General features: G+C 42.3%; 1 protein-coding gene across 4 annotated transcripts; it reads right to left on the bottom strand.

Annotated features, from left to right (window-relative positions):
- Positions 1–40,956: 40,956 nt before the first annotated feature.
- Positions 40,957–139,618, bottom strand: EGF (epidermal growth factor). 4 transcript variants are annotated; one of them, XM_034771517.1, is made up of 26 exons: positions 138,986–139,618; positions 123,185–123,316; positions 118,683–118,882; positions 117,450–117,631; positions 113,129–113,359; positions 110,372–110,574; positions 101,579–101,704; positions 100,473–100,595; positions 88,880–89,002; positions 87,093–87,218; positions 84,656–84,792; positions 81,475–81,623; positions 79,220–79,324; positions 76,531–76,754; positions 72,924–73,091; positions 71,835–71,984; positions 69,969–70,127; positions 69,014–69,130; positions 65,296–65,421; positions 62,256–62,378; positions 60,487–60,637; positions 56,950–57,114; positions 52,988–53,096; positions 48,856–48,958; positions 48,583–48,768; positions 43,691–43,762 (listed from the first exon to the last, which is right to left on the bottom strand). In XM_034771517.1, exons 1-25 carry the CDS (start codon positions 139,110–139,112, stop codon positions 48,590–48,592), a joined length of 3,738 nt encoding a protein of 1,245 aa, XP_034627408.1. In that variant the 5' UTR covers positions 139,113–139,618; the 3' UTR covers positions 43,691–43,762; positions 48,583–48,589. The 4 variants fall into 4 exon arrangements, with proteins under 4 accessions (XP_034627406.1, XP_034627409.1, XP_034627408.1 ...); XM_034771515.1 differs by lacking the exon at positions 48,583–48,768 and having other exon boundaries at positions 40,957–43,762; positions 138,986–139,617; XM_034771516.1 differs by lacking the exon at positions 43,691–43,762 and having other exon boundaries at positions 46,900–48,768.
- Positions 139,619–144,179: the final 4,561 nt, after the last annotated feature.

Below are 144,179 nucleotides of genomic sequence, written 5' to 3'. Positions count from 1 at the left end.
GGTGACAGGCTCCGTTGAAAGAACCATCCCACCGCAGCGGAGCCTGTCAGTCCTTGAGTTTAGAAGCTGCATTCGCGCGACTACACTACACCCGCTCCGCACCACAGTCTGCGTCCCAGTTTTAAAAAATTCCCGCGAAAACAGTATTAAAGAAAACGGTGTGCTTTAACAAAGTAGAACTATTTTTATTTTGAAACGTGTGTTGGAAGTGGGGTGAAGGCTTCTCTGTACACAAAATTAGAAAGTCACAGGTTACCCTGCTCACTCAGGAACTTTGCTTTCAAAGCCTCCCGGATGCACAGCGCTTCCCGCTGGTCTCTTCTAATCGCCCGGCTGTCTGGCTGTGAGTAATCAGCAGCCAGGCTAATTTCCTCAACCTCCCACCCCGCCATAAAGGTCTCCCCCTTGCTCTCACAGAGATTGTGGAGCACACAGCAAGCTGCTATAACAATGGGGATATTGGTTTCGCTGAGATCACAGCGAGTCAGCAAGCTTCTCCATCTCCCCTTGAGACGTCCAAAAGCACACTCCACCACCATTCTGCACTTGCTCAGCCGGTAGTTGAAGAGTTCTTTTTCAGTGTCCAGGGCACCTGTATAGGGCTTCATGAGCCAGGGCATTAGCGGGTAGGCTGGGTCCCCGAGGATGACTATAGGCATCTGCACATCCCCAACAGTTATTTTGTGGTCCGGGAAGTAAATACCTTGCTGCAGCCGTCTAAACAGACCAGAGTTCCTGAAAACACGAGCGTCATGAACCTTGCCCGGCCATCCCACGTAGATGTTGGTAAAACGTCCCCTGTGGTCCACCAGTGCTTGCAGCACCATGGAAAAGTAGCCCTTTCTGTTAATGTACTGGCTGGCCTGGTGGTCCGGTGCCAGGATAGGGATGTGAGTTCCATCTATGGCCCCACCGCAGTTTGGGAATCCCATCGCTGCGAAGCCATCTATGATCGCCTCCAAGTTTCCCAGGGTCACTACCTTTGGCAGCAGTACATCAACGATTGCCTTGGCTACTTGCATCACAACAACCCCCACGGTAGATTTGCCCACCCCAAACTGGCTCGCGACTGACCGGTAGCAGTCAGGCGTTGCAAGCTTCCAGAGGGCTATGGCCACTCGCTTCTGGACAGTCAGGGCTGGTCGCATCCGGGTGTCATTGCGCTTCAGGGCAGGGGACAGCAACTCACAAAGTTCAAGGAAAGTTCCCTTCCGCATGCGGAAGTTTCGCAGCCACTGTGATTCATCCCAGACCTGCAGCACTATGCGGTCCCACCACTCAGTGCTTGTTTCCCGTGCCCAGAATCGCCGTTCCACGGCATCAACATGACCCATTGCCACCGTGATGTCCTCGGCGCTGGGTCCCCTGCTTTCTGAGAGGTCTGTGCTACTCTCACACTTCAGGCCATCACCGCGTTGACGTAGCCTCCTCGCCTGACTTTTCTGCATCTGCCTCAGGGCAACCTGTATGATAAGCTGCGAGGCGTTGAGAGCGGCCACAACTGCAGCGATGGTTGCAGCGGGCTCCATGCTCACAGTGCTGTGGCGTCCGCGCTGTCAATGACTTGAAAAGTGCGCGAAATGATTTCCCGCCGGCGCTTTCAGGGAGGGAGGGAGGGCGGGAGTGATGGACGGATGACGACAGTTACCCAAAAGCACCCTGGCCCCTTTTTTTTTTACCCAGAAGGCATTTGCGGCTCCACCCAGAATTCCAATGGGCGGCGGGGACTCCGGGAACTGTGGGATAGCTGCCCTCAGTGCACCGCTTCCAATGTCGACGCTTTCCCCGTTAGTGTGGACTCACAAAGTCGAATTACTGTCCTTAGTGTGGACACACACGTTCGACTTTGCAATATCGATTCCAAATATTCGATTTAAGTAAAATCGAACTACTCTCGTAGTGTAGACAAGGCCTAAGATGATTGGCCCTACAGAGTATTTACCTCCATCTAATTTCAGTGGGCCACATCCTCCACTCCAGCTGAGTGTTGCCAAAGAGGACCAAATGGTCTTAGAACCTGGCACAGTAATGTACTTTAGCACATGCCTCACTTTGATTTCAACAGGGTTTGGATCAGGCTCAATGGGAAGGCTCCTTTTGACTTCAAAGGGCCTGATCCAAGCACACAAGTAAATCCCATTGACTTCAGTGAGACAACTCTTGCTTAAAATGAGGCAATGTGCTTCAGTACCTTACTGACTCGGGGCCTTGGAGATGTTCTCCCAGCTCTATGCCGCTTGAGGATTCTCTTCTCAGGAAGCCAGATGCACTGCATTTACAGCTGCATTGCACACACACACCCACCTCCAGCTGTGCAGAGAACGCAGAGAGGAGACAATCATTGGGTCCACTATGAGTACACCAAGTCACTGGTGATTTAGGATGTTGATACAAATGAGAACCCTTCAGTTTTGATTGTGGCTACTAGTAGGGGGTGGAGTTAATGCAAAAAAAATTGCTGGGGTGTTTCTTGCCAAATTGTCATGATCCCTTAAAACTAGAACTGTGTGAAATATTCAGTAAGGGCCTTGAAAATTGTAGGGTTATGGTGGGGGTGTATTTGCCACACTGGCCTCTGAGAATAAATTAGGCCAAGTGAGCCTAATTGACAAATTAACAATGGGAGGGAGAGAGGCTACAAGGAGGCCACTAATTAGAGGTAAGGTGCAGCAGGGCAGGAATAGGAGGGGCCTGTAAAAAGCCTAGGAGCCTCAAGGAGGGCTACAGGAAAGGCAGGCTGAAGTTCCTTCCTGAGAGGAGGGAGTTGAGAGATGGGTGTACCTAGACAGGATGGGAGCCACTGATGTAGGAAGAAGCCCTGCGAAGCAGCAAGGGTTAAGACAGTACAGGTCTTTGCTGCATGTTATAGGGTCCCTGGGCTGGAACCAAGGGTAGGGGGTGGGCCTGGGTTCCTCTATCAGTCCCTTGGTAGTGGCATAGGGCATTGGAGAGATCAGATGGTGTAGAGGGACTGTGATTTACCCAGAAGGGAAAGAACTTTGTGATCTGGCCAGAGGGCCAAGCTACAAACCAGAAGCTGCTGCTCCAAGAGGGGGAAGAGACTGCAGACCGGGAAGGAGGAGGAAGCAGCTGGCAGAGCTGATCCCCAGGATGGCCAGGAGGAGGCAACGCAAGCGGTGAGGAAACCCTGTCACCGGGGTATTGCTTGTTTTGCAGAAAAACCTGCAAAATTTCATTATTAAAAAAATTAAGTAACTGTGAATCTGAATTTTGAGATTAAAATTTTAATCTGAAATATTTATTTTAACATGAAACATGACAATTTTGCTTGTAAAAACATTTTAAAATTCTTCAGGGTAAAAAAGGTGCCTTTCTATATAAGGAAGAGGCTATGCTATGCATGTGACTTTTCTGCTATTGATATTTGTATGCAACATCAGCCATTTCATGAACACTTCCTGTGAAGCAAAAAACTGGTACTGTAAAATTGCACAGAATGAAGGGGGGTATTTTTTCCTTGTGGAAAAAGATATATATGCACACTTTTTAATGGCCCTATTGAAAACTTTTACAGATGCAGCTGACTGAACCTATTGTACCAGCAAAATCAGGACTGACTAAATTAGCCTTCCTACTGCATTTAACTAGAGTTACACATAGCTTCTCAGGGTATTTCTGCTTGGGAAGCAGGAGAGCTTTATAGATCAACTCCCTCTGCCTCCTGGCTCTCATAAATTAAACACCAAGAGTCATTAAAAATATAGGGCAAAATTTTCAAAATTGCCTTAGGGCAAGATGGTATTAAGGTGTCTAAAGATGTAGATAGGCACCTAATGGGATTTATCAAAAATGCCTAAACAGGTTAATCACCTAATTCCCATTGATTTCATGATCTGGAAGGTGCTAGCATATGCTGAGCTTTCTGAAGGCTCTAATTACCTTGCAGAACCAAGCCCTCAAATTGGAGTTTCCCAATGAGCTGCTGCATTAATAATAATAATGCTCTCTAATGCTGCCGGGGTCAAAGACGCTAAATTCAATGAGGTAGGATGAGTTGTCTCAAAGTAATGCACAAATGGAAGAGTAGTAAGATACCATGGCAGATGCCAGCAAGGCCAGTGCTATGTGAAGTCTTGAAGGCCAGTATGAGCAGCCTGAATTTGAGGTGAATAAGATTAAGGCAGTGGAAAAAATTTGAGGGTGATCAGGATAAGTGGCAAGGAATATGATTTTGGCGGCTGAGTTCTGAATGGATGGGAGATGTGACAGGGGTAGACAGAGAAGTCAGAGCCATGGAGCTTGCAGTAACCTGGTAAGATGAGAACACAGATTAAAGTTGTTGGAGTGAGGACTAGAGAAGAATGTGTGGAAGGAACTGCTACAGACCTGGGGAGGGTTCTGGATGTGAGGAGAAAAGGCAGGATACTCCGTAATCACAAGACTGAAGGGTCTTGCGGTTCGTGATGTTTTCACTTAAGGGAAGTGTAAACGGGAATGGGATTTGGAGGAAAGATGAGACATTTATGCTTCACACCATACCTGAAAGATTCACCAATACTCTACTGTTTTGTAAATATTACTAATATACCATTTTTATTGTCACAGTAGCTTATGTCCAGAGGACTTCAGAGAAATACTAGCTCCATAACTATTCCAATGTTCTAATCTTGCCAGATGCTTAAAAAGAAATAGACCAACTGTTGGGATCTCATGGGTCTCCCAAAAGCTGTTATAGCCTTCAGCACAATACTAATAAATTAAGCAATCCACCTGCTCTTTCCTTTACTGTGGACCTGATCCATCCAAAGACTCCCATTGATGTCAGTGGTCATCAGATCAGGTCCCATATGACTGTCTGGAGCGTGATGATGATTTGTGGTCATGATCTTGATTTTGAAATATTCATAGGAAGGCTGCAGTTTGCAATGCTTATCTTTTCTATCAGACCTTCTAGACCATACAGAATGCTATACAGTTACCACTAAATTTCATGTAACCAAGAGTATGAATGAATCTAAAAGTTTCCTGCATTGACAGCACATATGACTTGACATTTTTGAATATTTTTGAAAGGTGAAATAAGACCACTTTGAAAAGAGATGAATTGTGTTCACATATGAACTGAGACTTTCTAAAATTCCAGTATGTTTTTTCTGGAGCAAGAGGTTGGGAGGGCGAGGGGAGAGAATTATGGTTAAATTTTAGAAAGTGACCAAGACACACAAGTTAAAGCAGGTGTTACATTGAACAGTATTAATAGCATGGTAAGATTTCAGTACCTAGGCTTTGTCAGTCTAGAAGTTATAAATGGATGCATGTAAGAGATCAATAGCACATTATGGAAGAGTACCAGCAACTTTCTGGGAAACAATGAGTATTTCTAAACTGTTCACTTGGGCTGGTTTTTGTATGGATTTTCAATAGCAAGTCATAATGCATTCTGGCCTGCATATAGGACTGGTCATTTTTGTTAATATATAATTTACTGTGTGTTTTATGGCAGAATGTGAGCACTAATTTGGGAAATCTAGATTGTTACAGCTGAACATTTTTTCTCAACTGAGACTATAGTACACTGTGTGTGGGGTGGGGGGGAACCACATTACTGAAACCCACTGAATAAAACACCTTATGTTTAAAATAAAATCAGTGCACACTGAGCTTTACTTCACCTCTCGATGGAAGTGTGGGGAACTTTGCTATTAGACAAAGCTGATTATTGGTTGAATGCTCTCAAGTTCCGGAAAGATGCAGAATCCCCACAACAAGAGTCCAGTGGCCATTTCAGACAGTTATAGCAAAAAATAGTTCATTTATACAACTGCTCATTAGGCATTGTTTTGGATTGGGCGCCTAGATCATATGAGGATTGATTGTGTGCCCTGACTGGATAACTGCAACTTTTACAAAGGGAATGGGAGCAGAGGGACTCAAAGATTTCAAAAGGGCCGAGTGAACAGACTCCATCCTGGTTGACATTATACCATCAATATAGTGGCTGAGCACCTCACACAGTTATAACCTCTATGCATAAACACACGCTACTTTCTCTTCCCTGCGGTATGCTGGGACCAGACTTGAGTCCATGTGCTTGAGTTTTTGTAAGACTTATGCTTTCTATCAATGTTTTGTCAAACCAACAAACACTCACATGAATCATCAGGGAAAATGGATAACAGATTGCAAATACCATCAAAGTGAGTTTTGGGTTTTTATCTGACCAGGAGTACCCTACCAGGGGGTCTACATTTGTAATTCAGATTTATTTTGATAAGCACCCACCATTTCAGATGTGCAGGCCAGATATTTTCTAAGCTATCCAAACCTCATCAGCCAGCAAGCCTGATGCGGAACTCCCCATAGAACAGGCTTTCAGTGAAAGTAATGTCAAGCTGTCTTGTTCTGACCTCTTTATTTCTGGGAAGCACTTAAGAAACCATGATATAGGAATCATACAGAAACTAGAGATTGGATTAGATTGATAGGATGGAAATAGAGTTGGAATAATCCTCCTAGCATTTCAGTATTTCTCATACTAGTTTCAACTAGCCTCAGAGGCAGAAATACACAAAAATGAAAGACGGACAAAGAAAAGTCAACAGGACATTTCGGAACCTCAAACTTTGGCTTGAATTCAGTTTGCATTTTGGCTGAATTTTCAAGTGGGTGTGTAGAGGAGGAGAATTAATATTCTAACATTTATATAATGTCAGGTTTTATGCGGCTATAATTTTTTGACTGCCACTATCCATTCTTAAAATCACACAGCTCATTTCATAAATGGAATAAAGAAGTTTATTCGATATCCCTTGGTCTGGCTCTTGAGCTGATGTAATTCAGCACAGCTACCCTGACTTCTGTGGAGCTTCTCCAATTTACACCATCTGAGGAGCTGGCTCGTTGTGAACTTCTAGCTCAGAGAAAATAAACACCGAATGTTATAGTTCAAGTTGAGCACATTTTACAAATATCAGTGAAACATTCTAGACCCGGGAGAGCAAAATACCAAGGAGGGAAGAGTTAGGCTTGTCAGCTACACTACAACAATACTGTATCAGTCATCTAGAAGCATCATTAGCCCAGACCAGGATAACCAATACCAAATAATTCCTGCGTCATCTATTTTATGTGTTGTATGAACAGTAACCTATCACTGTACTTTTGTACTAAATGCTGTAAGTGAATTCCAGGCAGACTGGCTATCTTCACGTGCAAGAGCTCTCACATGTGATCTAGTGGTCATGAATTTTCTTCATAATGAGAGAACCCTGAATCCCTTTTCTGCTCTGTGTAAAAGCCCCTCTGGTGGGCCAGCCTGAAGCATAAGCAATGCATACAACTACTTGGGGGCCTCTGCTGGGCTTGCAACACATAGATCAACTTAGTCTCTTCCTCCAACAGAGGGATCAGTAAGCCTCCATCAGATCCCTCTCCCAGCAGATTGGGACTGACACCACACAAACTGTAAAGCCAGCCTAGATCTTTTGGGCCTGATTTTCTAAAAGCAGCCTGCTCTGGTGCACCTTGGCACTCACACATCTGTGTGTAGGGTATTTTGTAGATGATCACCCCCACCCACAGGTGATAGAATCTACTACTGCACAGGCAGATGATAGCACATTCATAAGCAAAACCAAGATGGACTGAGGAGGGAGGGAGGCAGAGTAGAAGCAGAGAAATGAAAGGGGAATTGTGCCCAAAGAGTACAGAATTTGGGAGAGGGAGAAGCCCCTGAGTGGTAGAAGGCTGGTGAGGAAGATAATCTTGTCCCTCCTTGGAGGCTTTTAACAGGAGAAGATACTCAGGACCTGGGGGAGGAATTAGAGGCAAGCCCCCCCTTTCCTCCCAGGCTTGGGAGGATTTGGGCGGGGGGAGAGCACCTGAGAAAGTGGGGGAGGGAAGACCTCCTGTAGTGTGTGAGGATCAAGGGGGAAGAGTGAAAGAGAGAGACACAAGGGGGGAGGAGGGCATCAAGTTGTCTAGAAAGAGGGCCTAAAGAAGGACCACTGAGGATAGGAAAGGTAGAATAGGCAAAGAGAGTGAATTAAGGAATTAGAGACTCATGAAGGGGAGGGGGAAATGAGTCATATCCAAAAGGGAAGGGAAGAAGGCTCTGGAGGGATGGAGTGGACAGGAGAGCCGTTCAGACCATTCATTATGAAACATTTATTCAACAAGTTGGAGACGGAGAAGCAGCCCAGAGAATTTCAGGATATTTAAAACTTTGCCTGATCAGAGTTTAAATTTTGAGGGTTTTTTTTTTTTAGTTCTTTAAACATTTCTGTTTTCCCGATGTGGAATAATCCAGAGATGTATTAGGAATCCTGTGATTTTTGGCTGGCAAACTATTAGTTATATAGCTTACAGTTTTGGCATTGAAATTTCTAAAATGCTGACAATTTCATCTTGCATTTCATCATGTCTGGAGGACTACCCTGGGTGGGTAGTAGTTGGATTGGGTGTGTGTATTTTACCTCCTGATAGCTTTTCACAGCCCCCAACTTCTATTTACAGGCCTGGAAAGAAAGAAAGAAGCTTTCCAGTTTCTTAACTGTGTTTTAAAACCCTGTAAATTTCCTAATCTGTATCTTGTCCTGTATTCCTCTACTGCAGTTAGACACTATATGACAAAGAAGCAAGAGTATACTTAGTCTTCCCTTCATCATTCCAATAGGGTTCAATCCTGCACCCCTTGAAGTCAATGGGAGTGTTGCCAGTGATTTCAATGGATATAGGATCAAACTGCTAATGGACACAGCACAAGGCTCAATCACCCTAAGAACACAAGAAATGCACAAGAGAAGGAAGAACATCATAGCATAACCATAATGAGTCACTAGTTACAGTATAAACAGTCTTACATCAGAGCAACTTGGGGGTGGTCAGCCATAACATTTCATTTCAATAAATCCCCATAGAGAACTTGAAAAGATTTAGAGGTACAATTTGGATGAGCCACTAAAGTTCAGGTGCTAATCAAAACTTATTTGAATATGTGAATTATTTGAGGCAACAACATTGATGGAAATTTGGCGAACCCAGCAACTGCCTCCAACAGCGCTGAGGTAGTATGGACATATTACAATGGAAGACCAATGCATTTTGAAGTACATTTACCATGGAATGCTGCTATATGGCTGGTGATCACATGGGGCCAAAAGCTTCTGTGGTGCAGTAAGATTGCTAGTGACAAACCTAAACCAATGATACAGCCAGACTATCTTAAGCATTTTACTAGAGATTAATCCAGGTGGTGCTTGATCTGCAAGGAGACCAAATCTTTTTGGCATTTGCCATGATGACAACCTAGGGCTTAGTTCAGGCACCTTATTCCTGTTGAGTCATACCATATTACATTGTGAGTAGCCCCAGTATAATGAATGGGACTGTCTGAGGAGGACAGTATGATTCAGTGTGGGTCAGGGTGGCAGAATCATTCCCATAAAACTTTGGGGGGAATCATGATCCCCTTTTCTATGGAAAAGATTGTGAACCCCTTACACAAACTGGTGAGCAGCTACTTACAGGATTAGTCCCATTGAAGCAATTGGTCATGATGGCTCTGTATGTACTAATTATTCAAGTGTCAATCCGGCTCTACCTGAAGTCAAAAGCAAAATTCCCATTGATTTGAGTAGGTACAGGATCAGTCTCTTGATCATTTGTTCCCTGTGGATAAATTCATTTAATTGGCATAAAGCCCAAATAATGAGGCTTTATGCAGAACTACAGTGGGGCTAAGGAGGTGAATTTTACACCCTCCTATAGGAGCCAGACCAGTTTCCCACTGTAAAATGGAGATCATAATACCCAACTTTTTGCAGAGTTCTGAGATCTATAGAGGTACAGTTTTTTTACTAATGGACACAGCCCCCTAAAAGCTCTGTTCCAGCCTTTAGGCTGAAGTAAGAGTTACTGCACCTCCACATTATTTGTATGGATGGTGTGTCGGTGACGCTATATCCAAATTAAAGCAGATCCCTTAGCCTATCTCCTTGTCACTATCTTCCTTGTTGGTCTATGCAACACTTGCACAAAGAACCTTTTTGCAGTGCACAGGGAAGTAACACACACTACAGTTTTTCCTTTAATTTCACAGATTCATAGACCAGTAGGTAACAATGACCCTCTTACATTCTTGCCTTCTGATAGGATTAATACTTGTACATGGGTCTGACCCCACAAAGGAGGATAGATATCAAGGGCCAAATTTACCAAGGGGTCTCAAACTGGCCTCCACTTGAGTACCTGCATTTTTTTCACCCTATCATTTATGCATCCAAATGATACAATTTACATATCCAAACCCTTGTCTATGGACTTGATTTTGCACCATTTCAGTCAATAGGAGTTTGTAACTGACTGCAGTGAGAACACGACCAACTGTTTTTAAAACATAATTGACATTAAAACCCCCAAAACAATGTTTTAGAACATCCTTTTAAAAAAAATCTTCACAAACAGAAGAGAAGGAGAAAATGATTTTCTTACCAGGTTAGTTTAAAAAGTGGGAGGCCTCAGTGTATTTGCCGCAAATACAATATTGGGTTTCCCAAAAGTTTATATCTTTATTTATTTACCTTTTCCCTCTTGATACATCTTAGATATGGTCATCACATTTAACTGAAATCTTCCATTTGATTTGCCCTTTTTGGTAGTTATGTTTTCATAGGGGTTTAGATGAAGTGAGGGGTGAAATATGAGGAGGTTCAGTTCAGACTAGTGCCTAAAAAACTTCTCTATCTGATTTGAATAAACATGTGGAGTATGTAAAGCTGGGCTAGAAATCCTGGCCCCAACCCATCCATCATCCAGTGAAGTCAATGGGAGTTGGATTAGGGCCCTTTTTAAAAAGCTCCATCCCCAAGGCTGGACTGTTGGGTGAAAGCAGCCCAGACTATGTTTCAGCTAATGAACAAAATTCTACCACAAATACCCTTAGCATCTCAGAGCTGTTCACATGTTTATTTTTAAGTTATCGAGTTCTTTTAAAACATGAGAAAAGGTTCTGTTTCAGCATTGGGAGAATTTTTAGTTATTGATTTTATTTTACCTGAGCCAATTGACATAACTCTCTTTAAACAGCAGGACTTGGCAACAGCTACGACTGCCATTTAAACATTCAGCCTTTACCAACAGTGCTTCTGAGATAGCAGAGTTATTTCCTATCTTAAGTAGGGGGGAAACTGGGATGCATCAGAGAGCACCATGTGGCAACTCTTGGCAAATGCAGGGTTTTTTAATGGTATATTATCTTACAGCTTCACAAGAAAAATAACCCCTAAGTTTTGGAACCTAAATCCTTCAGCTCGGAGAAATTGGTTGTCGCTACCATGAATGTTTATTGTCGAGTCACATTGAAAGAAAGAATACAGGGGGAAATTGGTTTCTAGTATCAAAGCCCCACTCTGGCTAATTGAAAACTCACCTGATCTTCCACTATCTTAAATGGAGCAGGTTGCTGCTTCAAAGCAGTCCCTCCCAGGTTGAAGAGGTACCCCAAGTGTAAGTAATGAAGCAGTAATCCCAGAACGAGGGATTTAAAGACAAGAGGAAGCCTTGAGAAGGGCCAGTGATGTGAAAATTATTTTTCTTTGGTTTGATCTTAAGTGAATTCTTTAAATTCTCTACAAATTTCCTTTGAGACCTGCAATAGCACCAGTTCTCAAGAAATTCCTGACTCCCTTTGTGAGCACTGCTCACTGATATTGTCACTTGCCTCTCCTTGTGCATCAGCTAACAAAGGATTGAGTTTCCTCAAAACCGCTTGCAAAGGAAGGAAGAAAGAAAGGAAGAAGGGGGGGAAAAAAAGACAGACATGTTGGCTTTCAGAATAAGCTCAGCTTCAGCAGTCTCCTATTTAGGGACTCTCACATAGCACAATTTCCCTTTCTTTCGACATGTCTGTTTCTGCTAGTTCTATCCCAGCCAGCAATAACCTATGCATAGAACCCGTGAAAAATGTCATGGACCATGAAATCTGGTCTCTCCCTGTGAAATCTGGTCTTTCTTGTGCTTTTACTTTGTACTATACCGATTTCATGGGGGAGACCAGATTTTCTCAAAATGGGGGTCCTGACCCAAAAGGGAGTTGGAGGGGGTTGCAAGGTTATTTTAGGGGGAATTGCAGTATTGCCACCCTTACTTCTTTACTGCCTTCAGAGCTGGATGGCCGGAGAGCAGCGGCTGTTGGCTGGGCATTCAGCTTAGAAGGTGGTGCCCTGCCAGGAGCAGCGCAGAACTAAGGGTGGCAATGCCATACCATGCCACCCTTACTTCTGCGCTGCTGCATTCAGGATGGACAAAGGTTAATGATATTGAGATCCCCTGATTGCTCTGGTTGGGTGTATGCACATCTTGGGGATTCTGTTTTTGTTGATGTTTAAAGGAAGAAAAGGATAATAAAATGTGGAATATTACTGACTCACTATGAGTCTTGTGGAAGAAATGAGTCTCAGCTGGATGCAGTGGGAGGAGTGGGAGCTGTGGCTTCCCAAATTCTCTGCCTGTCTCAAGAGCAGGTTAGAGCAGCCAGATTCTAACCTATGCTTGCCGGCTATGATCCCTAAGGCAGTGGTTCTCAAACTTGGTCCGCCGCTTGTTCAGGGAAAGCCCCTGGTGGGCTGGGCTGGTTTGTTTACCTGCCATGTCTGCAGGCTTGGCTGATCGTAGCTCCCACTGGCCGCGGTTCACCACTCCAGGCCAATGGGGACTGCAGGAAGGGCGGCCAGCACATCCCTCGGCTTGCGCCACTTCCCGCAGCTCCCAGCTCTCATTGGTCTGGAGTGGCGAACCGCAGCCAGTGGGAGCTGCGATCAGCCGAACTTGTGGACACAGCAGGGAAACAAACCGGCCCGGCCCGCCAGGGGCTTTCCCTGAACAAGCGGCCCAAGTTTGAGAACCACTGCCCTAAAGGACCATCTGCCAGCTGGGGATTGCTAAAATGCACAATGCTCTGGCCCCACCTTCTCCCAAACCCCAACACGCTCCCTAAAGCTGCAGAGAGGGAAATAGAAGAGCCAGCTGTATGCCTGCTGGGGACCCATCCATGCTAGGAGGTTTGTGGTCAGTCTCTGCCCCCTGCTTTCTCTTTCTGGCTCTGCAATTGACTAACTGTATTACCATAGGAAAATGACAATCTCTCTGTGCCTCAGGTTACCTATTTGTAAAACTGAGAAAACGCTTACCTCAGGTGAGGTCTGTGGGGTTAGAGTCATTAATGCCTGCAAAGCACTGTCTCCTTATGCAAAATAAAACTCCAATATTTTTTTCCTCAGATGGAAGATGTTTCTCTATACTTATAAATTGCAGGCCAATTATAGCCCTTTGAGAATGACAGTTCCTTTAAAAAGTTTAACTTAAGTAGTGAGCTGGAGGATTCTGGGAAGAGTTTAGATGTTTCCAGAAATTTCTAGAGGGGTTAGTTAGTGGAGGATATGAGCTGGCACCTGCGCTTTTGTAAAAGCAATTTCTCATATTAACCAGTCATGTTACCTGATGGAATTTTTCCAAGGCAACATTGGACAAGGAGGCCCAGGTTTTGACTTTTATCATTAATAATAATAATGAATAAATTAATAATAGCACTGGGATCTGAGGATCTTTACAAATGTGCTAAAGGAAACAGCATTGGTAGGTGAGAACTATTAACATTTTTACCATACTTTATATGTTCAAAGCACAGACATTAACCAATTAATCCTCACAGCATCACTGTGAGATAGGTAAGTAGTATTACTCCCTTGTAGGATCAGGATCTCCATTTCCTGATCTGTAAACTGGAACTCCATGTGGGTGGACCCCAGAGCCCATGTAAAGCCACTGAAGCACCTTAGATAGAATGGTGAACTGACTTGCTCGGAGCAGCACAGTGGGTGATGCTTTAGCCCCACTCACATCAATGACTTCAACAGGGCCAGGATTTCACCAAGTGAATCAATGGCAGAGCAAGGATTAAGAACTCAGACCCTCCAGATTCCCAACCCTGTACTTGTTCCTCCAGACCATACAGTCATTGTAAAGCTATACTAGTTTTCCTGACTCCTAAACAAAGTTCTGTCTCCTTATGCAAAATAAAACTCCAATATTTTTTAAAAAATAACTAAATAAAACTTTAGTGTGCCATCTGGTGGTAGAAAGTGGTCAAAAGACTCCCATCTTCTCTCATACTTTTTCCCTTTTAATGAACACATTGATTAGTAATACAGAATATCACCCTTCCCAACACACCATATTCAGAATAACTGCCAATCAGCCCTCACTCTGAGAATGGCACATGCATATTGCTGTAGCTAAGACTATGTTCCTTTATTTAAACTTCTGTTGCACCAACTTTGTGCTCTAGCTTCCAGCTCGTTATAAATGCACTTGCTATAAAATGTCACAATGTGAAAGTGATGTTTTCTCTGTCAAATTAATGTTTATCCCCTTTTTTTAAAACTCTTAGCCAATTTCACTGCCACAAATTCTATAAAAAATTGACAAAATGTAGAAAATCCTTCCCCTTTGAAATAATCAAAAAGTTCCCCTCAACACAAAATAATACATAAATATTTTAAATTACCTCTGACAGCTTTGCTTTGTTTTGTGCTTTAAACCAACAGAAACAATACACTTGGCCATTTCACATGAAAGAAAGGAACTTTTCAAAGATATTTCAAGTTGATTTTTTTCCACAGAACACATTTATTTTTTGCCCAATAAGTCTAAGTGGAACCGACTGGATCAATAATTTATAAATATGCCTTAATCACAAATTCATGTTGGACAGACAATTATAATGAATTCTAAGAATAGTTTAAAATAAACATTTCAAAAAATAACTAATTACTTAAATACCAGGGCCAGGATTTCACCTAATTAAAGTGAATGGTAAAACTCCCAATGACTTCGATGGGGTCAGGATTTCAACCAATGTGTATTTTACTGACAGGTAAAATAATGTGTTTTATGATAGAGATTAGCCAAAAATAGAATCATTTGTCTAAAGACTCTAAACTTAGAAGGTTCATAAAATATGAGGCCCAGATCTGAGCCACTCCGGGATTTCTGCTATTTTACCTATATCTGCTTTAGACCCTGAGATGATGGATGATGGTGGAGGGAATTTTTTTTTTTTTTAATAAAATTTGATAAAGTTTGACTGTAACCCAACCAAACAGGAGTAATTAGCAAAGTGCATTCAGATACCCTCTTTCATAAGCAATTCAGGATAAGCCAAATCCAAAACCTCATATTCCAGGCAGGGGTGAGGGAGAGAGAGGTGTTTCAGATATGAAAGTCCCCCAGTGGTTTTTGTTCCTGACCAGATCCAAAACCGAAAGGGTAAGTTTTCTTGTGTCGGTTGAGATCCAGTTGAAAAATCAAAAGAGCATCTGATTTGGGGAGATTCACACTATTGATGGCAATATCTCGCATGCACAGCTCACAAGCTTTCACTACCATTGAATCAGGAATTGAACTCAAGCCCTAGCCCTGGTTTAGCTATGATGAAATTTCTCTATTTGCAACAGATGTATCAAATGCTCAAAGACAGAAAGACGCTCACATAGAAAGTGGAATATTGGCCTTTCTTACCTCGTTTCTCATCTAAAGTTAATTGTTTAAACCACCTGGTTCAGCCATCCCCAGCAGTTGTTTTTGGAAAACTGGAATCTGTCAGGATTGAGTTTGGTGTGAAATGGAGAGAGGAGCTCTCATTTTATATTTTTGGTGGGCAGGTATTACTGTGGTATTATATCACAGGGCTGCATATCTGTATTATACATTTGGTGGATTTTAACTCTTTGTTTTGTATATTTGTAAAAGTGGGATTAGAGTGACGTCTAACTGCTTAAAAGTAACAATAAATAAACTTTTTGTCTTTCCTTTCTCTCTCCTCACTATTCTTTCTTCTCCTAAAAATCAACTCAGATCCTGATTCTGCTTAGACCTAGTCAGATGCTTAACTTTATGCATTGTGAATACTTGCTTTGAAGTCAATGGGATTATTCCTACTGCATAAAGTTAAGCATGTGCATAAATCTTCACAAGACCAGGACCTAAGTCATTTTTTCTTTTCTACCAGTTGGTTTGTCTATTGCACTACTCTGCATGTACAATTTGACAGGGCTTGAGGGCACCACAACTCTGAATAGTCAGTACTTCAGAGCATTGGAGATTTTCAGTAAGGTGCTCAGATACTACAGTGATGAGGGCAGTATAAAGAACCTATATAAAATAGGTTAGAATAGTCTTGTGAATTTTCTACCACCTGCACTTTGGTATTTAACTAATGCAACATAAGCAGTATAAAGAAAAGCTACCAAAAATATCTTATTGAAACATGCACAGTTCTTAACGAGGCCCCACATGTAAATACACCTTTACAGCAATATAATGCTGTCCTCGGGAGCTAAAAAACCTTACCGCGTTATAGGTGAAACTGTGTTATATTGAACTTGCTTTGATCCGCCGGAGCATGCAGCCCCATCCCCCCGGAGCACAGCTTTACCGCATTATATCCGAATTCGTGTTATATCGGGTCACGTTATATTGGGGTAGAGGTGTAGATGAAAGTGCCCAACAATCTGTCTCCTCAGGCCAAGCACTATCTGCCTTGTCTCACAGGTTTATTCAGAACATTGTTTATACATCACCATTGCTTGTCTATGCTGGCACTTTACAGTGCTGCAACTTTCTCGCTCTGAAGTGTGAAAAAACACGCCCCCCTGAGCACTGCAAGTTTCAGCGCTGTAACATGCCAGTGTAGACAGTGCACCAGCATTGGGAGCTATGCCCCTTGTGGAGATGGGGTTTTTAGAGTGCTGGGAGAGCTGTGCCGTGACTACACGAGCCATGTTAAAGTGCTGAACTGGGTCCCATCAGTTCAGGAGATTCATTACCAGATAGCATTAGATGAGAGAAATGGACAAACTACAAGGACATCAGGAAAGTTGCATTTTTATGCTGCTCCTAAGCTCGTCTGTGCAACCAAGCTTGATAGCACCTTGCTTAGTGTAGTATACAAACCCTATTAATTACGAATGTCAATGCAGTGCAACACCTTACTAACCTGTGTTTCCCATTTGCACCGCTCTTTTGCAGATGCCATTAATCTTTGTAATGCAGAGAGGAGGGGTGAAATTCAGATCTGGTGTAAGCAGGTCTAACTCCATTGATGTCAAAAGAGTTTCACCCATTTACACCAACACTGAATTTGGCCTGGAGTTTGGAGCAATGTGAGAGAGCTTTTCCTGCTCCTGTCTGCACTCTGCATGAGCTCTGGATAAACCTTGGCCATCAGTGATTAACCCCTCGATCACCTTTCAAGGGCACCATGTTCATTATTCAGTATAACATACAATATTTTGATCCATTAAATCCTCATTATCCATAATGATTCTCCAGGGCGCAGGAGATGTTGAGTCAGCTAGCACAGATTTAATTATCAACTTTTACTGTAAGAAGGCTATGTTTATTGATATCATTATGAGGCAGACACTAAAATGAAGCAGATGCTAATCTGAGGTTAAGCTCCAGGAGGCGCCTAGCAGTCTGACCAAAGAGACTAATGATGTTCATCAGATAATAAAAAAGGAAAATCCCACCCCTACCCCCACCCTGAATGTCGGTATAGAAAGCAGGAAATGGCCTCCTTTTGGATATCCCTTCTAGTACCATTTAAAATCTGTTAGACAAAGGGGATCCCATTACTCGTTAAGGCAAAATTTTCAAAATGCAATCAGTTTTATTAGACTGCTTAACATTCAATTTTCTTTATTTTTTATAACAATTTTTTCAATAAGTACTGGAGGATGCTGGTAGAGAAAGACTTTATAATGTTGAAGGGTTTGGTCCTATACCACTGATATCAAAGTGAGATTTGACATTGACTTCAATGAGCTTATAGTCAGACCTTCAGTGAATCCATGACATTGCAAATCTCTGCTCTCAGTTTAAATACAGCAATATAAATAAAGGGACATTTAGGAACAAAACTGAAATTTCATCTGCCTTCTGATTTCTGTAGTGAGCTGTCACTTTCTAGTGTTGATAGCAATTAAATGACACTATTTGATCCCTCTGCAAGAGTATGCTGTCAAACTGTATCCACTGATATATAGTAGCACGACTGTTATCCATGACAAAGTGGAAAAAGGCCTCAGACTTGCCTAATAAGTCAATGTCAATGATCATTTGGATTTATAATTTCCCACATAATATCTTCAATTTTATTCTGTATTTTTCTCTTAAGAAGTTGTGTACATAATTGGCTAGAGGATGAATAGGAAATCTGCATGCTATGGTAATATATAATTATCAAGATTATATCTTACAGTAGCATAGATCAGAGTTGGGGCCTCCTTATGCTAGGTGCAGGACAAATACCTGCAAAGATGTAATTTGCTGATTACTATTCACTCACCTTTTTCTTTTCTTAAATCTGGCCTGGTCCAATATATTCTAAAGTCATTGTCATCTAATTGGACAGTAACCCAAATAGGGTACAGAATTGTATTAATATTATTTATTGTTCCTGTAATATAAACAGCTAGCAGTCCCATTTGTGCTGGGCAGAGTACAAACACATTGTAAAAGAGTCACAGCTCCAAAGAGCCTACAATCTAAATGAGCATGACAAACAAACTCTGGGAGGAGAAACAATGGTGAAGTAGTGATTTGTCCAGGGTCACAGAGAAGATCGGTAACAGAGTTGGGAATGGAACCCAAATCTTCAGGGTCACCAGCTAACATGCAACCCAGTGGGCCATATTTCCTCTATGGCCTGAGAGTCGAAAACTACTTGGCACAATACTAACTATTCATTCCTTCAAGCCCTACCCCTATAACTACCAGTGCAATCTTGACACTTAGAAACAGAACCCTCATAAAGTGGCATCAGTGCACGTTTGATTTAAAAGAATCCATTTTAATAATCCATTCAGACTTGAAAGAGTTAATGAGTTTTCAGGGAAAATAATCTTGCTTCCCAGAATTTCAAATTGCAAGAGAACATTGTTCCAGTCACATTTAATCCCTGAGCCTAACTGAACTGAATTTGTGGTTTCATTTCAGGTGCTATTGGTCTGTTTTTCATGTCAAAATTACATATTTGCTACAATTTGTCTCTATTCCAAGATTTGCTGAAACAAAAGAAACATTTGAATGAAATTTGAGGCTGAACTACTTTCTCACTCTTCATGAAGGTAATCCTCAGTCTTTAGATAAATATAGGCATTTGGTTTCCATAATTCTCTCAATCTGTTTTCACAATCACCACATGGATCTAATTTGACATGGACAACTTTTCCCCAGATCAGAAAGTTACAGTGATGGATCTTACCTAGTAAAATACTGTCTTTGGTCCATATCATGTCCTTACTTGCATTTCCACAGTTATCTCATCTGTACAATGGAGATAATAATAGATTTTGCCCAATCTGGCAATTACTTTCAGTTCAACAGATGAGAATCTATGTAAATATGAACTATGATTGTTAACACTATAAAGCTCAAGTGAGAAAGTTATATTGATATTTGGGTGTTTTTTTCTTTTAAGTTACAGGAAATCTCCCTATTCTGACAGCCACAAAATCATGTGAATCTTGTCTTCAGGAAACTTCCATTAAGCAGGGGTGGTCATGCCAAGTGTCACCTTTCAGTAGGGTTGGGAGGCACAAGAGAAGGGGGACTTAGGCAAGGTCTACACTAGGAGTGCTTTGATAGTATAGATATACAGGATATACTATACTGGCAAAGAGCTCCAAGTGTGGGTGTAGCTTATACGAGGAAAATGGCACTTCTTCCAGCATAGCTTATTCCAGTTCCCCCGAGCGGCACGAACTGTATCAGCAAAAGAGCAGTTTTGTCAATACAATTACGTCTACACTCAGGTTTCTTGCTGGCACAGCTATGTTAGTCACAAATCACACCCATGACCAACACAGCTATGCTGGCAAAAATTTGTAGTATAGACCTGGCCCGATTATACAGCATCCATACCATTTATTTCTGTTGAAGAAAGCAAGTCAGTTTGGAAATCAGAAGTGCCCAACTCTAAGCTGGCTGTGCGTAATGAGTAATGAGGCCAGCCCTAGTTCATACAAAGACTGTAAGCACTGGCGGTAACATGACCTAGTGGTTAGACCAGAGGAATGCCAATTGGGGACTCATCTAGCATATATTGACTGTCATTGACTTGGACTATGACCTTGAATTAGACACTTAGCCTTTCTGTTACTCCTCCTATGTGGGGCCAGCTAAGTCGTCCGAGCAGGAGAAAGGGGAGGAATTCTCCTTTCATAATGTTCTTCCACTAGATGTTTCCAAGTACATTATTTCACTTTCATTCCTTGAAAGGTTGTAAAACTGACCGCATTTTCCTTGACATTTCATTGAAGCGACACCACAGAGAGCTCTGCTGGCTCCATGTAGTGTAAGTCTGAAAAACCTTAATGGAACTCTGAAGTTCATGCGGCCTATGAGGGGGCAAGAGGTATGCATAATGCAATGGTACAAATGATGACAGACGTTCACAAGAATGTTTACATATATATTTTATGGCCATGAGAAACTGATCCATAAGGTGGTCCCATTGGAAATTGCACTTGGCCTTTAAATGTCATCCTGAAAAACTATATTTCTTCCACCATATCTCGTACATATTTATAGTGGGCAGTAGCATGTGGCTTTGCACCTCAACTGTGTCATGTGCAAGGTATTCCTATTGTTTAATATACAGTGTTGGAGCACTAAAATATCAATATTGCAAAGTATTACTTTACAGTTTCCATTAGATTAATTTTAAAGGACAGATTTATTAAATAAAATATTGCTGTATTCACCCCTAAACTTTTGTTAGAACAGTATTAAGCATCTGGTTTCAGCCAGAAGTCAGGAAATTCATAGTTAGAGCTCGAACACCATCCTATCCTAATGCCATAGTGTGTGAATGTTGTAATTTACACATAGGCTGATCCTGCAGTTTTTATTCAGGTAAGAGTCCATTGACTTTAATAGAAGTTTAGCCTCAGTATGTAGGTCAAAAGAGTGTAGGATTGGGGGAGCTATGCTATATAGATTAGATATTCCATTATTTTGAGTCTTCCTAACAGAGAACTATATAAAAGTGAGGACAACAGAACAAAAAACACAACACCAGTCATTACTTTACAGTTTCCTGAATGATGCTGATGTTGTGAAGTATAAAAGTTTGAGAAGTGGACCCAAGCCATGAAGTCCCTATCCAGATTAGAACTCTCCTGAAGTTTCAGGTCCAAGGTTCAGTTCACAGGCCTCTCATAGACTTTAAGGTCAGAAGAGATCATCACGATCATCTAGGTGACCTCCTGCATATTGCAGGCCACAGAACCTCATCCACCCCATTCTACCCTCTGGCTGAGTTACTGAAGTCCTCCAAAAATGGTTTAGAGACTTAAAGTTACAGAGAATCCACCATTTACACTAGTTTAAACCTGCAAGTGACCCATGCCCCACACTGCAGAGGAAGCCCGGGGTATCTGCCAAGCTGGACTGGGGAAAATTCCTTCTCAACCCAAAATATGGTGATCTCTAGATCCTAAGCATGTGGGCAAGAATTTGCCATCTGGCAAAGAATTCTCTTTAGGAATTTAGAGCCCTTCTCATCTAGTGTCCCATCCCTGCCCATTGGAGATATTTTCTGCTAGAAGTCGTAGATTGGCTACATGCCACTGTAGGCAACATAGGCATTGAATTTCTGGGTGCTTCAGCCCTGGAGCACCCACAGGGAAAAAAAAAAAAAAAAAAAGGTGGGTGCTGAGCAACCATTGGCAGCCCTGCGATCAGCGCCTCCCACTCCCTCCCAGCACCTCCCGCCCACTGCAATCAGCTGTTCTGCAGCATGCAGGAAGTGCTGGGGGAAGGAGCGAGGGTGGGGCACGCTTGGGAGAGGGGTGGAATGGGACAGGAAAAGGTGGAGCAGGGGTGGGAAGAGATGGGGGGGTGGATTGGGGCAGGGCCTGGGGTGGAGCACCCCTGGCACATTAGAAAGTTACACATCAGTGTAAATGGTGGATTCTCCGTAGACAGTCTCATCATGCCATCCCTGCCATAAACTTATTAAGATCATTCTTGAAGCCAGTTAGGTTCCCTCCCCTGCCCCATTCCCTTTGGAAGGCTATTCCAGAACTTCACTCCTCTGATGGTTAGAAACCTTCAGCTAATTTCAAGCCTAAATTTGTTGATGGCCAGTTTATATCCATTTGTTCTTGTGTCCACATTGGTGCTTAATTTAAGTCATTCCTCTCCCTCCATGGTATTTAGCCCTCTGATGTATTTATAGAGAACAATCATATCTTCCTGAGCCTTCTTTTGGTTAGGCTAAACAGGCCGAGCTCTTTGAGTCTCCTTTCATAAGGTAGGTTTTTCCATTCCTTGGATCATCCTAGTAGCCCTTCTCTGTATCTGTTCATTTGAATTAATCTTTCTTAAACATAGGAGACCAGAATTGCACACAGTATTCCAGATAAGGTCTCATCCATGCTGTGTATAATGGTACTAACACTTCCCTGTCTCTTGTGGAAATGCCTTGCCTGATGCATCCTAGGAGTGAATTAGCCTTTTTCAAGGCTGTATAACATTGGTGGCACATAGTCATCCTGTGATCAGCCAATACACCCAGGTTTTTCTCCTCCTCTGTCACTTCCAACTGATACATACCCAGTTTATACTCTGCAAGTAGAATATTACTCAAACATTTGGGCCCAGATTTTTGAATGTATTTAGGTGTTGCTGCACTCAGCATTGCAATGCTAACTGATTAAGGAGCCTAAATCTCATTTTCAAAAGGGGTCAAGGGAATGAGGAGCACCAGAATCCCTTTTGAAAATGAGATTTAAGCTTCTACATCAGCTAGCATTGCAATGCTGATTGCAGCAACACCTAAATACCTTCAAAAATCTGGGTCCTATCACCAACTTCACTGTTGATGCAACTCAGTGAAATCAATCCTGTATACTGAATGGGACAGGGGGACCAGTGGGGGGAAAATTGTTTGTAAGCATATAATTGAAGATCCTATCATAACGCATATGCACGAAAGGGCTAAATTAAGGTTGGATGGGCTAACTTATTTCTGACATTTCCTAACTTCTGAGTGCTTGAATTATGCAAGTAAAAACTCGTAACTTGATTTTTTAAAAAAATCTTATACCACATATTTGGCACTCATGTGTGCCACTCTAGCTTTTGGAGGATTCGTCTATCCCTAACATGCAGCACAGACTTATCCATAACTAAAAAAAAAAGTAACAAGATTGATTCCTACATGACCCTATTACCTCCAGCCTTGTTCTCTGTGATCCTATGTCACCCAATCCCTGAGGCTTTGCTCTCATTGACTCCTTTGCGAGGCTGATTGCCTCCAAATTATTCCTCATTGACCTCGAATCATCCCCCTAGCTCCAGCCTTGTTATTCATGAACCCATGTGAACCTGCTGACTGCAAGGTTGCTCTCATTGACCCCTTTGTGACCCAAAATGCTGCAATTTTACTCCTCATTGACCCGTGTATGACCACACAGCCTACCACCTTGCTCTGCATGACCCCATATGAACCCATTGACTCCAGAGTTGCTCTCATTGACCCCTTTCCAACCCTGATTACCTCCAAAATATTCCATTGATCACTGAATAACCGCCACTACCTCCAGTCTTGATCTTCATGACCCCATGTGAACCCACTGCCTGAAGACTTGCTCTAAGTGACCCATCCTGTATCCAAGTTTTTCATGATTGACCCTTGCCTAACTCGACTATAGCCTCCCTTGCAATCCATGAGTTCATTTGGACCACCGGCCTTGATATGCCCCTCGTTGACGCCTCTGTGGCTCAGATTGCTTCCAAATCTATGCTCATTGACTAATGCATGACCCACCCGCCCCCGCCCCCCAGCCTTGAGCTCCATGACTTTGTGTAAATCCCACTCCCTTGATATGACCCCCTTGGGGTCAAAAGGGATCAATGAGAGTGATCCTGCAGGCAGTGGGTTCACATGGGGTCATGGAGAGCCAGGCTGGAGATATGGGGTCATTCTGGCATCAATGAGGATATAATTGGAGGCAATCAGGGACACAGAAGGGTGAGTCTGAGGGGAAGATCAGGGCTGTGGGGTCACATGAGGTCATTGATTTTGCAGCTGAGTAGACAGAGAGGTCATGAAGGGGTCAATCAGGTGACACTTGGAGTTAATCAGGGTCACGGAGTAGTGAAGGAAGGCAAGTCTGAAAGCAGTGGGGTTATGCCAGGTCAATGAGGATAAATTTGGAGGCAATCAGGATCACAGAGTGGTCAAGGAGGGCAAGTCTGAAGGCTGTGGGTTAATAAGAATGAATTTGTAGGCGAGAGGGGTCAGTTAGAGCAAATCTTCAGGCAGTGTTTCACATGGGGTCATGAATAATAAACTGGGAGACTGTGGGGGTATGCAGGGGTCAATGAGGAAAATTTGCAGGCAATCAGGGTCACAGAAGGGTCAATGAGAAGGTAAATAAACACATTGGGGGGTCACATGAGGTCATGCATTGGTAGTGGGAGGTCATGTATGGGTCAATCCAGAATAATTTAAGGGCAATCAGGGTCACAAACTGGTCAAATACACCTAGTCTGAAGGCTGTGGGGGTCATGCGAGGTTAATGAGAATCAATGTGGAGGCAATCTGAGTTAGAGACAGGTCAATGAGAGCAACTCTGTCAGCAGTGAGTTCACATAGGGTCATAAAGAACAAGGCGGGAGGCTGAGGGCTCAATGAGGAAAATTTAGAGGCAATCAAGGTCACAGAAGATTGAGAGGGTGAATCAGCACCAGGGCGTCACATGAAGTCATGCATTGCAGGTGAAGAGCTAGTGGGGTCATGCCTGGGTCAATCTGGAACAATTTAAAGGCAATCAGGGTCACAGCATGTTCAAGTAGGGCAAGTCTGGAGCCTTTCGGGCTATGCTAGGTTAATAATGAATTTGAAGGCAATCAGGGTCAGTGAGGTGGTCAATGAGAGTAACTCTGCAGGCAGTGGGTTCACATGGGGTCATGAATAACAAGCTGGGAGGCTGCGGGATCATTCAGGGGTCAATGAGTAAAATGGGTCAGAGAAGGGTCAATGAGAGCGTATATCAGGACACTGGGGTCACAGGACATCATACATGGAAAGTGAGGAAGTAATGGGGTCATGTATGGGTCATTCTGGAACAATTTAAAGGCAATCTGGGTCACAGAGTGATCAAGGAGGGAAACTCTGAAGGCTGTGGAGTCATGAGAGATTAATGAGAATGAATTTGGAGGCAATCAGGGTCAGAGACATGTCCCTGAGAGCAATTCTGCAGGCAGAAAGGTTCACTGTCCCTTCTCATTGCCACGCTCTCTTCTTCCAGATAGAGCATGAGTCATGTTGCCTGGTATTGTGCATCAATAGCCAATGCATCTGACAAACCCCTAGTTTATTTCTGCATCCCTAATGGAAATGGGACCTTGATTTTTTTGGCACTCGTGTGACTTGCAATAATACATAATGATCCCTCTGAATCTATCCCCTGTAATAGCAGAGATTTATTGACAGATCACAAATACAATTTCGCCATGAAACAGCCCAGGAGCTCTGGTAAGCATTTTCTGATATTCCCAAGATGGAGCCTGAGGCAAAAATCTTTTTATTAATATAAACATTGGAGGAAGACAAGTAAGACCAACGTTACAAATAACAAACATGTTGGTTTGTACAAACCTCTTCAGCCTCCCTATGCCTTTGCTTTACCAACCAGATCAGTGGTTCTGCATCATTTCTGCTGTGTGACCAGCAAAATACACAGAAAATGATCCTGCGACACACTATATTCTGCAATCTTTGCTGATAGAAAAGCTTGTGGGATTTGGGTCACAGGAAGAAACAGGTAAGTTTTGGGGTACTGTGGGCTAGATGAGAGGTGGCTGGGGCTGGGTAGAGTAGATGGTTGGCTGGCAGGGTGGAAGGCTGGTGATGGGTTTGTAGCTAATACCTCCACTGCACCCACCACACTTCAGTTTCAGGATAGTGTCAGGTTTTATCTTAGCATGTGGTATCAAAACAGACTATGATATCTGGATACAAGACCTCAGAGCAAAAGAAATGCTTTCATCTCTCTCTTCCCCAAATTCAAGGTGTTTCGTAGTTCCCAAGTGTTTGAGATTATAGCTAGTGTAATGTTCATCTGCATACATGATTTAGATAGTTGGAGGTATGAAGAGGTAGCAGTGAAGTAAGGTGATCAAGCTTATTTACGGTCACATGACAAGATACAGCTCCACCTCTCACTAGTGGCGGATTTAGAGTTAGTGGGGCCCTGTCCTCAGCTTCATTTTTAGGGCCCCCCCTGAGGACCCAGCCAAGAAAAAGAACATTCTCTCTTATCTCCCCCCTCCCTGTTTTTCATTCTTTTTTTCTTCCTCCTCCTCCTATATTATAAGTAATAGGAAATAAATGAAAATAAAGTGAGGTACCTTGATTGTTTGTGTAGTCTAACTTTTTTTTCAGATACCACTTGAAAATTGCTAAGGGTCTCGGCGGACCATTTAATGATCTAGCCAAATATTGTATTGTTTGTACTGTTATCTAATTATTGTAAAGTACTTTGGATAAGAGCGCTTTATATAAAAAAACGTAAAAAAAAAACATTGGGGTGTGGGGTCTGGCCTGCAATTAGGATGTGGGAGGAGGCTCACGGTTGGGGTGTGGGGTCTGGGAGAGAGTTAGGGTGCAGGAGTGGGCTGGGGGTTGGGGTGCAGGGTCTGGCCAGGAGTTAGGGTGTGGAAGGGGGCTCAGGGCTGGGACAGAGGGTTGGGATGTGGAGCGCTTATCTCGGGCAGCACCCGTTTGGTGCCAGGGGTGAAGGTGGGGATGGGGAGGTGCAGGAGCTCCCGTTTGGTGCTCAAGGCAAGGGGCTGGGGGGGGGGTATATAGGGGGCAGTACCCGGGAGGGGGAGCTCGGGGTTAGGTCCCAGTTGCAGCCGCTGGGTTACTTTACCTGACTGGCTGGTGGATGCATCCCTGCCCCGTCGCTGCTCCTGTTCACTGCCAAAAGGAGCTGTGGAAGCAGCAGCACGTGAGAGCTGAGACCCCTGGCTTGCCGCTCCCTTCCCCTGGCCTTTTTCCAGGGGCCGCCAGCAGCAGTGCATGCCAGGGACTGCACCTGCGCTGCCCAGCACCCAGAGGAGCAGGACAGGCGCCGGCGGATGCCCCACCAGGGGATCATGTCCGCCTCCCCTACAGCGCACCCTCAGCCAGCCCCTCACCAATTAATCGCACTGTTAAACATGGCACTGTTGTAGCTGGCGTTGCAAGATATTTATTTGCCAGATGCACTAAAGATTCAGATGCCTCTTATGAGTCAGCCATCATTCCAGAGGATATGCTTCCATGCTGATGACGCTTGTTAAAAAATAATGTGTTAATTAAATTTGTGACTGAATTCCCTGGGGGAGAATTGTGTGTCTCCTGCTGTTTTACCCGCATTCTGCCATTTATTTCATGTTATAGCAGTCTCGGATGATGAACCTGCACATGTTGTTCGTTTTAAGAACACTTTCACTGCAAATTTGACAAAACGCAAAGAAGATACCAATGTGAGATTTCTAAAGATAGTTACAGCACTCAACCCAAGGTTTAAGAATCTGAAGTGCCTTCCAAAATCTGAGAGGGATGAGGTGTGGAGCATGCTTTCAGAAGTCTTAAAAGAGCAACACTCAGATGCAAACCACCAAAAAAGAAAATCAACCTTCTGCTGGTGGCACCTGACTTTTGATGATGAAAATGAACATGCATCGGTCTATACTGCTTTGGATGGTTATCAAGCAGAACCCATCATCAACATGGATGCATGTCCCCTGGAATGGTGGTTGAAGCATGAAGGAACATATGAATCTTAGGTGAAACTGGCACATAAATATCTTGCAACACAACTATAACAGTGTCATGCAAACACCCCTTCTCACTTTCAGGTGACATTATAAACAAGAAGCAGGCAGCAGTGTCTTCTGCAAATGTAAACAAACTTGTTTGTCTGAGCAATTGGCTGAACAAAAAGTAGGACTGATTGAACTTGTAGGCTCTAAAGTTTACATTGTTTTATTTTTCAATGCAGGTTTTTTTGGTACATAATTCTACATTTGTAAATTCAACTTTCATGAAAGAGATTGCACTACAGTACTTGTAGTAGGTGAATTGAAAAATACTATTTCTTTTGTTTTTTACAGTGCAAATATTTGTAATCAAAAATAGTGAGTGCTGTAAACTTTGTATTGTGTTGTAATTGAAATCAATATTTTTGAAAAATTTAGAAAATGTCCAAAAATATTTAAATAAATGGTATTCTATTATTGTTTAACAGCGCAATTAATCGCGCTGTTAATTTTTGTAATCACTTGACAGCCCTAGTTTAAAGTACAGGAAGGAAGGTTTGTGAACTTCGTGTATGCGCAACGTGCCTCAGATGGCATGTGACCAGGATTCATTACCGAATTTGGTCCCCTGGCTTGATCATTAGCTTCCCCAGTCCGAGCCGGGCACTGTTGGGGAGCCCGGCTTGAACACTGATCCATCCATCCCCATTTGTGAACTCAAACACGCTTAAAGATCTACGGAGTAGTTTGAGCGTTTTGAAAAACCAAATTCCAGTGGTCTCACTAATGCATTTAAAATGAACCTTCAAATGCTCAGTTCAGATAAGAAATCACATGTTCTGATGCCTGTCTGAATCTTAGCCAAATTTCTTGGATCTGCAAAACTGGAGCTCTATTCTACTGAGCGCCCTCAAAAATAACTGAGTTGAAAGTACTCTGGACCTCAGAGGATCAGAATCTGGACCAGAAATGTCACTCAGAGCTGTCAGGCTCTCCTAATTCTTTTGATCTTCCCTGCATCCAGGGGATTGGTAATGCTGCAACAGCTACAGTTGCAAATAGCTTATCCTTGCTTCTCTTTGTAGTGCCAGATGAAACCAGGGAGTAAAATTATATATTTACAATTATATTTTTAAAAGAAAAATGTTTCTTAAAATCACAGTTGGGAGCATCAGACAGGTTCCTTATTTGTTTAACAAAACTCAATGCACAGCCTTCAGCTCATGCTCAGTCAAGGCTCATCTCACGTCCTGCCCATCTGCAGACAAAACCTGGAGAGGACAGAAAATGAAACAATTTTAAAAACAGTTAAGCCTCTATGAACGCTAAAGTTTCCATTTTGGTCTGATGTGCATTTTGGGCTAAGGTTTGGTTCAACTGTGTGGCTTTAACCCATTGCTAATTTTAAGTGATTGCGTGATCATGTCTATATATATTGATATCAATGGGAGCAGGGACGGAGTAAGGGTATCAGAATCTGACACCCATTCATTAATGACCAGATTATGAGCCTGAAATCAATGGGAACATGTGTAGCACACAGTGCTAGTTAATGTGAGTAAGGATATCACAATCTGGCCCTAAATTTGCACTGGGATGCTTGGAACAGTGCTGTGGAAATGGCCTTCCCCTCTGCTCAGCTCCTGGCCTGCTCCTCCCCAGTCTCCAGCGCCTGAATCCTTCAGAAAACCCGTGGACTATTGGTGTATAGAGGTAGAATGATGCCACACAGAGGTAGCATTGTCAGCATTCCTAGATCAGCTGGGGCCCTAAAAGCCCCCCTCTGTTCATCATAAAAGAGTGTGAAGAAGAGCACAATATCCAACACTTTGTTTAGATTTGTGTTGTTTCTCTCATACATCCCCTGTCACTCATAGGAGCCCTACTCAGTTTTATCAATCTGTAAACTACACTAATGTTAAAAAGGAGACAGAGAGTGAGTTTTGGAGCCAACACGTCTTCACGTATTAGCAGCAAAGCAGAAATTATTATGACTGGGGAAGTAAGTGAAAGAGTCATGGTGCTTGTATACATTGATACTGCATTATAATGCATCGATGGCTGTATTAGAAATGATTTGTTTATTTTCAGAGAAGCCCTTTCTTATGAACTATTGCTTGTCCCTTTTGAAGGGAACACAAAAGTATTTATTTCTTCCATCCCTTTTCACTTCTGATCCCTTTACAATACAAACACATTTTCAGTTTCATTCGTGTTTTTATAATGAGGAGATTTGAAAATCTGCCCACATCTCACAGTCAGCTGTTCCCTTACTTCCTGAAAGTTTATTTGCCTTTTGGTTTTTGGATGAGTATACTATTGCCAGTTGTTATCTAATCATAATTTGCAGCAGAAGGCATGCAAATGTAAATGCAAATATTTTAATGCATATTCCTTTCTGGTCAGCTGATTTTGTAAATGCATCAGTTTATAAAATCATCTTAATGTAAAGCCAAGTGGTCTACAATAGAACTGATGCAGGAATAAGTAGCAAAACAGACAAAGAGAAAACCACCATTAGAATGGAACAGACTGAAACCTGAAATCTATCCCCTTGCTACAAATACATGTGGAAAGAATAAAGCCTAACCTTTTTATTCTGAGCTCCTTTTTTTTTAAACATTCCAAGAATTGATCTGCCAACTTTTGGCTGTAACCTTTTCTATTCTGTTGGTTGCCAAAGTTAATGTACTGTTAAACTCACATTCTTTCCTAAGACTTAGGAATATATCATTTGTCAGGCCTAGCCATTCAAAGAACCTAGACACCTTTAGCTCCTTCAACTTTCCTACAAGCACATATAGCTAGCTAGGTAGCATACTGCACATTTGCATAACTCAGATTTCAGGTTTGAGCTGAAATTTATAATGGAAGAGATTTCTGAACAGATCTCACACTGTTTCTGCTAGTGTACATGAGAAAAGCCTGCACTCATGAATCTGAATAATGCTTGGAATCGCTCTTCATTCTAGTGCACTCTGCAGCAAATGCACCTATATCATTCTGGCTCATTGAATTCTCCTGCTGGAGAGCCCACAATAGGTGTGATTTGCAAAGCATTTTGAAAGCTTACATCTATGTCTACAGGTTTCAGAGTGGTAGCCGTGTTAGTCTGTATCAGCAAAAAGAACAAACAGTTCTTGTGGCACCTTAAATTTGTTAGTCTCTAAGGTGCCACAAGCACTCCTCGATCTATGTCTACTTGTCACTTCTGTACAAAAGGCTAGCACGACTTACCTATACTTTAAGGTTTAAATAGAACTTGCATGGTGAATGGGCCCTCTACAGAGGGGCAAATTTCATGCAAAGAGAATAGACTACAACAGTTGGAAATGAAATATACTTTTCAATGAATTAGGGTGACTATATACCTTACACACTAGTCACCCATTCTGCATGTAACAATGCAGACAATGAGGGCCAAATTCAGGTCTAGTATAAGAGGGTTCAACCCCATTTTTTCCCCAACAGGTCTGAATCTAGCACTGAAGCAGAAAGTCATGAAAATCTAGAGTAATTTCAACTTAATTACAAATCCAATTCTCTTTATTATTACTCAGTCTTCTTGCTCCACTGAATTGAGAGATTATTGTTTATGAGAGTGTTAGCATTTTGTCTTTCTATAACAACTTACATCAGATTATCAAAAAGCAGCCACGAATTAGTCCTCAGAACATCCATGATATAGATAAGCATCTATACTTGTATTTTACAGATGGGAAAATTGAAGCAGAGAAAGGTTAAGTGACTTGCCCAAAGCCACACACAAGTCAGTAGCACAGCTAGGAACAAAACCCAGATTTTCTGACCTCGAGTCCTGTGCTTTAACCTAAGACCATTTGTGACAGAGTGCTGAGGCCTGACAGATGAGTCTGAACTCTGATCACTGTAGCCTCAATTAGTTTCCCAGCAACATCTGACTGAGGAGATAGGGAGGAATTAGTTTAATCAGATAGGGAGGCTGGGAGAGCTAAGGAATTAATTGGCCCATTAGCTAACTAGTTTAATAAAGGCAGAAAGGAAGTGTTAGCGTAGGGAGGACAGGGCTAGCTGTGCCCAGGTTGAAGGCGATCCCAAGGAAGAGATTTCTCCTTTCCTCCCAGTACCCTGATGAACAGGGACTGAAAGTCATAGAAATTAGGACTGTTGTGTTGTATTGTGCAGGTATTGAATAAATTATACAGATTGGACACAAAAAAGGAGTCTGAGCAGTTCCTGAGGAGGCCAAGGACTGGGGGCACCTGCACCCTGTCACACCATCCTTTTCCTTGGTGTGGCTGAGTCATACAGCTTAGATCCAGATCTGAACTTTCAAGATTCTTGGGCAGCTGGGAGGGTTAGCTCTAGGCTTTTGGGTTGGCTTATTTTAGCTGCCTACCACTAAATTTCACTTCAGATTCATAAACTCATAGATATTAAGGTCAGAAGGGATTCAGTTCCAAAATATCTCAGAACTTAGCACTGTTCAGATCTGGGATCTTGGTTCTCTGGCAGTGATATGTTCGTTTCCTACTGTCGTTTAGCATCACATTTTAATGTATGAAAAATGGAGAAATAAATGTACATAATCATAATTTACATATGGCAGTAAGTTCTGTCTCAGTGTGAACATCCTGAAGGATTACATTTGTTATATGTGGAAGTCCCCCCAAGATGTAGACGACTACATTTCTCTTTTCTTAGGCAAAGAAAAAATATTCTCACGGGTCAAAAGCCAAAATCACAGTATTGTGACCCTAAAGATAATCCCAACATCATAGACTGGGTAGTTAATACTATATTTAGGCCCTCAGCTGGGAGGTTTGTTATTTAAGAGAAAGCTGTTATTTAAAACAAACTGCTACTGACCAAGTGGCAAATGAGGAAAAGATGCTATAAACTTAGGCAGTCCTGGTTTTGGCCTATTCCATTGACTGGATTAACCTTTTTCCTTTTATCTGTATTGTGATTCCAAACACCTAACCTGAATTTGACTGTATCCATGTCCCTGAAAAAATCATTAATAAGCAGCACTGGGGTTAATGGAAACAAGTTTGAACTCTATTATTTCATACAAATACTGTAGGGAACCTCAAACATATCAGAATGATGAGTGTTTTATGTCTCTGGTGAGATGTTCCGCATCTGGCTGTATTTCGTTTATTGATTCCTTTAGAAAGGTTACATTTCAAGAGTCATTTAAAATACATGTGTCTTCCTCATTTTACGTTCCCATTAATTACAGACAGAAGTCCAAGGTAAAGATTACTCACATAAGAGACGGCAGTCTCAGGCCACATGCTACTTTTGCCCTCCCACTCCCTTTAACAACTTAACACCCTCACTTTAATCACAAAAAGAGAAATGGAAAATGGTTAGAGGGCTATTGAAATCTTAAAGTATTTTATTTGAATCATACTGCAGCATGGCAGTGTCGTGGGTTGCTTTCCTTAATGTAACACCCTTAACTTTCTCCATCTCCCTCAAAGCTCTCTACAGGCTCTGGAGGAAATAATTCACTCTATAATTTATCAGGGAGGGTGGGGGGAAGGGGAATCAATATATTAATACAGAATACTTTTCACCACAATACATAATGACTAATAATAGGCTAATAAAATGCCAGCTATGCAATCTCTCCATTTAGCATAGCATAGCCAACTGTATTGTTTGTGCAATCAATATTTAAGAAAGATACTGCCTGTTAAAATGGACATCTCTTCTGTACTGCTGAAAATAGTGCATTAAAAATTTATTTTTAAACCAATAAATAAATGCCTAGAGCTGCCAAAAGTGTGCTAGAGGTTATGAGTAAACCACAAAATTGATTTCAGGAGGGGTTGCAAGAACTTTGGAGAGCAGGTTTAGAATTCAAAACGATCTTGACAAATTGGAGACTTGGTCAGAATTCAACAAGATGAAATTCAATAAAGATACATGCAAAGTACTTCACATAGGAAGGAAAAATCAAGCATACAACTACCAAATGGGGAATAATTGGCTAGGTGTAGTACTGCTGAAAAGGATGGGGGAGGGGGGAATGGTGAATCTCAGATTGAATACACGTCAACAAAGTGATGTAGCTGCTAAAAAAATTATATTCTGGGGTGTATTAACAAGAGTGTTGTAAGTAAGTTGCGGGTGGCAACTGTTCCACTCTATTCAGCATCGGTGAGTGCTCTGCCTGAGTTCAGCTCTTTAGGAAAGATGTAGAAAAATTGGATAGAGTCCAAAGCAGAGCAACATAAATGATAAAAGCTTTAGAAAACCTGACTTATGAGGTAAAGCTAAAAACTGGGCATGTTTAGTCTTGAGAAAAGATGACAGATTGGACTTGATAACAATCTTCAAATATATTAAAGGCGGTTTAATCAATTGTTCTCCATGTTCACCAAAGGCAGGACAAGAAGTAATGGGCTTAATCTGCAGCAAGGGAGATTTAGGTTACATAGAAATTGTTCTCCCCTCAATAAAGATAGTTAAACTCTGGAACAGGCTTCCAAGGGAGGTTGTGGAATCTCTATCACTGCGGGTTTTAAGAACAAATTGGACAAATACCTGTCAGGGATGGTCTAGGGTTACTTGTTCCTGCCTCAGCAGAGGGGACTGGATGTGATGACCTCCCAAGGTCCCTTCCAGCCCTACATTTCTATTATTCTAAATTAATTTTAAAAATAAATTAGCTTTCTACATAGGCAAGAGCAGCCGATCTTTGATCAATTAATTATTTGAATTGGGAAAGGCCCCTGTCATGGGCCATGACCCCAGTTGCTGTTTTACTGATATATATTCTGGCAGCAGCTTGTGAACCTTATCAAAAGTGAGAGAACTACCGTATATGGTTGCTTTCACTTTGTCCTACAGTCTTACTTTAAAAATTATTTCTAAGGGGTTTCAACCAGAGCCTCTTGGAGAAGGTGAACTCTGCCTCCTGGACTGAAAACTGGCTGAAGGACAGTATGCATATGGCAACAATAATCCAGTGGGGGCCCCAGCAGAAGAACCGAATGGGAGGCAGCAATGGATGAGGCAGAACATGAAACTAGGCTCTCAGCAGGAATGCAAGCGGGAAGAAAGGAGGTCGGCACTCACTGCTGCTCTCACCCCTAAGTATGAGCCTGAAGTGTGGGGGACTGTGTACTCAGGTATGCTCAGTAAACCTGGTGAGGTCATATTTTAGTTTCTTACCTTGAGAGCAGGGGGCTGCTGGGTTGCAATGTCGGGACTTTGGTTTAGTACATAGCGCGAGTCAGCAGAATGAAGAGTGAGAACTCCCCTTGCATAAGGAGGAGTAGGCAGGCAGAAGACAATTGTTTCCATTGAGCCTGTTGCACCTGGACGCTAAGGAGGAAGACAAGATGGTGGCTAAGGCGCCAATATAAAGGATTCCTGCAGCAGCTGCCTCAAAAGGCAAATTCTGTGCCTAGAATTTGCAGAACTTTCTCCTAACCTTGGTAATAAAGTACTAAGGCTTTTCTGGGGGGCCTGAATCCAGCCCTGCTTGGCAGTGAGTGGTGACTGAAAGTCCTTCCCGTCCTCTGAATGGTGAAAATGGCATGTCTGAAATTAGATGGTCTCTGTCCAGTTCCTAGTGGACAGATGTGCACGTCACAACTGGTATTAAGTGACAGTCTTAGTAGAAAAGCCAAGGAGACAGTTCTGCCATCCTTTCAGTTGGGGCTATGTGCAGAAGCTTCCGCTGGGCGTTACTATTTTACTTTTTCACATGGATAAAGATGGCAAATTGTCAGTGAGGCAACAATACCAAGGGTATGCTGTAGGTTAACTAAGGAGTTTAAGCATCAGCTTGAAGTAACATGAGAGATAAAAGGACACCCCTTTAAAGGAAAAAACAATACTTTGGCCAACGGAAGCTTTGAGGGCATATAGGAATTGCCACACAGATCACTCCAGGGTCCTTTTATTCAGTATTCCATCTCTGACAGTGACCAGTACCTGATGCTCGGGGGGAGGGATAGCTCAGTGGTTTGAGCATTGGCCTGCTAAACTCAGGATTGTGAGTTCAATCCTTTGAGGGGGCCACTTAGGGATCTGAGGCAAAAATCAGTACTTGGTCCTGCTAGTGAAGGCAGGGGGCTGGACTCAATGACCTTTCAGGGTCCCTTCCAGCTCTATGAGATAGGTATATCTCCATACCTCACCCACCATGCTTCAGGGTAAGTTGCAGGAAATCCTGTAGTGTACAATCAAGGAATACCTTGCACATAGGGAAAGTTTCTTACTGATCTCCATCAGCTACTGGTTGTCTTATGCCCTGAAGCATAAGGGCTCATATACCACGTACTTTTTTCTTTTTTAAAAAGTACTGTGGATGTTCTCATTATCCATATAAAAAACATAGCCTTTTCTAAATCCTACTGACCTCTTGGCCTCAACAATGCCTTGTTGCAATGAGTTCCACAAGTTACCCATTCTGTAAAATAGTTTCTCAGTTCAAAATGTGACATTTCAATTTCATTGATTCTCCCATTGTTCTTTCCAAGTTACCTGCTCTATATCATTTTATTATTTTTACATAAAAAAAACTCCATTAAAGGAATGTTCAGTTTGCAAAATCTAACATTCAAAAGTTAGGAAATGCCAGAATTAAGGTTGCTGGGGAAACCCTATTTCAGCCTCCTGGTGGGTATGCTTTAGCACAGAGTCTTTAATTACATGATCATATACAGTTGGATCACTGCCTGATTCAGTACACAAACTGGACAGTGCTCAATTAATGAGCAACTATTCAATACTTTGTTTTCTCCTCATTGTTCAATGCTTTAGGCCTTATTTACTGCACACTATTCAAAACCTGCTCTGGAGACAGAATTATTAATTTCCTCATGGACTTTTCTATAGCGCTCATCACTGTAGCATCTAAGTGCCTGACAAAGTACCTACGTAGGGAACAAATATTTAATAATGAGCTCTCCAATCTCGCAGAGAAAGGTATAACATGATCCAATGAATGCTGAATGTTTCAACTTCTAGCCAGACTGGAAATAGGGTGTAAATTTTTAACAGTGAGAAAACTGGAACAATTTACCAACGGTCATGGGGGATTCTCCATCACTGATCATTTCTAAATCAAGATTGGATGCTTTTTTTAAAGATTTGCTCCAAGAATTATTTGGGGGAAGTTCTATGGTCTGTGTTATACAGTAGGTCAGACTAGAGGATCAGAATCATAGAATCATAGAATATCAGGGTTGGAAGGGACCTCAGGAGGTCATCTAGTCCAACCCCCTGCTCAAAGCAGGACCAATTCCCAACTTAATCATCCCAGGCAGAGCTTTGTCAAGCCTGACCTTAAAAACCTCTAAGGAAGGAGATTCCACCACCTCCCTAGGTAACTCATTCCAGTGCTTCACCACCCTCCTAGTGAAAAAGTTTCTCCTAATATCCAACCTAAACCTCCCTCACTACAACTTGAGACCATTACTCCTTGTTCTGTCATCTGCTACCACTGAGAACAGTCTAGATCCATCCTCTTTGGAACCCCCTTTCAGGTAGTTGAAAGCAGCTATGAAATCCCCCCTCATTTTTCTCTTCTGCAGACTAAACAATCCCAGTTCCTTCAGCCTCTCCTCATAAGTCATGTGTTCCAGCCCCCTAATCATTTTTGTTGCCCTCCGCTGGACTCTTTCCAATTTTTCCACTCCTTCTTGTAGTGTGGGGCCCAAAACTGGACACAGTACTCCAGATGAGGCCTCGCCAATGTCGAATAGAGGGGAATGATCACGTTCCTCGATCTGCTGGCAATGCCCCTACTTATACAGCCCAAAATGCCATTAGCCTTCTTGGCAACAAGGGCACACTGTTGACTCATATCCAGCTTCTTGTCCACTGTAACCCCTAGGTCCTTTTCTGCAGAACTGCTGCCTAGCCATTCGGTCCCTAGTCTGTAGCAGTGCATGGGATTCTTCCGTCCTAAATGCAGGACTCTGCACTTGTCCTTGTTGAACCTCATCAGTTTTCTTTTGGCCCAATCTTCTAATTTGTCTAGATCCCTCTGTATCCTATCCCTACCCTCCAACGTATCTACCACTCCTCCCAGTTTAGCGTCATCTGCAAATTTGCTGAGAGTGCAGTCCACGCCATCCTCCAGATCATTAATGAAGATATTGAACAAAACCGGCCCCAGGACCGAACCTTGGGGCACTCTACTTGACACCGGCTGCCAACTAGACATGGAGCCATTGATCACTACCCATTGAGCCCGACGATCTAGCCAGCTTTCTATCCACCTTATAGTCCATTCATCCTGCCCATACTTCTTTAACTTGGCAGCAAAAATACTGTGGGAGACCGTATCAAAAGCTTTGCTAAAGTCAAGTTATAACACATCCACTGCTTTTCCCTCATCCACAGACCCAGTTATCTCCTCATAGAAGGCAATTAGGTTAGTCAGGCATGATTTACCGTTGGTGAATCCATGCTGACTGTCCCTGATCACTTTCCTCTCTTCTAAGTGCTTCAGAATTGATTCCTTGAGGACCTGCTCCATTCTGGCTTTGGAATCTATGAATTTAAGTTCCCTGTAAGCTGTGTGGCCGTCTGGCTGCACAGCAGCCTATTAAGCACCATGCAGGTGTTCAGGGAACCTCCCTGGCCAGGACTTTCCATGGCTGGGGAAGGGGCCTTACTGGAAATTTTGGGAGGCGGGCAGCCCAAACCCAGCCCTGTCCCAGACCTGCCACCGCCAGGGGAGGGCGCCTATCCCGCTGCCCCAGTCCCGCAGCTGCCGCAGCAGGGAGAGGCACCTCTCCCTCCCAGCCCAGGTGTTGCTATGAGGAGAGAGAGCTGGGGGGGAGGGGAGTCCTCTCTCCCTGCCGTAGCCCCGGGGAAGCCTGCAAACCCCTCATCCCCGGCCCCACCCCAGAGCCTGCACCCTCATCCGGAACCCTCACACCCCTGCACCCCAACCCTCTGCCCCAGCCCTGAGCCCCCTCCCTCACTCTGAACCCCTCAGCTGACCCCACACCACCAAATTTCAAGTCTCTGTTCCAAAGGATGAAAGCAAGGCAGCTTCTCTAAGAAACGGTTGTAGAATATTTTTAACATGGGCAAAACGATGTGTTTTCCCCCCTAATCTCAGTCTGAAAAGCCACTTTTGCTGAAGTTTTTAGGAGAAAAAAAATCAAACTGAGGCAGACACCCAGCATGGAAAATTTGAGCCTGAACCGGTAAAGTTTGGCAAAGTTATAACTAACTAGAAACAGGATCTTATAATGGAAAGTGTCAGGCAACCTTGCCTCTAAGTGTTACTACCTGCATTGCCTATAATCAACATTCACTCTCTTGTATCAATGGGAGTTTTTCCAATGGACTTCAATAAAGGCAGGATTATACTCCTAAATGTTTCTCTCTTCATGCAGAAATCTCTCTGTATCTAATCTTAGGGTATGTCTACACTTACCTCCGGGTCCGGCGGCAGGCAATCGATGTTCTGGGATCGATCCCGAAAGTGCTCGCCGTCGACGCCGGTACTCCAGCTCGGCGAGAGGAGTACACGGCATCGACAGGGGAGCCTCCCTGCCGCGTCTGGACCCGCGGTAAGTTCGGACTAAGGTACTTCGAATTCAGCTATGTTATTAACGCAGCTGAATTTGCGTACCTTAGTCCAAAGTGGGGGGTTAGTGTGGACCAGGCCTTAGTCTCACTTTTCACTTTTTGTTTTAAAATTCTTCTTTCTAAAACTTAGCGTGACACATATTAATTTCATCTCATAAAAATCTAAGTTTACTTGTATATTTTTAGGGATCAATTCTACATCTGCTCCATTCACAGAATTTTCATTATCTTTAATGGGATTTTGACACATTCAGTGGTCAGATCAGGTAAGAAAAGAGGTGATATAGCCATGTGACTGTGTTGAAGGGAGCCTTCAATCTTCAGCACACCCTTGTGGGAAAACCAGATGACACAACAACTTTGCCTCAGTTTACCCTCCTTCATTGGTGGACCAATTGCCATTTAGCCCATTTGCTGCAACCCTCTAGCCAAGTCACTGGTAGCCTTTTCCCCTCTCAAGGTGCTAAGGAGCCCAATATATCAGGATGTCAATCACCCTAGATGAAGGTAATACAATCCTTGGCATCTTCAAGTATCATCTTCGCTTGTTCTAGGCCTTAATAAACCTCCTTGCTGGGTGTAAGTAGGGACACCCAGACCCACCCATTCCTTTAGGTTCCAGACCAGGGACAACATATAAAGATATTGGCATCAATCTTTCCCAACCCCTTGCTTTTCCACTGGACTACTTCCTACCATGCCCCTCTTGCAGGTTGTTCCTGGTGATCACACCCTCTGGTCCTCTCCTCTTGGAGATTGAGCTTCCTGTGTGGCTTCTCACCAGTCTGAAGAGGAAGGGTCCACGTTTAAGTAGCTCTTAAGCCTCTATGGCAGTCACCTGGAACTCCTTCGCTCCTGCTGCCCTCTCCTTCAGGGACAGCCCCAAGGTATAAGCTACCTACTGCAGCTCGCCACTCTCAGTTCTCCCCTATTGGCCTTCCAGTCTTCCTTTGTAGGAACCATCCAGTCTGGTTCTCCCCAGCTGGGTCTAATCCTTAATTACCTGTCTCCCCTCCAGGTGCCACAGAATGGGCTAATTGGGCTCTCCAGCTCTCCTTAACCATGTTACTGCCAGTATGGGATTTTATACGTCCCATTCACCAGCTCCCACTAACTTCAGTGTAAATCCTAGGCTAACACCTTGGACTCCATTGAAAATGTAGCTTAAGACCATCAGTCATGTTTCTACACATATAAATAGCAAAGGTCATTTTAGAAACATTCTCATGTGCACAGAAAGGAGTAAATATTCAGCATAGTACATGGGGAATTAGTCATGCAGCTTCTCACTGCTTATGAGAATTGTATAGCTAAAATCCCACATTGCCCATTGAACACTTACTTGATACTCTACTAAGGCTGGGATCTAATCTTGAGGTATGGAGGATTTATACTAATAAGGATTATCCTTTAAACAGTCAGAGAAGAACCATATCTGTGCATGCTGTACATACACATTAGTTTTTGCAGCTATGCTGTCCCCGTTTGGATTATCAGTAAATGTGACATGTATTAAATTTAAGCCATCATTTTGCACTCTGTTCTATCAAAACAATGGAAATGCGAGGAATTATTTATTTTATAAATCACAAACTTTATAAACATACAAATAAACCAAATATATTATATTTATATATACTTCTTTTCCTTGTGGTTTTAGCACTAAAAAGCATTTTCTGTTTAAATCTATGTGAGTTGAGGAAACAAACAAGTTAATGTTACAGTCACCAGTACCCCCACTGTAAAAATGTATACTTTTGACTTTCAAAACTCTCCAGTGAAAGCTACCAAATTAGAAATGAGATACTTTACACAAAACTAAGGCAAAAAGACTGTGAAGCGTGGATTTGAAACTGTACAATTTTTAAGGCCTTTGAAACACTTTTGTTTTAGAGATGGTCCAAACCCAGAAACTGAACAGTTTAAGACAGAGGAAGTTTAGATCCAACTGTCAATCCCTATTCAAGGAAGCACTTAAGTACATGCTTGACTTCAAGCACATGCTTAAGTCTCATTGAGGTCAGTGGAACCTAAGTATGTGAAGTGCTTCGCTGAATCTGGCCTTTTTGTCTGTCTGCCCTCTGTTCTTATACCAAGACAAGCGAAATCACTGTCATAAACAAATACCCCTGCAAAGACTTGGGAAGTTTGGGTTCAGATACAAATCCACACTTGGAGACTATGATCCATCTCTACTCTGTTCAAAGTTTAGCTATTTACCTTACAGTCCAATCTACATATTGAGTACATATGGTTCAACACAAGGGTTGTCCCCTCTTGTATAATATTTAGTGTTCTAACACTCTTCAAATCACTTCAGTCTAAATAGAGGAGTCCATCTGTTCATGTGGGTGTGTGTAATTGCAATTAATGTTAATGGCAGTTACAAACACATTGGAATATTTCAGAGTAGAAATGAAACAAATCTAACATTTATGAACCTTTTATAAAAGATATATTTCATAACTTTGCACTGAAATCAGAGCTGATGTGGTGATTGGATAATTGTGAATTCAAATACCACAAGCTCAGTTCTCCTATTGCTTACACCAGTGGAGTCAGTGGCGTTATCCAGCTATAAAACTGGTATAAGCGAAAGAAGATTCGGCACTGAAACTGCTTAGAGTACTTGCTCCTCCAATCACTAGTCTAGGGACGTAAGAAATGGATGGGAAATATAGCCTGTCTTTTTAGCAGAATTCTAAAAAAAGGATTGCACATATATGTGAATAAGAATAACATTTTCAGCTATCTAGATTCAGAAATTATAACACTATTAATAGTGATGGGCAACTCAGTGGGTATTAGAGATGAGGATTCATAATTAGTGCAGGACAAACCTCAAAAATATTGGAGGTTTGATTCTGATGAGCAAACAGATGTCTGCATGAGTGGGGTGGAGCTGCACATGGGAATATTCATACTATAAGTAATATAGCTGATTTGCAAATACTTTAAAAACAATCGCAGCAATTCAAACAAGCTGAATTCAAATAATCTGAGATCATAAACAACTAAGTGACAACTCTCTATAAAACAAAGCTTTACAATTGTTAAGTTTTACAACCTTCGTTTAGAATTAATTAGAAGTAAATTGTAGCTGCTTGGATGTCAATGATAAAAATAAATCCTCTTCTATGTTTACATTCAATCCCATGGATTTAATGTGGCAGCACAAACAAGTTGGTTTTGTGTAAATCAATCCAAACTGGATTTTTTCCTATGTTTTTTTATTAAATGTGTGTATTTGGTATGGCAGATGGTTGGAACTCTTTCCATACGCCAGACCCATCCATAATGAGCCAGATTTCATTCTCAGTCACACCACTATAAAGTGAGAATAACTCCAGTGCATTTATACTTGTAGACCAGAGAAGAATCTGGCCCATTCTCTCATCCCAGGAACAAAACATTTCATCATCTGAAGGGACTTTGAAGATTTTAGATAGGAAGATTTATAAATGACGTAGCTTTCCCCACAGGCTACATCTCCCTTGCTGGATAGAATTGATGCTCATTTACACAAAAATTCTTATGGTCCAGCTAAATCTTAAAAGTATAGGATCTCAATTTGCTCTCACTTACACAAGTATCCATCAGGAGTAACTCCACCAAAGTCAAAGGAGGTACCCTAGTATAAAACTAGTGTAGGGGAGAGGATCATCCGGCCTACAGTGTCCCTGAGTAGTATTTTAATGAAGACATTATTTTATCTGATTCTACTGTATCATCTTAGTTTACAGAATTGCAATTTCTCCATATGGTCATCCTGGTTACCTGTTACCTAGTTTGTTTTCATGACTTTTGAATGTATATGAAGAAAGCAAACAGCCGAAAGTAACAATAAAATCATTCAGAAGATGTTTGTTTCTAATGGTCACCACCTGGGGTGAGTTCTCGTCCAGTGTCCTCTTAGCTGCAAAGTACTGAAATTAGTAGGACCTTTACAGTGATATTAAAAATGTAATAGAATATTTAGCACTGGTATATTCATCTCGGCAATGCTTCCAAGCAGAGATGATAAGGAAAGACTGGCAAGGTATTTTTTTTAATGTACAGTTTAAAGAAAAAATATTGCTTCAGTTTGTAAGTTTCAGTTCCATACTACCCCAGCTTCAGCTCAGTTCTCGGGCTCTTTAATCGGGCTGCATTAACAGGCTGGATGGTGCTGGGGAGTGAAGGTCACTTTCCAACATCGTAATGGGGCTGGTGCTCCACTGAAGCTGGTGAGGGTTCCTCTCTGCTTCACCAAGCTGAGGCTTCCTACCATTGAGAAGCTGTTGCCGGCAGCCCTGCTCTCTCTCCTCTTCTGCTAGCATTTGTGCTGCTTTGTGGTTTGTTGCAGGCTGAGGTTGTGCATATGCTGGACGAAATGGATAAATGTTACTCAGAGCCATCTGAGAACATGGATAGCAACTAGCAAGAAAATTCATAAGCAGGGCCGGCTCCAGGCACCAGCTGAGCAAGCTGGTGCTTGGGGCGGCAGATTGTTCGAGGTGGAATTCTGCCCAATCCTAGGGTGGCATGGCCGCTTTTTTTTTTTTTTTTTTTGTTCCGCTCCGGCTGCCCTGTAGGGCAGTCCTCTTCCTTCCCTTCCCGCAGACCAGAGCGGAGCCCTCACGGCAGGCGGCAGCACAGCGGGAGGGGCCACATAGCAGCACCCCCGCTGTAGCCCTGGCTGCCCCCCTCTCCCTCCCCCCCCCCCCCCCCCCCCCCCCCCCCCAAGCCGGTCCGCCTGCACCCGCGCTCCGGCCGCGCCGCAGGTTTTCTTTTTTTTTGCTTGGGGCGGCCAAAAAGCCAGAACTGGCCCTGTTCATAAGACCAGAACAGCAGCCATACTGAGTCAGACCACTAGTCCATCTAACCCAGTATCCTGTCTCTGACAGGGGCCAGTGCCAGAGCTTCAGAGGGAGTGTAAAGAAATGGCAATTTTTGAGAGATCCAGCCCTGTCTTCCCCTCCCAGTTTCTGCCAGTCAGAGGTTTAGGTTGCCCTAAATATGGGGTTACTTACATCCCTGATTACCTTGGCTAATAGCTGTTGATGTACCAATCTTCCATGAATTTACCTAGCTTTTTTGAACCCAGTTATACTTTTGGCCTTCACGTCCCATGGCAATGAGTTCCACAGATTAATTGTGCATTTTGTGAAAAAGTATTAACTAGTTTGTATTAAACCTGCTGCTTATTAATTTCATTGGCTGTCTCCTGTTTTTTTGTATCATAGGAAATGATAAATAACAATTTTCTGTTCACTTTTTTCCATACCATTCATGATTTTATAGACCTCTATCATATCCCCTTTAATCATTTCTTTTCTAAGATGAACAGCCCTAATCTTTTTAGTCTCTCCTCTTATGGAAGCCATACCATCATCTTTGCTGCCCTTCTTTTCCTTTTCCAGTTCCATTATATCCTTTTTGAGATAGGGCACTTTTAGATTTTAAGAAACAATTTTTCAAAGACTTATCACTTGGCCAGATTCCTGCTATAAAGCATGGGAATATGAGCACTTCAAGGAAATGGTGTAAGAATTCATTTTCACATGAGCAAAACAACACACAACCTTAAGGCAGACAGCTGCCATGGAGAATTTCAGCCCAAATGGTTAAAGTTGGACAAAGTTATAAGCAACTGAGAACAGGGTCTTATAATGGAAAGTGTCAGGCATTCATGGCTATAGGCTATACTACTAGCTGTGCCTATAATAATGAATGGTACTATTCTGTTCCCATAGAGTAGGGTAACCAGATGTCCCGATTTTATAGGGACAGTCCCAATATTTGGGGCTTTATCTTATATAGGCACCTATTACCCCCCACACCTTGTCCTGATTTTTCACATCTGCTATCAGGTCACCCTACCATAGAGAGTCCTTCATCTAAGCTTATCAAAGCAACTTAAAAAGTTGGATAAGCATTTAAATATTATTCTCATTTACAGATGGTGAAAACTGAGTTAGAGAAATCAAAGGGTAAATTCACCTCGCCCACGCACAGCCTGAATAAATAGGCTTTGTACAATGAATTGAAGAGGGATTAGGGGTGGAATTCACCACCCAACGTTGGTGCATTATGTAGGGCAGCTCTGCAGTCTTTCTGCAGCCAGTACTCCAACAAAGGATCTGAGCTGGTCAGCTCTGCACACGTCTTCCTTAGGTGTTTGTGGCTACAGTATGCATATAGCCATGGGCCCCCTTCACCTTGACTCTGCTCCTCCTCCATCCCACCCCCAATTGACCCACCTCCACGATAGTATATCAGGAGTCCATGTGGAAGCCCATCTCCACTTCACCCTCAATATGACTTTTCAACTACTAGAAGTTGTGTTAGCTCTTTTACAGGCCCAAAGACCAGAGTTTGGTCAAGAGACCAGAGGCCTAGCAAAAAGTGATTAGCTAAAAGAAGCAGAATAAACTAAGATAACCTTGCTCATAGACTCATAGACTTTAAGGTCAGAAGGGACCATTATGATCATCTGGTCTGACCCCCTGCATGCTGCAGGCCACAAAACCGTCCCTACCCTTCCCTTGACTCTGCTGATGAAGTCCCCACATCCTATGTTTTAGTGACTTCAATTGGCAGAGAACCCTCCTGCTAGCGATCCCTGCCCCGTGCTGCGGAGGAAGGCGAAAAACCTCCAGGGCCTCAGCCAATCTACCCTGGAGGAAAATTCCTTCCCGACCCCAAATATGGCGATCAGTAAGACCCCAAGCATGTAGGCAAGAGTCTCCAGCCTGACCCTTGTTAGCCATTATACTATTTACCTTCCATTGCTCGGTATTCCTCAGCTAATATGTTTTACCATTAAACCATTCCCTCCATAAACTTATCTAACTTAATCTTAAAACCAGACAGGTCCCTCGCCCCCACCGTTTCCCTCGGAAGGCCGTTCCAATATTTCACCCCTCTGACGGTCAGAAACCTTGTCTAATTTCAAGCCTAAACTTCCCCACGGCTTGCTAAGATAGGCCTGGTCAGCAAAATTGCCAGATGTTGGAGCAATAACTGAATATTGTGTCTTATGCAAAGTTGCAAATAGAACAAAGCAGCCCTGTTTCTGTTGTGCTTGTTTCTTCTGTAGGAGATGTTCTTCCCATATTCCAACCTTGAGTTCATGAAGGGTTGGAACATGTAATTATAAGATATGGCGTCCTCCCACCTCCCTTTCCCAGGGACCAATGCCTGCCTTAAAACACTAAGGAGACAATCTTTATTGTCATATACTTTCACTGTTGCTTTGCTTTATCCCCTAGGAATGTACCTGTTGGACAATCAAAGGAGTTGCTTCATTCCTATGGACCCCAAATCAGAATTCAACATCTATATTTTATGCTAATACATTTTATCAAAGTATTAATTAAACGTTAACTTGTTAACTTAAAACCATGGGCGGAGACATTATGTAACCTGTTAACCATTGGCTAATGTGCTATCTTATCTTGCTGCAAAACCTATCCCAGGGTGTGGAACTGCCTACCCCGTCACTTTTCCCCACCCACAGAAAATCCATATATTCTATTGTAATCAATTGATTGACAGTGTCTCTGAGCCTAATAAGCAAGGGGACACTCTGCCAGCGTTGTGCGTAATAAACTCGTAATAAACTTGAACTCTACATGGTGTGGATTTATGTTCCTTCATCTGCTATCCCTGTTAGCATAGGGGTGAACTTTACCCTAAATTAATTGATCAAGGGCTCTCATCAAATAGGTGGCCGTGCTGGGAACAGAACCCTGGTGCCATAGCCCCCAGTCTCCTGTTCTACCCACTAGAATCCCCACCTCCCACAACATTCATGCTTTGGAAAATTGGAGGATTTAAAAATGCTAGTCTGGTTAGACTCTTTGGAAAATCCCTCTAGGCATCTATCTGCATTTTTAGGTGTCTAAATACCTTTGCAAATTTGGCCCTGTTTATAAATTGTTGCTCAGAGAGAATGAGCAATTACAACTCATGATAATTGCGGTAGACATGAGTTAAATATGAGCACTGAGAGGACTGGTGCAGTACATGGAGCCTTTCCTCCATCGGTTGCCAGTTCAAATCCAGCCCTGGTCAGACGTCAATGAATCCAGCTGACAGCTGAAAGGCAGCATGCTCTAAATGAAAAAGCACAAGCGTCAGGAACTTCTGGGTTCCATGCCAGGACTGCGGCTGATTTAGTGCGTCTTTTCCAAGGTCAGACTTCCCCCATCTGTACAACGCAGAAAATGCCTGCTTGCTTGTATCACCGGGGTGTTGCGAGGAGGCTTCAAAAGTTAATGTTTGTATAGTGCTTTGAACCTGGAAGTTCTAAATAAATACAAACACAGTGCTATTATTCTCAGAATCCGATGGCTGGTTATTCGGACGTCTGCGCGAAAGTACTGGTCTCTGCCCAGCTCCTAATGGATAATGTGTGCGCACCTCACAAAATCACCAGCACTGACACTAAACAGACCACGTGGAGTGTGTCAGCAGGGGTCAAGGACTGAGTGGACATTATGCAGTGATGTAAGTGATGCTTACTCAGTGCCAAGTGGCCTTAAACTGGCACTGGATTCCCATGGGGCACCCCTGTGTAAGTTGTCTCCTACACCAGCTACCTCCTTATGCTCCTGGTGTAAGGGGCAGGAGGGAGCATGTCAAGGATGGGCTAATGTCATAGGGGCATGGCAGAGCTGAGCTCCATCTATGACTCATACTCTATTGGTGTTATGCCAGGGTTATACCCTGAAATCAAGAACCCTCTACCAGCTCCCTGGCACCTGCTTCCCTCCAATATGGTGGAAGGGCCAGGGAATGCAAATGGACATTAAGAGTTCAATGTTCAGTGCAGCTTTCTACTCCCTAATCGAAATGTAAATGTCATTAATCCCCACTGAATAACACAAAGTCATTGGGAGAGACTCAATGACATAACAAATAAAGAAATACAGCTTTTGTGGAAAAAAGAACAAAGTTCACAGTGTGTTTCTGAGTAAAGCCATCGCATCTGCTCAGGCAAAAACTAGGGGATTTGAAAGGATCACTAGCCACTACATTTTGAGTATTTTTGGCTCAAGGAGCACTTCTAGGCTCCTTACTTCCTCATGATTCTCCTGGCAGAACTGACTGCCACATTGCAGGATGTGGCTCACTTATGCCTTGTCTTTGAATTGCCACTCTAGGTTGGAACTATTTAAACTGTGAATAGCAATTTACCTCTCTCTCAAGCAAGATCCTTCTTGAACATCAACAAACGAGATCTCTGGAGAGATGAAGACTGTACTTGCCAACCAGGGGGGACATCAGAACCCCAAGCTGTCTGAGAAGCTGTCGGATTGTAATGCTGTCTCCTCGCTAAGGGGCCAGGAATGACCGCTTTTGTGCTGTAACGCTGACTGACTGCTGTATACAAGGACACACTCTGCGGTGATAGCTGTTAGATTTTTCCAAGTAAAGCTGCTGCCAAAGATTAAAGAAAATCCTACTCACCGGACTCCGAAGGGCAGGGGTGACCGTGATCGGTCATCTCACAGTCCATTAGATTGACAGCTCTGCCTTCCTTGTGACTGTTACATGCCATCACAACAATGAACTGGAAAATATACACAAATATAGTAGACAATCTATTGTTTTTTCTCAGAGTAACATACAGTGAGCCACACTCAAACAATAGCCATTGTGCTGCACAGGCAGCATGCTCAGCCCATATGGTGGAGAAAAGTGCCTAATGTCCTCCAGCATGATTCCCTTCTATCCAGCTAATTACGTTAGTGCCTGCTCCTAGGTTCCTGAGCAGTTTTTCAGTGAGCCTTTTGGGAGCCCAGGAGAAGGCATCTGAAATCAGCCCACAGGCTCAGCCCTCTCCCAGGGACCTGGGGCCTAACTCTCATTGATTTCAGAGCTAGGCACCTTGGCACTTTTGTAAATCCTCCTGATGTGTATCTGCATCTTTAGGCACCTACATACCTGTAAAAATCTGCCCCTTACTTTCCCCTTCTCTTTGGGGAGTGAGTCAGTAGTGCAGAGCGCCAGGTCTGCAGGCAATGGCCAGTAGGCAACAACCCAGAACAGGAGAACGAGAAAATCCTCTAGAGCAGGCTAGGAAGAAACCATGATAGTGACTCCCAGTTCCCAGCACATACTCCATGGACATAAGGGAGAAGGAGACCCTGCCCCTTCTGGAGGTTAGGAGAGTGGCCCAAGGGAGATGGGGAAACTCAACAGGGCAGTGTGGGGGAAGAATCAGAAAGAAAAGAGGGAAAAGGGGTGGGAGACAGAGATAAAGGGGAATGGGGAAACTGATGGTGAGGGATACCTAAAAAGGGGGAAGGGAAATGGAAGAGGGATGTTCAGAGATGGAAGGCAGAGGGAAGGTATGGAGGGAGAAATTAGAGCAATATCTGATGTTGGCCGGAGTGGGGGTTGGGAGGTGGAATGATGGATTTATGCAAATAAGACAATGCACATTTATCTAATATGCATATTTGGGCATTGATTCACATGCAAAAAATCTCCAGACCTACAGTTGTAACAGGCATATGGTGGACTCTGAAGCAGCCTTTCAAATATCTGCAACATAATGCAAAGTAGAGCTAAACTTGCTGGATTACAGGTCTCAGAACAAACTAAAGCCCAGAATAGGCTCATCTAACAGTTTGCCAAGGATCCCACACCTCCTGAGTGAACCTGGCCCGGTTTATGATTGCGAAATACACGGCTTAGTGTGGGTTTGACAAAACATGGTGAAAACTGACAGCTTCAATTGAGTTTTTCTTTGTGTTTTGTGTTTATTTGAATCTGAAAGTCTATATGAAACTCAAGGCTGTGAATCCCCTTAGCGTGAAAGTGAAGGAATGGTTGCCATAACCCACACATGCAGCAAACTGCCATGGTTTGCACAAGGCTAGTTGCAGCCATTCTCCCTCAGCTGGAAGGATGGAGGCAGAGAGAGAGGACATTGGCATAGGGGGCGGGAGTAACTGAACCATTTTACCCAGGCAGTTCCAGTAACTGACGCCATGGCAATTGATTGCAGCTGGTGGGAAACGTTAGACCCCTTGCATGCATGTATTTCACAGCTGGGGGAGTGCGGGTGGGCCCAAATAGGGACAAGGCATAGAAGCTGCCTTGCACCTGGCCCAGAGATCAGAGAGGAGATTCCATTCCCCAAAACCCTCTTTTAGCTACACAAACACTGCGTACTGGGACTATTTGCCAGGAAAGGGGCGAATCTCATTAACAGTTTACAGCTCCAGGTTGCATTATTAGCATTATTTATTACGTGTATTATCATAGCATATGATCCACCCACTATTTAAGTAATTCATTATTAAATATTATTATTAACCCTTTACTCTTTGGTAGCACCCAAAGATCCTAACCAGGATTGGTGGCCTATTGTGCTGGGAGCGATACAGGCACAGATGAAGAGACAGTCTCTGCCCCAGAAAGTAACTGAATTTTCTTTTTAAATAAAACCCACAAAGCTTATCCTTCTGAGTGAACAGTAGGAATGGATTACTGTCCAGTGCTTTTCTTGGCAATGATGCTGTTCTCATCCCAAGTATGTGTGAAGATGCCATGGTATTTAATCCTCATGGCTACATCATCACTGAGCAAATCAAATGCATGATGCAAAAGTATTCTATTTCTAAGAGAAAGTAATAGCAGTGGGGCAGTGATTACTTGCTGAGCCGTTAACAAGTCATTTGAAATGAGTCACTTTATTGAATATACATTTTACAACCCCCAGTAGAAGAATGTAGGTGGTGAAATTCATCACTAGAATGTATATTAGGTAGGTCGGATTTGTTTTTGTTGACTCAGTTCATTGTTTAGCTGTTTAATTACCCCCAGACTCAATGCAAACGTCATCAGCAGTTGGTATTAACTGCAGGGACAAATGCTGGTGAGGGCCATGCTGATCAGCCAGAGGCCTCCTAATACACAGATCCAAGCCAACAGGCTTTTCTCGATTCCAACAAATGTTTCTGATTTCCCAAACATCAGCTACTTTGCAAACTGTGTTTTTCTTCTCTGCCCATGAACAAATGCCAGCATGGCTCAGATTCATCGCATTTGCTATCTGATACCTGCAGGAACAAAGTGCCGACTGGCTCAGCAACTGAAATGCGGGTAATAAAAGGTCCACAGGAGCACGAGGCCTCACCAGCTAAAGAATTATTTCATGCTGCAACCATGGTCAAGTCCATTCAACATGCCTTGCATAGGTTTAACCGCACGTTTCAGCGGCCACCCACTTGCAAACACAGCCAGACCTTCAATCCAGTCCATTTGCAAAATGTCATTTTACTGTTGCTTAAAAAAAAAGAAAAATCTTCAGAGCAGATACATGTTACATGCTATTTAAAATCTTCCAGCCCCTCACATGTATTAATTTACAAACAAACCTGGCAAGGCCTGTAAACGGAATCTCTCTGGATTCGGAGATTCGGTGCAATAGTTTCAAGATTGGGAATTTTTATTCAAGATCAAATCTAGAATTAAATCTAATATCTGAATTATTTAAAAAAAACATTTAGGGCATGAGTCTCTTTTACACTAAGGCCTGGTCTATACACAGTTTTTGTACTGGTATAATTATGTAGGTAAGGGATGTGATTTTTTTTTTAACTGAAATAGTGATACTGATACAACTTGTAGAGTGGACACAGTTATACTGCAATACAGCTACCTTATATTGGTATAGCTTATTGCCTTTCCCATACAAGAATAAACTATTCCACTATATAAGTGCTGAATCCACATTGCACAGAGGCGGGAGGTGGGGGTAGGGGGGCAATGTACTACTTTAATTATACTGAAAAGCTGTATAACTTGTGTGTGTAGAGAAGGCTTTAGGCCACTTTACATAACCCTGGCAGTGAAAAGGGGTTTTAAAGCAAATGTCAGTGTATCCATATTTGCAAAGTGTGTAATTTAGCACCACTTAAAGGCTCGGTTACTGCGTCAGAGCAGTATAAAATAGCCTTAGTGTAAATGAAAATCAAGCCCATAATGTAGATTTTATGGGGCCAAATTATCTCTATTACACTGGTGCAACCCCAGTGACTTCAACACACTTGGATGAGTCTTACCATGAAGACAACTTGACCCTCTGCATCAAGAAAAAATGGTTAGAAGAATATTTTATATTCTCTCACCCACAAGCTGCTATAATAGATTGGATGTTTGTCTTTCCAAGGCTGCTTCTGATACAAAGGTATTTAACTACATCAAACCCAAATATAAAGTTCGACATCTCGCCTAGCATGCAGAATACTTGGCTTCCAAGAAAACTTTTACAGGGAGGACATACTTTCCTGTGAAAATAACTCAGTGATATGCCATGTCATCACATTGCCATTTCCTTAATTTAGAACACAGTTCCAACTGTTGTGTTCAAAGCTAACAATAACACCGGCTAATGGTTGCAATACATTCAGGCAGCTGTGAACTTTGAGGGATAACAATGAGGTAAGATGAACTACGGTTCACAGCAAAGTATTTGATGACTCTAGCAGTTATTTAATATAGTTAAGATGAGAATTATTTGATGGATAATCTCAAGTGGATCCCTAATACCCTTTGATCCTTCCTACTTCCATATTAATATAGTTACCCGAGAGTTATTGCTAGTAGGTGTCACGTTCTCACTGTCGGCACTGCTGCTGCTGCTGGCATTTCTTATCGCTTCTGCATATGGATTCTTCTTATAAAAGTTCTGACTTCTGCAACAGAACAAAAGCCCAGACAAATTAATTGTCATTGGGAGGAACAGATGCCATTTTACTTCTATGTTTTATTTTGCTGGCGAAGGGTAATATTTTGCTAATATTGACAAATGAGTGGATGTATTTTGTTTTCTTTCATACAGACCAATTAGTACAATACTACTAATTACAGATGTGTGGTTAAAAAGTCCTGACTTGACAAAAGTGGAATGGTTCAAACAGTAGTAGGTGCAGTAGTAAAATGTTTGCGACAATGTGCCTTCAGTATCATGTAGTTTATAAAAATAACAAGTGTGATGAGGATTTGGGAGGGAACAGTAAACAAATATAATATTGTTTATTATTGTAATATTTGTTGATTTACAAATTTGGCTTTTTTCTTCTTTATTAAAGGCCAGGTACTCAGGACTACTCATGCACAAATGCTAAGACAGTTTGTCCAGTCACTGTAATTGTTTGTGCAAGTCAGGGAAGTAAATATGCACACATTCTTGCATGCTTATTTGAGCATATACAATTCTGAAAATCCAGCCCTACTTTTTATTCATTGTTTTTCATGAATGACATCAACAAACATTCAGAAAATCATATAGTAAATATTACTAATAGCCTAGAGTACTCAAAATTCTAAGAACATAAAACACTGGAGTAAGTCTACCACGGATAGTTATATAAGAGGAAAACTGTTTAGTTCTGAAAAAAAGCCAACAATATTATTAAGAGGAGAAAAAAAGATAGAAGTAATCAGATCTAAGTGGTCAATTTCACAATTCAAACACACTATTTTAGCAGTTGAACAATGATCACTATAGTAGAGACTGAAAATGACTATGACTCCCATTTCGGAAAAGCATCCCTATTGAGGAACTGAGTTTAAATACCCGCTTCATTTTAAGCGGGTGCTTAAGTGGTTTCCTGAATTGGGATCACAGACAGAATACATTTACTAGAAAACACACACAGCCTTTCTCCTGATAAACATTAACTAGAGTAGCTAATACATCAGCTGTCACCCATGCGCTCTCCTAAACTTAACTTGGGAGATGTCTCCAGATTCACTCTAGTGGATTCTGAGTTACTGCATTTGATAAGCTCTACTTTTAATGCCAATTACCAACTGATCTTTATTAGATTAAATGGAAATTTCCCTCTTTATTTCACCTTGTATTTACATGTTAATTAGCTATTTGTATCATGCCCATAACTCTCATATTTGATCATATTTATAAAAATTAAATACAAACCAAAAATTGTCTTCTGGTGGAGATACGACAGACCCAATCCCACCATATATAGTAAGTACCTCCCTGGCACTAGCTACTGACCCTAGAAACTAAACATGAGACTAAGAAGATGTGTCCTGCACCCTAAACCTAGGCTTTGATGTATCACTGGAGAAAGTTAATTCCAAAGCCAAGGACTCTCCCCCAGAGTGACATACCCTGAGAGGTTCAAATGTAGAAAAATCCCCGACAGGGGACAGGATGGAGGAGAGATAGTATTTCATGCAGCCACATGTGAACCACTTGGCACTCTACAGACAACTGTCAAAGGGAACTAGTGCCTGACAGTTCCAGAAGTGACTCAGGTCCACTGCAAAACTCACGCACAGGAACTATGTGCTCACAACAGCCTATCCCACTTAACAGGATTGTTTGAATTCTATTGTTCATTTTTTAAGCATACAGAACACCCCATGCTAGAACAACTTGGCAGGTTTGAGGATCTCCATGTGTAACTTTGAGAACAATTTGAAGAGACAGTAACACCAGTTGATGGAGCATTGTCTAGGAACCAGGAACTTCTCAATTCTAATCCCAGCTGTGCCACTGACTTGTCCTGTGACCTTGGACAAGTCACCTTTCCTCACCTGTAAAATAGGGATATTAATACCACCCTGCCTCACAGAAGTGAAATGAGGCTTATCCAGCTACAGTACTATAAAAATGTAAGGTGCTAAATATTATTAACAACAATAATTCTGTTTTATTTGACCATATCCACTAAACACATTGACACAGTGCATCAGTCCTTTTGCTTTCTCGATTATAAATTTTGGAAGTGAATAAATGTAGTTTGCCTTAGATCCTTGCAATTACAAAGAGATAGGAGTTTGTGTTTTATGTGGGGAGAGTAGGAGTGTTACCAATCTGTTTATGGAATGTAATCAATATGTTTCAAAATATACTCAGCTACGAGAAAAGATGAAACACCAATTTCAATCCAAATATTTCGTTTCTAGGCTCCACTTAAATAGGGATTTTAGATCAGTAGTTTCATTTTGATTTAGTTGGGCTAGTAATAGCTGTAGTACAAAGCCAGTCAAGCATGTAACTGAAAACTTGCTGTTGAAGTAAACAGTTATATTGAGCAGAATCATTTGGTAAAGAAGAAAAATAAATCAGGGCAAAATGACAAAGATTTTGTTTTTAACAGAATGCAGCTAAGAAAGAAAAGGAAAAAAGGGGAGGGAGGGAAATCTAGTGTATCAGTGAATACCCCTGCACCTTAAAGCCAGCTGTATCTTTCACTTTGTTAAAATGACAGCTTCAATTAAAGAGACAAAGAGTCTAAGAAATCCTAACTCTGTATATTTATTCTATATACATAATTCAGCTGACTTGGCTTTGAATCCCAAATCATGAAAACAGGCCAACCTGCAATTAGGTTTAAATCCAGGGCTATAAAATCAGTCAATAGAACATAAGAAATATGGCAGCACTTCCAGTTCTTTGGTCTAATATACTATGAATAATTAAATAAGAAAAAAATTACATTAACTTCAGTGGCTATTTGTGTCTAATGGACTCTGACCTTCAAAACACACACGCGCGCATACACACACACACTAGTAGGCAGGTTTATTTCCTTCTTTTTGATCTATGCAGGAGGAGGGTGTCTTGATTTGGCTGCTGGGTATTTTTCTCAAAGATTGTACTATAGCCTCTGAGAAGCCATCTATATTTTCTTATAGATTGTACTATAGCCTCTGAGAACAGTTGGGTGATGAGGTCCTTAAATACAGATACAGGTATTTGCATGAAAATTCCCTTTCCTAGAGTTTGATGCTGCTTTCTCAGCTCTCAGTGACACACGGGCAAGTTGGGGGTTGCAATATAATGCAAGATTGAGACCTTCTGTCATCTATAGGAACAGTGTATTTATAAATAACATATTGATTATAGGGCATTTTTCCACCAAAAGTCAGCACATCCCTGTGCAATCCCTAAGAGTCATTAGAGATGGGAGAACTTTCCCAACTGAAACACCGTAGACTCACACCCCTGTCGCTGCTGCTTCTAATACCTGGCAAGCTACTGCTTCAACATGCTCTGCTACATGTATCATTGCACAGCTTGGTGATAGACGGAGAACACACCCAATCTTCCCATGCCAAGAAAATTCTCAGGCACAGCCCCCCAAAAACCTAACGGGATTGCTATCACAAAAGAGGCAAAGCCCTACCAATTGCTTTGCAGCTCTGGGCTACCGAAGAGAAACCCTAGGGAAAAAATATGCATTATAGGGCATGCTTCTGAACTCCCACATCAATACAAATTATGGATCCTCTTCAAACCTAATAGGGTCTATTCTCCTTCTCCCTCGACACATGTAACTCTCATTAATGTCAATGTGTGTACTGCAAGCAAGGAAGAGGAGCTCAGATGCCTAAGGAATGTGAATAATTCATAGGATAAATTACTGAAAAGAAAAAAATAGCAAAATACATGTGGGGTCAGATCCTCAGCTGCTGTAAACCGGCATAGCCCCTATACTTCACCATTAGTTATATGCAAAAACTTCTTGGTACCTAGGACTTGTGTTGTAAGTTTGTGATTGAAAGTTTTACCTGTAACAGTAAGCAGCAAGAGATCCCAGGAGGAGCAGCAGGATCAGCACAACTATACAAACTGCAATTGTGATGTTCCGCTTCTTTATTTGCTCCACATGCTGCTGTTCCCACCATTCCAAGTCGCTGAACTGACAGCGCTCCCCCACGTAACCAGTCACACAGCTATCAAAAAACAAATGAGCACACACGGTAACCAATGATGGAAAAGAAAAATGTCACTCTTTTAATCACCTTTGGTGTTGCTTCATCAAGTGCAACCCTTATGGAAGAGTACCCTGATAAAGTTTAACAGGGATTAAATAAACCAATAGTTTTTTGTAGAAATTTCTCTAACCACCATTTAATAGCGAGATGTTATTTATAGAAACATCCTATAGAATTTTATAATAGGGATCTAATTCCTTATTCAATTCTATGAGATGGTTAAAAAAATTATAAACAATTATTTTCTATTAAATTCTATAGGCATTTTCCATACGGGAATGTTCCTCTAAGATTTTCAAAGTAGCATCTTCCAACAGGTAAATTTCAATTTTTTCCCTATAAAAGACAGTTTGAAAATGAGATCTTGCTGAATAATTTGGTTTTATTTTCAAACTTTTTTTTTTGTTAAAAGCAATGGGGGAAGAGGAAGAAGGGGCATTACAAAAGCTTTTATGGATAGAAATATCTTCAGGATCTTTTTAAATTTTAAAAGAACAGTTGCTGCTTTTTTTTTTTAAATCACTCTTCAGTGTTGCAAACCCAGAGACACAAAAAAGTTCATGAAATTGACTAGAAACTGAAAAATAAAAGGGAATCTTGCCAACCTAGTTTCATTATCCAAGCTGAGTGAAATACAAAATGGGAACAATGCAACATAAATAGCAAAAAGTAAATTAGATTCTTAAAATTCTTTCAGGGTTAATAATGTGGACCCAAATCCTACTCAACAAACTGGGCTTACTGAAGTCAACAGAACCACCCACGAGTAAAGCAAGTAGGATGTGGCCTATAGCACCGTTTGCTGATGATCTCAAATGCTATGCAAACATTAATTACTAAATTAAGACCATGCACCTTGTTTCTGTCGCAAGGTATGACAAATACGCACTAGATCTAGAACATTGCTAATACGTTTATGATGTAAAACCACAATAAATTCCATACAAGCCAAATGGATCACTCTCTAATATGAGTATTTGAATCAAATTAAAATAAATTATGTTTGGTATGTGCAATTCATCACTAAACAAATAGTTCCCCCCTTTCCCCCAACTACATTCTTGTATTCAATGTGAATTATACAGTCTAAATGAGGGAATACTGCCATCTAGTGTGCAAATATAAAAATAATCATTAAAAAGGGACCCCTCTGCCATATAGTATATAGTTTTAAACGCAAATAATCTGTGTGTGGCAGCAGGGCCCACATGAAGACTTAGTGTACATCAGGCTAGTGCAAGGTAGATGTACACCCCAGCTTGCCACAAATTAGGTGTTTGCATAGACACCCCCCAAAGAGAGCCCTGCCTTCTTGGGCTTTGGAAAGAATTCAGATGAGGTCTGATATACAAACCATTTCTGTCGCTTTATTACCATTTTCTTCTTATTTTTTTAATGAACCTTGCTTTTAAGAGGACCGTTGTATTTGATAATTTCACACAGACAAAAAATCCCCCAATCTCTAAGTGGAGGCGCTAAAGGCTGGTATTGGTCTGAAAGGGCATGGATGGAGGAATCCTCTCCCATCACAGAGCACCACAGATGCAGGGGCGGCTCCAGGCACCAGCACAGCAAGCGCGTGCCTGGTGCGGCAAGCCACGGGGGGCAGCCTGCCGGTCGCTGTGAGGGCGGCAGTCAGGCGGCCTTCGGCGGCATGCCTGCGGGAGGTCCACTGGTTCTGCAGCTTTGGCAGTAATTCGGCGGTGGGTACGCTGAAGGCGCAGGACCGGCAGATCACCCACAGAAATGCCACCAAATCCGCATGACCACGGACCACCCACAGGCATGCCGCCGAAGGCTGCCTAACTGCCATGCTTGGGGTGGCAAAAACCCTAGAGCCGCCCCTGCACAGATGACTGCAGCAAACCAACCCAGAGGAGAAGCCGAAAGGCCAAGGAGGACACGTGATTGGCAGGGGTGTGAATAACTAAGTATTATTATTGAAAAATGCATACAAAAATATATAAATACATATGTAGGAGGAGAAATGAAAAGTAACTGTTATGCTGTGGGCACCCTGGTTTGGCCAGTTACCCTACAACAGCTATGTCTACACTGCACCTCTAGCGGCGGTATGTAGGGTAGGTGTAGCTACATGCTGCAGAAAAAAGCAGGCTGCATTCACACTGTGGCGTGTAGCCAGGGCCGGCTCTAATTTTTTTGCTGCCCCAAGCAAAAAAAAAAAGAGTGCCGCCCTCCATAGCACCGCCATAACACACCCTCTCACCACCGTGCCACCCCCCCCCGCGCACAGCCCAGCACCCCCGCCCCCCCCCAGCGCTGCGCCGCCGAACCCTCCCGCCGCCACACACACCTCCCATGGAGCGCTGCCGAACCCCCCCGCCGAACCCCCCAGCTCCCCGCGGAGCGCCGCCGAGTGCCGCTGAACACCCCCCCCCACGGAGCGCTGCGCCGCCAAACCCTCCCACCGCCACACACACCTCCCTCTGAGCGCCGCTAAACACCCCCACCACCGAGCCGCGCTGCCAAACATCCCCTCTTCCCCCGCGGAGCGCACCGCCGCATCGTCACCCCCCCCCCTGGAGCGCCGCTGCCGAATCCCCCCCCTCCAGCCTCCAAAATAAAAACAACCCACCCCACCCCCAGCGCCGCCCGACCGAACCCCCCCAAAAAAACAAAAAACCCTGAGCCACCCCAAGATTGGCCGCCCCTTACCAGGTGCCACCCCAAGCACGTGCTTGGTCGGCTGGTGCCTGGAGCCGGCCCTGCGTGTAGCTACATGTGTCAGTAAAAGGCTGTGGGGGGAGGGCAGCAGGGAAAGGCTCGGCAGTGGGGAACTGATGGAGCCTCTCTCTGTGAATTTGTCTCTCCTTGCGGCTGGGAAAGATTCCAGCAGCAAAGAGGCCACAGGACACTACACTGCTGAAAACAGCAGTGTAGCTGGGGGAGGCACCGCTTGGGTGAGTAGGGTTCATACCCACAGGGGTCAGGTATTTCCTTATTTTACTCAACTCATTGTCTTCACTGCCATGTATATCTATGCTATAGGGGGTAGGTAGTGTATGTACGCCACATGCCACCAACAGGAGTGTGCAGTGTAGACATACCTCTAGACTCTGAAGCAAATATACGCAAAAGAATCAAGCACTCAAGAAAGAAATCAAATGCTACTGTTAACTGCAGTGTTTGGGAACACGGTGAACATCATATATCAACTGAATATAAAGGGCAGGCTCTGCTGACAGTTGTAGGAAACACACAGAACATATATGGCAAAATACTTCATTGTTTGTCTTGAGGGGAAATGTCCATCACAGTATCTTTAGGATGGCATACATCGGCACAGATGAGACAAAGGTCTATACTTACGTGCACGCATAGTCTTGTAGAATTGAAACATAAATACAAACTCCGCCATGAAGACAGTAGGACTCGTATGAAGGAGGGCAGCCCATAAAACCATCTTGTTCAGAGGAAATGTTGTCACCACTGGTGCTCATGGTAGAAGGGATAGCAGATTCTGAAATACAGTATTTCACACGCATGCATGTCTTAGTTATTGGCTAAACTGGTAAAATCGCTTGGTACAGAGCTTCAGCATTTCCAGGCAAGATAATAAGTAAGCAGGGCCGGCTCCAGCATTTCTGCCACCCCAAGCAAAAAAAAAAAAAAAAGCCGCGATCGGCGGCGGCAGTTCAGGAGCAGGTCCTTCGCTGCTAGAGGGAGTGAGGGACCTGCCGCCCCTGAATTGCCGCAGGTGCCGCCCCTCTCCCTTGGCCGCCCCAAGCACCTGCTTGTTAAGTTGGTGCCTGGAGCCGGCCCTGTAAGTAAGATTCTTTAACCCCATTAAACAGACTGTGATTCGCCCATCTGCACATTGTTAAGGTGGAGCTACAATACATACCAGTCCTTTCTTTGTTTCTACAGTTTATGATGCTCTTCTATTACCACTACACAAACAACCAGAGCAAACTTAAGCTTTGGATTTTTAAAACAGTATCTATTTCCATAGCTGAATCAGGCATAAAGTCATATATTATTTAATGTCACCATTTCTCAATTACAGCTAAAACTGCTGAAAAATCAAATCCTTGCAAAGAGGGGTTGAGAATCTGCTGGTCAGTTTCATTGTCATAATTTCCTTCATTTTTCTGCACAGACGGGTCTCAGAGAATTTTGCAGAATGTTTTCTGTCACTGGACTGTATACCAGCAAGAGGAAAATTCACCCCTAGGTAGAGGACCAGCACACTTAAAGCCACATTTTCAAAGGAGATCAGATCCCATTTAGGAACATCAATGAAACTCAGCTCCTGTTGTGACACTGATGGCCAGATTTTCAAAAGAGTTTAGCAGCCAACACACCCATCTCTGCTGAAAATCTGGCCACTTATATTGGTGACTGAGCTGAGCACTCTTGAAAATCTGTTCTTTATACTCTAGCTGAGGACTTAAGTAGGACTTAAACAATAATAATACCTAGCTCTTATACAACACTCTCCCCCAATAGATCTCAAAGCACTTTACAAAGAAGGTCAGTATTATTATCCCCATTTTACGATGAGGAAACAAAGGCACAGGGAGGTGAAGTGACTTGCCTAAGGTCACACAGCAGGCCAGTGGCAGAGCCTGGACTAGAACCCAGTCCCCTCGAGACCCAGCTAGTGCTGTATCCCCTGAGCCACAACACTTTGTGCTGGCCCTCTGCAGAGTGGCTGACCCCCTGTAGAGCCTGAAAAATGACTTGGCATAGTGAGTCTTTGGTTATCTCATAAGAGGGACATGGTATTACCCCAACAGAGAACTATATCTGCTCTTATGGAAGACAGTAGTTATTAGCTGTACACTATGACATTTAGAACTTAGAGCTGGTCCTGAATGTTGATGCTTCCAACAAATGGAATCAAATGCTCACCATTCCCAGCTTTGTAAAACCAAAATCTGATCTCCTCAGCCCACCTCTTCTTGGGGAGATGCGATTTGCAAAACAGCTGCATCCAGAACCAATTTAATTGGATTCACAGGCGGCCTGACATATTCAGCACTTTCTGAATTTCCCAGGATGATTCATCTATCTGAGCACTCAATCTTCCTTACTTAGAGACCAGGTTATTTGGCTTATTTACTAACTGTACTCACCAGTACAGTTGTCCCCAGTTCCGGATAGACCATTAATGCAAGTGCAAGTGTAGTTTCCTTCAGTATTGGTGCAGACAGTGTTTTCTCCACATGCGTGTGTCCCCAGCTTGCATTCATCGATATCTGTCACCCAAACAGTCTGCAGTTAGAAGAATGAATGCCTCTGAGTGTCATTTTATACAGGCTGCAATGGCTCAGCACTACTGGCACGGGGACAAATGCTGCAGAGCTTCCCTCCACAGAATATTCTTGGCAGCAAGTGGGATGAAAGAGCAATAAAGTGTGCTCTCTGTGAAAGGAGGACAGGCTTATCCATCCTTGCACCTCAGAGGACAGCAGTGTTGAGAGAAGGACAGTAGATCCTCCACTGGAAAGAGAAGGCAGAAGCTTCACCCATAAAATTATAGGACAGAGAGAGCACAAGACATGCATGAGAAGGCCTAAGGCCTGGCCTACACAAGACATTTTCTCTTAATATTTCCCATCACTGCTAGCACCAGCACAGGTCCATCAGGGGGGTAGTAGAAGTTGGAGTTCACCTTCTGTGAACAGGTGTAGCCTATAGGTTAGTTAAGTTAAGGCAGTAATGCAATGAGTCTACAAGCCTCAGGCCTGTAGGACAGTTCCTAAGTTAAACAAGTTACAAGGCTCAAAAACCTGAGCATAAGCAGCTAACCAAAAGTAAGCCTAGAACATAAGATATCAAGATAAAATGCTGTAATGACTAAACTGCTGACAGGCAACCACAAGATGCTTGTTTATACCAGCCTGGGATATTTTAAAATGAGAAACATCAGCAGATGTCCAACCACAAGAATACCATGATAACTAATTCATGTATATGTTAATAGGGTTGAGGTTAACGAACTAATAACCTATGGGAGGACACGTCAACATTAGTAGGGAGAGGAGATACAAATAAGGAAAAGGGGATGAAACCCCTACTGAATATGCATTAGACATAGTGGTATCAGCATAACACATTATAAAAGTTGAATTCCGGCCTGTGTGCCTTGAAAGATGTAACTCTTGGAAGAAGTCAGAATGACGACCACTGGTGATGATGGCAAGGAGGAAGAGGAGGAGGAGGAAGACAATGACTAACATTTCAGGTTGTTATGCAAGGGATGGTGAGAGTATATGGATGCACAGATGGTCATTCTGCGTTATCGCTATCTACTTTGCTGGGTTGGTGTGTCTGTAACTTTACTAACTGTGTTAATACTATTACAAATACAGAAGATTTTTCCTAAGTGTGAGAGTTGCAACTGGCATGTCAGAGGTCCCAGCTGAACAGTAATTTTAATAATACTTAACCAGATCTCGGGATGAGAACCTCCCAACCCTCAGTGTTAACTGGAAATTCTTAAGTAATCAATATAATTAGCACACAATCCATAGATCAGGCAACACAGGTTAGATCAGAAGGTGTTTAAGAAGCCAGCAGCTACTGCTTCCAGCAGTGCTAAAAACAAGGACACATTTAAAAAAAAAAAAGTCTTGCTGTCTAAAGGTTTGGTTACGTCATGTAAACTTCAAATAAACTCCAGAAAGATCAGGTAAACTGAGCCTTTTGAGGTTCACTCAACCCTATTTTGCCAGACTAAAACTGAGATAAAGGATTGAATCCTGCAGTCCTGATTCATATAAAATTCTCAGGAGTTTTGCCTGAGTAAGGACTACAGGATGTGGCCCAAAGTATCCTGGAGAACTCAGAGTGGTGTTTTAAACAAAATTAGAACAAAATATTCTGAATTACGTGAGTGCAAAAAAACAATACAGGTGTGTTCTGTATTCTCCCTTGACATACTGGCAGATTTCTGATTATTGTTACATGACAAGTTATGCATGCTTTAAAACCAGAATATGGTATCCATTTGAAGACATTCCTTTCCGTCTCTTCATAAGGTTATAGAATTCAAGATCAGCTTCAGTTTTATTTATCCACATCAGGATCTCATTACTTATGAAGTTTTGGAAAAAAGTAGCTGAGATACTGTGGTTTTAAAACCTGGATGCTCTTCAGAAAGAGAATTAACTTTTTCTAAATAATTTTATTAGGTATAACTGCAATCCTAGATGTGCAACAGTTCTGAACTGCCTAATTATGTACATATCAAAGGGACCTGAACTATAAGGTAAAGGTTACCACTCATGTATGCATTTTCCGCACTCCCACAGGCTCTCTGCCTGCCTCTGGTCTTGATTTTTTTTTAGCAATCTTGTTCTACCCTAATGGCCTGAGCTAAAGCCCAATGAAGTCCCACTGATTTTAATGGGGGGTTGATCAGGCTGTAGAGAAAAAAAGACCAGAAAAAAATAATTTAAAAATGCAAACGGGAAATGAAGACTCATGTAAAGCCCTAAGCATGCTTTTTATTACCCTAATATTGATGATAATCCCGTTCTTCATTCCTACTTTAATGCTAAAGATGGATTTGAAAAAATAAAAGTTATAGGAAATGAAGACATGATGTCACAACCCAAGTTCTGGCCAGTAGGATCAGTGGATCTGATTATTAACACGTCTTTAAATGTACCCAGGTTGTAAATGTCAACACCCTGAAGCTCATGCCTATTAAACTAACCTAGAATTATTTGAGGAGTGTTATGACACACTGAATACCTCCTTTAGTTTATATGCATGGTAATGATTTCCAATAAATCTCTACTGGTTCACCCATTTTTCCCCCAGCATAGCCACCAAAGTGTAAACACCCAGGGGAAGAATCCACGGACAACTAGAGGCTTTGCATATTGATCAGCTGCTGATGTTGCCACACATCAAACAGTAGGAAAAGAGCCAAAAAAGTAGAGATGATAAATGTCATCCACCTTGGGGAGCTTACTAGTCTAATATTAGTATGCAGGCTCCTATGCCGTTTTTCAACCAAGTAGTGGAATAGATCATTATGGCCGCTTAACACAACTCTCGCATCTTGACACATAGCCGATCCAAATCATTAGACGCGTCTCTTACTTCCTCATTCATTCTGTCACTGCCTCTCACTCCCCCTGTCACCTTCACACTCCCCCTCACCGTAACAATGAAGCCCATCTCCACGGTAGCCCTCCAGACACTTGCAGACATAGCCACCTTCAGTATTGATACAGTCCGATAGGTGTCGATTACAGCGGTCCATGTTAAGAGCACACTCATCAACATCTATGAGAAAAACAATGTTAGGAGCCAAGGGATACATTATTCATGGAGCAACATGTAACATGTTGAAATGATAGAAAAGAAATGACCGTATGAGATCCACCTTCAAACTATCCTGGTACCTTTACTTTAGGCACGTCTACACTAGAAAGATACGTCGACCTATGTTGGGTCGACTTACAACCACTGCAGTAATTGCACCAAGACTCTTGGATTCCTGCTCCCTGCGGGGGGCCTGGCGACTACACCAAGGCTCCCAGCTCCCTAGCAGGGGGGCCCAGCTGCGGCAGGGAGCTAAGAGCCCGAGGGCAGCCAGACTCCAAGTAGCAGGGAGCTGGGAGCCTCCACGCAGCACCAGGGCTCCCTGCAGGGAGCAGGCTGGGCACAGCCTGGCTGGGAGTGGGGGGCATAGCCTGGCTGGGAGTGGGGGGCACAGCCTGGCTGGGAGTGGGGGGCCCAGGAGGGCGCAGCTGAGCTGAAAGCAGGGAGCCTGAGAGCAGACGGGCTCCGAGCGGGGAGTACGCAGCCTGTCCGGGAACGGGGAGCCTGGGGCAGCTGGGCTCTAGCTGGAGCCCCCCACCCACCCCATGGCTTTCTTGTCAATTTCACAGCTTCAGCATTGATGAAAGTAGACAAGAATGACGGTCAACAGCTGATGTAAGTAACACAGTGTCTACGCAGACATTGCATCACCCTGATCTACCCCGACATAAGCCTATGCCTCCAGTGGAGGTGGAATTATGATGTCGGTTTAATAGGGCAGGACCAAGCAGGGCCAGCTCTAGGCACCAGCGTTCCAAGCATGTGCTTGGGGTGGCACTTTTCAAGGGGCAGCACTCCAGGTTTTTGTTTTGTTTTTTTGCTTGGGGCAGCAAAAAACCTGGAGCCGGCCCTGGGACCAAGGCTGTAGTGTGTAAACTGACATATTTAGGTCGATGTAAGCTGCCTTACGTCAACCTAGGGTGACCAGATGTCCCGATTTTATAGGGACAGTCCTGATTTTGGGGTCTTTTTCTTATATAGGCTCCTATTACTCCCCACCCCCGTCCCGATTTTTCACACTTGCTGTCTGGTCACCTAACCTAACTCTGTAGTATAGACCAATCCTTTTGCTTCTAAAATACTGGGAAGAGTGAGCAGAGGGTGTGAGGTGTCCTTATTTCCAGCCATAAATTGAGGCTGGGATTTTCAAAAGAGCCTAAGTAAGTTAGCCACCTAACTCCCATTCAACTGGATGCCTAATTCCCGTAGGCTTCCTTGAAAATACCCAGCTTATTTATTGATTGATCTTTATTTAAAAGAAAAAGAACTTCAGCCAAAAGGGCACCATGATCGAAAGCTCTGGATGCCCATGTCATGTGATCAGTATGATTTAAATCCCACCACCACACATTCCCACAAGGCACCCTCAAACACATTAGCTGTCCCCCAAAGCCCACTCAAACAGATGGGCTTTGCAGAGTATGTGCAAGGCTATTTTGCCCTGGCGGTGGGTGAGCATTCTAAAGGAAAGGTGGAGAATGCTCTGCCAGCAGCACCTCTCTTTTATACCATGGGGCATCAAGCTTGAGCACCCCCTGCTGATCTCAGTTGTGGCACAAAATTTCTTTAAAAACATACTTGACTGAGTAAATTTATATTTGTGCCAAAAAAGGACTGTAAGTAGAACCAGGCATGATAATGTATTTATCTATGAAATTGCAATGTTCAGCTTCAAGGCTGTCCCATGAGGGTGCACCATACACACACTCACTCTCTCTCTCTTTCTCTCTCTCCCCCACACTTGGCCTCCCCTCTGATCTGCAATGCCTGGCTTTCCATTTAATTTAAGTGACAAATTCCCTGAATCATGAGTATATAACCTAATCTCAAAACTGCCTCTTTCTTGCTCTCCAGAAGCACGATATGAAGTGGAATGTAAACTTTGAAAAGACGAACAAGGGTTAAGAGAAATTGAAAACAATAGCTCAATGAAACAAGTAATATCTATTCTCCCTCCCAATTATTATTATTTAAATAATGCTGCAAGTGTCCTTGGTGTTTTACAGTCAAATGATTGCCTGTGCTTTATTTCTAAGGTCTACCTTGTCTTTACCTTTGTGGTAAGATAAAGTGCTTTTATTTATTGTTTATGCAAGAGCACAAATGGGCTAAGAGCACTGTGCTATAGCTGATCTCATCACAAGAGTACCCAAGAGCACATTCTAATACCAGAAAGAGACAGACAGAGGAACTCACATAATTATACAATATAAACATTGCATTAGACTCATTAAACCTTAAGAGAATCCACAATTCTAAATTATACATCAACTATACTATCTATGTGCCTTGAGCTTTTTGTAATTAGATGCATTTTATAAATAAATATATTATATTTGTGTTTCTATTGCCCCCATAATTTGTATTTGTTATCTCTGCTCTCTACTGAATAGAATGTCTGACGTATCATAGGAACACAGAATTGCAATAATAGTGAGAACAATCTACAGTTGTTTTGTCAGGAACAATGGCCAGTTCCAGGTGCTTCAGAGGGAGGTACAAACAAAATCATACTGAACAACTGATATGCCTTGAGAAGAAGTGTCGTCCCAAACCCAGTAGTTGGCTTATGTTGGGAAGCATGAGGATTTATGTCTGATGATTATTTTTTTTAACCCTGCTGATGTTGTGTGGATGTTCTTTATTTAAATACATAAAGTGTTTTTTATTACCGCCAAGCCCTTGGCCTCAACAACATACTGTGGCAATGAGTTCCCTAGGATAGTTATGTGTTGGGTAACAAAGTATTTCCTCTTATCAATTTTGTTGTCTTCCAATTTCATTAGATGTGTCCTTGTTCTAGCATTAGGTGAAAAGGCAAGTAGGACTGCCCCATTTACCTTCTCTGTAGTGTTAATTATTTATAAACCTCTACAATATCCACTCTTATTGGCCTCATCTCTAATTACATAGTCTTAATCTGTCGCTCCTGCTAATCTTTTACACCTGTTAAAGTGTGCATATTTAGTGGTTGCAGCCTGCAGAAACTATAAACGCTAATGCTACTACATGAGCATGAATGTTCAGTGGGTTCTATTTGCTTTCACATTCCACACTTAGTTCAAGGGGAACTCTCTTCTCATCTGATAACGCTGCCACTTACACTCTTGAGCTATCTCTTTCACAATGTTCTAGGAGAGTCACAGGGCCATTTGTGAGAAGAGCTTCTTCGGTATTCTGCTGCATCCTCCATTGCTAAGGGCATTGTAGCACATCATTTCTCTCCCTCCTCCTACAACAGACTCAATTCATCGCTGGTATAATATTTATGAATTAAGAGAACTAAAGTCATACGGCGAATTTGTCATACTCGTCGATAATAATAGGATTCACACTCATGATTCAAGGGGAAATAATGGATGTAATAATTAACCATTCCATTTCATGGTCTCTGTTCATTATCCTTTTCAATGGAAATGATGTGTCTAAACACAGCGGTCTTGTCGACCTTCCTGGGATGGCTCATGCTGTGGATATGTCAATGCAACAAAAGACAGATGGCTTTTTCAATTCTATAGTTTTCTGGAACATTTGATTTAATTCTTGCCCTTACCATAGCATGATTTACCCTCCCTGGTAAATCCTTTCAAACACTGACACACAGCACCATCTTCCAGGAGAACACACTGGGCGTTGACATTGCATTCTAACACAGCACAGTCATCTCGATCTGTAGCACAAACAAAATCAAAGTCCACCACACTGACTAGTTCAGTTAGGCAAAGGAGCAAATGGATTTTTAACACAAAAGCATGGACCCCTAGGGTTAACAATGACCAGCTAAGACAATTTTAAACACAACTAACCAACAACTCATTTTCCCAGCGTAAGCTGGGTGAACAACTGATTTGGCTGAATCCCAAAATTGTGTAAAATTTTGGTGAATAAAAAAAATCCATTTTGAGTTGCGCTAACATGGTTGTTGTTTTTGTTTTTGTTTTTGTTTTTTTTACCCAAAATGAATTTTTCCAGGCAAGAGACCAGGCCTCTTTTATAACCATTAGCCCAGTGGCTAGAACACTCTCCTGGGACATGGGAGACGTGAGTTCAATTCCCCCCTGTGCCTGATGAGAAGAAAGGCTTTGACCTTCACAGTGGCAGTTCATAAACTACAGATTTTTAAAGTACAAATGTTCATAGCAATTAACTTGAGATAAAAGTGTCTAGGCAAGAAAAGCCGTTAATCCCTTTTTGGTTTTTCTGATCCAGTTCTTTGTGATTTACAGTTTTCTTGTTAAGCAAAAATCTTCTGTCCATATTTAATCCAGGCCCCTCTGGATCTCACCTTTGGGTGGTTCTGACTGGACTTTCCAATTTCACATCATCCATACCTAAACCTTGATTTTTGTTTATTCTCCCTGGTGGTTTTTACAGTTTGATCCCTCCTTTCTCTAAGCTCCACCACTCATCTCTGACCCAGTTGAATAAACCAATTTGTATCCAGCTCAGAATTTCACTTTCAGTACAACAGACGTGACCCATGTGAACCACAAAATTGTAGATCTTACCAGACACCATGATTTCAGCCATCAACAAGTGTTGAGTCTGTAGCTCCTCCCCATTGTTAGTATCCCCATATGTCCCACTATTCAGTGGACTTTGGTATAAGGTTTCCAGTGTTGCTGTTTTATTCTGTGGTGCTGCCTTCTTGTGTACAGAGATACCCCCTGAAAATGTTGAAGAAAGTAGAAAAGATAGTTGAAGTCCACTGACTCAAAGTTCTGATTTTTAGTCATACATAAATCAGTAATTCACAAGTCACAGAATCTGTGGCTTTCTGTTTAAAACAAAAGTCAGATTGTTCTCATTCTGGCCTGCTCCCCCAGGCCTAAAATCCAATCAGTGGTTGGCTTTCTCAAATACAATGGGAAGGAATTAAATTAATTCCCAGATTGCACTTGAAAACATTGGATGTACATACCTCAAGGTCTGTGTGTCAAGGTCTAATACCATAGAGGACAGATTCATATGTTACTGCCCCAGTGGTCATCCACTGAGGTGTAGAAGAGTGTGATTTTTTTTTAACTTTTTAAAATTCCTAAGGACGGTACAGCAATTCACCTTAAAGGCACAGCAATTCACCTTCACAAGATACTGGCATGTTCAGGTGAGCCTGACTGTATAAGGCAGTATGTTATAGGGAACAAGAGAAGAGGGAAGAGAGTTGATGCTTTTTTTCAGTCTGGGGGTACCATATCAGAACACAGAATCATAAAAATTAAAGGTGTGAAGAACCTCTGATCCATCCTGAGGGGGACAGTAAAGAATTGTAGCTTACAGTATATTGACTAGCACTTTGTCAGATGCTTAACTACATCGCTCTCCCCTGTACTATAATCACTCGAACGAATGTGAATCGTTGCCCCCTACAGGATAGAACATGTCAGATTTGCGTAAGTTTTTAGCAGCTGAGTTAGTGGAGCTGCTTCTTTAAGTTCACTGAGGAAAGGTCTTAATTTTCAGAGACAATTGTTGTGAATTCTAGCCCCTTATGTTGAAATATGTTGTTAAATACAGGTCCTTCCTACCCTTAATAGAAACATGTTGCACACATCCAGGCTCTGACACAGACACAGCCAACATGATTCAGTGCAACCACACAGCAGCATTTTTTCCAGCTCAACTGTGTGCCAACCATATTGGCTTGTCCACACTTAGCACAATGCACGACCAGTGTGTATGAATGCACTCCTGGAAAATATAAGCAGTTTTCCCAAATGCCTCAGCTGTTGATGCCAGGGGCAGAGCACAGTTGGTGTTTTTCCACCTGGTGCAATGCACTTTGGTAAGTTGTCAAGGTACTTTGAGAAATTTTGCCCTGCAGAACCAAGTTAGAGCCTGACAATCATGTAATAGTCCTGCTCACATATGAAGTCAAAACACAGCACATCTACATGGTTAGGAATTGTGTGTAAATCATTTTGCATGCAGACATGAACTATTTGCAGAATCAAACGGGTTACAAATTCAGTGAGAATCTGTAGTGCAGACATCATTTAAGTAACACTTTTCTAGAGCTCTCTGTTGGTGGATCTCAGTGTACTGTACAAAGGTAGGCAACTATTATTATCCATATATTACAGATGGGGAAATGGAGGCACAGAGGTTAAATTACATCCACATTCATACAGCAGGTGAGTGGCAGAGAGATGCTGATTTGACTTCCATTCAAAACCCAGAGGGGAAGGGGAGAGAGAGAAGAAAGGCAGGGGAGTGACACAGTAAGAAAATGCCTATCAAAGGGAAATAAATGCTGTTTTCAAATGTCTACAAGGCTATGACAAATTGTGAAGAGTAAGAAAAATACATTACATTATTATTTGACAGTATCCTTTGAAGACAAGTTTTTTTTCATGACTAAAAGAATATGATACCTGCTGCTGTCTCAGGAATATTCAGAGCCTGACAGGTTTTTCCATTTTGGGTTTTCATAAAGCCTTTGTGACATGAGCAATGGGCAACTCCAAATCTGTCTTCACAGATCTGATCACAGCCTCCATTCTCATGACGGCAGGGATCTGCCCCTAGTGGAGAGACATATGTGCACCTTAGCAGGATGCAGCCATACATTCTGAGAATCCTCAACTATTAATTATCTTATCTTACCTGGTATGAAGCAGTTAAGAAATTAAAAACTGACAGAGAAGAGACTGCACTTTTTTTGTTAAAATGGGACATGTACAATAAAGTCTATGTGTTACTGTGGGACAGTAAAGCAGAACTGCATGCTTTCCATCATATACAGATATACTTACAGATATTATACATGCTTTTTATTATTGAACACCTGGAGCCCTAATGTCCTCTATAAGGCTTACTTCTGTGCAGGGGATAGTAAACACTGGGTCAAACTGTGACTGCCTTGTTTACACAAGTAGTCTTATTGAAATCAATAGGACAACTCACTTTAGTAAGGTAGATGCAATATGAAGTTGCCTGCAAGCTCTTCCCATGGGATGGAGTTTGTCCCTTGCAGAAAAATCAAGTGGTTTGGCCCTCAAACCAAAGAATCTTTGAGGTTCCACAGATGCCTTTTTGGTGTTACTCATCACTATTATTTGTATAAGGAGAAGGATGCTACACAAAGGCGATAGATGGATATCAAGAGTGTGGTCTCAAGGCAATTGGTCAGGTTAGTGCTACAGAAAGTATCATATTCTTAGCTTGAAGCACATGGCTTTAGAGACGCAAGATCTATTAGCATTAATGGGGGAGCTGCATGTCCAAAGTCTACACACCCAGCTGAGAACAAACCCACTAATGCCCATGAGTTTCAGAGGGAGGATACAACAGCAACAGTTTTCTCATGATTCTAATGAAAGCCAGTCTGACTGTGCATGTGGAGCCTTTTGAAAATTCTGTTTCAGAGATGAACATTCCCTCCTCTAAATATCTATTTACCAATAGCAGTGAACATAAAAAGGAGCCCGTAAGGGAATGACTGCTTAACTTTTGCAGTATACCTGGTTTCGCCAAAGGATGAACTACAATCACTGATGAGGGTCTCAGCATGCTGCCTCGGAGACGTACCCTGTTTTGGCCGGTCTTCTTGTCCACCCTTGTTAATGAAGGCTTAGCCCAGTCAGAGAACCAAATGTGATCCTCAAATACTGCTACATCAAATGGATGGCCTAGAAAGCAATTATACTCTTCAATTCCAGTTCATGTTCAAGTTACACAAGTCAGCACATAACCAAAATAAGTATCCACACCCATCTTTCTAGAAACACAGCAATACTGTAGAGATACCCATACTTTTATGTATCTATGATGGAACAAATCAGGGCCCATGAATGGTTGTCACTGTGTTCATGAGCAGTGGCACCCTGCTCTTCCTACTCCAAAAGCATAGGCCCTTGCCTCTCAAGATTCTCTTTTAGCTGTTACCAATGCAAAGTTGTGATACAGCTGATTCAATTTTGATTCCATCCTATAAGGAACAGTGCTGTGCACGTGTGTGTACATGCACAAGCCAGTATACTACACCATTCACCTACACGGCTTAGAATTAACCCTTACATTTTCAAAATAGTGCACAGAGTAGCAGTTTTTCCCTTGGTAACTAAAGCCCTGCATGGATACAAAATTTATATTTGCAAATGCGGATATCTGCAGATATAAATCATTATTTGCGGAGCTGCAGGGCTCTACTGGGAACTGCAGCAGCAAAAGCAGCAGCCTGTCAGGCCACCACTCCCAGGAACCAGTGCCCCGCACCTACAGCTCCTCTGGGATATCTGTATCGCCCCCAGCCCCGCTCAATGCACTAGCACGACCAGAGACAGCTGCAGGTGAGCCTGGTGCCTGCCCCAGTGGGCAGGGTTGGGGGCGGAGCTGGGGGCAGTACAGCCACACCAGAGGAGCTGCCGGCACAAGGCACTGGCTTCCACGAGCGGCGGCACAACAGGCTACCGCTTTCATTGTTACGGTTCCCAGCAGAGCCCTGCAGCTTTGCGGATACCAATTTATATCTGCAGATTTGGACACTTATTCCAGGATAAATGTGTCTTTCTTTCAGTTTAGCTTAACCCCCTTCCCAACTAAGGGGGTTTAGCTAAACTAAAAAAAAGCCACTTTTATACCAGAATTAGTATGTCTACACAGGGGGTTTTACCGGTATAACCATATTGGTTTCAATTCACACTTCAATTTATATCGAAGAAATGTTCCTACGTGGACAAGGCTGTTTACTTTTTCTTAAATGTACGGGATTTAGGAATCCTTTTCTATCCCATGAGCATATATCCTCAAGTCCTACTCCCTTGGCTTGATTCTCTTCTTACTTCAATTCATGACATTTAAGTTTGAGTAACTAGCCAACATCCTAGTCTTCATCCAAATATTGAATCATTATTTTATTACACATAACCTGCACCCTGGTTGAAACCACAATCCTCCCATTCCACTGTGGACATCAGGAATTTAGCCTTCACAGTTTCACTTATACTTAACCACAACTTAAAAATCAAAAATAAAGTGGAAAATGATCCATTAAAAATAAGAAAAAAGGATCCATCCTACAATAATCATGTAAAAGTATGTACCATTACTATGCATCTCCAAACACAATAGGGACTGTATAAACAAATAAAGGCCTTTACCGTTGGTCCCCTAGAACAGGTGCTTACATCTTTGTTTTTACTCACACTACAAAACAGTCAGAATGATGGAACAAATCTAGGAAAACCTAATCTGCCTTGCACGCAGCTGTCACCGGATGCCGGTACATTCTACTCATTATTCACATATGAGCTGTAACTACAGCGACACTAGATGGCACCCGTGCAATAAGAATGCATACTTACCCAAAGTATGTATAAGTATTTAGATACCATTGGGAAGATTTGAAGTTATATTTGTCCAGGGTGCAATGTATTAATCTTAAAATGTTCATGGGTCCAGCTGAGTGTTTATCAAAGTATGTCATTTAAAAATAATATACAATTATATACATACAATACTTCACACAAACTATCTGAGACCACACATTTTAAGACAGAGACAATTAAAAAACAAACAAAAACCCTATATAAACCAGACAGAGAGAGAGGGAGGGAGAGAGAGAGAAAAAATAAAATTTTAGACAACCCTCCCCTGGTCCCATTTTTAAGCCATAAAACACCAAGAGTGAAACACTTGCTCTACTGAAGTCAAGGGCAAAATTCCCATTGACTTCAACAGGACCAGGATGTCACTCTGTATCTCTTTTCCCCTTCCGATGCACAGGTCTGATGTTCACCAACCTAAACACAATCTTATGTCTGATGTCACCTCTCTGTCTCCCAATACACACACCATAGTCTCAGATCCATCTCTTTTCCTCCACTCTCCTCTGATGTTCCTTTCTCTCGTCCTCTCTTTCGCTTCCCTCCCCGAGAGATGCTACCCCTTTGACAGCCACTGGAGAACAAAGTGAAACTTACAACAGGTTGTCAGGTTTTTCTTTGCAGCTCAGCCTGCCTGACTCAGATGCAAAGTGGAGTTTACCACAGTTTGTACTTTTCATTGTCAAATCTATCACAGAGGGGACAAAGAGGAATGACAGGCCAGAGTAGCACTGGGCGGGGAGGGGAAAGGAATGCCAGAAGGGCACTCCCTTCTGCCCTATTGGTACCCAAGGGACTGGAGAGTCCTCCCCTCTTTGCAGGCAGCCCTGCAAACCAGTAATGGGGAATCTGGCATAGAAGAGGCAACACAAGCCACACCAGGGAAAAAAAGCAGCCAAGTACTATGAGATGGCTGCCTAATGTGGTCTCTGGCAGAACAACACTACCACAATACTGTGACAGTGTGGTCATTATACACGAAGGTCTATTTGAACCCAGACGGCAGTCCTCTATTGATCCATGACCTGCCTTTTGGGCAACACTGCTGTAGACTAACTACACAGTTACAAAATATATGTTGTCAACAATGTGACAGCATCCAAGGGCAATCACTGCTCTATATACACACACAAACAAACACTAAAATGTGGTTTATTCTAAATGTATTAGACTATCAGTTATCCTCTGCTGAGGCTTCTGTTCTAGCTTACAAGGTGATCCTCTCTTGTCTCAAATCACAGCAAGGCTGAGCAGTAATAGCCACCAGCATCTTGCAAAGATTATCTTTCCATTGCCTGCAGTGCATGTATTATGTATTTAGAGACATCTGCAAGTTGAAGACTGTATAGACATAGTCCTTGGTACAAAGAGCTTAACATCTAAAGGCCTGTTTTCTCCTCTCACTTACACAGGTGTAATTCCATTGATGTATGTATGCTGTGAAGCAATGACTCAAGGGACCAACATATCATTTTCTTAATGGGATAGATTTTCTAGGGAAGGCAGCACAGAACTCTGTGCAATAGATTTGGGTTGGTCTCTTACAACTAGAGGATGATTAATAAGGGTTATCTCTGGTACAGGTGTTGCTGAATATACTAAATTCTGCATTGACTTACCTACTACAATCCCATTAACCTCAACTGAGCTACACAGAATGTAAAACAGTGAAGAATCTGGCCCATAATTAACATACACACAGAGACATATACATAACAAGTAATCATCAACCCCAAAACCTCACCTACATCATTCTGTGTAAGTATTCGGCGTTTAGAACCATCCAGATTTGCAGTTTCAATAACAGACTTTTTAGCATCACACCAGTACAACTTGTCAGCTAAGCAGTCGACAGTAATTCCACTGGGCCAAACCAGGTCAGTGCTAGCTATAACCAGACGATCAATGCCTTGTAGGGAAGCACTTTCGATCCGTGGGTTGACCCCCAAGTCAGTCCAGAATAATCTCCTTTAGTGAGAAAAACACAAAGGAGTCAGTAAGCAAATATGTTTTCCCTTCACATTTATCTTGTTTTGGGGAATTCTTTCATGACAGACTGACTGTAGCAAGTCAGGCACATGGCAGACAATACATAAGGCACCTATCCTGCAAACAAATACTTAAAATACTGATCTTTTAAAAATTGTTTTAAGATCCCAGATCATTACATTAAATATATGTGTGGTTGTGAACATAATTCTGTTTTTGCAGTTTAAAATAAAATCTTTGAAAAACCATTACCTTGATCTGCTTCTTACCGAGTTTAGGGTTCTGCGTTTCCCTTGCAACAGATGATAAAACACCCTACACCAATGGAGGGATTGCTGCTTTAGGCACTGTGATAGGAACAGCTGTTACAGGGCACACATGGAATCCTGAATGCACATCTCAGTAAGCAAGTCAGCAAGGAAATTATTTTCTTCTATTTTGTTTTATATATTAAAAGAAACCAATAATGAGCCCTGGGCCAAATTTTTCAAACTAACTAAAGATTCTTGATGCTCAATTTATGGGTGCCCAACTGAGATGATATAAAGAAGCCTGATTTTCAGAGGTTGAGGGCTCAACATTTTCTGAAAATCAGACCCCTTTAAAGTGACTCAAGTTGGGCACTTAAAAATTAAGGCATGCAGAATCACTAATCATTTTCAGGCCTCAGATTTTCCCTGGTGTAATCCCAGTGACTTCAGTGGAGTTACATCAAGGATGAATTTGGCCAAATTATCTGCCTTTGTTAAATGTACTCATATAGGCCCCAAATCCTACAAGCAGTTCCTCTGACATCAAAGGACTGCTAATGGAGAGTATCATTTGTCCCACAATGTTCTTGATACTCTTGTTTGACTTTGAATTTCATCTTTAATACTGACCTTTACCATCATGGAAACTACCATAGTTCTTTGTTGTTTCTTTAGCCTTTAACTTCTCAACAGGGAAACTTTCACTAGGCTCTAATTCCAGACCCCACCATACCTGCCCCTCCCCAATACATCTTTTGCTTCAACTTTGAACAGTGATTCATCAGTTACTGTTTCAAAAATAATCATCTTGTCAACAGTAATCAAAAGTCGCCTGGACTTCTGCCTGCTTTTTCTGGAACAAGACCATAAAACTTCCACATCCTGTGATACACTATACATAGGTCAATCTTACTTTCAACTTGAGATTTTGCTTTATTGCCATTGATAATTTATGACTAGCTTGCCAAACTCAGGTGTTCCTAAGTGTTTTCCCTAGAGACCTTCTGTGTTCCATACCCTTGTTCCATCTTAACTTTCAAATATTCCAAAAATTTTTATTTCCTGGATGGAGTTAACAAGATCCACCTACTCTTTTCACTTAGCGGTAATTATAGTACACTTTCTTGCAGGATAAACAGACCTGACATCAAAATGACTCAGAAAAAACCTGCATCAGGTTTTAGAAACCATCCTGTTACAGACAGGGTGAAATCCTGGCCCATATGAAGTCCATGGGAGTTTTGCCATTAACTTCAATGAGGCCAGGATTTCACCAATAACCCTAATCTATCACTTGGTGGTTCTAATGTCCCTATCAACATACTATGTATGCACCAGCAGATATGTAGTTAAGATATAAGTGCAGATACATGTTTATAATCGTGCACCTTCACATCCAGTAGATTATTGTGGATCTGACTTCAAAGACGGCAACGTTACTTAAAAGTGAGTATGATAACTGCAATAAAATTTCTTTCAAGGCTCAGCATATGTTGTCCTGCAAATTATACAATCCTTTTTAACTAACAACATTTACCAGTGAGGGTGACTTTAACTATATATATGTATTTGCTTAGTTTTATTTATATACAATTTATCCCCGGTGCCAGGTGCTAATTGTACAAAACGCATAGTAATAAAATAATTCCTGTAATTACTCAACTAACAATAGCCCAGCAGTGAAAAAGAAGCCATAAGTATTTTTAAAAACTGCTTCTAGATTCCCATTGCTACAGCTGCCCACCCACACAAAACCAGAGAGCTGGCATGTGTGGTCCCACTGTGTCCCAAATGCAAATGTGTGTCTCTTTACAATAAAAGTCATAGTTCCTTGAAGAAAAAAAAGTCGTCTACTGTTTTCTTCCTATTCCAAGGTGAATTGGGTGCTGATTGACAATGATGAACTGATAGAACTGGGTATAGCCAAGTGATGGCAGGTGCTCTGCAAACTTCTCCCACTCAACTCCATCAATCTTCACTCTCAGCACCTCCCAATTACTGTTTCACTGGGCAGTCCACTTCCAACAGTGGGAAGTGGACAAGTATTTTAGGATTAGATCAACAAACTCAGTTTATGTGGGACAAAGGCAGGACCTGAACACTGGCCTCCTAATTAGAGAAGGGGGAAAAAAGCTTTAATATTTACTTTCCTCACCACCTACTCTTAGATCAATAGTATCTATTACTTCTTACTTAGCTAGTGGGTGAACAGCAATCCCTCGGGGCTGGAAGATGTCCTCCTTGATGATCATTTCTCTGTGCATTCCGTTCAACTCACTCCTCCCAATGTACGACTTCCTGAAATATACAGGACACAATTTGAGCCATTACTGCTATCATCTTCATTCCCTTCTTTAGCAAAATATACTGAATTTTTAAACTGTCATTTGCTTTAGCTGACCATAAAGTGCAATGAATGGCATTTCAAATACAAAAGCTAATCCTGCCATTACTGACTGGCTCATTGTTTTAATCATTCATGTCATAGCTCCATTATCTGGTCCAATGGAATGATGGCAGACTACTCTCTGTAGGAAATCTTAAACTCATTTTTTTGGGGTAGGAAGAGGATTGGACGTCTGCTTATTAAGAACATTAATTGGAGTCAAGGGGAAAATAAGCTCCTGAATGAGGAAAAGTGTTAAAGGACAAAAGTAATAAATAATTTTCTCGTATACAGCTCTTTTCATCCATAGGTCTCAAAGCACTTTATAAAGACAGGTACATATCATTATCCTCACTTTACAGACAGGGAAACTGAGTCAGTGAGGTGCCCAAGCAAACACAGAAAACCTGAGACAGAAACAGATGGCCTGACTCCCAGTCCTGTATATTATCCAGAAAAGATTGCAGAAACCTTACTCTCATAAATTTTATCCAGGGGAACAAATGTCAGAATAGTATTAACACCTGACTGAAAGGAAACCTACATCCTTCCATTCCTAGCTGACTCAACAAGGAAAGGGCCAGCAGTGTCAGGATGAAAGGAGGAATGTAGGCATGGGAGAAAAAAAAACAGTGGCTCAGAATGTGTGAAAGGTACAAATCCATCCATGAACTAGATCTTCGGAAGGAAGGGCATAGGAACTTTACTAATTTTTACACAGGAAATTAATCCACATATTTTCCAGACAGTTCACAAACAAAAATAGCCTGGGTATATACATCACAGACTGAGGAAGCTGCTATTCAGGGTACAGCATATACAGGAGTAAGATATCTGCATATTCAGAATCACTTTTTATTGTCTAGTAAAATGTTGGTCATGCTATGTAGCCAGGGCCGGCTCTAACCTTTTTGCTGCCCCAGGCAAAAAAGAAGAGCACCGCCCTGCCCGTAACACCACCCCCCCCCGCCGAGTGCCGCGCCGCCGAAACCCACGCTCCCCCCCCAGCGCGCCAAACCCCACCCCCCGATTGCCACGCCAGGCCGCTCAAACCCCCGCCACCCTCCCCGAGCGCCAAGTCGCCCAAAACCCCTGGAGCGCTGGACCGGGCTGCCGAACCCCCCCGAGCACCTCGCCGGGCTGCCCAAACGCCCACCCCCCCGAGCGCCTTGCTGGGCCGCTCAAACCCTCGGAGTGAAGCGCCGCGCCAGCCAACCCCGCCCCCCCCAGTGCTGCACCGCCGAAGACCCCGCCCACCCCCAGGGCCGTGCCACGCCACTGAAACAAAAAAAAAAAGCCCTTGAGCGCCGCCCCGCGAACAAAAACAAAAACACCGCACACGCCCCCTGCCACCCTAACATTGGCCGCCCCTTATAAGGTGCTGCCCCAAGCACGTGCTTGGTCAGCTGGTGCCTGGAGCCGGCCCTGTATGTAACCATCCTTCATCTTTCATATAACCACTAAGGTGTTGCTCTAATCCAACACTGCCTTTTTGCCAAAGATGGGCCTTTTTTCCCCTGTGTGAATAGTGTAATGTGCTGGCTCAGATGTGTGATCATATTATCCACTAGTGACTAAGCCATAAAGAGGACATAATCCTTTCTATGACAGTGAGTTAATGAAGGGACTCCTTTAACGCAAGCAGGTCTGTGATTAAGGAGACAATGGTTCTGTGGTATGTCCAAGATGTGTCATGTGTATAGTATATACTAATGTTCCTGATGCTTATATGCAGCACATATTCTACGTTCATTGCAATTGAGTCTGATCACCTGGTTCTCACAAAAACCAATCTCCTGCTGAAATCAGTGGGAATTTTGCCTGTACGAGAAGTACAATATCAGAATCACAGAGAATTGTTCTTTTTTTACACACTTTCACACCCTTGACACTGATTTTCAGATGCTAAGTTTTCAGTCGGTAATGACTTTCAGTCACTAGATAAAACACTACTGTATTTAGAGTAACATCTCAATTATTCCCATATTACAGTTCAGTTATTCCATATATCTTATGACAAAGTTATATGTGCTCTGGCATCAGTGCAGAGAGAAGAGCATACCCTCTGTCTGTCCAATACAGTTTACGGTTAATCCAGTCCACAGCAAGACCTTCAGGTGTATCTATAGCTTCGCAAATAATTTTTTCACGATTTGAGCCATCCAGATCAGCTTGTTCTATCCACTTCAAGGCTGTGTGTGCAAAATAAATCTGTTAAAAGGAAACATAAGAGTTATTTCCAACTATTTCACAGATAATATCTGTCCAATTTCCCTGATCTTACTGTTTCATCTCTATGAATTTTCTTTTTGGAAACATCCCTATTCATTTATTTATAAAACGGTAACCTGTGATTATTGCTCAAACAGGCACTTATCCTTCAACCAGAATGACTTCTGCAGGCTGAGCATACTTAGCAGTAAATCTTAGGTGTCCTACATACCACTTCCTGAATAATCATGGTTCCCTTTTAGACAGCAACTTCCTAAAGTGAAACACAGCCCATGAAACAAGAGAAGGAAGAGACAGAAAGAAATGTGTTAATATTTAGTTGCCAGATCATTTAAGTAAATGAAAGGAAGTGTGTGGAGGGGGATGGATATAATTTGCTCCTGTTTCACCTCTTTTCACATTTGTCTTTGTTATTTTCTTAAATAACAGGCCCAGTCCTGCAAGATGTTCCAGGACCCGACTCTAATGAGGTTGCAGGCAGGCACAAGGGTCTGGCCTACGCAGAGAACCTTGCAAGGTCTCAGCCAAAAATTGAAAGTCTCCACTGTCTAGAGTTATGGTTACCACCATTCGCAGGAGGGGGGGAAAAGCCATTTTATATTTGGTATCAGCAGAGAATTGTATCCCGAACTGCAAAACTGCATACAAAATAACACTAAAACTTCACTGCAAATGCTAACAACATAAATGCCTTTGTACTGACTGAAGATTTTTCTTGACCCTTTAACTCAACTCAGGCAAACTCTCATTAACTTCAATGAGTATTTTGCTTGAAAGTAATGAAGGATCAGGCTCTAACTCCTGGAGGCTACTGCAGCCAAACTGGGAGATTTTAGGCTGCTAAAAGTGCAGTAGCACCTGGCCACATGCCACTCCCGGAAGGGGCCAGCACATCCCTGCGACCCCTGGGAGGGAACAGGGGGCTCCACATGCTGCCCCTGCTCAGAACACCGACTCCGCAGCTCCCATTGGCCAGGAACTGCAGCCAATGGGAGCTGTGGGGATGTTATGTGCAGGCAGCGGCAGGGTGCTGAGACCCCCTGTCCCCCACCACCAGGGGCAGCAGGGACATGCTGGCCATTTCTGGGAGTGGCATGGGGCCAGGGCAGGCAGGGAGTCTTCCTTAGCCCCACTGCACCACTGACCAGGAGCCAACTGAGGTAAGTATTACGCATCTGGAGCCGGCACCCCTCACGCCCTCCCACACCCCAACCCCCTGCTCCAGCCCTGAGCCCCCTCCAGCATCCAAACTCTCTCCCAGAGCTTGCACCCCTTACCTGCTCCTGCACCCCAGTCCCCTGGTCCAGGCTCAGCCCGGAGCCACCTCCCACACTCCAAACACCTCGGCCCCAGCCCAGGGCCTGTACCCCCCTCTTGCACCCCAACCCCAGACCCAGCCTGGTGAAAGTGAGTGAGGGGGGATGGAGTGAGCAGGGTGGGGCCTCGGAGAAGGGACGGGCAGGGGGGGCAGGGCAGGGGTGTTTGGGTTTGTGTGATTAGACAGTTGGCAACTCTACCCAGAACCAGCTGCCTGCGTGCAACCTCCCAGTTAGCCACTCCACGCAGCTGCCAGCATGCAACCCTCCAGTGAAACCCCTGCCCAGTTGCCACCTCGCAACCCTGCCCGGGAAGCCCCCTGCGCTTCCACTAGGCGACCCTAGGAGGTTGCCTAGGGCAGCAGGATTTGGGGGGCGACATTTTGCCGTCCTCGGCAGCAATTCAGCGGTGGGGGACCTTCCACGCCGCGTCTTCGGGACGCTTCAGCGGCGGGTCCTTCACTTGCTCTGGGACCCACCACCGAAGCGCCCCGAAGACGCGGAGCGGAAGGACCCCCACCGCAGAACACTCTGAGGAGGAGCACTGCCGCCTAGGGCGGCAAAAACCCTGGCACCGCTCCTGCCCCTACTACCTGTGCCCAGCTGCCTCCATGCTGCTCCCTAAGCCCCCAGGAGGTAATGCTGGAGCATGTGTGCACCAAGCCAAGCAGCCACCGGAGCCAGGTGCTAGGGAGTCTGCTGCCTTGTTACTGCCCATGTGCTGTGACAACAGCAAAGTCTATCCCTTGTCTAGCTGTTTCTGACAGCAAGGAAGACCACTGGGGGACTGGGGCAAGAAGCTGCCCTCTCATTTCTCTGAACTCCCAATTATCCAAATAAAATCTGCATCCCTCATGGTATTCAGATAAACTTGAGCATACTGCATTACCTTAGAGAACAGTGTAGATACGTCTCATTAAAAGGAGAAAACTATTATACAAGGCTTAAAAAAGCAGCATTCAACCACCCCTCTTCCAAATTCACCAAGCTTAGAGCACTGAGATGAGGCAGAACTCACTGGCCCTAATCTGGCAAGCTGCTCCAAGTGGGCTGACACCTGGGTCCAGAAGAAGCACCAGGCAGAATCAGGACCACATTCTGAAATGGCTAACAGGCCAGTCACATTTGCAGAAAGTTGGTTTAATATTACTAGGAGATTTCGGTGCAATGCTTGTTAAAAGAGCCTCTACATACGGTATGGGTTTTGATGCGTATCAGTGGTAAAGATGCCTTGATTTTCTATGATCCTTCAATAAGGATCCTTCAACTTGATATATTTCCAGGAAATGATTCTGAAGTTTAAAGTGAGAAATCAATTGATTATACAAATGTTTTTGTTCTAGACAGCGTCTCCTTTACCAACAGAATTTGGTCCAATATAAGAGATCCACCTTATCTCTTTGTTCTTGACTGTAGTCATGCTTAAAACCATGTGGGAAATCCAGCCATTTTGGCATATGGACCACATTAAACTAATGGAGACAGAACTGAGGGGTCAAATTTAACCGGTGGGCTTGTGTTTATCATCCTACTCATGACAGAACACCACACCAACTGTGTTGCTGGACATTCAACGGAATGATAGCAGCACAGCATGTTATCTGGATCACTGGCAGCAAAAAGATTAAGGTACAAGGAAGCACAATCCATTTGTCCTCACAACACTTCAAAATCCTCTCATTTTTAATGCCTTACCTTACTTTCAACTGGGTCATAGTCCAGTGCTAAAACCATTCCCATCTGCCAGTCGAGTAAACTTGTGTAATCTGTTCCATCAAAAGTGATGCGGCGGATGTCCTGGCCGTTTGCAAACAACAAAAATGGCCTGGGGGCTGTTAATGAAATTTTGCATGCACGTTAATTCTTCTAGGCCCAAAGTAATCTGTAGATAAGATGATTTATGTGTGAAAAAGCAATTAGAGTGCACATTTCTCCTCTCTGTCTCTCCTTGCTCTTTTGTTTCCGTCATCTTAATCAGCGATCAACATCAACAAGATCTCATCAGTAAAGAAGGAAAAAGTTAATTGTCTATCACTGAAAGCAATTACCTCTTTTCCTTTTATTGCTAAATTTTAAACTGGCACTTTTCTCTTCTGCACAGCTGACTGCACAGATATGCTGCATACATGCAGAGCAAATCATGAAGTCCTTACTTAGTTATTACTTAGTCCTTTCCTCAGGCAAAATCCCATAAAAGTCAATAGAAGTCAACACTGGTTCTCCACTTGTGAAGTAACTCCCGGCTCTCCATGTGTCAGTATATAATACCTGCATCTGTAACTTTCACTCTATGCATCTGAAGAAGTGAGGTTTTTACCCATGAAAGCTTATGCCCAAATAAATCTGTTAGTCTTTAAGGTGCCACCAGACTCCTTGTTGTTTTAATAGAAGTTTTGTCTCAGGAAAGGCTGAAAGTCTGGGCCCAGGTATACACAAGCTGAATCACACGGTCTTTTATTTAACAAAGAAACAGAAAGGGAAGTGTTAAAATACAGAACACAGACTCTAAGCCAGACTCACTCCTTCCCCGCCCCCCCTACACCGGCCCATATTGTGGGCACCACTAAGGGTACGTCAACACTTCAATCAAAGGTAGGCATACCCCTGCTAGCTTTCACCTAGCCAGCACATGGATTTCAGAGCAGATTGTACAAGTCTTCCCAGAACCCTGGGCAAGTATTTGCTTTGCTAGCCCACACAGAGGTCTGTGCCACTGCATCTTCATTGCTTTTTTTAGCCACGCTAACTAAATTAAAGCTAGCACAGGTACACCTACCTGAGCTGCAATCATACCTCCAATTCCAGCATCGACATACCCTAAATCAGCATTTTACAATGCAAAGGAGGGGAGCTTGGTAGTGCTTTAGTTTATTGAACTAGCCTTTACCCTTGGGTCCTGGACTTAAATCTCACTTACTTCACCAATGCAGTTAGTCTGACAGTCTCAATTAATCCCCCCAACATACATTAATTAGTGCTGCTGTCGTTGTTTGCATTACAGGATTGCCCAGAGGCTACAAGAAAGATTCGGGCACCATTGTGTGAGGCACTGTACAACCATGTTGTAAGAGACACTTTCTGCCCCAAAGAGTTTATAATCTAAATAGAAATAGTGAATGACAAAGGGTGAAAGGAAGGGTGGGGAAAACTGAGGTACCACGCTTTAGGTCCTGATCCTGCAAGCATGTACATGCTTACCACTACACAGGAGAGGAAAAGTAAACGTGGGTAAGTGTTTGCAGGATCAGAGCCTTGTCATCTGCCCAAGGGCACACAGAGTGCGGCAGAGGCAGAAATTGAACCCACTCATCTTCAGTGCCAGTCCAGTGACTCAGCCACAAGAAAATCCTTCCTCTTATAAACTGTATAACACAGCACCACCATAGAATCCAGTACACTGGACAGTGCAGGACCATAAGGAGCTTTGCACTGCAATAGCAAAGACTGCAGATTGGGATTGACATGCACGGAGTAAAATGGTACAGTACAGATGTGCATATGTCATATGCCTGGTGTTTGACAATGCAACTTATTCATTTTTAAATTTATAAAATGCATCTAGTACAACCTCTCTGGGCATGTGTATAATACATAACATCTAACACTGACAAAAATCTAAAAGTAAAGATTCACTCCAAAAACCAATCTACTCTCAGCCCACCACCACTGTCCTCACCCCAAATAGATGGGCCTTGCACTGTGACATGCATGTCAACAAACTTGGGCTTTTTTGGATCAGTGGTGAAAATAACTTCTGCAATAGAGGGCCACCAGCTGGCCATGCCCTGCCCAGTCCCCACATATAAAAACCTAGACCCCAATTCTGCATTGTGTAGCACATCAGCAGACTGCTGCACACACAGCTCCCCATTTACTTGTGGGGCACAACAATCCCCCCCACCCAAGAGCTACACAATGAAGGATGGGGCCCCTCATGAACTACTGAAGTTGACTAAAAGGAACAATATGTTGCAAGGGAAACTGAACTATGTAGTTATGTATGTCGTGATATATTTCACCATGTTTTATTTTCCCAAACTACCATATTCCTCAAATTCCCAATCCCCGTTAAAAGTTGTTCTACCTTTCTTGTCATATAGCCAGGAATATCCAGGAACACTTCAATACTGACCTATAGCAGTGCAGTGTCTTTTATCCCCCTGCAGCTTATATCCAGGAAAACAACCACACTCCCAGGAAGATGGAGTTAAAGAGGTACACATCTGGCTACATCCACCATTATCCAGAGATGTACAACCTTAAACAGAGCATTTTTAAAAATTTAACTGTAGTTATAATATAAAACACTATAAAAATCACAAGTATCAGCAACAGAACAACCCATACAATTGTGATTTCAACTATGAGATAGATTTTATTGTTGCCAAAGATTTCAGGAAGTCAGCATTATTGTTAAAGGCCAAAGGTTACCAACATGGGTGAACATGATCATCTCCTTCTGTTACATCTCTTCTTGAAGATTTACAACAGGAGCAGTAGGACATATGAACAGAGCTTCCATGTGTTGATTATTTAAGTCAGCTCATTTTACTCAACAGAACTCTAGTCAAATCTACCGAAAGTAACGACTTCCATCAGACACTGAATATCTATGCTTTGTCCCATGGTACAGCAAAGTAAAGCCATTCTCTCACCAGAAGATGAAATGGGTGAGGGTAATTAAGCAATGAAACTCACTGATCTTCTAACTTGACAGGCCAGAACATCATGTTTCGTTGTTTCATTTGCTAAGCCCATGCCGCCTTGTTGGGAGAACGAAGAGTGCAAATGATTTACTAGATTAAAAAAAAAAAATCACTGCACAGCCCTACCCACACCAAGAGACCATTCCTCCCATACATGGCCATATAGAGAATGTGGTCTCATTGGATACATCTGCACTACAGCTGGGTCACGTCTACCAGCCCGAGTAGACAGACATGCGCTAGCTCGACACGAGCTAGCGATAAAAATACCAGGGTGGATGTTGCAGCACGTGCCAGCCACCTAAGGACAGACCCAGGGGGTTGGTTAGTTACTTGAGCAGCTAGACCAAGCCACTGCCTGTGCCACAATGTTCAAAGGCACGCACCCAGCTGCAGTGTAGACATACCCACTGGCTACATAAACTGACTCAACTGAGCCACACTGACTAAAACTATCCCCACCCCCTCGATCCTTCCTAGATCATGGCTCCTAGAACACCAGACTATGGAGAAATTGTAAAAGGGCCACGATGATCCTGGGGGAATTCCTGTGACGCAGAAACTTCACAGGGCCAGCAAAGTAGCCCTACACTGTCTGCCCCATTGCAACCCTTGGTTTAGGAGACACATTTGGAATGGGAGCAGGTGTCAGCAGGGGAAGGTAAGTAACAAAAATGCTTTATACTATGGCTATTCAGGCCACAAAGCAGCCCATAGGCAGCTGAGCTAAGGCTGTCTGAGCTAAGTTAGAGCAGCCCAGAATCTAGGGAGCTGTAAAGTCACCTCTGCTACTCCTCACCACCACCTTGTTCCACTTGTGAGCTGTACTCTCTGTGCTGGTTTCAGAGTAGCAGCCGTGTTAGTCTGTATCCGCAAAAAGAACAGGAGTACGTGTGGCACCTCTGCCAAGGGGAAATTATTAATGTGTGTGTTCTGGAACAAATGTCTGTGGAGTGTCCAGATTAGCATTTACAAAAGGGGCCAGCAGAATACGGCCTGCGGAGGTTCAAATGCCGCTGGCAAGAAATGTTTATTGGTGCAGATGAGTTCTGTTCATCCAATCAAAGAGCATGATTCTCAGCTGTCTTGCACAGTCATTGACAGCTGCACAAAGCTAGTGTGAAACACCATCACGCAGCTTTGGTGCTCAGCACCAGCAAAAAACACAGACTTTAGCACTCTTTAAAGCAAAAAAAAAGGTTAATATACCTACCTGAGCACGTTTTGCCATCTCCTCTGAGCACCGATCCCTCTGGACAGAAGCAAACAGGCCCTCTAGATGTTTCAAGACAACCATGGCTGCATTCAGTGTGATTATTTGCACAGGAAATGAGCTCTATAGTAATTTGAAAAGGAAAAGGATTAAGAAAAACATATACTAACTTGACAAAGGTTAATCAGCATGTTTAAAAAGGCACAACAAAGATTCACGTGTGGACACAGCCAGGATAATATTTCTATTTGCTTTTCAAAATCTCTATTAAGTATAATGGAGAAAGTTGGAATAGTTGCTGTGCTCTGAAGCTGTTAATATGTACCTTGTAATTTTAAACTTTCCAAAATTTTACTGAGATGTCAGCAAAGTAACAGCAATTAAAGACACACTCACCGGTTGCATGTGAAAATGACCAAATAACTGAACAGGGACAGGGGCTCTGAAACTGTGAGGAAGGCTAATCTGAAGAGAAGGATGATCTTGTGGGTAAGGCACTGAACTAGAAATTAGATGATGTGGGTGCAATTCCCAGATCTGCCCTGTATTCCCTGTGTGACCATGAGTAGTTAATCTACTCAGTGCCTCAGTTCTCCATCTGTAAAGTGCGTTATACTATGGGGACAACAACATTCCTTTCTCCCACTCTTTGTTTTGTCGTTAGGCCATAATTCAGAAAGGCACTTAAGCACTGAAGTCAATGGGAACTACACATGTTCCTCAAGGCATGTGCTTAAGTACCTTTCTGAATCAGGACCTTAGATTATAAGGTCTTCCAGACAGGGACCATCTCTTACTTCTGTACACACAGTGCCTATCTCAACGGAGCCCTGAGCTCAGCTAAAGCCTCTAAGGGTATGTCTACACAGCAGTTAAAACACCCATGGCTGGCTTGGATTAGCTGGCTCAGGTTGCAGGGCGGTAAATTGCTGTGTAGACATTTGGGCAAGGAGGGACAGTCCAGACCGAGCCCAAACATCTACACAGCAATTTATAGTTCTGCAGCCTGAGCCCTGCAAACCCAAGTCAGCTGACCCAGGCCAGCCATGACAGTGCCACAGGTCTTTTATTCCCATGTAGACATTCCCTAAGGGTAGGTCTACACTGGAATATAAGCTCAGGGTTAGCAGGACTCGAGTCAGTGGACCCTGAGTTACAGAAACCAGGGCTTGAGCTTCTGCACTGATTGTCAACCCTACATTAAGAATTTTCTAACTTGGGTTCAAATCTGGGGCTCTGGCATCCACACTGCAGCACGCAGAACTGAGTCAAACCAACCATGTCCCAGACTCCCTAGCACCCTCCTGAAATGTGGCTGCTTTAGCCCTTTGACCATGGTGAACTGTGAGAAAACTTGATTGTCCACCCTGTACATTACAGGAAGTTTGAACAGCCAACCCACACATCCTGCTGAGCCATCATTTTGGTCTGTAGAGCCACCAACGTGGAGGGGGCACCATTTGAAGAACTTCTCTTGCTTGCACTTTAAGCAGAGCTTCTGTGAGTTTCAGGTGGACGTTTTGGCAGCATTCTGACCCACCAAAGGCATCTGACAGAGCTAATGATGGAGCAGGAGGAAGAGGACACAGACATGGCAGACTCGAACTGACTGATGCTGCTCACGACACTTGGCATAGCTGCTGAAGTCCCCTACGTAGACTGGCTTTTATGGATCAGGACCACAGCATCATGCAGATGTGGGATGACCAGCAGTGCATCCAGAACTTTTGCATGAAGAAAGCTACATTTCTGGAGCTCTGCGAGCAGCTTGCCCTGATCCTCCAGTGTAAAGACACACATGAGGGTAGCCATCCAAAAGCAGGTAGCCAGCTTCGAGTTATAGCAACCCCAGAATGCTACACATCTGTTGCCAACCGGTTTGGTCCTGGAAAGTCAATGGTGGGTAAAGTTGTGGCAGAGGTTTCTGAGGCAATCAGGCATCTGGTTTACCCCTAGGTGGTGGGCATAAAAGATATTCCTGGAGTAATTGCTGGCTTTGAGAGAATGAGGTTCCCAAACAGCACCGGGGCCATTAATGCAACTCATGTGCCCATACTTTGCACTCCTCAAGGAGCACACAACTACACAAACCACAAAGGGTACTACTCCATTGTTATGCAGGCCCTTGTGGACACAGAGGTCAATTTATGAATGTCAACGGGGGGCTGCACTGGGAAAGTTCATAATGGCATGATTTTCTGCTCACTGGGAGTCTGCGTTCATGGATAGACTGGGACACTATTCCCACCAAATGACATTGCCATAAACAGAATTACTGTCCCCACTGTTATTCTGGGGGACCCTGTGTATCCCCTTTTGTCTTGGCTTATGAAACTGTACCTGACTTCTGAGGCCCTGGCAAAAGATGCATTGATTACACTCTGAGAAGGTGCAGAATGGTTGGTGAATGCATTTGGTAGAGTGAAATCCTGTTAGAGACCTCTACATACTCTTGGATTCCAGTGTCATCAATGCTGTGAGCATTACTATGGCTTGCAGTGCTCTTCACAATCTTTGTGAAGCCAGAGGCGAACCTTTATTATTTTAAATATAAAGTGTTTGAAGTGATGCAGTGACAGCAATAAATTTTCTTGATAAAATAAAAAGATTTATTTATAAATATGCATTTGAAAAGTACATCCAGGCAGGCCAGCTGCCATTACTTCACCACTACCAACAGAACCTTAGCAAAAACAAAAAGTGCATAAACAAGTGCAAACAGTGAAACCATATACAAGACAGCAACAAAGAGTCGTCTGGCACCTTATAGACTATCAGATGTATTAGAGCATAAGCTTTCGTGGGTGAATACCCACTTCGTCAGATGCATATAATGGAAATTTCCAGAGGCAGGTATAAATATGCAGGCAAGAATCAGTCTAGAGATAACGAGGTTAGTTCAATCAGGGAGGATGAGGTCCTCTTCTAACAGTTGAGGTGTGAACACCAAGGGAGGAGAAACTGCTTTTGTAGTTGGCTAGCCATTCACAGTCTTTGTTTAATCTTGAGCTGATGGTGTCAAATTTGCAAATATACAAGACAGAAACCCCCTACCACTATATGTCCCTTGGGCCCCCATTCGCCATATACCTGGCACCGGGGGAGAGGTGGAGGCACTCCATGCCTTGCCCAGCCACTCATGGAGCCTGATTGCATGGGCCACCCAGCCATGGCGTTTTGCAAGCTGTTTCTGGACTGCATCTCTTGGTACCACATAGGGGACTCACACCATGGTGTGGGTCATGCAGCAGAAACCAGCACTCTTGTTGCTTTTAGCGGTATCAACCGCTCAAACAGTTATTTCTGCTGAGCTCTCTCCTCCTCCCTTAGCCACCATTCCTGTTCCAAGAACTGCACCGAAACCCTGTCCTCAAGCTGTGCAGCCAGCCTGAGCCTTTCCTCTTGCCATGCCTTTCCTCTAGCCACAAGTTCCTCTATCTTTGATACTGGACCTGCTCGTTGGCCCTGTCCAGCATAGGTGCCGACTCTGTGGGTGCTCCGGGGCTGGAGCACCCACGGGGAAAAATTGGTGGGTGCTTAGCACCCACCGGCAGCTCTCCACCCCTCCTCACCTCTGCCTCCACTCTGCCTCTGCCTCCTCCCCTGAGCGCGCCACATGCCCACTTTTTCCCCCTAGCTTCTAGTGCTTGCACCACGAAACAGTTGTTTCATGCGGTAAGCCCTGGGAGGGAGCGGGGAGGAGGAAGAAGGCAGGGCCGGGGTGGGAATTTGTGGAAGCGGTCCAATAGAGGCAGGGAAGGGGCGGAGTTGGGGGCGGACTTTGGGGAAGGGGTTGGAATGGGGGTGGGGAAGGGGCAGGGAAAGGGTAGAGGCGGGGGGGGTGGCGCAAGCACCACCGGCGCCAGAGAAAGTTGGCACCTATGCTGTCCAGAATTCCAACCAGAAGTTCACCAGAGAAACACTTCCTCTTGGAATGGTTCATGAAGATACACTGGCTCAGGTTCCTGTTGCAGTGTGGGCGAGCTGCAGAGGTACTGCAGCCAGTAGATGTTAAGGGGGCTGGAACAGGACAAGACACAGTGGATTATTGTCTCATACAGCTTAGTGCAGGAGCACAGAAAAAATCCTTTTTAATTTCAAAGACATAAAATGTTACTTTTCCAACTGAACTTCAATATTTTGTGAGAGGGATACTTCAGATCACAGAAGGCCTCTGGACACAGCCTGGTTCATCGCAGTGAAAGAAGTGCATAGACAATGGTAAGTTAAAAACGCAAAATTGTTTTTCGCTTTCTAAAACTTGCAGAACTATTTGGGTTTGGTGCAGGTGGGTGCCCATCGGTGGCCATTCTGCAAAAGCTTTTTCTATCATTTCAGGCCTTCCACATTTTGGAGGACATAACAGTTCTTGGCCGATTGCCAAAGGGAGATGTTATCCCAAACTGCTGGTGGGAAACCTGCAGTGTACAACTGAAATATTCACACATGTAGTGACTGAATAGCTCATCTATGAGTGGAGTGGGCTGGTCAGCTACCGAGGTGGCCCTGGAAAATATTCTTCTCTCCAAAATGCTACTACCTATCTGGAGTTCCTACTGCAGGAAAAGTTTGCAACTATCAGCATGAGGGAAATCAACAGGATGCTGCATTAGCTTCCACAAGGCTTAGCCTGTTATGACTGCATGGAAACACCCGGAACTGCACAGCATTCTTCCTTACCCTTCTGCCTCTTGCCACGTTTCTGTACAAAATTTCAAAGCCCCGTCAAATTTGGCACAAATGATTTTGTCACCTATGGACTGCCTTTGGCTGAAAATGGACTAGAATCACTGTTTCCAGGTGGCTTGTTACGCCATTGAGTGGTTACAGAGCGGCATCCTTACAGATATGGCAATATACAATTATTATTTTAAGGAACAGGAATGCCCTAGCCAAAACTTGTGTGTTCTCAAATAAATATTTACTTTCAAGGTGTTTTTACAGTTTTGCATTTTCTGGTCACCATTTTGAATGCCACGTGGTGGAGGAAGAGGGAGCCACGCTACTGGTGGCAGACAATCTGACATTAGCAGATACTTGTGCCAGCTGGGGCTTCTAATAACTTTTGCATTGGTTCATAGAATGGAAATCCCTCCCCTTACAGTATCAACAAACATTAAAATGGAGCCAGAAACTTATCACACTCAGGGCAGTTTCTGTTCCTTCTGTGTCTGCTGCAAGCTCCTCAGGCATCAAACAGCTCCTCAGAGTATGGCCTCTGGATGTGTTGCTGTTGCTCCTGCTCCAAAGCCTCCTCTGGGACTGGTTTCAGCGACAGAGTCACTTCACTGTCCTCATTCAGCACCTGCTGCTGACTCCCATCCCAACAGTCCCCATGCTGGATTCTGGGGGCAGGAGAGCACCGTCCTGGCTGACCAGGCCATCATGCACCACAGTTGGTTCTGTGCTTGGCACAATGCCCAGCACCTGATCAAACTCTTCATAAAACGGACACGATGTCAGCGAGTTGCGTAAGGTGCGGTTCTTGTTCCTGGTTTTCCTGTCAGCTCCGTCCTAAACCACTTAATCTGCTCCCTGTGGTGGTCACCACTCCACTAAATTTGCAACACTGTCAGCTTCTTTGCTATTTGCTGGTATGTGTGGTCATTCCTGGTACTTTTACTCAAGTTCACAGTTTTGCTGGCCTCACACCAAAGATTTGCCAAAATCTGGCTATGCTCCTGTGATCATGAAGCAATGCAACAGACCTCTTCTGCTCAGTCTCGATTGCAAATACAGAAGGCTGTCTGATGGTCTGCTTGCAGCTGAGTGTTCAGAAGACAATAGAAGGGTTAAACGCTGATTCACCCAGCTGCTGCACTACACCAAGGGGGGCTGCACTTCCATTTCCCTGGAGTCAACTGGAGATTCTTGGGATAAAGGGACAAAGGCAGCTGGGCCATGGATGGTGGACACTGATGCAAGGCTAGTCACCCGCTGCCCTGAGTCTCTGTCATTGCCACAATGTCCTCTCTGCTATTTTTAGCTCAGCAGCTCAAGCAAAGCTAGTGCGAGTCTGTCTACCCCAGCTGGGAAGCGCTCTCTCAGCTGCAGTGTAGGTATACCCTAAGTGCTACAGTAATGCAAACAATAAATAATAATAGTAACTAAAGGCAAAAGAACTTGGTGGGAAAAACCTAGAGCTACCAATGCATGCCCTTCCCCCAGTCAGCCATCACAAGAAACTGATCACATGGGATACAATCACCTGTTCCCAACATTTGATCACTGATCCAAAGAAAAGAGGGGGGAAATAAAAAAAAAATTAACTTCCTTGCCAATATGCCACGAAGGAAAATTTCTTCCTTGCAGAATATTGTTGATTAATTCAATCATGTGCATATGAACAAAAATCACCAGATTAGCAGCTAATCCCACTAGTATCCAATTAATATGGTGGGGTTGTAGTTACTTAAGGTGCTGTTTGTCTCTTTAAATACTGCTACACCCACTGTGGTAATTCCTCCAGACAGACAGAGCCTGTATGTAACCATTAGTGATTGGAACTGCAGTGTTCTGACTCTGGAACATATTCTCTCAGTTCACCAGAGTCTTAACTGTTGATCTTCCAGGCACACAAGGAAGGTGAGATATTTTTTCTTGGTAAGAAATTGTAAATTGTCATCAGTCTCAGTAACCGTTATACTGCCTATTGTGGGCAGAAGACTTGTTATGATTCTTTCAATTCTTTTGGTAAATTCAGGGAGAGGCTCATAATATGTGTATATTTATAAATAAATACAAAACTATTCCTTTTTTTCTTGAATACCATGATGGTAAATTCTGCCATTACTTCCTGTGGGAGAAAACAGACTTTCCAGAAAGCACAGAACTGACAGGATTTTCCATCACAACTGTTGACAGCGCCAACTGCATCTTTAGGTTTCCTTCATAAATTCTCTTTTCCTTTCAAGTAATTAGAGAAGAGAACAGCCCTAGATGTCCTCCTTCCAGCCAACATATTTGTTTCTTTACACTGCCTTAGTGCCATATGGTAACATCTGTTGGGAGGACTGATACTGGAACAAATGCAGGTTTCCCACCGATGCTTCTGTGTCTGCTGGCTTGAATGATACATAGCTGCTGTAAATATTCCTTATACAAGACAACTGTGCTCTGCAATGCACTTTTCTGACCTCTTAAGTACCTTGAAAGAGGTCTAGAAACTGACCTTACATTAATACCCTAATAGGAATTTATGGCTTTAGAATGATGAGACTTATATAATAAGCAGGGAATCATAAAAGTTTCAGGCTACTGTGTGGGCTTCCACTATTCCATCTCTATGCTTAGTTGAGAGAATGTGCTGGTATAGTGATTATGTGCGCACTGTATGGAGTGGGAGTCATTTTGTATTATACAAGTTATAGCAGCAATCTAGGAGTTAAATTAATCTATGCTTGGTCCGTTGCCTGTCTCAGAAGCAGATTATCGTCTTCTCACCTTATATCACTGTTCAGCACTTAAATACTAAGCTGATAGGTGCCTTGGATTGACAGAGTGATGAGCAGTGTTGAAAATGTTTCCAGTCCCAAGTAGCTGCATGTAAGATAGTACCACAAATAAATCATCCAAAGAGAGGGATAGATTGCAATAGGGCCTCCTCCTTAAGCCTTTGCATTCCATGCAAAGGCCTGTCACAATCGCAGTCCCTGAGCTCAGCAGAGCATAGGAACTGCTTCTCCCTCTGTATGCCCCAAGGTGCACATTTCATCCAACTGGAGATGCGGAGAAGCAGAGCAAAAGCTCCCAAGCAGGCCAGATGCACCAAGGGAAGCAGACTGTACCATCCTACCGTACCATAGTGGAGCCTCCCCCATCCCACCGGGCACCAAAATGGGCTTATGCCTTTTGGAGCATGCTACTCCTGGGATAGAGCAGTGCCTCATTGCCTATGCCTAAATGCCACAACTAAGCCCAGGACAGTTTGGGGACGAGTGCCAGACTAGCAGCCAATAGTAACATGCTGTGAGGGTGAGATTTCATGAGATACAGAACATACCCAAATTGCTAACCTGTGAAAAATAACAATGGCATGTACAGTGGTGAAATGAAACCCCTTTAAAATACACCTGGGCAACAGAGTTTCCACTGAATTTTCACAGGACAGTGCTGCCCCACAGACACATTATTTTAAACAAATTTTCTTCTTTCCCCCATGGGTAAGTGTAGCATGTAAAAGAAAAGGCATTTTCCAACCACTGTCTGAAAACAAACACAGCACAGGTAGCACTGAAGGGACGTAATACACATGCATGCTTATCCTAATCAAGCACAAAGGGAAAGTCAGTTAAAGAGTCCAGTTGTACTGGTAACCACACAGACTTTCCAAGCCCATGTTTCCAACAGTTTTCCATGACAAACCTAAGGAACATTGTATCTGTGTAAATCTGAGTGGAGGGTTACATAATTTTAGGGTCTCAACAAAGGAACATATTAGACTGCACCAGAGGCATGACTGCCCCCCATCTCCCCTCCTGGTCAAACACAGTGATGCAGGCACTCTCTGCCTCAGTCTCCTCCTCTAATGTAGGTTCCCTCAGCCTTCCCCTCACAGGGCAGCACCCCTTCCTGCACTACCTTTAAATCTTCCCTGCTCTGTCAGAGAGCACCATTCCTGGCCTGCTTTCCCTGGAATCACTCTCACAGCTCTCTGGAATTCCCGGCTTCCACGAGAGCCTAACCTGTTTCCTGTAGCTCCTCCCTGCAGCTGACTTCTGTCAGCCTGATGAACACCTGGGTCTCCCAAGGCTATCTGCTGACCCTATTTTTCCCTCCCCCTCAGGCTGGGAGGCAGCTAATTATGGCACAGATGAGGGTGATTGAACAGGGCTGGCTCAAGGCCTCCAGACCTTTAAAGAGGCAGGCTGCCCTGTTACAGGCTGTTGTGAGCAAACTTATGCAAAATCTCTTTACAAGATTTGCAAAGCACTGTGCACATGTCACACCCTGCATCCCCCATCCCACATCAGCTGGGGTTGGGAGTTTAAGGGGACCAGCAGGAGGACTGCTTCTCTGAGTCCTGGCTGGCTCAGTCCTGGGAGAGGGACACTCACCCCTCCCTCTAAAGGCATTTCTCCTGCTGGGCTAAGACCAGCCAGAAAAGACAGAGGAAATGTGCAGGAGCATCTCCAGCTTTTCTGCCGCCCTAGGTGGCAGAAGGTCCCACCCCGAAATGCCACCCTCCACTGAGGCAGTGGAAGGTCCCGTCGCCGAAATACCGCCGCGGTCGTCGCCCCCCAAATTGTAGCGCCCTAGGCGACTGCCTAGGTCGCCTAATGGGTTGCACCGACCCTGGAGATGTGGGTGTACTGGAGAACTCCCTCTTGCTGGTTATTATGTAAAACTTTGTCCTCTCATAATGACCTCTCTCAACACCTGGTAGGGATTAAAACACTGTTTACCCCACAATTATGCTAATAAAGCTGACGCCTGATGCTTTATCCCACCTATGTGCACTGAGGTGGATAGGATTCACCTTTGTTTCCTGACCAAGTTGGCTAGGGACACAAAATTACTTTCTGGTTCCCACATACAGTAGGGATTTAGGTGTTCGTATTCCCAAGTCTTACAGTCAGCAGCTAGATCTGCCTCACAGAAATGGGTGTAGAGGCACTTAGGCTTGGATCCTCAATGATTCCAATGGAAATTAGGAACCTAATCAGCCTCAGATACTATGGTGATTATGAGTATGGTATAAGAACCTACGTAGAACAGAACAGAATAGAATCATGGCTAAGAATAAAAATTAAAAGAAATATTTGTGTGGCCAAATTCCATCTTGGTTGGGCAATTCTAAATGAATGAAACTATGATTAAACAATTAGACCAATCAAACATGAATAAAACACTGTTGAAATTACTTAATTGATCCAGATCAGTTACTAAAGTGCTTCTAAAGACCTGGAGTAGCAAAAAGGGAAATTTTAAAACGTTCAGGAAACGATATCCCATTAGACCAACTGACTGGGAATATATGAGCTTGTCAAATTCATAATCCTGCTGAGAAACAAATCTAGAAAAGTGTGTCATAAAGAGATCATTTCACATCACAGCCAGAAGATGTGAAGGGTCTAACACAAGGATAATATTACACAGAAAAACAAAACCAAAAAAAGCAGCATTCCTAACCTTTCAAACTACAAAGGTGGTGATCAGAACATCAATTTATAGAAGATATTCCAAGAAAAAGAAATGATCCTACTTTCCATTTTGATATATCAGAGCATATTGGATACTTACTCCAAGAGTACGCATTATATGTATTTCATATAACAAAAATACTAGGAACTATAGTTGTATACTATAGATGTGAATCTATAGAAATGACTGGCTAAGCTTCACAATGATATACTCAGAAAATCTTTCTATCTCTGGGGAATGAAATGGAGGTGTTATTTCAATTTTCATGCTTTGGGGATATATTATTTCCATTATTAATCAACCACGAGACTCTATATTATGTTAAACATTATGGTTCATTGTACTATCTGCAAGCTGTTTGAAGCCGGATAAGCACACAACATATGTTTATTTAGGCTAAGAGTGTTTGGCACCTTTCCTACTCACATATGCTATGTTCTAAATATGTGTTACTTATTGTCTTATATTAGGGTTATACCACTTACAGAATACTTCAGTAGATGGAAAATAATACCTCACAAAATAAAACAAAAATCACTCAAAAAGAGATTTCTTGGATATAATCACTTCGCATATGGTCATGAAAAGTGAGAGGATGTTGTAATTTAACTTAACTGCTAGAAATTTTTGTGATTTTCCCCAAAATCATCTCAAAGTTGCTATCATTTGAAAAACTGTTCAGGAAAAGTTCCCCAAATAAATCGGGAGTCCAAAGTCCACAAGACTCCTACCTACCCACACAAGTGAAATCTGTGTATTTTGGTGAGTTTTATATTATTTTATATGATTACCTTAATTATCATTATCTCAAAATGGATACTCTCTCAGGTTGTTAAAGATCTCTTTAAGATCAAGCAAGATAAAAAAATTCACTACCTCCTACATTCTCTACCTTATATATTGCTTTGTGATATTTATCACCAATGTTGCAAAAACCCACTGTCAACATTGCAAAAGTATATACACAGCCAGGGATGGGAGAACCCCAAAAGTTGAGGTTCATAGCTTGGAACTGGTTCAGGTAAACATCCTAGGATTTGGATGCTTAGTTAACTCCTGTAGGTTCCATGAGGCTCACACTTGATTATCCATATGTAATTTATAGTTGGTGGTTAATTTGTAATGAAAGAGGTGCTGGGGCTCAAGCAATTTTTTTTTATATTCATAACTGGTAGAGCAAGCCCAGAGGTGCCAGGGCTATGAACTGCCAAGCATAGAGGTGCCGGGGGGCGGGGGGGGGGGGGAGAGAAGCTAAGTCCTGGCACAAATTAAGCACTGCTTTTACTTCCTCAAACATGACCTCTAAATTTGGTTCACTGAATCAAAGCTGATGTAATTTACACATTAAAGGGCTGGAAGAGAGAAATGTAGCAACACTGGAAACACTAGGTTTGTGTAAGTGAGGATTCCAGGATCAGTCCTCAAATGTTTATGTATTGCAGCTACTTACCATGACATGTTTTTCTATCAGGCAGCAAAATATAACCTCGTGGGCATGTACAGTAATAGGAGCCAGGGATATTTACACATCCCAGAGTACAGCCATGGTTCCAAAAAGCACATTCATTGACATCTGACAAGAGAAACAATTGTATGACACAGTAGGGTCATTATATATTTAATACATGCAAGGTCATGGATTAATAAAGCAATGTAACATTTCTAGAAGAAATTCTTATTTAGTTGTTCTATTGAAGATAGGATATTTCTTTTGTCAAATATGCTGATCTTAATAAACTATGAAAAGAAAGCTTGTAGAGTTCAAACAAGCTAGAGAATGTACTGATTTATAATTATGAAGGGTACAAATTTTAAGTGCCTAAGGGCCAATTTTTTGGTATTTAGATGCCTCAGTGACTTAGGGCAAAATTTTCAAAAGCACCTAAATGATTTAGGATCCTAAGTTCCACTTTCTAAAGTGATTCCATTTTATTTCAATAGGAGTTAGGCACCTAACCTGCTCAGACACTTTTGAAAATCCTACTAGGCACCTATCTGCATCTTTAAGGGCCTAAATACCTTTATAAATTTGACTCCTGAGTGATTAGTATGCTTTTATAAATTTTACCCTAAAACAAGTTTTACAAATTAAAGAAAAAAGTTCAAAGAAAAATACTGGACTGTTTAATTTGGATTAAAACAAGTGAGGTACAATTTTCAAAAGTAAGAGGTTTAGGCGCTTGAGTAACTTTTGAAAATGTGACTGAGGTACCTACATCACTTAGGCACGTTTTGACCATTTTACCCATTGATTCATTTCAATTCTTATAAGCACACAAAATTATGCACGCTTATCTGAACATCATCTGACTAATCCAAACTGAGACTGCAACATTTCACAAAGAACAGACTTCCTTGAGGTATTTTGGTACTTCTGCTTCTAGATTCAATCAGAACCCGGACATGTGAAAATGAAATATAAGGAAAAAAAGAAAGTAAACTGAAATTTTTAGAACCTCCAAAAGAAACATAATTCAAGATTTGAGAAAAGGCTAAAGTGTGGGAGAAAGCTTATCCAACTGCCCCATCCATCCCATGTTTTGAACCATATATTACCTTCACAGTATTGCCTATTTCCACTCAAAACAAATCCATTCGAACACTTGCACCGATGGGTCTTGGAGTCATCCCTGCAAATGCTTCTCTTGCAGTTTTCTTTGTTCAAATGGCAGGATCTGTGTTCTGGAAGAGTAAATGTTTTCTAGGATGGAGATTGAGTTATAAAATACAAAATTCACCTTGACATACAGAACCTGATTTCATAGTCACTTTTCATGTGGAAGTCAGATTGATTTGAACTACTGCACCATCAGACCCATGATATTCAGTGAGAAAGAAGGACACAAGCATCTTTGATCTCCTCCTCCAAATCCTGCCTCAAAACCCATTCACCATGCTTTCCACCAATGATTTCCACCCTGGTGTTGTCTATTCATTAATAATTATTATTATTTATTATTATTTGTATTGTGGTAGTACCTAGGAGCCCCAGTTCTGGATCAGGACCCCAATGTGCTAGGCACTGTACCAACACAGAACAAAAAGATGGTTCCTGCCCCAAAGAGTTTACAATCTAAAGCTTGCCTTGCCTCGGTCTGTCTTTTAAAACAGCAGAACTCTTGCTGTATAAACTGACATTTGTATTTGTTTTAACTTTTATTGCTCCTTTCCCTACAACCTTCATCTGTTACTTTCATGTTCTATGTTTGTCCAATTTAGACTATAAAAATTCTTTGGGGAAGGGACTGTGAAGCCATCCAAGATTATGGTGCTATGTGCATGTTTAGTATTCAATAATCATTATGACAATTAATGTGAAGCTTCTTTCATGAACAGAGAATAAAGCCTACTAAGTAGGATCACCTTAGAAACAGTAATAATACTCCAGAAGCCCTTTAAAGACCGCTGAAATTCTTCCAGACACTCCAGGGAGCCACACTAGTAATGGAACCTATGCGGAGTTTACCCAGCTACTGCTTTGTGATATTTAAAGTAACCGATGAAACTGATTGTTTGCGTACTAAGATTGATGTTAATATCTAATAGTCTAGGCTGCCTCTGCCACAAGTTAAAAATACACTTAATCGAAATAAACCCATCAACTAACCACCCGGCACAAAACAACTCCCAACTATATTTATCCTCATGCTAAACTCCTCTCCTCCAAATAATACCCAAAGCCTCCACTAAAGCATGCACTGACAGTCAACAAACAGAGGTTATCTTGGACCTTTACTCCATGAGTCCAGCTAGAGTGCCTCCACCCATCACAGTTGTGGGAGGAGGGAAGCAGGATCTCCAGTATGTAGGTTCCAAGTCTAGTTAGTTTCTACTGTATTCATCTGCCAATTCTAAGGAAACTCCTTCTCTTTAAAGTTTTGCTTCTTCTGGTGGAAGGCTATTTTAATCCTGCCAGTTAAGAGCAGAGATGCTCTGGGCTCTAACTCTTGCTTCTCTTCAGTCATCTCCACAAATTAGGGAAATAACCTTGTGTCATTTTCCACTGGTAAAATCAAGTCAGCAAGCTACTATCTAAAAATGAAGCTCCTTGTGCTCCAACAGGAGAGTGGGGGCAGGCTAAAAGCCATGATTGTGTAGGATCATTTATGGCATCAGGAGAAAGGACAGAACTGGTTTGGCTGGAGACCTGTGGTCAATAGTCAGAGACTCACAAGATGATTTTTGTTGGTTTGCAAAGTCAGAGTGGTGAGATGCATCTGGGCCAAATGCAAGATGATCCCTCAACCAGAAAAGGACTGTCTGCCTCTGTGATCCACTTTGCTGTCTCCACCTATCTGTGCATGTACAGGAGAATGGTCCCTTTACAAAGACCTTATCACCTTGCCAACAGTGCGTATGATATTGCATCCTGTTTCATATGCTAATTATCATTTTATTCCTCTCTGTTGTTTATATATGACTAATAATTAATCATTTACTTTGTTCTGCTGCCTGGACTTTATGGAACATTTGTGGTGAATTGTCTTCTTTGTCATGTTCATTGTCACTTTGGACAATGGGGATTCGTTTATCTTATCTACTGTGTGCTACTGATGAGACTCTCACAACTTTTTTCCTCGCAAGTGCAGGGGGATTGTTCTTGTCAATAAATAGGAGTTAAGAGTAGACACCAGAACAGGTGATCCGCCACTATAACAGTATACACAATGGGCACATGCATAGGGAGACAAGGCGGGGGAGTATGCTTAAAGGAACTAGAATCTGTAAAATGAGGTTTTGCCATTTTCTACAGATGGGAGGTACACACCTGTGCAAGAACCTAATTTCACAAAAGATTTGGCCAATGCAAGCAGCCAGGCCAGACAGTCACATGTCAACAGGACTGGCAATGGGCAATCAGCCGCCAGTAAAGGTTATAGAATCATAGAAGATTAGGGTTGGAAGAGACCTCAGGAGGTCATCTAGTCCAACCCTCTGCTCAAAGCAGGACCAACACCAACTAAATCACCCTAGCCAGGCCTTTGTCAAGCTGGGCCTCAAAAACCTCTAAGGATGGAGATTCCACCACCTCCCTAGGTAACCCATTCCAGTGCTTCACCACCCTCCTAGTGAAATAGTGTTTCCTAATATCTAACCTAGACTTCCCCCACTGCCACTTGAGACCATTGCTCCTTGTTCTGTCATCTGCCACCACTAAAAACAGCCAAGCTCCATCCTCTTTGGAACCCCCCTTCAGGTAGCTGAAGGCTGCTATCAAATCCCCCCTCACTCTTCTCTTCTGCAGACTAAACAAGCCCAGTTCCCTCAGCCTCTCCTCGTAAGTCATGTGCCCCAGCCTCCTAATCATTTTCGTTGTCCTGGGTCTATAGAGGGCAGAATGGTATCCTATGATAGTGCCAAAGCAGCTTTCCTAAATGACATAGCACAGCATCAACAACAAGGAATGCCGGCCTCTGGCACATTAGAGCCAAAGACAGAGGGACAGATAAAGACCTTATTAGAGCAGCTTATCCACAATAACAACTACTGAAGAACACAAAGGAAAAAAGTATCCGAGTTAAGCTAGCAGTTGAACTTCAAGATGACAAAAGCAGAGTCGATTGTGATTCAATTTCAAATAATCTTCTGTTTGCTGCCAAATACTGTTGTTATTGGTTCCCTGTGAATCCTATTAAATAGACAAAGATCTCTCTTTCTGCATTTATTTTATTTTAACTCTATTACCATAGTTAACTTAGTAAAGCATTTTGGGTCACAGTTTGCATAAAAGATGGGATCTACTTTAAACTGACATGCACTATACAATACTAGATGGTACGCGACTAGAGGAGACGCTGCTTCTTTATTGTAAGTATACTGCTTTATCCTCAAAACAGCAGTCCTCAAAGAAGAAGACAAGTACACTCACTGAATGGAAATAAAAAGTGGTAGGAATTTCTAAAAACTGTTCTGAAAATTCCATTTTTTACACATACAGCAGTTAGATATTTAGCATATATGTATCTGGCTACCATATCTAAGAACTACCTCAGGTGTCATATAACTAACTAATCCCCAGAATTTGCAAGGAAAATCAAAGCAAAAGCCAGGTAAGGAATAAGAGGAAGCTGTGCATGGTGAATAGGAATATGTGGGGTCCAATTCTCCTTCTGCAGGATATAGGTAACTTCCAGTCAAATCCATGGGAGTTACATTCTGCAGGGGGAGGATCATGCCCTTAGATGCTCCTGTATTAGCAGAGAAAACACCATCTGTAATAGGATAAGAACTATAGTGTATGCTGTCGACTTCTTCCCAGGACACACAGTGAATCTGCTTAGAGAAAATCTGCTCTTATTTCCTAAATATCTGAGTATCATTATGGTTCAAACCAAAAGAGACGAGCAGGAAAACCAGCTCCCCATCATGAATGTAAAGGAAGTAATTAGTTTAATAAACACAGAACACTCAGAGAGGCAGAAATTAAGGAGATTTCCAAACGCTTATCCTTTTTGTGTCCTGGAAAGCATTATTTTCAGAGACTGTCTAGAGAGAAGAAAACAAAGCCAAGAATTAATCCTGTGGATAACTGAATGGAACCTTTTCAAAGGAAAGAGTCAGTGGTAAGCACTACAGAACAGGATAGATCTTGGATAGGTAGCAAATAGAGATAAGGTGCAATTACAAAATGATTGATCACAAGTTCTGTCCCAGAAGACATGGAAGCACTATGCCAAGAAAATGTGGTTATTTACAACAAAAGACCCAAATGTTAGAGATCTGGCTTATAGAATCTGCCCCCAGACAATTAATTCAGTCCAGAGCCTTGGATCCTTTGGACTGTAATGCTACTGAATGCATAAACAGCCCTGGAAAAACCCTACCTACTTCCATATGCAACTGGCCAGAAAATAGCACAACCACCGTGACCCATGTATTTATGGACTTGAAGCTAGGAATGAAGCCACATGCCTCGCTAAGCCTCGAGTTGGGACAAAATGCAGCAGCCTCTTTGTGTAGCAACACAGGTTGTTGTGAACACATCACCCAAGGCTTTGCTTCATGTACTGGCACCACACAGAATACAGAGTACAGTCCAAAGTCTCTCTCCTGATACTCATATTTCCAAGGGACTGGCCCCACTGCCTACTTGTAAGAATCAGATCACCTCTCCCTCCATAATCATGACCTCTCACAATGGCTACATTCTAATAGAATAATAGAGAGAAAGAATGAGAAGGAAAAATAACAAGATGGTAAATGCCACTGCATCATAAAGAGAGGTCATTTTCTTCACATTACCTATGGCCAGTTGGTGACCCTGGTTTTAAACTTCAGTAAGGGGTGCTTATGCCTCATATGCTCCAAAAAGCTAGCTGGATAGATTAACCGAGCCCAGCAACATTTTATTTAGACAAACACATTGCCTGAAGCTAGTAAAAAAAAAATCTGTCACTAATAGGGACCCTAGTTCCTTGATCATTAGAATTAAAGTGCTATACATCCTTGCTTATTATACTACATCCATAGAACTTGTAGAATGTATTGGACCCTACACCTGATGCAGAAAGATGCTTTCAAAACAAATAGAAAACAGCACCCAAAAAACCCCCACCCTGAATTTCCCTCAAACAAAACTCAATTATCCAAATATCCTTTTTATGGGGAGGGGTTTTCAGGCTTCTTGAGCTGTCTGTGCCCCGCTCCCTTCAGCGGCTGGTGCTTCTGTAACTAGGACCGAGTGCTCACAAGCTTATTTTTGTCTCCCAAACTATTATTTTTGGTTTAATCTCCTTAATCTTCTTCTGGGATTGCCTGACCCTTTATCGGGCAAAGAATAGCTGTACTGTTGCTGCTGCTACTGCTGCTGCTGAACGAGAGTATCTAACCACCCCCACCCTCACACATGCAGCAAACCCCCCTTATGTGACCACACAGGTGAGAAAGTACAAGAGAGCTTGTTCATGTGCTCTAAATTCAACCACATGGAAAATAGCCTAACTATTGTATTTCACATGCATTATTCTACCCAGCCATAATATGGAAAGTGCTGGCCAACTGGTAGAAAAGCACTTCAAGAATTACTATTTAATCAGATATGAAAGAGGTTTTTGGTTCAGGTTTGGTTGGAAGTGTCAAAATTTGAGCTGCTTGTCTCAAATTGATTAGCAACACTATAAACTGCTTCCACTGGACTTTTATAAAAAATATCATGGAAATATTTCTATTGGCCTCATGAATGAATCATATAGGCCATTTTCTTAACCATGTCTGCTTTAAGGATCAATGGGAGTTACAGATACTCAGAACCACTGAAAATCAAAAGATTTATATATGGATTTAGGAACCTAAATGTAGATACCCATATTTGAACATTTTAGCAATAAAACCTAAAACTGGGGCTAAGTTTTGCCCGACACTAGTATCCCTTTAAACAGAACAGTATTTACAGGAAAAAAAGATAATTAAAGGAGAAATAGGTCTTTGAGATGTCAGGACAATGCTGACAGTCTGTAAACCGTAAGTAGAGGTGGCAGGTATTCCAGAGGGGTTATACATTTATCAGCCGCTGAATCTGAAGCTATTTACCTCAGATTCTTTATCATGTGGGAAGAATGCCTTCCACCTTTCACACTTTGCCCCACAGAACAAAGCTGTTGCATCAGAAGGTTGTGGTATTTACATCATGACATTGTGAGAGTACATTGCCTCAAACCCAAAGCCAAATTAATGTCCTGATAGTTGTGAAACAAACAGTCATGACAAGCTCAAGACTGTCCTGTGAAAGAAAAAGGCGATAGTGGAGGACCTTTCCCAAGCAAGGCATTCATCTAATGAAAAAAGCCTGCAGCATATAACCCAAATTTGATCTTTGGCAGGAATTGTAGCAGTTAAACATTTCCTGTCAGGTTCTTTTGTACCTGAGGAGAACTTACTTGCCATCTGTGTTTCTGGTTTAAATAAGGTTTGATCATTCACATTTAATGCGGTGTTGCCGCAAACATTGACTTAGCCTCTACAGGGCATCCAGTTAGAACCTACATGCTTTCATCTCCAGGTTGCCCTGTTGTAAGATCCCTTATAAATCTCATTTGTGCTTTGGGCTAATTAACCTTCTCAATCCCGGTTCTTGGGCTGGATAAGCTAAGCAATGCACATGTAAAGTCCAAAGAGTTCATCTGGATTGGGCAAGGTAAGCTTCTTTTTCTCCTCGTATTATAAGAAGCCATTTGGGAGAGGAAAAAAACGCATTACAAGCACCACTTACTTTCATGCTTCTACCAAATTATCCTTGCAGTAAAGCTGCAGACAGCATGGCACATTTCAAAACATTGACAATTTATCCACTAAGAAAAGCAGGGGGAAAACCCTTTTTCAATTGAAACGTGGACAGTGAAAAGCGGTCTATACTCTTCGGTGGGAGGGGGAGGCGAATACATATAAGCTCCGATGAGAAGAGTAAAAGCTAAGTGCCCAGCATCGATAAGCTTTACATTATGTACTTTGCCTCAAGGGAACGCTTATAACCCAGCTGACAGCCCCTGGCATTCATTGTGTCAGCAATTATGAACTAGTCAGTTTCTTCTCCCCTCACCCCTACCACATGCACATGCAGACACACCCTATTGGTCAATACCAGCTCAGGATTTAGGAGAAATTATGCAGTACCTTCCAAACCTGGGTCAACTAGTTGTATCACGTTGAGCAATATGCAGATGCTTCACCCACTGAACCACAGCTACCCTGGTCCGGTGACTGTGTGTTTTTTTCCCAAAGGGAATGATTCAGTCTGCTAGTAACATGTTGTACAGAGCAGTGGAAAAATCTCTGAATAAAGGGACAGGCTCCTTAAGGTCATGGCTGTGTGTTTTGTTTTCATGCAAGCACTTGACATTCGATTTTAATTGCTAGCATCCCTACTGCAACAGAATAAATGCTTGAAGTGAAAATTAGATATTTCCACAGGAGATACCTCTTGAAGATCTTGGTTTCTACCACTCCATGGTACAAGAAGAGGGGAGAGTGGGTCCAAATATGGCATCGGATGGAGTGAAGGGAGAGGAGGGTCAATAGATGGATAAGAGATATGAAGTTAATAAGTAAGTGTCATGGGGTGGTTTCCGAATTATGTTTCAAGAGGGTTTTTTTACATTATAATTTTTGTTAAGAAATACTCTATGTTCCTCACCACCTGAGTTGCTCAGAATCTCATGGTTCTTCACCTTCCATGGGAGCTTTGGAATTACCATAGTACAGGGGTTCCCAACGCGGCGCCTGCCAGGGCATCTAAGTGCGCCCACGTACTGGCTGGCGGACGAGCATCCACTGAAATGCCACCGAGACGCAGCGTCATCTAGATGCGTCACTGCCAAAATGCCGCCAATTTTCGGCGGCATTTCGGCGGCGACGCCTATTGATGTTGCCACTGGTCGGTGGTATTTCGGCGGATGCTCGTCCGCCACCATGGTCCTCCGTGGCTCGTCGTCTGGCACCCGCCAGACGAAAAAGATTGGGGACCACTGCCATAGTACACTTTCCGGTGCCTGATTCTCCACTGTCCTGCACTTTGTGTAGTTGCTTATACACTTGTACAAAACAAGTGCAAAATGCTACTGCATCTAAATAATAACCATCCACACCCAGTTGGGAAGGTATAAATGACTACACAAGGTGCAAGACAGTGGAGTCAGACCCTGTTTTTTTCCTCCTCTCTGGGCATTTATAGTGTACCCACCACTGTGGTATTTAGGTGCCATGTTGCAACGAGGGGATCCCTTCACCTATATTCATCTTCTGATCCCACAGTAAAATACCCATGGTGTGATCACACTTTGAGGTGATTTACTGTAAATCACACAGACTCACACTTCTTATTTAAAAGTTTCTATAGGAATTCCGTATCAGTCCTAGGGTAAACAGTGTGACCCTTAATCCAGTTACTTCACTGTGGGACTGAGACATACATATATACTATTGGTTGGACATTTCATACATTTCTCAGAACAACTTAGGACTGACAGCAAGGTTTTCAATTATGCCTTAGAATAAAAGGTCCATAAGGGGACAGGAATTGAGGCGAGTTGCCAAGGTGTATGTTTGATATACTTAGGGATATGCGATGCGCACACATACACACACACGCACACGCACACAGAAATTAATTCATGTGGATGTTCCTCATTAGTAAATGAATAGAATTAGTTTGTTCTCTGTGTACTTCCTAACTGAAGCTCCTGTTAAAGTCATGCATATTGAGTGAAACCCTCGCCCCAGGGCAGTCCATGGGAATTTGTCATCAACTTCAAAGGGGCCAGAACTCTTGCTGAAAAAAATTCTATCCTGAAAAATTAAATGGAGTGTGTGACAATATTCTTATACACATAAGCATGTCATTATATGGTGACTTACCAAAATCTCGAGCATCTGTTCTTGCACCAGGCTGTTTAAATGGATGCACCACTTTTATTTCAGCAGGTGGCAAAAATGATGGTTTCAGGCTGATTGTCACTATAACCTTTCCTGTAAATTTACTGGCTCTCCGGATCGCGTCAGTTTTCGGGTCTGGATAGTAGAAGTGCTCAGCAAACAGAGATATGCCAAATAAATGGTGTCTGGAGTGGAAAGGAAACAACAAATAAATAACATTTGATTTCATCCCTATTTAATCATTTGCTTAATGTCTCCTGAAAACATGGAACATAGATCAACCATGTTTGCTTCAGATACCCTGATATACTTTTTATAAGAAATTAAAACCTGTGAACACATGATTGAATGGTTTGTGAGGTATGGTATGACAGTTGAAATGTCACTATGGACACAATATACTGTTGCTCACAACATAGCACACAACATACTGCAGACACAGTGGGGCCAGCCAAACAATTACTAACAACTCCTGCAGCTTGAGTGACTAGTTGACCAGGACTGCCCTGTTTCACAGAGAAAGTCCTGGTATTCTGGCTAACTCTATTGAACCCATGGTTTAAAATGGACAACACACTATGCCATGTGCCTTTGTGGAAGGAACAGTGCCTGTTAAGCATCCCCATTTCTTTGAGAGCCTACTGATTTCTAGCCCCCTCGGCTGGGTTCCTGAGCCTCTCAGGAGCAAGAGAGAGGCTGGAAATTCTGCATAGATGGCTAGCAAGAGCAGTATGCTGGCATCCATTTCCCAGAACATTCACATGGGGGGAAGAAGAAGGAGACTCTGCCCCTTCCAGAGCTCAAGGGAAAATAATATTGCCCCAGAGAACACTGGGAAACTCAAAGGAGGAAGTGGGGAGCTAGAGAGACTGGGTTGATGGGATGTGAGTAAATTCAATGGGAGCAACTCATAGAGATTTGACAGTGTGCAGAGAAACTTAGATTTTATGGTAATTGTATGCAAATGAGATGACACATACTGAAACATACAATTAGGTGGCACTTTATTTGCATAAAACCTCCCAATTTCCAGACCTAGAGCCTTAACAGATATGTTTTCTGGACCAGACATAGGGCAGTTGATACAAAACACAATTTTTCTAAGGCAGTTTGTCTAAGGAGTAAATCATGTATACCAGGATGTGATAAAACCTTGTCTACAACAGAGAATTGTACCATTGCAACTTCCATTGGTGTGATTCTACTGATGTAAGTTGCAGTGATGCAGGATATCAATAGTAGGCATCCTTTTTTCAAGTGCATTATTGCAATGTGTCCACACCGTAATCCTGTACCATTGCAGAAGCACTAGCGGCCAGATATTTAAAGTGCAGATAGGCACCTAGTAGGATTTTCAAAAGTGCCCGAGTCCCACTAATTTCAAAATTGATTGAAATCAATGGGAGTTAGGTGCCTAGGTTCTTTTTAAAATTCCCACTGGGTGCCTATCTGCATCTTTAGGCACTCAAATACATTTAATAATCTAGCCCCTAGGTAACAATCCCACAGTTCCTAGAAGATCCCCAGGACTGGTGCCTTAATACAGGAGATATAGATTTCCTAAAGTCCACAGTCCTGGTCTTTCTTCCACACCTTGTAAAGTGTATGCAAAAGGAGCTCAGTCTTGTACAGCTCCTAAAGTGTCCATCTTTTGAGGGCATTAACCCATTCTCAGGAAGTGAACAGGATGACAGAGGGGGCAGGGATGGTAGAATCTGACTGGAATGCAGGATGGGGAGTTGGTGGGGGGACGGATATACCAGGGCTCATTGGGGACAGTTGGTACTGAAAGAGGGGGTTTTCCCTAGCATCTTGAGGTCTATAGGTGAGGGGAACCATTCCTGAGCACCTCCTACAATGTGAAGAGATAGATGTGTGCTGATACAGACCTCAGGAAGAAGTCATTGGAAAGGTAAAAGGAACATTCTGGTACAGTGCTGGCAATTATAGGAGAGCAACTGTCTGTCCATGTTGCGGTCAGTGCATTACTGCAGAATGCAGCAAAGATGAGCCTTGCTCCAAGCAAAAGCAATGTGCACAATTGCAAGCACTCATGTGTGTTCAATGTCACAAGTGCTTGTAATGCCAAAATTCTCTAGTGTAGACAAGGCTTATGATGACCGTACATGACGGAGACACTCATTGTCACTATTTCTGTTTCTCTGGAACTGACCACAGCAGTAAAATCAGCAGAGAATTGGACAGTATGTAGATCTAGTGCTGCCAGGGTCAGGAAAGCCTCCAGATTCAGCAGCTGAAGAGGACAGCAAGATTATATACGACTATCAGACAGAAGAGGAAGACAAGACATGATTGGTGGTCTGAGCACAGGCTGGAAGCCCACACTCCTCTGTTGTCCTCTGTACCCACCTGCTGTGACCTGTGGCAAATCACATAACTTCTTTGCCTCAGTTTCTCCATATACAGGAAGGAGCTAATAATAATACATAGCTACTTAAAAGGAGAGTCCTGAGAATTAATGAGTTGTCATTTGCTAAAAACTTAGGAGAGTGCCAAGGAGGAGTACTATTCAGACAGCAATGAAAATGGGTTGTTTGTTCTATTTTCCTATCATCTTCAGGTTATATATTGGTTATTCTGAAAATGTTGTGCCATTTTGTCTGTACTTTACAATCTTGATTATTTCCAGACTCAAAGAAGAAGGGGAAGAGGATGTCTTTATCTGATATAGCCCTAAAAAATATTTAGTTTCCTTCTATCCAACACAGAAAAACTTACGGGGCAGAATGTTTGAGCAAATGAATAGAGCCACCATTATAGTCACATGATCCAATGCGTGAAACATCTTCCTCACTATCATACTGGATCCAAAAGAGTCTCATGTCAATAAAATCCAGTGAGATGGTCTTTATTTTTTCTGTGGTCCTCAAAACACTTCTCATGTCATTTCCATCAAGGATTGCTCTGTGAACGCTGGAAAGAGCACCGTCTGAAGACCAAAATACAAACCTAAAGACAAAAAAGGGTCATATTTTGGAAGAACTATTTGCAAGACAGTGCAGCAGCTGATGCAAATTATCTGTTTAGCCCTCCCTTTTTAGAGTATTCTTCATTTTTAATCACCGTACTCCCAGAACAGAAACATCTAATTCAGAAGTTGAGTAATACCAAGATATCTGTTGCATGAAGGACAAGTCAAATATGCAGAAACTGTCTACCAGAAACAGAATGTTTACAAAATACCCTTCTTCAATACTTGTGCAGTATCACTTCAAAGTCCATAAAAGATATATATCTAAGTGGATTTGAGTCTTGCTCTTGACATACTGTTGCCATTATCCTTTACATCTCTTAAAGACCTTCGAGGCTTGCAAGCTTAAAGGCTCTCTGTCATTTAGGCAAATAATTTTAATACATTTGTTGCTTATCAGATTTTTTAAAATACCTTTCCTACTTTTTTTTTTTTAACTGCAGATGTATCAGAAGTGCTAAGTCTAGTCTCCCCTGGTTTTGCTGGAGGAGCAGTTGTTGGTCTGAGAGTTTACACATTGTGAACTCTCTCTCACTTTAATTAAATGGGTGACCATCATTTCTCCAAAATGTTCGTTAGCTATTGGAGTTAAATAGATGTCAACAATTACAAATAAAAAAAGGAGCTTTATACAGTCTGACTAAAAACAGCGTTGGCACTCAGTTCTTAGCTTTCTGCATATTTCTCCCATTATATCATAATTTCACAAGTTCTTCAGTCACTACAGAGACTTCGAGAACAGACAAGATTTGAGTGTCTAATATAAATAATTAGCAGGAAAATAAAACTTTAAACAATAAAGGGGGGGAATATGGCTTTCTTTATATATAAAAAGTAAATAGGGCAAATACCTTATTTTCCCCCTTTTCAGGACACCTTTAAGATAGAAAATAACTCTGGTTACTGCGTTGTATCTTTTAACAACTGGTGACTGTCCAACGGCAACCACTGTAGTGCTAAGATTCATTTTATAATTTTTTTCACATTTAAAAATGTTTTCAAGGGGACTGGATGGCTGAGGGAATTAGGTAACAAGACACTAGAAACTCCCCAAGGAAGATCCAGTTTAGTGGTGACCAAACATTGTTTCCAAAAGTTCAGTTGTGATCTAGCTACACCCAACAGAGAAGACAGTATTGTCACCATATCTTGGAACCTGTCATCCCTACAGTGATGCCTGCAAGTCAGGGAAAAGGCACATGACTAGGGAAAGCCTGCACTGCTTCTGGCTATGTTGTATCTCTTCTGTGGATAAATACAACTCTTCCGTTCCAAGCAATTTCAATCCAGAATCTGTTTTACAGGAACTTAACTGAAAAATACCTGTTCTACTATTTTATTGATTTCTTTTAATCTAAATATTAGGGCACAGTCAAAATACGGCCATTATCCTGCACACACTTAAACATGCCCAATGAGACTATTCACTTGTGCAAAATTACTTGTTCTCCTTGAGGTTTGGAGGATCAGGGCCTATATTTTCACATGACCTGGCTTGGCCACAGTTCCTCCAACAACATATGGATAGTTGTTTTATTTTACAGGATTAGGGTTTTTTTTTTTAAATTCTGTTTGCTTCTTTCTTTGTTTTACGATTACACACAGAAATTCCAAAATTATCACATTGCATTGGTTTGATAGCACTGAAATTGTTAGACATAAATATCCCATTCAGACCAAAAGTGTAAAATCATACTGAATTTGAAAGAAATACAATGCTTCTTAAAAGTACAAAATAATAAAGCCACAAAGCCTGTGTATTATCATTATTCTTATTTATATCATACCCGGAGGCCATAGTCAAGAAAGGGCCTAACTGGGTAGGTGCTATACAAATGCAGCAGAAAGACTCAGTACCTGCACCTGGAAGTTTACAATCTAATTGTTGTGGTATGTGCTAGGTCAATCTGATACAGAAACTACAGATGAAAAAATGTTTTAGTAAGGACAATATGAGGTGGCTACTATAGCAATTTTCAAACACGGCAATAATAATCGTTCGCTCTTTCATGGTGCTTGTTATCTCAGGATACCAACATGTTTTGAAAGGTGGGTTAAATTATATAATCTCCATTTTACAGGTGGAGAAACAGAGAAACATAGAACAATTAAAGGCCCAGTCCAATCACATAAACTTCCATTAATTTCAGCACGAGTTGGATCAGGCCCACGTGACATGCGCAAAGTCACATAGCAAATTAGTGGGAGGAATTGAAACCAGATTGCCTGACTCACAATCCCTTGCAGTACCCCTAGACAACAGCGCCTCCTCTACAGATTCTTGATCATGTCTAAACTCCACAAAGGAAATAGAGGAATACAGAAAAAGGTTGCTTTATTATTATTCTGTAGCAAAACCAGCCAAGCATATCTTGAGAAAAATGTGATTATTAATTTAGCTATCATGCTGATCTTCATTACTTGAGAGTTGTACACATTTCCAGGAAGATATATTTCTTCTTAGTTTCTGACATTGCATATGTTTGTCCCTGTGGAAATTAATTCACTGACTGCTTGACTTCACTATATTAATATTAAAATAGAACCATCAGGACTTTCAGACAAGCAGACTGTGCTAAAATATAAAAATGATACATAAGAAAGTAGACTTCTAGGAGGACCTAAACAGTTTATTAATAGCTAACTAGCCTGACACAGCAGCATGTGAGTAATGCTTTAAAATAAATCCCTAGCTGATCACACATAGGTGTATATATACACCTTAGTCTGTCTGCAGAGTTCATAACAGTTTAGCAAATATATTTTCATTATTCCATTCACAAAATGTTTCTATGCGGCTTTAGGCTGAAAGGGTACAAGGACTTGTGACAACTTCCAAATCAGTAAATGTGACATTCAGTACAGAAATAAGTAGTCTGGCATTCAGCCTTTTAAATCATACTCAAATGCCAACCCTGTGAGGAATATAGATATTGTTGGTTAGCATGAAAAGAAGGTTAGTGTGTAAGTGCAAAAGAGGAGGACACGTGAGCCTTAACATTAAAATCGACAGCGGTGACGAGTGGCTTCATTGTAAATAAAAAATGCCAACAAAAATATTTTATTGCCATATCAATATGGAGTATCTCAATGTCTCCTCTGCTGTTATTTTAAAAGTTACCAATGAAAGAGCTTTACACAGTTAAGAGAAGTCAGCACAGAGTATTCAGGGTGATGATACAAATACAAATATCTCTTCAGACAAGCCAAATCTCCCTGCATGGATGCATCTCTGAGTGGCTCTCTATGTAAATTGTTTTGAGCCTAGAGAAGCTCCCTTATCAAGTCTAAAACACTAACATTTATAGAACAGTAACAGCAGTCAGTAGCTTTACAATCGGTATACAAGCTGACCAAAATTGGAGGCAAATATAATAGAAAGAGGGGAACAAAGAAAACCACTATGGCATTAGCTGAGGGGCTCCGTGCCTGTGAACGCTCCAGGTAAACAAAATGTCCAGGCCTGCTAGCGGCTTACCTAATAGGCCAGGAGCCAAAGGCCTGAAATATAGGGTCGGCTTATGAAAGGGTCATACAGTTTTTTGCTAATTTTACCTATCCATCTTGGGGGGTCGGCTTATAAACGAACGGGCTAATAAACGAGTATATACGGTAAGTACTATATGTTTAATACGAATTGTGTTCTAGATTGGGGCTTCTCAGCATTTTCAGGCATCTTTCCTGCTTTACCAAATGAAGATCAAGCTCATTCCCCTTAAGTCCTCCACCTCCATCAACTGAGACCTCATTGGCTCCTTCCCTGACAACCAATAACCTCCTCATTCCTCTTCCCCCTGACCTAACCCCATCTCCTCCCCTGCAATCAGAGCTCTTTCCCCTCACTTTAATGATGAACTAGGGAGGTCAGTCTCTGTGTTGGACTCCAGTATGCTGCTGCCACCTGCCACCCTATTTATCTTTATCGTGTTCTTGGGGAAGTTGTAACAATCACTTGACATTTGATCAACATACTGTACGCAAGCTGTTCTGTTAGCCTACAAGAAGCCATCAGAGCATTTGGTTATTTTGAGACTGATTCGAAGAATTTATAAACTTAGGCAGAGTTACCTTTTCCCAGGGTCAACAACAATACTTGTGGGATGACCTACGTCCTTTAAAAGGACTCGGGAATTGTTTCCATTCATGTCAGTTGCTTCAATAGTTGCTTTCTCGTGGTTGGCCCAAAGAATATCTTGATTTATCCAGTTGATGGCAAACCCTGCAACACCTTTTTCAACATAGCGTAGTCTCTGTAAACAGAAATTAAAAACATAAAAAAAACCCAACCCAAATTACCATCCAGAAGTCGTCACCAAACAAACTAGTGACCTGCAAGCACATTGAGGCTTCCATTTAAATCCACTGGCTGGCCTCTTTTTAATGGCACCACAGAGACTGGATTTCCTTGCTTGCTCTTTAATCACCTTGATTTGTGCTGCATTTCTCTCCTCCTGTCACCTACATCTTTAAGCACAAACCATTGAGTTAAGTCATGCTAAGCAAGGATGAGCTGTTCTCAAATGAAAATCAGCCAGGGGTATCCCAAAGTTGCCCAGATTTTCCTTTTACCAAAATTTATTTTGTATTTCCTAAGCTATAAAATATCCATTCACACACTGGAAAAGCCCTAATCCTTCAAGTTCATATATGCAGGATAAGTCAATGAGGCTGCATGTAGACACAGGAGTTCACCTATGAGGTGTTCATTGTAGTCCACTGCAGAACTGACAGCATCTTGGAGTCTGGAAGTGCTGAAGTTCCTTTGTCTTTGCCACACAACCTTAGTCAGATATAGAGCACAGCTGTTTCTGAGCAAGAGAGGTAAGGCTGAAAGGAGTGTTCATGTAACCTTAGGTCTCAATTAGTAGTTTCTAGAAAAATGTCTGGGGAGTTACGTACATTCTCTTCATACTAGCCATGCCAGCTTGGGTTTCTGAAAAAGTCTATTTGAGAAAATCCCACAATTCCAGTGATATATTTAAAGCTGGCAGAAATTAGTACTGTCTGCGAGAACAACAAACCTAGATTTGTCTGAATTTCCTCCCCATAGCCTTTATTCTATCACCATCCCCTCACCTTATTAAAGAGATCACATGTATTGTGAATGCCAGTGGGGTAGCCCACTGAACACAGACCTCCCTGTTGCTGCCAAGGCTAGTGTGCCAGGGACGCACACTTCAATGCTACAATTGCAAATCTGTAAGCAGAAATTGCACCACTGTATCTGAAGAGTAGCTCCTCACATCAGATTTGTTATTATACATGGTTTCTTGGAGAATCCCATGGCAATTACCTGCTTACCTCTTGTTTTGTGCCATTCAGGTACACTCGTTGCAGAAGCCCTTTTTCAGAGTCCACCCAATACATTTTCTCTTCTTTGTAATGAAAATCTATGAGCACTGATACGCCAGCATTGGCGACTAGCCGTTTGTGATTGGTCCCCTCTCCATCAATTCTAAAGATGGCATTTCCATGGCTAAAAATTAGGAATGGGGCAGGATCTGGGGGGGAAGGGATGGAAGAAATGTGGTCATACATAGGTTTTTTTCTTTCATGACACTAAATTCTTTTCAGCACTATGCCCGTCACAGAGTTGGGAGGAACTTATAATACTCATACCTCACAATGTTCTGCATTCAAAGGGTCACCACCCATTTTAGTCCCAGAGTTATCTATGTTTCACACAAATGTGATGCCCCCTCACTTTTTATTGTTGAAAATCAACAGAATAAAAAATTACAGACTCATGAAACAGAGGACACAGAAAGAGTTATTTACACTGAAAGATGGAATCCCACAGCATTTTAAGTTTCCTGGATGAATCCTATTTTTGGTGACCCTCATTTTGGGTCTCAGTCAAACTGTGTGGGGCCATCTTTGAGCTTTAGCAGCTGAGAGGTACGATGCTACTAAATGGAAAATCAAAATAAAGCAATTACTGAGTAAAGCCAAGATTTTCAAGAATTGACATGCCTACATGTCTACTATAGCACACCTCTCAGGGCCCAGAAATCTGAAGACTTCATACAAATGATTCAATGCTCTAATCTGGATATTTGATAAATATGGAGCTCTTTAATAACACAGACAACAGCAACTCTCTTGATAAACCTGATAGGCAGCATAGAACAAGCTTTAGGAACACAGGAATTCCTATGTTCCTGCTGGCTGCGGGCTCCCCCTGAGCTGTTGTTCAGGGATTTCTAGTTTCCCCTTGAGGCTCTGCCACCAGTTGCCTTGGGCTGGGAGTGGGATCTGGCTGCCTCCTACCAGCAGCTGGGGGATGCTCTAGCTGGGCTCCTGGCCCATTGGTATGCTGGTGATGGGGGCTCCCCATCTCCTGAGCCTAGAGAGAGATGGCTACAGCACTGACTAGCCCTGAGTGGCTGCATCTGTATGGTTAGTATCCTCCTAGATTGCTCTCTCTTTGGTTAGAGCAGTCCAAGCCCTAACCACAGAGAGAGAACCAGAGAGTCCTTTCAGATCTCCACACTGGGGGATGAAGGTCCTGGTGCCAAGTAGCAGAGGCTGGCCAGGTCTGAGCATAGGTAGCTCATGGGCACCAGGAAAGAGCTGCACATACAGACTCATGCAGCCACTAGTTATTACCATTAATTCCCAGACACAATCCACATTAAGATGAAGTTAGGGTTGAGAGCACATTACTAACTTACTGCTGCAAGTATCCTAAACTCAGGGAATCCAGAACTGAGGTTAAAGGTAAGGAATGGAAATGCATAGTTAGGGCACCCAAACAACCTTAACTCTGCCCTGTACTGACATCATGAAATAGCCATATGACTTTGATTTGTACATTAGTGTGTCTGTGGCACCAATTTACATTAAACCAATTTATGGTCTTGTTAGATTTATTTTACCTTCATGATTCCCCCTATAGGGCAGAGTTAAGGTTGTTTAGGTGCCCTAACTGTGCATTTCCATACCTCAACCTGTTTGTGGATTTCTTTTTCAGAGATGAGGGCTTTTAGCAGAGAGGCTGTCTACCCTGATAGAAAAGTATCACCATGCATTCCCAACAGCACAGCCCTAGAGGCTCTAGCCAGAGTCAGAAGGGATGAGAGATATGATAACCCCCTGACCGTGACCAAACAGGGTCAGTTTGGCATGTGCAGCGTTGCAAGCAGTACACGTTTCTTTTCACTCAGGTAGTACAAGCAACTGCTTATTGACTGATATGCTGGTGAGAGAAGGAGCTTCATTATGCCAGTCATAATTCAGCCTTTCATTTTTTTTAAAAATGTCTTGCATATCAGGCTGCTGCCTAATAATTAATTTGCCACCAAACCACATTTGGAGGGGAAAGCAATAAACATTTTAAAGGTAGTTTGTGTGTGTATGTTTAAAAGGTGTCTGAAACTGGTCAGAGCACATGAAGAGGGGGAAGATGCATGTGAAATCTATTAATAAAGTTATCCTGAAATGTGTAACATGGGAATCACCCCCATATATATTACAGCTATAATAGTCATCCATTCACCTCTTCGGTTTAGTTTCCAATACTGAAGGGGAAATTTTAAATCCCTCAAACCCACACCCTACCACCAGTTTTCACTGACGTACTTTTAACATTCACAAGGATGAATAAGTACATCAGTTTCAATAATAGGTTTCATAAACTTTTTAAAAAATTCTTTTTAATATTAGGCATAAGCTTTGGTTCTAAACTCAGTTGTCATCATTCCTATACACTTGAACTAGATGTCCTCAAGATGCATAACACTTGCAAGGTGAAGGTAGACAAATAAAACTCTGTGCCTTATCCACCTCCCATCAAGATAATGGGACTCCTTACCCCTCAGGATTCTGAGTTTGATTCTGCTTTCGAATAGCAGGTTAGGCAGCAGTTTTTGACCGGAACGCAAGATTTGGTTTATTGTTGTACATGAGGAAGTTGACCAGCACACTGATTTGTATCATGGGCTTTTTTGTACTTGGAGTTTTCAAGGTATTACCCAATTATAACAGCTGCTTCTAGGATGTTAGTGACTCTCTTTTTCTGCTGTTTGCACTGCGCAAATCCATGTGAGACTATTTCAACTATGTAGACTTGGTTTACGTAAATGGTAAATGAATGTTGAACTGCAGCAAGGTTGATTTGTCTCAGGAACCTGACAGCTGTACTGCTTGCATTTTTGCCAATTACTCCACTGACCAAGAGTTTACATATATTTTGTTTTTGTCCTCTCCAGTCAGTGAATTACTCACAACAGTAGTTTAATTGAGGGCTCTAACTGAAGGGGAATTGACCACATTGAGGAATTTTGTTTTGTTTGGGTTCCCTGTTGTTGTTGTTATTATTTAATGTTTATACTACGTTATCGTCCAGAGACACCAATCAAGTTTGGAGCATCATTGTATCAGGTGCTGTACAAACAGACAGAAAGAGACAGTCTCTGCCCCCAAAGTGTTTACAATCTATAAAACATGAAGGAATTTTGTTTGATGGGTTTCCTACTGAGTAATTTATATCCAGAGATGGAGATATGAGCTGCAAGGCTTCTGCCCCATGTTGACAATCCCTGAAGTGAAAAGCCACCTCTCCTTTGACTGTCCACATATCATATCTGATACAGATTGTTTATATCTGATATAAAAGATACAGGACTAGGGCTTGATACTCGTATTATTCTTACAAAGAAGCACAGAAAATTACCCAAACAGCAGCTCCAGGAGCCCTTTTGGAATAGTGTTTTAAACATTGAAACTATCCCTTATAAAAATAATGATGTTCTCTGGTATCATTTTCAATTTAATGTGGGACTGTTCTCCGAAAAGCATCTGTGCACAGATGGCATTGTGAGGCTACATTATTTTCCTCTCCTTGGTGTAAACTATGTACATTTGATCTGGACAAGTAAATATAAAATAAAAATGCTTCTTTTAAACTGTCTGTGCTGCTTGTAGCCTTGTGACCTCAGCCTGGGATCCAAAAGTCAAGCTTGTTTCTGTCTGGCTCACACTTCATCAACAGTGTGAGGAAGATGCTAAAGCTAGAAAAGAGCTAACAATTCTGTTGTTGATTTGTGAGCCAGACCCAATCCAGTTCAGTCTTCCTTAGCTATACTGGCACTGGGAAGTTACCAGGAGTAAAATGTATTCAAACTTGATTTGGTCACAAGTGCCACAAGTGCTCAGTATTGGACATGAGAGAAGTTATTATTAATCATGTTTATTAAGGCAGTGCCTAGCGCTCAACCAAGACTGGGATCCCATTGAACTAGGACTCTACAAACAAAAGAGTAGACAGTTCCTGCCCCAAAGAGCTTACATTCTAAATAGACAAGACAGACAGGGTATAAGGGAAAGGGGTAGAACACACAGACAGTGAACAATGTGATGGCAGCAAATGTCATGTTAGTGCCATGATTTTGGGGAGGGAGCGATAATATTAGGAGGGTTAGTTAGGAGAGGGGTGGGTGAATGGATGGATGCTATGACTCTGCACAGAGACAGGGAGCTGGTCTGTTAAGTAAGAAGGATTCATTTTTACATGCTCATTTTTCTTACCACAACCACACTTTATGTTTTGTGTGTGAACTGTCACGCTAACACCAGAGCAGGAGCCCACTCCAGTAAGCTCACTTTCCACTTTAATGTTATGTTAGCTGTGGCAGTTGTTTAATCAGCACATGACTTTTTCCCACTCCTTGTCCAATAGCTGAGTTATGTCAAGTCAGTGCTGGGAGCAGACTAGCCTGGAATGTTTTCACATTGTGAACTGATGCTATACTGATAGATAAAATGATAAAGCTCCTTTCAGCAATTTAAAAATATTATCTTACCATCAGCATAACAGGACCACTTGTCATTATCCAGAGTGTAGCCAGGCAAACAGGAGCACAGATAGGACCCTGGAACATTGACACAGGTTTGGCCACAAGTACCTAGACCACCTTCAAGGCATTCATCAATATCTGAAATACAAGTACATACAGGGGAATTCAGCAGGCAAAACAGAAAAAAATACTAAAAGAAAGCATGTATATGACTCAGCTAGTCTATACTATAACGTGTTAACTACAGATTTTTAATCTCCCATTATTAAAAGAGTAGGATGACTATATGGTATCATTAGCAATGGGTCTGTGGCTTTGTCAGTCAAGCTTATGGTAAGTATAAGTGAGGTAGGAGACTGTGGGTGTTGTGCTGAGAGAGTTGTGTTGATTTGTGTGTGTGGATTGTGTTGTGCTGGGAGTGCATGGAGGCGAATGAAGGGTGTGTGCTGCAGAGAGGGCATGTGTGTATTTGGGGTTATTGTGTGTGCCGGTTGTGTTGTTGTGAGTGGGTTGTGTTGTGCTGAAATTGTTGAAACTAGCCATAGAGTAAGGGTGGTGATTGGTTGTTACCTGTGCTATCACAATGGTCTAGAAGACTCTTGGCATGGCATAGATACATGCCTCTCTCTAGCTGTATGCTGCACAAGTGTAATTCATAATAAAAATGGCTGAGAACTTCAAAATTGGACAGTAACAGGCCATGAAACCTGGTGATATTTTGATCAAAAAGAACTCTAACCCATACTTGCAGCTATTTTCATTGTGCACACTGACTCAGACATTTTAGGCTTCAGAGTGACCACACAGAATGACATTCCATTAATCATATTATATAGCTTTGTTACTACAAGGGGTTTGTTCAGTGATTTATTTGTAAGGGACAAGCCAGGGAAATCCCCCTTCTATCTTATGACTATCCATTGTAACTAACAACTCTCCATTCTAAACTAATGTTCAGTAGCTTCACAGGCAAAAAGGAATGTATTTGTCCCCTGCTCTTGTTTGTTTCTGAGGTTGACATTATAATTTGCTAAATGAATTTTGACACACTACCTCAGTCTGCAGCTGCCTGACTTCTCCCTGCCAGTTCTCCCCCCACAACCTCCCCTTCTGCAGTAGGCATTGTAAAACATGCCTGAATGTCAAGTATCAGAGGGGTAGCCGTGTTAGTCTGAATCTGTAAAAAGCAACAGAGGGTCCTGCATCTTGCATCTGAAGAAGTGAAGTTCTTACCCACGAAAGCTTATGCTCCCAATACTTCTGTTAGTCTCAAAGGTGCCACAGGACCCTCTGTTCCTGAATGTCAAGGCATTCCCATTTTAAAGTGCATCTAGGACATTTGGGATTCAGCTGAGTCTTGCATATTAAAATCAGACCCTTTGAGTTCTGAGAGCAACAAGCCCAAACCAAACACCAGTCCAGTGCAACCAGTGAATCAGTTAGAAACACTGACTTCTTAACTGACAGATTAGTCTAGAGCCTTCAGGAATCAACAAAATGCTTGATGTATTTATGCTGTATTATCGGGACTGACGCAACAGCTACAAGAGTGAAGGACTTTTGGAAAATAAGGTCATTCCTGAAGAGCAGGTTTTATTTGGTGGTATATATGGGGAAAGGAATTAAACACTTAGGGACCACTCCTGTGAGGAGCACATCCACAGAATACAGAGAGCCCTCAGTTCCGACTGAAATCAAATGCAGCTGATGGCAACACTCAGTAGGTGTTCAGCGCTTAGAACCATCAGGGTCTTATGTATTTGTTAGCGTACATTAGAGGAAGCTAACTGGTACAGACATATAAGGTGCTCTTAATTAATGACTTTTACCCTGCATAAAATCCATTTTTCTGTCCATTATGAAGGGAGAAAAAAGCATATCAAAGGCTTCTTTTTGGCAATTTATCAACATGGTAAGTACAAGAATGTACACAAACAGAAAATGCAGCAAGAGAGCATTTGAAAAGGGTTGCAACTGATTGCAAGACAAAAAGGACACAGATTCCTGAACACATCTTTTCCTAAAAAGTCAGGAATACAGTTCAGAGAATTATAGTCACTGCATAGGTTGCTGAGGATTTTCCTTCTATATTCCTGACCTAGACTTTGCAACAACCAAACAAGAGAAAACCTGGAGAACCCATCCCAAATTTTAATTTTAGCCCAGTGCAAACTGAAAGAGGGCTTTGGGAATTCACTGAAGGCTGTGTGAATACTCCTCTAGTTCAAATATGATCAAGAAAACTCCTAGTCATGCATCGCAGTATACCGGTAGAGAGACTTGATTTAAGGTGCTTTCGATAATCAGGGACACAGCTATTGCACTTCCTCTCCAGATAGCTCAAGAAACTGACCTTGATCCTTGCATCATAACAAAGGTTCAAGTTTTTCAAAAAACTCAGCTGTTCTTGAACAATTTCTCCAATTAATTAGGTGGAGCAAACCCAGCATTAAATCTATCTTTTTTTTAATTGCAAATAAACCGCCTCGCCTACGTGGAAGTGATCTAATACAGGCGATCTTACTTCCACTTTTATTGGCTTCTACATTCCCCTTCCTCAGTAATTCCATTTCAGCCACTGGAGAGTGTAATCTCTGCCCCAGTGTCTTCAAGCACAAAGGCACCAACAGCAGATACCATAGAGGCAGCAACTTTCAGTGCTTCAGATATGTCTGAATCAGAACCATCAGTATAAGGTAACTATGTCAGGAGGTGCTCCAATCCTTTTTTAGCTGCTGGGCTGTGAAGGAAAAGCTGCTCCTCAGTGGGTAAAATAAATCAGGTTTACATTTTGAAATGTGGCTTCCCTTGGGAGGTGCACTACTGTGTGTGCACAAATCATTTTTGTGCACAGGTTTCTCACACTATCACTTTAGCGCAAAAACAACAGACTTTACAAATACAAACCCCCTCTGTGTGTGCAAATTAAGCACCGACTTCATGAAACTGGATTTTGCATTTGTAAGTTCTAGAATGTACGCGAATAAGGGATAATGCATCAAAAAGGGTGATTACAAGTGTTTGTGCGCAGAAGTGAAGGCTGAATTGAGACTTTTGAAAACATAGCCCAGATCTAAACTCATTTCCCCTTGCTCTCTTCAAACTCTCTTCCCTCAATCTCTGCTTCACACCTTCTATCATGCCATCCTGCCCCCATGCTTTGAACTGCCTCCCACTTCTCTTGTGACAAGCAACTTTCCTTTCTCCTTAAAAAAACTCCTGGCATAGAGCTCCAACATCTGCACCTATTGTTTATTAAACTGTTATTCGGTGTATTATATTTCCCCAAGTTAGACAGCATGAGCCGTACAGCAGTATATACATGACAAATAATAATAACTGCATATAAAGCCCATTCCAAAAGTTCTGTAGCTGCCCAGTATAGAGAAAAACAAGAAATGCCTTCTACCCATGTACAAGCCTTTTACTCAAATATACAGTGAAACACACAGCAGTATGTTGTTCAGAGCGGATTGCCAACATGTTTAGCTGGCTACACAGAGGAACTCTGCAACATAAAACAAAAGAGAACCATAAAATCGTACTTCCTCCTGCTCTTTACCAATACAAAATCTAGTGACAGAATCAGTGGCATCATTTTTTTTTATTTTGAATTTATGAAACCTGACCATCAGTCACTGGACAAATTTACATATATTTTATGCATAATATTATGCTGGATGACATTAGCCCTAAAGATAATCCAGCTATCACCATAAGCACTTAGGGAAAAGTCTGAAAAACAGATGAGCAACGTACTCTGCCCTGTAGGTGAATGGACTCTCACTTTTCAGACCAATGGGAGAACTGAATTCCAAAGCCAGGGACACTCTACTAAGTAAGCCCTGGCATTCAGATCTAGGAACTATGAGCCAAAGTGCCCCATCTTATTTCATTCTCAATATGTTGCACACCGAAGGAAAATAAACAGCAAATTTTGGGGCACACGTGGTTTTTTTATACCACTTTTATGATCCCCCTGGATTCTGAGGCCTGTTAACTCCCTAGCGTAGTTACAGTCGCTTAAAGACTGCTCTAATTTACATGCAGATGCCCAAATATGCTGTTCTGGCAACTGGAGATAGCTGGAGCAAAGATTCACCCTGGTCATGCCACTCATCCCTCAGACAGGACCCCTTTGCTAGGGGCTGGGTGGAAGAAGCACAGAACTGCTACTTTGGCTCTATGCCATCTTTATACAATGGAAGTTCTGCTGTTTTGTTCCTTAAGTTCCCAACTGCAAAATGGGAATAATAACTTTCCTAGACCCTGGGTTTGTTGTGAGGAGAAGTTCACTACTGTTTGCGAGGTGCTCACATGCTACAGTAGTGGGGACTTCATAAACCTCTAGCTAGACAGCTACTTCCTCAGAAAGCTTAGTAATAATTATTATATAACAAGCCCCTCTCCTCAATTTCTTCTAAACGTTTTCTTTTGAAATATCTGGTTATATGATTGATTTTGATAGTAGTCTTTTGAGACAGATTCCTACCATACTGTCCTTTTGTATATCATTTATTTCAATATGCATCCTTTGCAAAGAAAGCCTTCTTTTCCTTCTTCCTAAACCTCTACATGAAGGTTATTAGCCTACCACATTGAACTCTGCAAAATGCTACTGTGAATGTCCCCTAAACGTCACAGTGTTAGGCCAGGTCAAGCAGATTCATTGTCCCTTCATGGCGTACATGCATTGAAATAAGTTAGACAAAAGAGCAACTTCAACAAAAGTTTCCTTCCAACATGTTGCTAAGCAGATTCTTAGGATAGTTATAGCTATTAGGAAGCTGCATCTAGGATGCTTGGGACTAAACCTTGCAGCCCTTTGTCAGTCAAAACACAACAGTTTCAAATGAATAAAGGCTGCAGGATTTGGGCCTTTAATTTGAGTGCCAGCAGTATTGCCATTTGGGAGGATCAAATTATAGAATCATAGAAAGGTCAGGCTGGAAGGTTCACATCTCGAGAAGCCATCAAGTCCAGCCCTGCTGTGCTGAATCAGGACCAAATAGACCATCCCTGACAGGTGTTTGTCCAACCTGTTCTTAAAAACCTCCAGTGATGGGGATTCCATAAACTCCCTTAGAAACCTATTCCAGAGTTTAACTACCCTTGTGGTTAGAAAGTTTTTCCTAATATCTGACCTAAACTTCCCTTGCTGCAGATTAAGTCCATTACTACTTGTCCTACCTTCAGCGGACATGGGGAACAATTACTGTCCTTTTTACATACTTGAAGACTGTTAACAGGTCCACCTCAGTCTTTTCTCAGGACTAAACAGGCCTTTTTAACCTTTCCTCATAGACCAGATTTCCTAAATCTATTATCATTTCTCAGAGGGGTAGTCATGTTAGTCTGTATCAGCAAAAAGAACGAGGAGTACTTGTGGCACCTTAGAGACTAACAAATTAATTTGAGCATAAGCTTTCGTGGGCTAAAACCCACTTCATCAGATGTATGCAGTGGAAAATACAGTAGGAAGATATATATATATATATATATATATACACACACACACACACACACACACAGAGGACATGAAAAAATGGGTGTTGCCATACTAGCTATAATAAGAGTAATCAATTAAGGTGGGCTATTATCAGCAGGAGAAAAAAAACTTTTGTAGTGATAATCAGGATGGCCCATTTCCAACAGTTGACAAGAAGGTGTGAGTAACAGTAGGGGGGAAAAATTAGCACGGGGAAATAGGTTTTACTTTGTGTAATGCAAGTCTAATTTAATGGTGTCCAGTTTGCAAATTAATTCCAATTCTGCAATTTCTCGTTGGAGTCTGTTTTTGAAGATTTTTTGTTGGAGTATTGCAACTTTGAGGTCTGTAATTGAGTGACCAGGGAGGTTGAAGTGTTCTCCAACTGGTTTTTGAATGTTATAATTCTTGATGTCTGATTTGTGTCCATTTATTCTTTTGAGTAGAGACTGTCCGGTTTGGCCAATGTACATGGCAGAGGGGCATTGCTGGCACACGATGGCATATATCACATCGGTAGACATGCAGGTGAATGAGCCTCTGATAGTATGGCTAATGTGATTAGGTCCTATGATGGTGTCCCCTGAATAGATATGTGGACAGAGTTGGCAACAGGCTTTGTTGCAAGGATAGGTTCCTGGGTTAGGGTTTTTGTTGTGTGGTGTGTGGTTGCTGGTGAGTATTTGCTTCAGGTTGGGGGGCTGTCTGTAAACGAGGACTGGCCTGTCTCCCAAGATCTGTGAGAGTGAAGGATCATCCTTCAGGATAGGTTGTAGATCCTTGATGATGCGCTAGAGAGGTTTTAGTTGGGGGCTGAAGATGAAGGCTAGTGGCGTTCTGTTACTTTCTTTGTTGGGCCTGTCCTGTAGTAGGTGACTTCTGGCTCTGTCAATCTGTTCCTTCACTTCGGCAGGTGGGTATTGTAGTTGTACCTTGCTTGATAAAGTGTTTGTCTCTGAGGGGTTTGGAGCAAATGCGATTGTATCTTAGAGCTTGGCTGTAGACAATGGATCATGTGGTGTGGTCTGAATGAAAGCTGGAGGCATATAGGTAAGTATAATGGTCAGTAGGTTTCCAGTATAGGGTGGTGTTTATGTGACCATCACTTATTAGCTCTGTAGTGCCCAGGAAGTGGATCTCTTGTGTGGACTGGTCTGGGCTGAGGTTGATAGTGGGATGGAAATTGTTGAAATCATGGTGGGATTCCTCAAGGGCTTCTTTTCCATGGGTCCAGATGATGAAGATGTCATCAGTGTACTGCAAGTGGAGTAGGGGCGTTAGGGAACGAGAGCTGAGGAAGCGTTGTTCTAAGTCAGCCATAAAAAGGTTGGCATATTGTGGGGCCATGTGGGTACCCATAGCAGTGCCGCTGACTTGGAGGTATACAAATGTGAAATAGTTGTGGGTGAGGACAAAGTCACAAAGTTCAGCCACCAGGTTTGCCGTGACATTATTGGGGATACTGTTCCTGATGGCTTGTAGTCCATCTTTGTGTGGAAATGTTGGTGTAAAGGGCTTCTACATCCATAGTGGCCAAGATGGTGTTTTCTGTTGCGCTCCTCTGGACTCTTTCCAATTTATTCACATCTTTCCTAAAGTGTGCACCCCGAATCAGACACAGTATTCCAGCTGACGCCTCATCAATACTGAGAAAAGTGGGACAATTACCTCCTTTGTCTTACATATGACACATCCCAGAATGATATTTTCTTTTTTCACAACCACATCACATTGTTGACGCATATTCAATTTGAGCTCCACCATAATCACCAGATCCCTTTCAGCAGTGCTACCACAGAGCCAGTTATTCTCAGTCTTGTAGTTGTGCATTTGATTTTTCCTTCCTAAGTGAAGTACTTTTCACTTGTTGTGATTTAATTACCTGTCTCTATTTAAAACAGAAGCAACGAGGGATACATTAGCTCGGATGGGTTTATTGTGCCACTCTGTGCCACACAGGGATCAAGAATATGGCAACTGTCCTTCATTACCAAGCTCTACTCAGCTGGGCCCCACAAGAGTGGTGGATAAAGGCTGCATGCAACGCATTTTCAATTGCCCAAGGTTGATGATCCAAGCAGCAGCTCCTATTTGTTCTGCTGCAACCTTTCCTTTCCTTTCCTGAGTGAAGTAAATCACCCTACAAATAGCCAGCAGCCAGTCATAGCTTTTCTGAGGCTGTGCCACCTATTGCCATGAAAAATGTTTGCCTGTTTGTTGGCAAAGAGGGAGTAATCCGTGAATACCAAAGGAGAATGAGGGTTTGAGGGGGGCTCATCCTGCAATCTCATATTGCCTGCAGCCCTGAGATTGGCTAAGGAGTTGATGCAGAGAGAATAAAAGGAGAAAAAGCGTTTCAAAGAGGAATGTTTACAAGCTAAGCTACAGTGAATTTCAATATTATTTTCCATCAAATATACAGAGCAAAGACAAGCCTTTAGTCATTAAACATAATGCTGTTTGACATTAAATAAAATGCCACACAACTACAATGTAAAAACAAGCTTTGTATGAGTCTGAGAATACACAGCAAAAAGCTGATTTTAAATTCCTGTTGAGTAATCAAATATCCATTCCAAAGCCCTCTGAATCATGCAGTAATTTGTCTTATCAGAGTAACCACTTAACTGGACACTTTCAGTCTAGAGGGTCAAGAGCCAAACTACATCATATAACAGACATAGCAAATTAAGTACCAGTGAAAGGCACCTGTGAGCAACAGATAAGACAACAACCAAAAAAAATTGGTAACTAATGTGCCCTCCCCGAAACCAGTGTTTCTATCAGACATGACCAGCTGACATGTATACAATATAATTGATGACTCATCCCAGCATTATGAATGGAACTTATCCTCTTGTTCTTCAAGGAATCGACTTTTGGTGGTGTATTCTCTCACAGGAGCACTAGAGGGGGGTGGGGATTATAGGTGAGTGTCACTCTCATTAGTAAAAAGCAACAGAGGGTCCTGTGGCACCTTTAAGACTAACAGAAGGTGCCACAGGACCCTCTGTTGCTTTTTACAGATTCAGACTAACACGGCTACCCCTCTGATACTTGACTCTCATTAGTATTAATAAGAGCAACTCTTGTAACTCCCATCTGCAGGGACTGGATCATTTGAGGGACTGCTAATGGGCTACAGGACCATTTAGCTCTAGCAAAGAAAGGATAATAAGAACCAACGTCTGGAAGGTGAAGCCAGACAAATTAAAATTAGAAATTAGGCACAATTTTTTAACAGAGAGCGTGATTAACCACTGGAAAAAGCTATCATGGGAAGTGGTGGATTCTTCATCTGCTGATGTCTTCAAATCCAGATTGAAGGCCTTTCTGGAAGATGTAATTTAGTCAAACTCAAGTTGTTAGGCTCAAAACAGGGGTAACTGGGTGGAATGTAATGGCCTGTGTTATACAGGAGGCCAGACTAGATGATCTACTGTTACCTCCTGGCCTTAAACTCGATGAAACTAAGAAATAGTTCCTCCAGGTAAGGGCACACTGGCTGGTCAGGGTGAGGGAATTTACACTTCCCTCTGTTGTATTTGTTTTGCGGACAGACAAGGAATTTCAGAATTTATGGCTGTCAATCTGGCACCTTTCATCGCCACCAAAGTTCACATGAAAAAGAAAATCCCCCTGATGAGTGAACAAGCACCTTAACTGAAAGCATACTATAGTTAAAGAATAATTGTTGAATATAAAATCAGAGGCATATTAATAACCCACTTTCTGCTATCAGAGAACATTTATTACAATAGCAAAGATGCGGTGCCAGTAGTACACAGGGGTACTACTGAATGTATTGGGTCTCTGTATATGTTCTCATCGTATTGCAGTAAAACAGACGATAGCCCAATACTGAATATGGTCGCTCCTCTCTGTGCAAAGTTTAAGAAGTAAAAAGGTTATTTCTTAAACTCTGGGAGAAACTGATCCTAAAACTGCCCACCAGGTGCAACATACATATTCTCCTTCACCTGCACTATTTGTGCCAAAGGGAAGTGCAGCTGACATCCTGCCGGAGCTGCTTTATGTATCCCAGCAACAACTAATGAGAACTTTTCCCTGTGAAAGAAATCGGCTTAGTGAACACAAAGGCTGTCTGCAGTGCTCTGACAGGCAGCTCTAAATAGAAGAATGAGGTGCTGCTCTGTAGTCAAAGACTTCTTTATGCAGAGAATGCCTTGAGAATCGGTGAAAACCATGAATCATGTCATCGTGATGCTGGCAATGCTCAATGCCCTTACATACAAATATTCCAGTTTATTGAGAGTCCTGAGAAATGCTCTGCTCAGAGAAGGTGAAGCATTAGCATGCTTGGCAGGGATGCAGAGAAGCAGTGTGTGTGTGAAGGCTGTGAGTCAGTCTGCCTTCATTTACTTACAAATGCGACCTCACTGAAGTTTGGCTCCTGTGGAGTTCCACCAGAGATTAATTCAGCCCATTATATCTAGTCACCATCACAATTTTATCAACAAGCAAAAACATAAAATTCATTTGAAGGATGAAAAAATCCCAGTGGTGACCTCTTATGCTAAAATTGTACTGTTTAAAGGCCTAAGGAGAGCAAGAAATGAAAAAAGAAATGGCACTACTATGAAGTAGCAGCAGAAACTGGCATGCCAATCTGAGACTGTAACACCGACCTCTTGAGTCTTAGGCTGGTGGAATCGAAGGAGCAGGTGTCAAAATCAATTCTGATGAGCTAATTAAGCAAAACAAACAAGCGTGCTGCTTGTCCATCTGTAAAAGACTATGGGCCAGATTCTCAGTTCTACTTGGGTTACTGTGTGCCATTCAGACCCGCAGAGAAATCTCCAGTGGAAGGGAGACTCCTCATTGGCATAAAGCTGCACAAGTTGCCCTCCACTCAGCATGTGGGGAGAAGACACTGGCAAAGCAGAGGAGGTCATTTGGTTAGGGGAAAGAAACAGGCAACTTGCCGATCCTCCCCAGCTCCATTGGGAACCTTATTGGTATAAGTCACGGCAGCCCTAGATTCTCTAACTCATGCTGGAGTCTGCCAATCCAGAATCAGGGAGCCTTAATGAGCTCCCTAATGTTCACCCCCCTAGACATGAGCTCAGATGCAGTGGAGGATCAAGGCTAATATTTCTATTGGGCATTGGTAAAAAGACCCCAAGGGTCAGCTTCTTAACCTTCCTCTGACATGTGGACCCTTGACCAGCTTCTCTTGACAGATACACCATATGTCCAAGGCTATTCCAAAGATATGCAATAACACAGTGAGCTGTGATAAGCTTGATTTTGTTCTGCTAATTTTACATCTAGACTGCATCTACTACAGCACCCACAGCAATAAAATACTTGTGGCCAATCTAAGAGACATGAGCAATACCCTGGTGATTCTTGCCCCTATGAGCTTATATCTTTTCCATTAAAGCACTTAGCACACTTACAGGAATCCTGATTTTGTTATAATCATAATTGCAAACATGTATATCACCTGTCCATTGCTCCCAGAAGGATGGATGGTCCAGTGGTAGGGTGCTAGTCTGGAACCAGGGAGACCCAGGTTTAATGCATTTATACTACATGCATATATTATATTGCTCTGCAATAGACTATTTGTGTGACCATAGACAAGTCACTAAGTCTCTGTGTGCCGCAGGCCCCCATCTGTAAAACTGGGATATAACAGCACTGCCCTACCTCACAGGAGTGTTGTGAGGATAAATATATTAAAGATCAGAAGGTTCTGATATACTATGATAACAGGAGCCATGTAAGTATGATACAGAGATTATCGATCCTTGGACTTTTTCAGTGGAGTAGGGCTAAGGAGGTGGCCTTTGGATCTGAAAGCAGAGTGAATTTAAGCTTTGGTTTGGGTATGAAACTGAATCAGATTTTGGGCTGAGTGTCAATGGTGCAAAATCTCTCAAGCTGCTCTTAAGGGCTATCAACTGAAAATGGCAGAAATCTCACAGAAAGAAACTGTCTTCATTAAACTTTTTCAATCTTGGACCCAAATCTCAAGAGCGTGGCCATGTCTGTGCCAGAACTGGCAAACAGGCTATTTTCAATTTGGGGCTGGATCAGGAAAACAAACGGTAAGGGCAAGTTAGTATCCAGAGAGTCAGATACACAGTCCTTACAGGTGTTCTGAATCAAACATCCAATTTTTATGCATCTCTACTAGAGCTATGCAAATAATCAATTTTTTGGATCACTGGCTGAACTGAAAAATTTACAAAAATCATTTCAGGGCAACATGAAATGAAATTTTTTCAAATGTTTTGACCAGCCAAAAAAGTTTTTAAAAAAATTGTTTGGCGTCAAACAAAAAACATTTCATACAACCCAAAATGCAGGTTTATTTTTGAGGGTTTATTTTTTAAAATAAAATTGAACTACCATTCTAAAACAAAAAAGTTATTCTGAATCAAAATACTTAATTTCAAAAACACTGAAACTAATTGTGTCAATTTAAAAAAAAAAATTTTGACCAAAACAATTTGGCAAATTCAGCAAGAATTCACTAAATGTTTCAGTCAACCTGAATCTGCATTTTTCTTCAAAAAAAGTTTTGTCTGAAAAATTTCACCCAATAATCATTACTTCCCTTATTTCTCTGTTACTGAACGCATTCTTAATTTTATTATTATTATTATTAGCTTGCCTTTTTCCAAGGTAAATCTCATTGTTATTTTTGCCCCTTTTTTGAAAGAGCTCAGCATTTTCTGAAAATCAGGCCTTTTTAAAAGTGTGTCAAGCTAGACACCTAAAATCTGAGGCACCCAAAATCACTGTCTACTTCTGAAAATCTTAACATAAAACTGGACACAACACTAATGCCTGCTAGTCCTCACCAAACAAAATACTGATAAGGAAAGCTAAGATAGCTTCATTCTATCAGTCTGACTTACCTGTCCCTAGTAAAACACCATCCAAAGTTCCTTTAGACAAGAAATGTTATCCTTGAAGTCAATGCGAGTTGAGAGCACTTGGCACCTTCCAGGAGAAGGCCCCATGAGAGATGTGATATTAGTTTCCAATATTTCCTGTATCAGAGAGGTAGCCATGTTAGTCTGGATCTGTAAAAAGCAACAAAGTGTCCTGTGGCACCTTATAAACTAACAGAAGTATTGGAGCATAAGCTTTCGTGGGTGACTACCCACTGCGTCTGACGAAGTGGGTATTCACCCACGAAAGCTTATGCTCCAATACTTCTGTTAGTCTATAAGGTGCCACAGAACACTTTGTCAATATTTCCTGGTTACTTCTTGTTCATACCTCAATTTTCAACGATGCTGCAAATTTTAATCCATAAAGATGGTATTTATTCATATAAAGCCTGATCCAATGCCCACTGAAGTCAGTGGCAGTCTTTCAGTTGACTTCAATGAGATTTGGATAAGACCCCTGTGGAAAATATCTTCTGTTGAGTATTTTCAAGATTCCCATCAAATGTCCTTTCATGCATTATGAAGGCAAAATGTTTAACTAGCATGGCTGGCAGAAGGTTACTAAACATAAGCAAACAACTGTAGTAGCATATGTACTACAGCTCTTTCAAAAATATGAGTGATGCAGGTAAATGGTTGTCTACTGTGCTGGGAAGTAAAGCTCCTCTAGAAACCTGACACTGGGTATGCATTCTGACTGTGGTACAAAGGAGCACAACGCCTGTATGGCTGAAACTGCTTTTCCTGTACAGGTGAAAGTTTACATGTATTCACTAAGATCTAGGAGAGAGAGAGATGAGTTACCAACTGGTAACTAGAGCCCCAGTCCTGCAGTCTGACTAGGTGCTTCCCTACCCACAAGGGTTCAGGGCGTAAAACCATTAATTTTTTGTAAATGGTGATATAATTTTATAATTACAGAATAAAGTATATAACATCCTCTTCCTCCCCTACAGTTCAGAAGATTTGGTCCAGGGACCGAATAAGCCCTTGTTTTGGTCTCCCTGGTTTTTTATTGCTTGTTCCCAATAATCTATGGAGTTCTGGGTTCTGTGGCCCCTCCCTCACTTGAGGGGGCAGGGCCATTCATTGATTTGGTGGATTCAAATAAACTGCCTTACAAAGCTATTTTAAAATATTTAGGGCCAGATTATGATAACTTTACAATAAGTAGCACCTTGATCTTTGAACATCCCTTGAAATCAATGAAACAATTCAAGGAGTAAAGTACTACAGTGTGAATAAGGCTATCCCAAGCTAGCCCCGAATCAGTAGTAATAAAATTTAACAACAAATCTAGAAAAGCCTGTGTTCTTTCTGATAAAGAGAGAGCTGTTGCAAAAAGCACTAATTATAGAGTTGTTGCCTTCTCATTTTGGTGAAGGCCTTTATGGCTGATGTGATGCTGATACGTTAACAGGAAAACAGACAATGTCAGTAGCACTGATTAATAACCGGTATATTTGTTATGACCTACAGATGACAAAGATGTTTGTCAAGTTCTATCTAGCATTGTCATTGTTCACAGTTTGCCAGTATGAGTCATGAGACCCACTCTCCACATTTGTCCCCTGAGTTGCCTTCAGCACCCGCCCTCAGCTTCCCGGCACATGTTTGCACAGCACCTTTTATTTGCTAATCAGATTCGTGTAATTATTGCAGGGACTCAAACATTAACAGTTCTACAGTCATATAACTGAAATCTTGTGTCAGAAGAAAATAAAGAGAGGGATTTAAAAGATCAAAAGCCATTCCACATAAGTGTTGTTCTTCACTACTATGCGCTGTGCCAAATTCTGCCCTCAATAACACCCACCTCAATAGGCTATAACTGAGCGCAGATTCCAGCCCATTTCATTTCAATTTCCATATACTCTGAACAGCAACATGTTACTTGACATCATACAACACCCGTGATCACATAATCTACTGGTAGGCTTAGCTATTGCAAAAAATACATACTTCTACCAGGTTACTTTATAGCTACAGATTGTATGACTATTTCCTCAGTGTCTTGCTGAGCTACTCGCCAGCTGCTCTGGTGGTTGAGGTGTTTAAAAAAGAAATCTCTCCAAGTACAGTATGAAAAATAGAATGGAGTGTGTCTCATTCTCTATAGAAAAGAAGAGGAGATAGCAAAGCATTTCTCACTTTTCTGGAGATTAATAAATATAAAGTAAAGGTGCAACTGAGTCAACTGCAAGAAAAAGAAGAAAGAATGCATCTTTATAGACTTTTAAACTTCAGTGGCCAACGTCTGCTCTAAATTATACCCAGGAAACATCCTTTAGTTCAATAGGGTTATTCTCGTGTAAGTGAGAACACAATAAGGCCCATACGCATCATACTGAACTCCCAAAGGAGTGATGAAATGCACCTCAGTCTCTGAAAAGCCTTCAGGTAAGTTTATTATTTGTATACCTTGTACTTGTATGTCTTGCTCCTTTTTTCTTAACAGTAAGACATTTAGCATGAATGCTTTTGTGTTCTGTTTACAAGTTGCCATTTCTTGGCAGAACATACCAAGAGGCACCTGTTATTAAATCACTGGAATCTTGTCAAGAACTGAGTCAGAGCTTCTGACGCACTAGAAAACCAAGGAAAGGGGTTAGCTTCTAATATTTGGGTTCCTTCCTTGAAAACTTCCAGAATTTTTCCTCCCTCCCTTGCCATATAGCCCAATACAGCACTGGCTCTGCCTTTCCACAATCTTAAAGTTCTGTCCTCAACTTCAGGCTGTCAGGAGAAAGGGCTCCCAATTCATAAATCTTAATTTCACTAAGATGAAACTAATATTACCATGACATCCATTTTTACCAGTGCCTTTTAGCATAATATGATACCAAATAGGTTCTTGACTCATGTAGCATGAGATGTAAGCTAGATATCTTTAAAAAAAAGTTCTCTATATATATACACACACACACACACCAAATAATACATATATAGACATATGTATTTGTCTATATATGTATCACTCTGTGTGTGTATATGTGTGTGTGTGTATATATATATATATATATATATATATATATATATATCAATAAAAGTGTATGGATATACACACACATTACAGAGACACACATAAAAACAAAACGGGGTAACCAGGGACAGTTCAAATCTCTTTACTAATAATATTAATATTTCTCTTACAGATTGCTTTCAGATAGCTAAATTGGCATTGGCTAGTTTTGGTATAAAAATAAAGGACTAGCAATCCTGTTAGTTGTGGGAAACAAAAATATATAAAAGTTGATTTATCAAGCCAATCATAGTAATGCAAACACATTACGTAAAAACCAAAAGCACATGAAACTCAGGTAAGAGGATAAAAAAATGCAGCTTCCCTTAACATTTGAATGGTCTAAAGTAAAAGTCACTACTTACCTATACAAGTGGAGTTTTCATTCCCCAATTGGTATCCCCTGGGACAGTTCCAGTGCTGTAAAACTGAGAGGCTAACAAAATCAATTTTGAAAAATACTGGCAAAAAAGCAGTAAGTACGAGAAACATAATCTTATGCTTTTTGAACTGTTAATAGAGAGCAACTTGCTTGTACTCAGTCATATCCACGACAAGATGAACATGTGTATTCCCAGAGTGTTTCTACAACAGCCAGCTTTATGCAATGGGACATCTTTTCACAATCCCCCACAGTTTTTTATCCCTGTCTTGCTTTTCTTGTCACTTCAGTCCCTACTACAACCTTTGAGGAAATTCCAGCAAGATTTCTTCCACACACACGTTTCCTCTCTCTCTCTTTTTTTTTTCTTAAGTCAAGTATGAAATGCCTGACACCCTTGCCACAAATTTAACACAGCTTAAAAGCAAAGCTCACGAGGATCACTGCAAATTTCCTTGCAACAAGCAAAGCTGTGGAATAAATCTTAAAAACAGAAAAGCTGTGAAAGTGCCCACCACGGACCTTAAATGAGTTTGGGGGTAGCTATCTATAGGTATTATCCCTCCTAAAACATAGTTTCTCTTTATATACAAACTGGGAATGACTCCCCATTCCTTTTTAAAGCTGTGCTTGCCCCACCTCTTCTCTTTTTAGTGCCACTTGAGTGAAGCCTGTGTTTGCAAATAGTAATGTTGTCAGTTCTGTACTACAGGGAAGCCAGTCAAAGTGCAGATATCCCACCGGGCATAATAAATAATCAGTATTGTAAAAAAGCAGTCCCTGGTGCCTAGCAGCTACCTGCTTAACACTGGCTGTACTTTAGCTTCTCAGCAGCTGTATCCAGACTTAATTATGACTGTACATACATAGTGTATGAATAACTAGTCATTCATATTAATAACATCATATGTTTCATTACCAGAAACTTTATCCTAAATCCATATTTGTGCATAAACAGAAAAAAAATATAATCTTCCAGTTTCCCTGAGGTATATTTTTGCCTGGAAAGTTGGATTACATTAGGGTCAAATTCAGAACTGGCAACCACTTACATCAGTCTGAATTTGGCCAATCGTTCTTTCACAATCACAGGCAGATAGTTACTGTCAGGAACTGAGACAACATGTGGTCTGATTCTGCCCTGTTTTGCACCTGCTGTAGTCATTGATATCTGTGCACAGAGGCTACCATTCTGACACAGTGGCCTTTTACACCCACTTTTCACAGGAGTAAATGACTACAAGATGCTAGGTAGCGATGAATCAGGCTCACTTTCTTCCTGCTGCTCCAAAAATCCCCGACATACAAGCATTATCGACCCAATTCAGCAAAGTACTTAAACACGTCCCTAAGTGATTTGCTGACTATGGATGGATTTAAATGCGCTAAAATTTAAATAGCTGCTTAAGTGCTTTGCTGAACTGGGGCCTGTTACACTAACTATTGTGCGGTGTTTGGTTTTTATATTATTCTTACGGCATTATTTTGGAAAAAATACTCTGATGCAGCAGCAGCTGGGAACACTGGCAGCACCAGAACCCAGCACAGCTGTACGCTAGTCCATCCCTGGGAATTTTTTTTATATTTACTTGAATTGACAAAACGTGTGGACTTGTACTGATTGAAAATAAGAACCATGAAACATTGATTTTAAGCTGTGCAACTCTCTGCCAAGAGCAACTGTGTGAAACTGTTTCTTGATGTTGATATCCATGCACAATAATGTTCTGCTTGCTTAATCCACTGCCTTCCTTGCAAGAACCGGGGAAAGCCACTAATTAAATCTTTACTGACAAATGCAAATCTTGTTTTCCTGTAAGACATTCAGAACTGGATTCACAACTGTGTGCACTATAAACCAAAAGTAATGTCAATTACAAAGGGCCAGAAACTGCAGCCCCGACTCCTGCTGAATAGCACTCACCCATGCAAAAAGCCCTATTGAATTCAACGGGCCTACTGGTGTGAATGAGAGGTATTCACTGAAGGTTGGGGTTTGCAGAATCTGCTGTAAGTTGTGATGTTCACCCATTAGTACATTTTCACTAACAAAATGACTTTGGGTCATGGCTTTACTTCTCCTCTTCCCCCATATTCTCTTCTAAATTCAGGTTGGGGGGTGGGGGGATAGTGCCTGAGCAGCACTAAAGGAATGCATCACTTCTCTGTGAGTAATCACCAGGCAGTGTTTGCCAAACTGTGCGGTGGGCCTCCCCTGAAGAGTGCTGACCTCCTCCAGGTCAGGCTCACACAATCCCACAAAAAAGGAGGGGGGGGGATGAATAATCTCTCCCTTTTCCTTAGAACCAGGGCCAATTTTACTCCTAGGACACTCATTCTCTCAATCTCCCCTTTCCCACACATAGCTCTATTCAACCTCTCCTCCATCTTTTACCCTGATTCTTTACTCTGTCTTCCCTCTACCCAAAACAGACTCAGAAGGGAGGCCCATGGATTTTTGTTTTCCCTTCCATCTCAGATCCCAGATAGTGGGTGGGAGAAAGGAGAAAGTTTGAACAGCCAACACCAGAATAACCTTTACCTTAGGCAGCGCCCCTTTCAGTGCAGTCAGACAACAGCAAACCTCCAGTCACCCATTAATTTCAGGACTGTCTTATAAACATAGAGGATCCCAAAAAACTGGAGAGAAGCTCTCTCAGTGGTGGCATTTTCCATCTCCAAAAGCTAGATCTACCTCAGACTTGACAAAACCAGAAGTGAATACCTAATATTAGTTACTGAAATCTGGATAAAAGAGATCGTGCCTCATTTCCTTAGTCCAAAGTAGGAATTTCCAAGAAAGAGAGGAAATTGAACATGCTGGCTTTCCAAATGCACCATGGGCTGTTTGCTACAGCATCTTATTTTAAAATGTCTGTCGTAATACAGGGAGTGCACTGGACCGGGTCTCAGGAGATCTGGATTCTATTCTTGTCTCTGCCACTAGCCGGCTGAGTGACTTTAGGCAATTCAGTCTGGCCCGATTTTGAAAGCTGTTTAGACATTACTGTACTCAGCATTGCAGTGCCTGATTTAGGTGCCTAAATCTTATTTTCAAAAGGGATTTAGACACATAGGAGCCTAAATCCCATCAGCAAGCAATGGGATTTTGGCTCCTTTGGTGCTTAAATCTCTTTTTAAATGATATTTAAGCTCCTAAATCAGTTAGGCATTGCAAGGCTGAGTGCAGCAATGTCTAAATACCTTTAGAAATCTGGGCCTTCGTCTCACCATGCCTCAGTTTCCCTATCTGTAAAATAGAGATAGGAATACTGACCACCTTTGTGATATACAGATGAAAAGTACTATATAAGAGAGAGGTGGTAATATTATTATTTAGTGCTTAGGAGAGAAATGCTGCAACAAGGGAGCTGAGATGATGTAATCAGGACCATTACTTCCCATATGGGCAAGGATGCAAAACATGTAGTGGCTGTTTATAGTGTGACTGTCCGTGGGGAACTGAGGAACAGTCCTGGACAGAAAAGCCCAAAAGCCAGCTTCTGGTTCCTCCCCAGTGGCCCTGAGTTGTAGAAGCTCCAGGTACAGAATGCCTATTGAAGTTGAATTCTCTCAGTCAGGGTCGTGCCAGGGAATCAACTTCACAACAGTAGCAGAGGGATTCAAGTGCACCTCACTATAATGAGGTTTTCTGCTAACCTCCAGGAAAAATGGGTGATGTATTTGTTAACATGCCGTTTCCTACCCACCGAGAGCTTATCTGGATCTCTGGAATTACCACTCCAGTGGAAAATACTTCCAATGACCATGACTGTGCTGAAGACACTACTGAGTAGTGCTCACTTCCTTCTCACACTTATTGGTCATATGATCAACAAGCTGAAAGTGTATGTCAGACAGCTTTAACCTGGGGCAGATGCAAGGAATATAAATCTGCATGCTATTCCATACACCACAGGCAAAGCAGGAGGGGCACAGAGTGAGAGGCATATTCTAGTGTTGTCTGGGCATACAACTGAAAGCCAGGGTTTTTTGAATTCTAAGCCTGGCTATGACATGGATCTTTCTGTGGCCTTAGGCAGAACTCTGTAATTTCCTCATCTGTAAATGGGGGATAATTCTTACTGTCATAATACTGAGATGTCATGAAGATTAAAGTCCTTTACAAATATCAATTAATTAATCGTGAAAAGTGTCAGGAACACTAAGTATTATTATGCTTCCTGTCCTCACTATTTATTTCGCAATAATTCATGTGCCAAATACCTCACTTGATTTGGTTTTCATGGCTTGAATTCTATATTTTTTCTGTTATAATTTAAAAAATTCCTATTACTAATAGGATCTTCTGTTAAGATTTTTTTAAGGCAAAAAAGCCATGAAAAAGCTCTTACACTAACAGCAATTACAGCATTAGCTGTAATGTGCATCATCCACTTTAGGCACTTTCACTTCTTTAATTTTGACTTGTAGGCTTTCACATGATGCCTGACAACTAGAAGATATTCAAAGGAATTCACAAGTAATTCAAAGAGGTATCATTTTCTGAAAGTTATAATTTTTGTAAAATGTAATAGAATAGCTAGACAGTTTAACAGAATACCATATTAACATTCTAGAGAAACAATTTAGTGATCTGCTTATTTATGATATAGGTAGAGCCCACTGGGTTATTTTGTCCGGTGATGCTTTAGATCTCTCTGTTAGATGACTACACTATATCAGCTAAGCATCAGGTTTCGGAATACCAACACTCCCTGGAACCAAATGGCTCAAATTGAAGCAGACCTTCATTATTCTGAGTTGCTATAGATACATTAAAGTTCAGTACCATTTACCATGTGAGGATATTGAGGATGAGACCTAAAACCTGAGTATAGGACTGCTTGTGTGGCTGACAGCACTCTTCCTCGTCTCACTGTCCTTGGTCAAAAATGTATCCTCCCCCATAGTAGTAAAATGATTCCTAGTCTATGTATCTGAACACAGACATGCTGCAAGATCCTTCGGGATGAAATCTGGCACTGAGCTTCAGAGCAGCTGAGCACTCAACACTTCCATTGAAGTCAATGGGAGCTGCAGTGATTAGAATTTTGGACTATCAGGACACGTTTGTATTCTGTAGGCAAATTATCAGATGCATTGCTACTGTGTGTGTGCACCTTTTTTCCAATGAGTTCTGGCTGGGGAGATGGATAATTAACAGAACTACATAA

The sequence above is a fragment of the Trachemys scripta genome, chromosome 5, assembly GCF_013100865.1.
Source record: "Trachemys scripta elegans isolate TJP31775 chromosome 5, CAS_Tse_1.0, whole genome shotgun sequence".
Taxonomy (NCBI): Eukaryota; Metazoa; Chordata; order Testudines; family Emydidae; genus Trachemys; species Trachemys scripta.
This window is presented reverse-complemented; position numbering and strand designations above follow the sequence as displayed.

Bases quoted from the DNA above. Each gene is read 5' to 3' on its own strand.
- EGF (XM_034771515.1), bottom strand. From the start codon at position 139,112: ATGTTTCTCGTACTTACTGCTTTTTTGCCAGTATTTTTCAAAATTGAT. The intron at 87,219-88,879 runs GTAGGTATATTA...GCTCTGTTTAAG, and splicing joins AGATGGCAAAACGTGCTCAG to GTTGTACATCTCTGGATAAT. The intron at 57,115-60,486 runs GTAAGTATAGAC...GTTTTTTGATAG, and splicing joins CTACAAGACTATGCGTGCAC to CTGTGTGACTGGTTACGTGG.